Below are 144,179 nucleotides of genomic sequence, written 5' to 3' on the forward strand. Positions count from 1 at the left end.
TAACCAATATTAATAACTTAGCTGGACTAGAAATGATTTCTGGTTAAGGTATGGTCAAGATCAGGACAGGGGGCACTAAGATCTCTTTGTGAAACAGGGCACAGATGATCAGGCCTTGTGTTGTCATACTCTCTACTCATGCCTTCACATAGCCTCCTACTTCACATTATGTTTGCTTCAATCAACAAGGTTGTTTTGGTTAACTTTGAAAGTCTCAAAACACAAAGTAAGTGAAGTCCCATCTTCCCGAGGCAAGGGAGTTAACTGTCTCCATAAGTCAAGTTTCCACGCTTGCTGAACTAAGCTTGGCTGTCTGGGCTCCTTCGTAGCAGCAGCAGCAAGTTATGTCCCATCTATATCCCTCCTATTTAACAATCAGATTCCACCTCTCATATCACTTGCATTTGCTTCAAAAGTACAAGCAAAATGACGTGCCCAGTTAAGGCGGTCTGACAGATAAAACCGGTCTTACCTCGTGAAGTGCATCAAATTATGTCAGCACCTTGAAACGATTAGGAAAATATCTGTTGCCACCGAGTTGACAGAACACAAATACAAATGCAACATTCGACCAAAATCTACATGGCAGTTTACGAACTGGATGTCATTAAGTGATTTTGATTAGACTATTCATAGCCTAGCTAGTCCAGCCACAATGTAAGTTCATAATTCCAGCCTAGTTCGTCAAGGGTGCAAACTGAAATTTGTATAATCAGTTACCTCCCTTGACTCTGGAAGATGGTCGAGTCCAAGCTTCATATATCAGTGAAATATACACACAATAAATAACCAAATTAATTTTGAGTTGTTTGTGTTCAAACATGCATAAATAAAACAACAGTAGAACACTTTAGGTCATTGTCCAATGTAGTCTTTTCAACTTGCGTACCTGCATTTTTTTAGATTCTTTTTCACTGATCGAGTGCAGCCATCACACATACATAAATTCTAATGAATACAAAACAGGCGATGTCTCACCTGTTGTTAAAATACAATATCAGTATTGATACAAATCATATGCAACAAAATGAAAACATAATCCCATTCAACAACATATTTTTTTTATACACCGTTGTTGGAGGTGACAAGGATATGAACCTTTCACATCTTGTTCTTCTTTCTCTCCTGAACCTCAAATTGCTTCACCAAACCAACAGCCTTCACTAATACCATATTCGACGTAATAAGTGCCCTGCTCTTAAAAGCGCCCATGCTAGTTAACAGTCCGAATTAGCACCCCTTCTGATTGATCAATGTACACAACACCTACTTATTCGTGTATAATACGCACCCTTAATTATGGGCAATTAGATTCTGGAAAAATATAACCTGTTGTATATAACCATTTCAGGCTGTCAGCATAAACCACAAAATTTATCTTTCAACTATGTTTTTCACCAAAATATTATTCTAATAAGAGCCCCCTATTTCCAATTTTGAGTGCCCTGGGCACTTATTACGTCATAAAGTAATCATGAATACATGGATTTAAAATTGCATTTTTGGTTTGTGTATACATCTGTATTTGAAGACCACTCTGATCAAGAATACTGAACAGTGTTTCAGGTAGTTCTTTTCTCTGAGGGGCGGTCGGGTAGCCTAGTGGTTAAAGCGTTCGCTCATCACACCGAAGAGCCGGGTTCGATTCCAGACATGGGTACGATGTGTGAAGCCCATTTCTGGTGTCCCCCGCCATGATATTGCTGGAATATTGCTAAAAGTGGCGTAAAGCCTCACTTTATCTTTCATAGAAGGCAGGTAATTCAGCAACCATCCTAATCCACAAACTTACAAAATAGGAAATGTTATCAGTATACATCAAGACCTAGCATCTGGTTAGTCTGGGGCGGTTGGGTAGCCTTGTGGATAAAGCGTTCGCCCGTCACGTTGAAGACCCGGCCCCACATGGTTACAATTTGTGCTGCCCATTTCTGGTGTCCCCAGACATGATATTGATGGAATATTGCTAAAAGCAGCTTAAAACTAAACTCTCAGTCTCTAGTTGTTCTTAATGAAGAGCATCCTGTTAGAGACAGCTGGGACAATCACCCATGACTGGATAAATGGCCAGGCAAATCACAATGTCAAGAAAAATCAGATGATTTACTCAGATATGATACATCTCTGGATGAAGATCCAACAACATTGGAGGTCGTGTCGGGTAAACACTGAGCAAACTTTGTACCAGCGTATCACAGAATGTGTTGGTTCTTGAGCCAATCAGATGCCAGTTTACTAAAGCAATTTGGCTTCACTTCTTTTAGAATCCTTGACATGATGCTGTTTAGAAAATTCACCTCACCTGACCTTGCGACCTTCATGCAGAGATGTATCAAATTGGAGTTAAAGGTTTGACAGTAATGAGATTGGGCACAGCAGGTGTGGGCATCATCAGCAGCAGCAATCCAGTCATCACAATATGATGCTACACAATTAAGCAGGCCACACATTACAACCACCCCGTCCTGGAGTCACCTGAATATCCATGATCTCACACCATACCCCATCTTCCCGAGGCAAGAGAGTTAACTGACTTTAAAAGTCCAGTTTCCACACTTGCCGAACAAGGCTGGTATTACTTGGCTTGATCGTAGCGCCACCAGTGGCTATTACCAATTATGTCCCTTCAAAGCCTCTATGGACCAATTAGATTCCACCTGTCGTATCACTTGCGTTTGTTTCACACAAAATGGTGGCGCCCAGTCAGGACGATCTGATCGATAATCGATATCTATATTGTGATAAAACGGGTCTTAAATCGCGAAATGCATCAAATCACGTCAGCACCTTGATTAAAAACATGAAAAGATTTGGAAAATATCTGCTGACAACAAGTTGGCGGTGCACATGCTTTGCAAATCCTGCAATCGACCCGAAATCTGCACGACAGTTTACGAACCGGATTTCGGTGCGTGATTTTGATTGGACTATGCATAGACTCGTTAGTCCAGCCAAAATGTAACTCCATAACACCAGCCCAGTTCAGCAAGGGTGGAAACTGGACTTTTATATCCAGTTAACTCTCTTGCCTCGGGGAGATGACAATACCCACACTCACTCCTTCATGTAACCAGTGTCATGTGATGCCAGGTTGTACAGGACTTAGTTGCTATTGTCCTCATTTTAGTCGCCTCTTACGACAAGCACTTGGTGCTGGGGACCTATTCTGCCCCGGCATCCCCACGGGGGCACAGTCCCATCAGTCCACAATGTCTGTGGTTTGGTGGTGCTGCTATCGGAGGAAGCCCACAGTTTTCCTCCTGGGGCCTTGCTTCTCCTCTTCCTCTAGGACCTTCATCAGGCTACTGTTTAGGGCCTGGCCGATCTTCTTTCCCGTCTGCATGTAACCATGGTAACAGTTAACTCAGATGGATGAAGACAACAATACATAAACATATAAATTCTAAACTCTTGACGAAATCAAAATAATTGTTCATGTAATCCAATTTCCCAGTTAAATAAATTCAAGATTTGTTTCCAACTCACAGATATTTGAAATCAGTTCCTGATAACTGATTCGGCTTCCAATCAAATAATAAAATCAAATCAAGAACAATAAATGAAGTGTGTTTTCAAATGGTTTTCTTCAACATGTCAAAAATAAAAAGAACGCCATCCAATGCTAGCAATTCATTAAAGGGAGGCAATCTATTATTCCTTGGAGTCAGAACAGTCATGCATGAGTCTCTGCTCATTGCATTCTATAAGTATGTTTGTCTTTTCTTTAATACCTCGATGTTTTATTTAAAGAATCAAGATTGGGCCAGACAATTAAGAGCATCGATCTACAAAATTGGGATACAATTACATTCATCCACCAAGTCAGTGAGCCTCTTATGACAAGCATGGGATGCTGAAGACCAATTTGAACTCGGATCTCTTGGGGATCCTTCATGTGAAAACACGGACTTCATGTTTCTGGATTTGTAGAGCTCTGAGATAACCCAAATTAGACACACAAAACAGAAAGTTCCACAAAAAAACATAACATATTGCAGGGTTTGATGTACATGTTTTTGTTTGTTTGTTGTTTAATGCCACGCTCAGCAATATTCCAGCTTTATGACGGCGGTCTGTAAATAATCAAGTCTGGACCAGACAATCCAGTGATAGATATCATGAGCATCGATCCACGCAATTGGGATTGATGACATGCATCAACCAAGTCCGCGAGCCTGACCACCCGATCCCGTTAGTTGCCTCTTACGACAAGCATAACCGCCTTTTACGGCAAGCATGGGTTACTGAAGACCTGTTCTACCCCGGATCTTAGCAGGGTGTAAGTAATAGCAGGGTGTAAGTAATAGCAGGGTGTAAGTAATAGCAGGGTGTAAGTAATCGAATCGGGGCCAGAAGGACCAGTAACTGAAAGCATGAGCAGTGAGACACATCAAGGCCTCTTACGACAAGCAAAGTTGCCTTTTACGGCAAGCATGAGTTGCTGAAGACCTATTCTATCCCGGATCTTCACAGGTATACATGTTTTCAAGTAGCCAAAACACCGGTGGTGCAGAACAATCATGGTCCCTTCCCTTGATGTCCGAGCAAATATGTACACCTTTATCTTACAAATGTACTACCAATTTCCATCCTTTCAATTTGCTGAAGGAAACTGCAATAGGAGAGTTACATTTGAAATGTTCACCAGCCAGTTAGATCACATAACTTTATAACTTGTGAACCTGTTTCTTCTTCTACCATGTCCTACACAGTATTTGTTGAACCTTGTATTTCTGTTCATCTGAGAGGACAGCTTCAATATATCAGAACCGATTACACAATTAAACCTTTCAAGCATTTATCTTCAAATTAGAAACACAGCGTAAAAATTACAAAAAAAACCGTACCTCCATCATATCGAACACACTCTCAGGGTCGAGACTGCCACACCCTTCTTTCTTCAGTGCCGTGATTGAACCCTTCTCCATGACCCCCATCAGCAGCCTACAACACAGAGCATCAACACCATAGTAAGAGAAGATATTTAATGAGGCTGAGAAATTTAAGTCAGTAATATTTCGGTGTCATGGTGTTTGAGATTTACATAAATCTGCTTGTCCAAAACTAGTTTTTGGTTCGGTGGGGTAGCTAGTGGTTAGTGTGTTTGCTCATGATGACGAAGACCTGGGTTTGATTCCGAACACGGGTATAATGTGTGAAGTCCATTTCTGGTGTCCCCCACCATGAAATTGCTGGAATATTGCTAAAAGCGGCGTAAAACCATACTCACTAACTCCAAAACTAGTTAAATTCAATGACTGATGTTCAACTTTATTATTTTTTTCATTGCAAGGTACTTTCAGACACTGAAGCAGCACTATTAGCATCATCTCCTCAAAATGGCTGTGGTGGCCATGTTGAAAATCAGATTCAAACCTCTGAAACACCATTGGTGGGAACAAGTATGTGACCTTTCAGTTCCGTTGCTCCAGTGGTTTCAGGAAAATGTTTATGAGTGAGTGAGTACGGTTTTACGCCGCTTTTAGCAATATACCAGCAATATCACGGCGGGGGACACCAGAAATGGGCACCACACATTGTACCCAAATCGACGGGCGAACGCTTTAACCACAAGGCTAACCGACCGCCCCAAAATGTTTATGACGGACGGCGGATGTAAGTGAGTGAGTTTGGTTTTACGCTGCTTTTAGCAATATTCCAGCAATATCACGGCGGGGGACACCAGAAATGGGCTTCACACATTGTACCCATGTTGGGATTCGAACCCGGTTTTCGGCGTGACGAGCGAACGTTTTAACCACTAGGCTACCCAACGGCCCCGATGGCAGATGTAAGACAAACAGATTCCACCAAAAGCTGCATTCTGATTAGCTGAATTGGTCACGTGTTATTGCATTCATTTCCCAATGAATGTAAAAAATTAAGCTACGCCCACCGCGGTGCATTACTTTTATTTCTGCGGAGTGTCGGGGAATCCCAATATTACAGTCGAGGGAATTCCCTTTCTGCTCACGTGTATCGTCATGCACAGGACATTTAGCGACTTTCATGCATATTCATTGTCTAAACTACTCTTTGAAACCGAAGGCCGAGAATGAATGAAACAGCAAACGTGCAGGCTCGCAACTTTCATGTCTTCGGGTTTCATTTCTAACTAGCATTTCTCCAACTGTTTTACCGTAATCAGGGAAGTAATGTTTGAATCACGCAGTAATTATTTGAAACAGCCGCCTTCTCTCAGACATATTTCTTCCGGTTCGTTACAGTCTGACTGTTGCAGTTCTTTTCGCCTCTTGCCTTAATTGACAGGTCCAATGAACATTGTTTTAATCCCACTCTCCGTTGATTGGCTACTGACTGTGTAGGCGTGTCAAGTTATGTGCATAAATTAAACGATCACCTGATTCATGTCACGCCACTGTATGTATTCCTACACCTGGAATGTTTATCAATGTCGTCATTTTTGTCTGTTTTGATATATGCAACTGTTTTGGGTTACACTATTGTAGATAAAACATGTTTTACGTTGTTGAATTTAATTATAAGCATTGACTGTGTATTTTTTTCGGTTCATTGAGGTATGAATCGAAAAAACAATGTGCAAACTTTTGTAAGAACCCACTACGCGGATTCATACAGTTTGCACATCGGTTTTTCGATTCATACCTCAATGAACCGAAAAAAATACAGGATTTAATCATATCGTGTATGTCGCTATGCACAAGATTACAGTGCATGACTATTTGTTTGGGTGGTGACCATGGTGATACTGGGATGAGTTCTGGTGAATTGTTTTTACAAGCTTGAAACTTTGTTGAAGCTTGTTTCTACATAAGGATCGAAAGAAGAAGAAATGCAAAGTGTTAGATAGGATTAGTTTAAAAATTAAATTGTACAAATGAATAAAATAGAAATTTAAATTCAAAGTGAGTGAGTGAGTTGGGTTTAACGTGGCTTTTAACAGTATTCCAGTTATATCGCGGAGTGTCAGCTTAATGTGGGAGTAAAGTCCGAAGTGATGCAGGTCTCAGACATTTACCACTTAGCACCCACGAGCACGGGTATGGTGCTGAAAAGAAACATAATCGGGGTGAACCGGGATTCAAACCTGCAACCATAGGTTTCTGGTGAGCCAAAGGGATGCAACTGCACAGCGAATCGGGGCGCCCTAGACCCCCAAATTCAAAGTGAATGATGCTGCTTTGGTTTATCAAACAATATTTCAGTCATGTCGCAGCCTGTCAGCTTGATGTGGGAGGAATGACAGAAGGGAGAACACGAAAAGAAAATGATGAGTTTTATTTAGGAAAACAGTATTTCCTCACCTGGCAAGGGAGCATGCCTCTTCTTTCTGACTGGCGTCTACCACGTGATAGTGGCCAATCTAGAACATGAAAAAACTCATACCAGATATTGAAAACCAAACAAACACAAGCAAATTACGAAAAGCATTGCTAAATAGGCTTAACATTTTCAGTTATAGTTCAGATCAAATTAATAGCTTTAAAAAAAATATGATCAGTTGGAAACTTAAACCAGTAGACAAATTCCCCAGTGTCAGTTTTCAAGACAGCAGCAGTAATACATCTCTGTCATGGCTGCCCTGAAATAGCTGAGTCAGGCACACAAGTGGCTGCAAGTATGAGAGTGAGTGAGTGAGTTGGGTTTTACGCTGCTTTTAACAGTATTCCAGTTATATCGCAGCATGTCAGCTTAATGTCGGAGGAAAGCCCGAAGTGATGCAGGTCTCAGACGTTTACAACTTCGATGAAACCCACGAGCACGGGTGTGATGCTTACAAACCTAGAAACATAATCGGGGCGAACCAGGATTCGAACCCACAATCATAGGTTTCTGGCGTGCCCAAGGGATGCAACTCTGCACAGCGAATCGCGGCGCCTTAGATGACTGGGCCACCCGTGCCCCTTCAAGTATGAGAATGACCCATACCATTGGGATATGATCAGAGCTCCAGATAAGCTTCGTATCTGCGTAAAATACGCATCAGAAATGCAGAAATATGCAGTTAAATAAAATCCAAGCGTATCAAATACGCAACGAACATTACAGATAAGCTACAAAAATGAAAATTGGGCGCATCACCAAAATATTGTGAAGTAACCCTGCGTATTCGATTAGCAAATCAGCAACTTATTTTGAAATTATAAACCTGCATTCCGTCAACCTTGCCAAACTACACGATGACAGTTACATTACGATCATTTGCCATCACACTTTCTTGTGGAAGTATTGTGGTATTTTTGAGTCCTATAAAGTTCTCGAACCCACACAACACCAGTTTGCAGGGACTAGATGAATAGTGTTTTTAAATATTTAACTTATTTAATAAATACCCACATGTGTAAAAACAAATGGGTAACAGAAATTTGAATACCCAGATAGAATTACTGATACCCAATGATTTTAAAATGCATGGGTACAATACCCACAACACCAAAAGCTTATCTGGAGCTCTGATGATGATGATGCTATATCTAGCAATCACAAAGCGTTACCATTCAATTTTTGTTGTGGTTTGTTTGTTGTTTAACGCTTCACACAGCAAAATTTCAACTTTATTATGGTGGCCTGTATATGATTAAACCAGACAATTCAGTGAATGATATTATATGTGCTGATCCTCGTCCGCTTATGATAAAACACCATCAACCAAGTTGCCTCTCTCAACTAGCATAGGTTGCTGGGGACCTATTGATAATTCTTCACCGGAATCCCTACGGGGTGGTTCTAATGATAAATATGGGGTACTGGAGAGACACTCTGAAATGGGGCAAGTTAACATCAGAACAAAAAGCTTCATCATACCCTGTCAGAATGATGAGATCTCATTGGTGCATGTGACCTTGATAAAAACCTTGAGTATCCTGCCTTGAAGGGTAATAAATTTTCAGTGGGGGGATAAATCTCTTATACCCGCCACAATCGCCACGTGGATTTCTGAGCGGGAAAATATATCCATTATACCCCGCCGTGAAAAAAACAGGCTGCATATAGATTTCTCAGCGGGAGAATAAATCCCTTATACCCCGCCATGAGTGAGTGAGGCTGCATGTGGATTTCTGAGCGGGAAAATAAATCCATTATACCCCGCCATGAAGAAAACAGGCTGCATATAAATTTCTCATTGGGAGAACAAATCCGTTATACCCCGCTTTGAAGACAAAAGCCCATTCATAAGTTGAGAAGTATATCTAAATTTTGAGCCCATGTGTTGACCACTGAATCATGTCCTTTGTTTGTCAAGTACATCTTCATTTGTCTTTACCTTGTTCAGTGTGACTACGCAGGGTGCTGTGGTAACATTGAGCCGCTTCACATCATAGGGGTCGTCCGATATCTCCAGCTCCATCTCGCCCCCATCTTCCTGACTCACCGTCACACTCGGAATTCTGGAAAATATTCATATTTGAATAAATTACATGAAATTGTTTTTTTCAATTCCAAAACCATTCATGTTCAGATTGAAAAAGAAATGTAACTGTATTCAGTATGGTTTCAGCAATATTCCAGCAATATCACGGCAGGGGACCCCAGAAAATGCACTTCACACTTTGAAGCCATGTTGGGAAATCTAACTACATTTTGTATGAGCAAGGCGGTAATATCTTACCATTTGTTTCTAATGCGTTTCACAGATTTTCTCATATTCAAATATTAGGAGTGAGTGAGTGAGTTTAAGTTTAACGTCACATCGGCAGTATTTCAGCCATATCGTGACGATCAAATATTAGGAAAACGCTTCAAGTCCCTAACATGCAACTGTTAAAATGAACAAAACCTAGTTCTCATTCATATGACCATAGAGCCTGTGAAGATCAGGGGTAGACTAGGTCTTCAGCCACCCATTCTTGTCGTAAATGGTGACAATGCTTGTCGTAAGAGGCGACTAACGGGATCGGGTGCTCTGTCTTGCTGTCTTGGTTGATGCATGTCATTGTATCCCAATTGTGTGGATCGATGCTCATGATGACAATCACTGGATTGTCTGGTCCAGACTCGATTTTTTGCAGATTGACGTCATGTAGCTGGAATATTGCTGAGTGCAACATATAAACAAATCATAAGACAATAACCATGATAACCTGCATGACAATTTCTAAAAGTATTGCTCAATTCTTAATTATAACAATGCAACAACAAAAACTCCTCTGAACAACAGTCACAGGTGTGGTCGGGTAGCCTGGTGGTTAAAGCGTTCCCTCGTCACGCCGAAGACCCGGGCTCGATTCCCAACATGGGTACAATGTGTGAAGCCCATTTGGGTTGTCCACCGCCGTGATATTGCTGGAATATTGCTAAAAGCGCCGTAAAACCTCAATCACTCTGAACAACGCTCGTGGCAGTGTTTGTGACTTTGTGTTGTGAGATTTTATGAGCGCTTCATCAAGCATCACTGTAAATGACACAAGAACTGTTCTTCTGTTAACATACATGAACAAGAACAAGCGCTTTGTAGGAAAACTCTTAAATAAATAACAACATTGCTTATAGAAACTATCTCAGCTACCAGAGACTCTTTCGGCCCTGACCACCCCCTACTTCCCATCATTTAAATCAGATCTTTTATCAAATACATCTTCATGAAGATCTGACGACACCTCGAAAATAGGTTACTTCTTAGTTCTCTGTATGATCGAGTAAGGTATGTGATATGTATCGGATCGCTCAGTTGGTGTATTGTCCCAGCCCTAATACTTGTAACGGGAGCACGGGTGGCCGCGTCGTCTAAGGCGCCGCGATTCGCTGTGCAGAGTTGCGTCCCTTGGGCACGCCAGAAACCTATGATTGTGGGTTCGAATCCTGGTTCGCCCCGAATATGTTTCTAGGTTTGTCAGCACCATACCCGTGCTCGTGGGTTTCACCGAAGTGGTAAACGTCTTAGACCTGCATCACTTCGGGCTTTCCTCCCACATTAAGCTGACACGCCGCGATATAACTTGAATACTGTTAAAAGCGGTGTTTAACCCAACTCACTCACTCACTCACTCACTCTGATATCTGTATCTTGAAAACAAAGTTAATTGGCCTGTATTGAATGAAAATGCTAAAGGCAGTGGCATTATATTGTTTTTGATATTTCATACACCTCGTCATTTCTGAGAGCCATAGCTTCTACACCCGACAGGTAGTACCACTGAAGGACTACTTGTGTTTTTTCCCTCCAAAATTCAGAATCAAGGTGGTAAAAAAATGAAGCCAAATAAAAATAAGGAAACTAACGTTTGATTGCCTCAAGATAACACACATCCTTTCAGACTGGGTGTCAAAGTTCGTCCCAATCTCATTAAAATCAGATCTTAGTTCTTGTTATCAAGGTTATCGCTACACAAAGATCTGAGGACATCCCATTTCGGGACACGTCAGAACAACCTTTCATTTGATCAATTAAAGCGCTGCTTACCAGATCATAAAAGAGACAGTCGGAATGTGTTTTCTTATCATGCAACCTCGAAAACGTTAACACTGGGTATTCTGAGCGACAGTTACGGCCCATATGACTGATTCCGTCAAAATTATCGTCTATCTCTCGCTTCCGTGGGACAAACATTTGAACAAAGGAGGCATTGCACTGTACGTGGGAAGCACTGGCATACAATCTCAACCATATATTAGACATTCCTGAATGTTTGTTTGTTCAGTTTTCAAAATTTTAATCGAGAACTTTGTCAACATATTTTTCAAGAGTGGTCTGAAATGGAAGTCGCCTGATTGAAACGAGTGCCGTAAAGCCTGAGAAAGCTGCTTTCTCATTGGCTGATGCCGACTTCTTGTTAGTCATTTCAGGGGTCGGTCAAATTTCGCTAAAGGTCATTCTGACATGACCCGTAATGGGATGTCCACAGATCTTTCAGTGAGTGAGTGAGTTGGGTTTAACGCCGCTTTTAACAATATTCCAGTTATATCGCGGCATGTCAGCTCAATGTGGGAGGAAAGCCCGAAGTGATGCAGGTCTCAGATGTTTACCACTTCGGTGAAACCCACAAGCACAGGCATGGTGCTGACAAACCTAGAAACATAATCGGGGCGAACCAGGATTCGAACCCACAATCATAGGTTTCTGGCGTGCCCAAGGGACACAACTCTGCACAGTGAATCGCGGCGCCTTAGATGACTGGGCCACCCGTGCCCCTGCAAGTATGAGAATGACCCATACCATTGGGATATGATCAGAGCTCCAGATAAGCTTCGTATCTGCGTAAAATACGCATCAGAAATGCAGAAATATGCAGTAAAATAAAATCAGTGAATCGCAGGGCCTTAGACGACTGGGCCACCCGTGCCCCCTCAGATCTTTCAGGGTTCACCTGATGTGAGCTATGGATATGCTTTCAAATCTGCAGGGAGGTATTGTACTGAAGTAAAACATCTGATTTGAATGGGAATGCAGGATTTTGAAAATGGGGGGAGCACACTACCAATATGATGACAAGGAATTTACCTGAGGCCTTCTATTTTTGACTCTCACATCATAATTATGAGGGGTCTAGGGCTGGTGACATGTGGTGCACTTCACTCGATTACGAGCTCATAACCTTTCAGCCTATTTTAGATGGGGATTTGAAAGTAAGATTGAAGAAGATTGACTTGACCCAAAATACAGCTTAATCAAAAACTCTGACCAACTAAGATGGGTTTGGGTATGGGGTAGGGGACTAGCTCTTAGTAATAGTACTTGCTGAGAGCAATACTGTTTGTTGTGTAAATCGTATTTGGCGTCTGGCATTTGAAATATACTTTGTCTGTCTTGTATATTTTCCTGAGGCAAGTGTGTCAGCTAGCCAGTATAAAAGCCTAGTTTCTACCCTTGCCACATCAAGCCCACTCGATTGTGGCGCCACCTCCCGTAGATCACAGGTTCTGCCCCTTGTAATGAAAACAAGATGTCCAATTGTATCGCTGTTCTGAGCTCATATGGCTTCAAGATGGCGACCACCATGGACAAAGACCTGCTCGATCAGATAATGAAAACATTCGCGATTTCATCCTTGACAGACAAACAAAGGCAATCGTTGAGGGGTTTGAAAGATGGAAAAGAGATATTCATGTCAACAAAGACAGGCAGCGGTAAACCACTTTATTACGAATATGTACCGGTTCTGGGAATGACTTTTCCCATCGTCGTACCGTGTACAAGTGCAGTACTTGGGTGACTTGATTTAAAACTTGGAAAGACTTAGAATACACTTGTCTTTGATAAACGGTTGAGAAGACTTCAGTGCAAATTCGACAAGCCATGGCAGTGGCCGTGTTTTCAGTGAGTGAGTGAGTGAGTGAGTGAGTGAGTGAGTGAGTGAGTGAGTTGGGTTTAACGCCGCTTTTAACATTATTCCAGTTATATCGCGGCGTGCCAGCTTAATGTGGGAGGAAGGCCCGAAGTGATGCAGGTCTCAGACGTTTACCACTTTGGTGAAACCCACGAGCACGGGTATGGTGCTGACAAACCTAGAAACATAATTGGGGCGAACCGGGATTTGAACCCACAATCATAGGTTTCTGGCGTGCCCAAGGGACGCAACTCTGCACAGCGAATCGCGGCGCCTTAGACGACTGGGCCACCCGTGCCCCACCGTGTTTTCAGAACCCAGACATTGATTTTGTGAAACATTCTCTGATTGGACTATCGATATGTGCTTTGGTCCAATCATATTTAGCACAGGAAAGTGGGCTTGATGTGGCAAGGATGGAAACAAGACTTTGATAAAAAGGCTAGTGGACGCTCTTGCCTCAGGAAGATGGAGGGACATAGAAGGGACATAACTCTTAATAGCCACTGGTGACACAATCAAACCCAGAAATTCCAGCCTAGTTCAGCAAGGATGGAAACTGGACTTTGACAGTCAGTAAACTCCCTTGCCTCGGGAAGATATGACTTGTAATGATCTCATTACCTTGTATTAAACAAAGCTGCTTTGACAGCAATCGACGCAGCATCAAACAGATTGCCTCCACATTCCAACAACTGAAAAATAACTGCATTGTTAAAACAGCAGTTTGAGTTGTGTTTCCAAGACATCAAATCCGATTAGAATTTCTGTTAACATGAATTGAAAAAACTTATAATCCGTCACTACCCCGGCATTTTGGTAACAATAGGATTCTGGAAGATTGAGGGACAGACCAAGACTTGCAGCGTCTATCGAAGTCAGTGCTTACCAGAATATCAACAAATAAGACCCAGCACTGTTGCTTGGGAATAACACAGAGAGACTGCAGGTCAAGGCAGCTGGGACAGTCATAGGCCCGGGACAACATCGTACTGATCTCCGTGGCCAACTCTTCCCCTCCCCGACCCTCAAACTCAGGGGTAGCGTTGGCTGAACTGTGCAACAAAGAATGATTCCTTGAGCATAAGTACCATGTACTATTCACATGCATCAACAGATCATAAGGCTGTAACCATGGTAACAATTTACCAAAATATCAATCTTCAAAATACTACAAAATCCACGGGGACAGGTATGGTGCTGACAAACCAAAAAACACAATCAGGGCAAATTTTGGATTAGAAACTAAGTGGATGAGTGAGTTTGGTTTAACGCTGCTTTTAACAGTATTACAGTTATATCACGGCGTGTCAGCTTAATGTGGGAGGAAAGCCCGAAGCATAGATATAACCAGTTATTTTGTTCACAGGAAGCTAGCGATGCTTATTTGCTCTATAATTAATATCAGTACCGGTATATAACATAGCTACGTGACATAAATTGCAAAGAATAATGAAGAATGAAGTATGGTTTATTTCACGACAAAACATTGTTCTATTTGAACATGCGCTCGCAAATTAATGATGCTGAATATTAGACGATGTTACTTTTTAGAAGGGAATGTTTAGTGAGTTATTCAATGTAGCCTGGAAACGCAGATTGAGATAAACGCAATCCCTGCATCATTTCATAGTTGGATAAACAACTCCTACTCATCGTTTATTTCTTAAGTAAGTCAAACACTGTTGTGTCGCAGTTGAAGGGACATGTGTAGACACTTCGATTTATCCAAAGTTCCACACAACTAAAAGGTGATGAATAAAGAACATCAAAGTTTGACACAATGGTCATGATGGTGTTTGACAGGACATATATACATACTATGTTTATCATTGGATACAAGCAAAGTATTTACCAGTCCACAAAAAACTCAAGACGACCTCTGTCTGGCTTCTCAGTGGTTGGAGAGCTAAGTTCCGCCTTCACACCTACCAGGACATCTGTGTTTGCCTAGGTTGGACAAAAACATGCGAGTGAGTAGGTTTTAACTCTGTTTGAGAAGCATTTCTCTCATACCACTTCTTGTCAGATTAATGTGGGGGACATGTCCAACACTGGCAGATAAGCAAAGAGATCGTCCCAACAAATAAGGATAATGATCTGGAATTTGACCCTATCACCAGCAGATCCTTGAATTGTCTAAGGGAGGCAACTATGTGTACAAACTGTGACATCAGCTAAGTTACAGACAACATGGAACAATGATAAATCTTGACACAAATTACATCTGATATTTTAATATTTAGCAATATTGCAGGTTGACATTAAGAATGGCCGTCACACATTGACCAAAATGGGGAACTGAACTTAAGTGTTTGGTAAGACAAGTTCAACAATAGCTGCTATAAGCTTCCCCACTGACCCTAAAGAGATGAAGAATGTCATAAAAATGTACAAAACCACAGAAAAGTCTCAAGGCAATTTGTCTCCAGTGAAACTTACAAATGTGACAAACTAAAAATAGCGTTGTTATTAATACAATGTTCAACATGCTAAAGGAAATTTCACTCACCAGTCTCACTCTGGCTGAGCCTGTTGTGTTGGAAACTACGTCTGTTTCAATTTCCATGTGACGATAATCCTCACAGCTTCGCCCATCCTCACGCAGATTGTCCTGCAAACAAACCGGACAAATTTCAAGATACAGAAGATGTATGATCATGATGATTATTGAAGTGGTAAACACTACATGACATGCTATTATGATTTAATAATGAAAATTAATTAACAGATCAGTGATAACCACGGGGAAATAGTGATTTCGTAGCCACTCCCAACTCGCATGCACACTTTACAGTGGGAGTGAATTCGTAGACACATTTGTTTAATTGGAATTGAAAGATAATAATTTCTATCTATGTATTTTTTTTACCTTAACAGTATTATTGACAAGTAAGAGGTTCATTCGTTAAGCCGAAGGCATGAGATTCATTCAGTAAGCAGCGTCTGGAGTGGAGTACTGTATTATTATTTTGTTTTGATAGGATTTGCAGGATACTATTATAAATAAATAATCTGGTAAGTATATATCCAAGCTGAGAAGGACGATTGGTGAGTGGAGTATGGGATACCCATGGATCCAAGATGAGAAAGAGATGTACTAGAGCTTCAGCATCTCTAAAAATGATGACTGGCAGAAGATCATGCCAGGTCATAATCATGATAATGTATCAAGTATTTATTTTCATTTAAAATTTACCACTTGAAATGCATTTGCCTCGTACAAATTCAACATTTATGTAATCAGCAATGAATGATTATTATTATCATGTATCATTAGTTCTATATGTTTTGTCATATGTGAATTTTGTCTACGAGTTGGGAGTGGCTACGATTTTTCCATGGCTACGAATTGTTTACGTTTGTTTACGAATTTACCTACAGCGATGTCAAACCAGGCATAATATGCCATACAAACCACATTGATTGGTGCATAATATTGTTGACATTTACAGTAGCACTTATTTTGAGATAGGGACAGTGCAAAAAATGCATGATAAATACCAATCTTTTTTTATTTTTTTTTAAATTTGCGGGGGGGGGGGGGGGGGGGGGGGGGGGGAAGTTCCATTCCGAGGTGCAATACTTCGATTGCTGCGAAGTCAAGTTAAAACAATGTTTGTTTATAGGGAGCAGCACATAGATACGGTATGACAGCTTCTTCGATTGGCATATTATGCCGCCATATGCAGCAAGGGTAACATGGTTAAGACCAATCGGTGATACGTTCCAGTTTGCTGAAACTGAAACCCCATTTAACATGTTTCAAAACTGTTAAAGCCAACAAATATATGGCCTACCAATTACCCTAATCGGTCGTTATATTATGCGCACTTACTTGAATTCCATGGAGGATAAAGGTCTTCTCTGCTTCACTTAGCTGAACGTCAACCATGTTTTTCTCGCTAAATTTATATTATTCGTTTTTCAAAACAATCATGTGCCATGTGCAGATCAAAACCGGAAGTCTCTCTACGTCATCACGATTTGTTGACACGTCATCAATTTATGTGCTAATGGCGGCTTCCAGGATTGCGATGCTTACCTGTTTCTAGGCAAGAGTTGTCATTCTGAATATGCCGTCCGATCTTTGATGCCGTTCTCTTGAAGTATTTTATTTCAGTTCTGGACATAAATTATGTAAGTAAGATACACTAGATATAGCACAGTTTTGCCAATAGACAACTATCTTCCTCACTCCTTTTCCGAAGTTCGTGGTGTTTCCTTAAAATCGAGTAGGGCCCTGAGTTACATGTGGGATATAACCTTATGTATATACATGTATTGTAGGTAATTCTCCTAGCTTAGCTTTTCCGAACATATGCATGCGAATACGCCCGTTCAACAATTGGGGACCCTTACATTTTCCTATTGCTTCTATCGTAAATGTTATTACAATTCATATGCATGCACATTTTGTGAAAATCATTGACAACGATGTTCACAACATCCTTGATACCTTGATTACCAAGTAAAAGAGAAATCGTCAAATAATTACCACTGTTTAGTTCCTGCTATATGAAACTAGGCAAGGATGCAGTGTACTCCCAGCTATTGGATCACATACATCTTGACACAAATTCGTTGCTTCCTGATAATAACAGCGGGATACACCCAACTCGCCTAAAATCCGACTCACTTAAAAAGATTTTGACTCGACTCGCCTAATTTTTTTTTGAGCGAACTACAGTCGGTTTTTGTATTTTAGAATAAGTATGTAACTATCAGAAATACATAGTAATGCATTTTATACACATAATGTACCTAAATGTTAGTGTTGTAGTCTAGGTCCCAATAGCTAACCGACTGGGCTCTGACTCACTGACTCAACATGAAGTGCAGATGGGCCTACCTTTAGAATACAGTACCACAAACTTTTCAAACACGTGATCATACCCTATGACGTAATTTGTAGTATTTTGTTGCCAGTCACACCGGCGAAACAATGCCCTGTGACGTCAGGGGTCATCGAGTGTGCATAAGCTCCTCTCAGTGATCTATCATCTCTACACGAAATGTCATTGAATACGCCAAGCGCTGTGGAGAGTTTTGAATATTTGTTTACTGAATATAGCCTGCGGCGGCGCATTTTATAGCAAGCGCTAGTTTACGAAAGCACTTTTATTTTTTATATATTTTTTATTTCGTTTTTCTCGTAATTCAAGTGGCTAAAAGGGTTATAAATGGGAACTTATAGACATATATTATTTTTTGGGTGAATTAATTTGCATTATTATGCACAAGAATGTAGTTTGTTAGGGATATTTAGTGGTGCTGAACACATCCAAATGTCGCCAGTGTTAGGGTAGGTTACCCCGAACTCTATCCTTAACCCTTGGATCCCCTTTACGATAAATCACCCCTTTACGATCATTAGGGTTAGGAACCCGTTTAGTGGCTATTAGATTACCCTAAGTCTATCCTTAACCCTTGGATCCCCTTTACGATCAATCACCCCTTTACGATCATTAGGGTTAGGGGCTAGGTACTCGTTTAGTGGCTATTGTGGATTATATAGCGGCTCCTTATATTCTTCCCACAAAAACGTTGAGTAAAAAGGATGAAATGGTTTTGTGTCGAATATTTTGGCTACTGGAAACTGTCCTGGAACATTCACACAAGCCACTTTCACCGGCTACATTTTTCATTACTGATTCAAAAGCGAACTCACCGTTGTGTTGTCACTAATCATGCTTATTCCTCCATCGTTCCTTGCTATTATCCACATCATCCTTACAGTGTTCCCTACCACACTTTTCTGTCACAATAATCACCCGACGAATTATTAAAAACCATATCATTCATGCGCACTCGCGAGTTCGACGTCTGACGTCTGACGCCTGGAGCCGTTTTTAGTTCGCGGCATATCAGCCTATTCCTCACCACCCGGTATCTTGTAGATTACGGAATGGGACGAGTGTGCCAAATGCCATCGGGATCATTCGTAAGTGTCAGTAGACTAAAGTCACGAGACACCATGCCTACCCGTAACCTTCGTAAGTGTCCGTCACCTATTCGACCCTTTTCGTTCAGTTCCGTAACGTCAAAGGCATGACTAGGTAAATTTGCACTAAGTTTAACAGTCTGGACGTAGCTCAGTCGGTTAGCTGTCAGGCTAACAATCCGAAGGTCGCGGGTTCGCGTCCGACGGATTCTCACTAAAACTGGTTGCTTGTCTTGTGACATGTGACCTACGGCAGAGATCGTCCTCACGAGAAGTTGTGGTACTGTATTCTAAAGGTGCTCCTGCAGATGTAAATATGACAGAAGACAAATTCTATGGATGATACGTTGTTGTTTTTTATATTATTTCCATACTTGTGTATGAATATACTAGTAATTGTGATCATTAGGCCTAACCTAACTTATATTTGCCAAAGGCATACCAAAATATTATATATATTATTTAGGCGAGTTGGGTCAGATTTTTTTAGGCAAGTCGGGTGCAACTCATAACTGCACCTACAAGCCGGGGGTGGGTTTGGGGGGAGGGGGGCAATCCCCCCTGTTATTTTAGCTAAGGAATGAGCTCGGAATGGTGTCCGGTATACTGCATTCTTGCTGCTCTTCCGTCTAAAGAATTATCAGCTAAATCTGCATTCCTACTCACCTTCCCCATATCACCTTTAGAATACGGCACCCCAACTACTTGTGAGGAAGGTCTCTGCCGTTGTTCACATGATTTAGCTACATCCACACTGTTAACCTTAGTGCATGTTTACGTTTCCTTCAATGGGTAGAACTAATAGGCAACCGACACTTATCATGCTTATGAAGGCTACGCGTTGCCATGGTGTTGCATGACTTCTGTCTACACACACAAGTGCCATTTGGCAAACTTGTCCAATTCCATATTCTCAAGATACCAAGTCGTTATGAATGAGCCGATAAGGCTCGAACTGAATGACTCCAGGTATCTGACGTTGAGTTCATGAGTGTGTATGATTGAGAGGGCAAAATTTTGTACTGTATGGTTAATACGATCTGACTCATACTTCCATCAACAACTGTAGGAACGCAATACTTGGGCAATTGATTGGAATAAAATGAAACTCACTGCGCTATTTATAGCAAATTACAATAAATATAATATAAGAGTAATCGACTTAATTTTTAAGAATCTTAAAAGTGTCCAAGTACTGCATTCAAGATGTCTGACTTTTTCTGCCTGCATCTGAATTCTGACAAACCAGTCAAACAGACAGCATTGTTATTTTCCTAAATATGAGACGGCGTCACAGGTTTACTTTACAATCACTGAGCAGTTATCCCCCTTTGTCACCAGCACGAGCAAATTTTGATATAGATGTGGCGTTATGTGACAATGTCACTACAACATGTACAAAACTTGTGTGTCTGAGCACTTGCAAGCATGCTCTATACAAGGGGGCACGGGTGGCCCAGTCGTCTAAGGCACCGCGATTCGCTGTGCAGAGTTGCGTCCCTTGGGCACGCCAGAAACCTATGATTGTGGGTTCGAATCCCGATTCGCCCTGATTATGTTTGTAGGTTTGTCAGCACCATACCAGTGCTCGTGGGTTTCACCGAAGTGGTAAACGTCTGAGACCTGCATCACCTCGGGCTTTCCTCCCACATTAAGCTGACACGCCGTGATATAACTGGAATACTGTTAAAAGCGGCGTTAAACCCAACTCACTCACTCACTCACTCACTCACTCACTCTATACAAACTAGACATGGCCTGACACTTGGATCAGTACCAGTCCTACTTCACCATTTGCAGTAGTAAAATAGTCCAATTAACATGTAAACACTTAGATTTGTATTGGTTCCTTAATGATACTCTTACGTTACATGAAGGAAATGCTTTTACAGTTTGGGGGGACAGATTTTAAAGCAGCCATGATGGGGCAATGCTTGAATATTAATCATGTTTATACCTGAGACATTACAGTATACCATGGTATACACTTAAACACCAGGGCCCACTTGCACAAAGCGATCTTAGCGCTACGACTATTGTAAGCCTATGTTAAAGCATGGGAGTTAAGATCATCTTAGCGCTAAGATCGCTTTGTGCAAGTGGGCCCAGTTCAGTAACAACAGGTTAGCAAAGTGATCCACTGGTCACCACAAGTCTGAAAAGATCCCACAACTACTGTAAATGTGGAAGTTACCATTAGTGTGAATCAAATGCGAAAAAATGCGAGTGGTCTTTGTTCGCAATAATGAAACTTCGCATTTATGTCTCCAAAATGACTAAGAACAATAAGACGGCCTCACTGCACACTTTGGATAGCAGAAATACCAACTTGAATCTAAACACAAACACAGTGTATTGAGCAGCAGTTGCAACAAGTCCATTGCAATGTCATTTAAAAAAAAGAATTACACAATAGACATTCAGTGAGTTATCACTGCTGGGGCCAAGAACTCTACCCACTTGTGTCAAACAAGGCATCATTGACCACTCCAATCAATGAACTGTTGTTGGTTCAATTATCTTTTTGCCTTTGAACTTCCTCAATGCCAGTCAACAGAATAAACATATAAACTGTGTGTTGTTTTCAGGAAAACATTATTTATTTTTATTACGGAAGTGCTCAAGTGTATCTCAAATACAGTACACACCTATCTCAAACACAGTTCATACCTATCTCAAATACAGTTCATACCTTTGTCAAATACAGTTCATACCTTTGTCAAATACCGTTCACACCTGTTTCAAATATGGTTCATGTCTAGGTCAAATGCTGCTATAACCTACATGAAATAGAATTCATACGAACATCAAATACAGTTCATACCTATATCAAATATGAATCATACCTATCTCAAATACAGACCATAGCTATGTCAAATATGGTTCGGGCCTATATGAAATATTGTTCATACCTATCTCAAATTCATTCCTTATCTTTATCAAATACCATCCATACCTCTATCGAGTATGGTTCAAACTAGGGCTGGGATGAGTCCAAATTTACTACCCGGGTACCCACCCCCTATTACCAGACCCTACCCGGGTACCCACTGTAGGTCTCAGGAGATGTCTAAAAATGTCCGATTTGGAACATTTTTAGCATAGCCCTGGCATAACGTATTTAGATACATGTATTAAACAATCTGGTCATTCATACACTGAAGTTGAATTAAGTTATATCTTAATTCAACCATATGAAAATTCAGAAGTCATGCAGATGGGTGCATAGTCAGGAAGAACTGCGAACATTAGTGACTTGTAGTGTAACCATAGAGTTCCAGATAATTTTTGCCATTAAACAATATATCACATGACTAACCATGTGTCCGGGTAGTCCTGTGGGTACCCGGGTCCTACTCAGTACCCACCCGACTCGGGTACCCGAGTTACCCGTCCCAACCCTGGTTCAAACCAATGTCCAATACAGCTGATTACATGATGCAGCTGCTTACTCTGACTCTCACAGATGTCAAGTGGGGATCCGGGGTAGAATAGGTCTTCAGGAACCCATGTTTGCCGTAAAAGGCGACTATGCTTGTCATAAGAGGCGACTAACGGGATTGGCTGGTCAAGCTCGCTGACTTGGTTGATGCATGTCATCTTATCCCAATTGCATAGATCGATGCTCATGATGTCAATCACTGGATTGTCTGGTCCAGACTCGATTATTTACAGACTGCCGTCATATAGCTGGACTATTGCTGAGTCTGGCGTTAAACAAGAAACAAACATTCAAACAAACAAGCAAACAAATAAACACTGTCACTCTCACAGATGTCCAGTGTTGTTATGTGCCAGGGGGCAGTCGGGTAGCCTAGTGGTTAAAGCGTTCGCTCGTCCCGCCGAAGACCCGGGTTCGATTCCCGACATGGGTACAATGTGTGAAGCCCATTTCTGGTGTCACCCGCCGTGATATGGCTGGAATATTGCTAAAAGCGGCGTAAAACTGTACTCACTCACTCACTGTTATGTGCCAGACTCAGCAGTATTCTTGCTGTTTAAGTTTAGATAATCGTGTCTGGACCAGGCAAACCAGTGATTGTAAGCATGAACAACCAGCAATGCCATAGTGTACTGGCCCCAACTGCCCGTAAAGATCCAGGGTAGAATAGGTCTTCAGCAACCCATGCTTGCCGTACAAAGCGACTATGCTTGTCGTAAGAGGCGACTAACGGGATCGGCTGGTCAAGCTCGCTGACTTGGTTGATGCATGTCATCTTATCCAAATTGTGTAGATCGATGCTCATGATGTCAATTACTTGATTGTCTGGTCCAGACTTGATTATTTACAGACCGCTGTCATATAGCTGAACTATTGCTGAGTGCGGCGTTAAACAACAAACAAACAAACAAACAAACTAGCCCTAACTCATCTATTAGGTACTTTTTAATAGCTTTCAATGTTGTAATAGGGTTCAACACAAGGAACTTGATTTAACTTGCACCAGTGCATGTTGACATGAAAAGCTAGTTGCTCCAGATCAAACCTGGTTGCACCCTCCCATAAATTTGTCAAAGTTAAAACGTAGATGCATGAACTAGTCTTAATAATAAAAATCTCAGATCTCTAATGTCTGTGACATGATTTTTCATAAGTTAATGACGTATTGCCGTAAAACGTAATAGGAACATGTGCACATAATCTTGAAGTACCCACAATTTGATGACATCAAGCCCAAGAAAGCATGACAAAATACACAACACAGGGATTAGGGATGTAGTTGGTACATAAAGCTTTAAGGTATTGAGTGTGTTCAAAGATCGATGTTGTGGTGACAGGTAAGGGTTAGTCAGACACAAATTTCAAGTTGATTTACATGCACTTGGGGGGTACGATGACCCAATCCATTTCAGTCGCCTGTTATCAGTGTTTCTGTTTACTGGTGATTACCACTTTTTTACCGGTAAAATTAGATTTGGACCGGTAATTCTTGTGACTGCCAGTCCCTGTGGACTGGCAAATAAGGTATCTTGTATACCTTTGTTGTTGAACATGATCTAAATAAGTCACTGAATTTGTCAGCCACGAAAGTACACTGCTTTGAAATTGATGTTGAAAGAATTACAACCAGGTAAATTTCATACAATTTTTATTTGTTGAAAGTTGGGACTGGCACGGGTGGCCCAGTCGTCTAAGGCGCCGCAATTTGCTGTGCAGAGTTGCGTCCCTTGGGCACCCCAGAAACCTATGATTGTGGGTTCGAATCTTGGTTTGCCTCGATTATATTTCTAGGTTTGTCAGCACCATACCCGTGCTCATTGTTTTCACTGAAGTGGTAAACGTCTGATACCTGCATCACTTCGGGCTTTCCTCCCACATTAAGCTGACACGCCGTGATATAACTGGAATACTGTTAAAAGCGGCGTTAAACCCAACTCACTCACTCACTCACTCACTCACTCACTCACTCACTCACTCACTCAGTTTCAGAATCTGAAAATGAAATTCTCAAGGCTCTTATATTATTATATTTTATTAAAGTAATTTAACACTTGTTGTTCAGTAAACAGCATTTGTTTTTACTTGATAACAAACAGCTTCACACCAGACTTTTGACTGCACATATTTCATGTCAGTATCACAAATAATGTAATTCTTATCATGCACACCCAAGAGATTTTGATAAAAATGACCCGATGGCATTTAATTCACTATATTCAGAGTCAGAAATATAGAGACCATGTTCTCTATGAAGTACATCATATCTGTGCCATTTTTCCATCCACCAAGCGTTGTACTATAGTAGGACCTGTTCCTCAAACACAGATACTGAATGCAGACCCTGTGCACTCTGTATGCCTGGCATGCTGCATGATTGGTCCCTGAGTCGTATACAAGCAATGAATTCCAGTCCATCATCCGAGGGGCCGAAACGGAGGTAATGTGATAGACATATATATATGACAGGTTTTCTGACAATTGTGACGAGGATGCATTTATCATGTTTATCTATATCACATGTTTATGAAATGTTGTTTGGTGCGATATTTAATCACGCCTAAAGTTTGAAGGGATAGACACGGCCACCGTAGTCTGTCATACAGAATCTGAAACAAATATATTCAACACAGCCCATGCAAGTCTATGATAATTGGTAAGTCTAGATTACTGCAGTTTCAGGGTCTAAAAATGAAGGAAGTCTCTGGGCTCTATTTGGTTATATTTCATTAAGATAATTTAACAATCAATCTTTAAACAGGGTAAAAAGAATTTATTGAAACATGTTGAAATCAAATTGTCAGCACTAAACAAAATGATGAAAAAAACATCAAGATAGATAGGGGGATTGTCTTATTTAATAAATCTGAGTAAAATTAGTAGGGATGGGGAGTAAAATGTAGGTAGGGTCGGGTAACTGAAAACAAGCATATTTTATTGATAAGCTTAGTCGGAAAAGATTGGTAGACTAGCTGGATATGACCAATGGTGTGACATTGGTGTCTACTCTGGGCTTGGTGACATGAAGACTGAACTGTGGAGGTTCCTTTTGAAGGCAACTTCACACTTTTTTACCTTTATAAAATTGTTCTTATATTTACTCGTGAGTGAGTGAGTTGGGTTTAGCGCCGCTTTTAACAGTATTCCAGTTATATCACAGCGTGTCAGCGTAATGTGGGAGGAAAGCCCCAAGTGATGCAGGTCTGAAACGTTTACCACTTTGGTGAAACCCATGAGCAAGGGTATGGTGCTGACAAACCTAGAAACATAATTGGGGCGAACCAGGATTCTAACCCACTATCATAGGTTTCGGGGGTGCCCAAGGGACGCAACTCTGCACAGTGAATCGTGGCGCCACCTGTGCCCCCATATTTAATCATGATCGTGATAAAACTTTTTCTGTATCACCATGGTAACTGTCTATAAAATATATATGTAAGCAAGGACAATGACGTCCATATATCTAAGCCATATTCATGACAAAGTGACAATACTAATTGACAGAGGACTGCAGTGAACAAGGTTGGTTGGTTGGTTTGTTGTTTAACGCGCACTCAGCAATATTCCAGCTATATGACGGCGGTCTGTAAATAATCTGGACTGGACAATCCAGTGATTAATATCACGAGCATCGATTCACGCAATTTGGATTGATGACATGTATCAACCAAGTCAGCGAGCCTGACCACCCAATCCTGTTAGTCGGCTTTTACGACAAGCATAGTCGCCTTTTACGGCAAGCATGGGTAGCTGAAGACCTATTCTATCCCGGATTTTCACGGGTCCAGTGAACAAGGTGACAGGTCACGGATGCTCTCATGCATTAGAATGTTGTACTCAGTTACACATGCATTAGAACGTTGTACTCAGTGACACATGCATTAGAACGTTGTACTCAGTGACACATGCATCAGAATGTTGTACTCAGTGACACATGCATCAGAACGTTGTACTCAGTGACACATGCATTAGAACAATGTACTCAGTGACACATACATCAGAACGTTGTACTCAGTGACACATGCATCAGAACGTTGTACTCAGTGACACATGCATTAGAACAATGTACTCAGTGACACATGCATTAAAACGTTGTACTCAGTGACGCAATGCCATGTGATATGCTTTCGTCTGTATAAATTCCCATTGTATCGCAAGCTGACACCCATGATTAGTGCTGGTTATCGCTTAGAATATGCATGTTGATAAAGATGGAGCTTAGTTATCGGTCGATAATCTATTTCAGTCGTAAACTCCACCAAACACACATAGGCAATAAGGAAATAAAATATAACATGGAATACTACTTCACACAAACACAAGTTGTTTTTCACCTCTGATTAGGGGCGGTTGGGTAGCCTAGTGGTTAAAGCTTTCGCTCGTCACCCCGAAGATCGGGTTCGATTCCCGACATGGGTACAATGTGTGTAGCCCATTTTTTCTTGTGTCCCGTGGAGATATTGCTGGAATATTGCTAAAAGCCGTGAAAAATCAAACTCACTCAGTCACCTCTGATTATGACTTCAATAGGTGATCGAGGTTACATTCTGGTTCTTGTTTGTGTGTTGTTTTGGTGCACATGGTGCAGCTGAGATACCGTATTCGAGGCAATAAGCGCCCAGGGCGCTCTCAAAAATAAAAATAGGGGGCTCTTATTAGAATAAAATTTTGGTGAAAACATCGTAAATTTCGTGGTTTATGTTGACAGCCTGAAATGATATAAAAGAAAAGTCTGTGTGTATCGTACACGACAGATATATTTTCCAGAATTTAATTGCCCACAATTAATGGTACATAAATTTTATAACACACGAGTGTGTATTATACACGAATAAATAAGTCTTGTGTTCATTGACAAATTGGAAGGGATGCTACTTGGGATTGTTCACTGGCCAATACATTTGCAAATATTGCCGTGGGCGCTTATTACAGCGGGGCGCTTATTACGTCAAATACGGTAACATGCTGATTACTGCACTTCTACACTTTACCCCTTCCTCTTGTGGCACACAAGTATATCTGTTGTTTACATTGCAATTACGAACCAGGAAACTTTATCAACTATTTCTGTCTTGATTTTAAAAACATAACAATAACAAACACTGTTTATAGTTTATTTTGGTCATTTTTATTCCGATAAGTCTCCCTAGTCAATCGATAATCGATGATGTTCTCCAGATCGATCAATTGAACGATTATTCGATCAATCGCCCAACCACTACCAATGATATTTAGGGCTGGCTATCGATATAGATCATAGATATTGATAATGGTAAACAAAATATCGATCAATTATCGATAAATATTGGATAAGTAACTCTGAGCAACTTTGCGAAAAAGGCCAAAGGAAATCAACATATTTCACATCACTCGTGAGTGGTGACACATTTACAGGCGCTAAACTGCCATTGCAGCAGAAAAGCAATTGTACAAAAAAGCACAATTTATTTTACATCTGAAAAAACACACTTTTTAAAAAAAATCTGTAAGCCTAAATATATCGTCTATGCAGTAAGTTATTGGTTCAAACTCTGCACAGTTCAACATGATATTTATTGTCTAACTTGGAAATTGAAATCTTTAGGCACTTGAGGATTTTAGTGGTAGATAGTTTATCAAGTTGTGAGAGTGATGACTCTTTGTTGACTTGAGGCACGTTGATAATGTAGACCGTCAATGAAGATTGAAAGGCTATTTTAGATCATCATAATTACCCATGTGGAAGTTTGACAAACCAATAGCCTGTTTTGGTCTCTCACAATTATTTTCATTATAATGATTGGTCTGCTTGTGGTAAAATATGAAAAAATACATAACATTCACATACTATGAATGAACATATTTAAACACATAAAAGTAATACCATATTCGACGTAATAAGAACCAATGGCGATATTGGCTAATATATTTGCTAGTGAACAATCCCAGTTAGCAACCCTTCCGATTGATCAATGTACACAAGACTTATTTATTCGTGTATAATACTCACTCGTGTGTTATATGCACCCTTAATTATGGGCAAATAAATTCTCGAAAAATATATCTGTGTACATAAACATTTTAGGCTGTCAGCATACACCATGAAATTTATCTTTCAACTTTGTTTTCTTCACTAAAATAATATTCTAATAAGAGCCCCCTATTTTTAATTTTGAGAACACCCTGGGCGCTCACTCACTCACTCACTCACTCACTCACTCACTCACTCACTCACTCACTCACTCACTCACTCACTCACTCACTCACTCACTCACTCACTCACTCACTCACTCACTCTATTCTTTGTTTTCAGGGATTCCCCGTCCCATTCAGGAAATGAAATGCAGCAGAAACAGTCAAAGCAAAGAAAGGTTCCCGTCGAGGATGGAGTCGTTACAATCGACTGTGCCCCTTACTGCCGAAAAATAGGCTTGTATCGTCCCCCCTTTAGATACGTGTGGTGTGTGAAGGATATATGTGGTGTGATATGTGCTATATTCACATGGCTGCTCATACTGTATGCAGAGTATGTGGTGATGTTCGTCATGCTGCTGCCCGGTCACAATGCATTCTACAGTCTGGTCCATGGGATCCTGTACAATATGCTGGCATCCCTGGCCATCGGGTCTCATCTACGCACAATGTTCACAGATCCTGTAAGTATAGATGTGGTCAGTTAGGGTTACAGCAATCTCATTAAAATCAGGGGCGCGTTGCAAGCCACGAATCGCTCAGAGCAAATTAATCGCTCATCCTGGTGTCTGCAACAGTTCGAAGCGCTTGCCCACTCTTCCAAAATGGCGGCGCAACTAGCGCTTGGTTGCCTTGACGTAATGAAGAACGTAATAGAAGAGCCTCGATGACGAGCTGATGGAATTTATGACTACTTTGAAGATGTAAAGCAGGCTGAGGATGATGGGGTCTTCGCTGCCTTTGCTCATTTCCTCGTTGATCCAGTCAAGAATTTCTTGTTCCGCTGTCAAAGTGAGCTGCCATTTTGGCTTGAGAACGAAGCGACCTCAGCCAGCGATTGTTTCGCTTGCAAGCGGCTGAAAGTTAGCGAACTGTTGTAAGGCGATTCGCTGTACATCGTTTGCAAGCAATTGGCGCTTTGTAACGCACCCCAGATCTTAGTTCTCGCTACTGCTAAACAAAGATCTGAGGACATCCCATTACGGGTCACGTCAGACCGACCTTGCGCGAACTTTGACCGACCAATGGAATGACCAATCAGAAACCAGCTTTTTTGTGCTTTAGGCACAAATTTCAAATACGCTTCGAAACATATTTTGACAAATTCTCAATTACAAATTTGAAACCTGAACAAAAAAACATTCTGGAATGACTAATAGATGGTCTAGAATATAAGGATTCAGTTGTTAAACCCGTAACTATCGTTCGGAATACCCCATGTTAAAGTTTTCGAGATTGCATGATTAGAAATCACATTCCGACAGTCACTTTCATAATCTGGTAAGCGACGTACTGATTGGTCGGATGAAAGGTCGTTCTGACGTGACCCCTAATGGGATGTCTTCAGATCTTTGTTTAGAGGTAGCAAGAACTGAGGTCTGATTTTAATGAGATTGGGGTTACAGCGGCGTTAGAAATTGGCACTAGTCCTATAGTCCATGCCAAACTGCCCAATACTGGCAGTAGTTAAGGTATCCTGAGGACTAGTAGAAATTTGCCCTTTTCAGGGGTGTTGCTATATGTTATCATTATAAGGACTAGTGGGCTAAAACTGTTAGTTTCTATTGCAGTTACAGGGAGTCTCGGGCCAGTTGTGTGTTTGTTTGTTGTTTTACGCTTTACTTTTGCAATATTCCAGCTATTTGACGGCGGTCTGTAAATAATCGAGTCTGGACCACACAATCCACATCATGAGCATCGATCCACGCATCAACCATGTCAGCGAGCCTGACCACCTCATTCCGTTAGTCGCCTCTTACAACAAGCATAGTCGCCTCTTATAAGAAGCCAGGCTCGTTGACTTTGTTGATGCATGTCATCGTATCCCAATTGCGTTAATCGATGCTCATGTTGTCAATCACTGAATTGTCCGTCCTGACTCGATTATTTACAGACCGCCATCATATAGCTGGAATATTTTTGAGTGTGGCGCTAAACAACATACAAACAAACAAAGAAACAAGCAAATGTTATGACAAGCATGGGTTGCTGAAGACCTATTCTTTACCGCATCTTCTTAGGCCCCAAATTGCGTGGATCGATGCTCATGATATTAATCACTGGATTGGCTGTTCCAGACTCGATTATTTACAGACCGCCGTCTTATAGCTGGAATGTTGCTGAGTGCAGCTTTAAACAACAAACCTTTCCACTAAGTGAATTTATCGTATCGTCTTGTATTGTTAGACAAAAACATATCATGAATCTTATTGTTGCATGAAAACTCAGATGCCCCAGTGCACTGATGTCCTAACATGACTTCTCACAAAATAGCTTATCACTGAAATGTTTAAAAGAAAAGGTTTTGAAATTAAGAATGAAAGCTGATGGGTCCTTGTCATGACCGTGACAAAAATAAAGACTTTGGAGGGCCTAAAAATCTTCAAGCACCCCAGGACCCAACTTAATTTCGAACAATGTATGACATAATTAAAATATAATCTCCTTCAAAGTTGAGACTGACTGTTTCAGGGTGCAGTGCCGAAGGGTAACGCAACGCGGGAGAACATCCTCCGACTCGGGCTGAAGGAAGGAGAGGTGGTCTTCAAATGTCCCAAGTGTATCAGTATCAAACCAGAGCGGGCCCACCACTGCAGGTATGTTGCGGGACAATCAGGGTTTCTCACAAGCTGCCCAAAAGCAGAAGGCTTCCTGTTCAAACCTTTATCTCACCAGGTGACCAAAGGAATTTCCTGAGGTGGAAGAGTAGACTTGGGCATAAATGGACAGCCACTTTGGCCTTTTCACATACCGTATTAGACGAAATAAGCGCCCTGGGCGCTCTCAAAATTAGAAATCGGGGGCTCTTATTAGAATATTATTTGGGTGGAAAAAACAGAGTTGAAAGATAAATTTTGTGGTTTATGCTGACAGCTTGAAATGTTTATGTACGACAGATATATTTTTCCAGAATTTAATTCCCAATAATTAACGGTGCATATAACACATGAGTGCGTATTATACGCGAATAAATAAATCTTGTGTACATTAATCAATCGGAAGGGGTGCTAATTGGGATTGTTCATTAGCCAATATATTAGCAAATATCGCTGTGGGCGCTTATTAGAGAGGGACGCTTATTACGTCGAATACGGTATTATAAAATGTAGCATTATCGCAAGGGATATGTGTGGTTTTGTGTATCCCGTGGCTTTTTGGTTGTAGCGGGGTATAAGAGATGTATTGTCCCACGCAGAAATTCATGTGCAGTCTGTTTTCTTTGTGATGGGGTATAAGAGATTTATTCTCCTGCTCAGAAATTTATTTCCCTCCCAGGCAGGATACATTGTATTTTATCAAGATCACGTGAACCAGTCAGATCTCACCATTCTGACATGGAGGTAAGATACTGAGATCTGTCATGGGTCAGATGTAAGGACTTTATCTCTATGTTATCATGGCAATGGGGGGCACGGGTGGCCCAGTCATCTAAGGCACTGTGATTCGCTTGCAGAGTTGCTTCCCTTTGGCACATCAGAAACCTATGATTGTGAGTTCGAATCCTGGTTCACCCCGATAATGTTTCTAGGTTTGTCAGCACCATACCCATGCTCGTGGGTTTCACTGAAGTGGTAAATGTGGGAGGAAAGCCCGAAGTGATGCAGGTCTCAGATGTTTACCACTTCGGTGAAACCCATGAGCACAGGTATGGTTCTGACAAGCCTTGAAACATAATCGGGGCAAACCGGGATTTGAACCCACAATCATAGGTTTCTGGGGTGCCCAAGGGGCGCAACTCTGCACAGCAAATCGCGGCTCCTTAGACAACTTGGCCACCCGTGTCCCCAAATCTGAAATCAAGGTATTTATCACCAAAATACAATAGATATCAATGTGCAAAGAATTACCAATTTTGTAATTGCCTGTCATGATAATAGAAAGTTTTTTAATATATATTTTCAAGATGTAAGGACAACAATCCTTAGATGATGTCTTAACACAAAAAGGCAGTTAAGACAATATATCTGCCTCTTGAAATTGTTGCCATCTATTAGGGCTGGGACGAGTGACTCCGGTACTCGGGTCGGGTGAATCCCAACTAGGACCCAGGTACCCACAGTACAACCCAGACCCAGGCTTAGTCACGTGATATATTGTTTAATGACCAAAATTCACTGAAGCTCAGGGAGGACACTACAAGTCTCTAATGTTCACATTTCTTTCTGACGATGCACACATTCCTTTTGACTTGTATAGGGGGCACGGGTGGCCCAGTCGTCTAAGGTGCCGAGATTCGCTGTGCAGAGTTGCGTCCCTTGGGCATGCCAGAAACCTGATTGTGGGTTCGAATCCCGGTTCGCCCCGATTATGTTTCTAGGTTTGTCAGCACCATACCTGTGCTCGTGGGTTTCACCGAAGTGGTAAATGTCTGAGACCTGCATGACTTCAGGCTTTCCTCCCACATTAAGCTGACATGCCGTGATATAACTGGAATACTGTTAAAAGCGGCGTTAAACCAAACACACTCACATTTGACTTGTATATGTTCGAGTGAAGATAAAGCTTCAGTCAACTTCAGTGTATGCATGATCTCATCGCTTGATACATGTATCTTAACAGTTCTTGTCAGGGCTGCGGTAAAACAATTCCCAATCAGACATTTTGTTCACACATCTTGACACCTACAGTGGGTATCCGGGTAGGGTTGGGTAATAGGGGCACGGGTATCCTTAGTAAATTTGGACTCGTCCCAGCCCTACCGTATCAATATGTTTGAAGAAGCTCCTCACAATCACACATAATGCAGGGAGACCAGTTTCTTGCTTATTTGGAGTTATCTCCCTTCCATCTATTTGTGGACTTTGAGGAAAATGGATGAGGAAAAAGATCTGAACGAGAAACCTGAGAAGGGGAATTGACTTGTAGAGTTGTTTAGTTCTTCCAGCTGGTTTGACGTACATTTGATTAATCCCAACTACAACATGTCTGACATCCTGTAAAAATTTATTTAAGAATAAATTTCAAGAAGTAGAAAAGTGTCGAATCTGAAATCCATGTAGTAATATTTTTTTAATGATTTTATGGCCTCAATATGCTTTGTGTTGATTATATATTTATGACTCTTGTGATCTGGAATTTTTCACTTATTTTGTGTCCCCTACTTACTTGAAATTTGAAAGTTTATTTTAAAATTGAAATACTCACTGAATTCTAAATGGATATGACTGCAGATAAATCATATTTATGGTTGTACGGCAGATAGTATTTTTCTTTTGAAAAACAGTTAAGTGAAAGAAAGCAATAGCCAGAATAAAATTACTTTTAAAAAAAACCTTTACTTTTGAAATGCAATTAATTTGTATGACTTTGATCTCAATTCCCTTGACACAAACAAGGTTTATTTTGTATGCACGTCTCGTAGAAATATTGTTTACTGCATCGACAAATGAATTTCACATTGATTTACCATTTTAATCCAAATATACATTGAAATATTTTGACTTGTAATCTCACAAGAACAAGTTTGAGAACATTCCAATGATCAAATCTCATAAACTGTGAATACGGTCCTGAAATACGCTTGTATTTTACACATCCGTCTTTCCTCGAAATCAGTGATTTATAGTCAGGGCATTTAAGGTTTTTACTTGGTTGAATTTTGTGTGTTTTTTCTATTCTTGTGTTCTGTAATATCAATATGTATCCCCTTACATTTAGCTATGGCTGTAACTTTATCCACGAGGTTGTATGTAATTGAGGTTCCATGTTTTAGGGGATGTTATTGACCCAGTGGACTGTCCCAAATCGGTGAGGGATCATGGGATGGATGATGTCCGTTTACTTAAGTACCGTATTCAACATGCTTTGCTGGCTTCTGCAACTGGCATAAGCATCCCTGAGTGTATTTTGGTGGCATAAGACATGCCGTATCGGCAATTAATGCCTCCTGTAGCCAGACTGTGTGGACCATGCATGATGGACTCTCATGCTGTAGAGGGTGCCTTGCTGTATTGTTACTCCAACTATAGCCAGAGTCAGGGAAATGTGCGCCCAATGCGCCCAAATGTATAGAATGGATGCAGAAAAAGTATATATTGCATCCCAAGGGACAGACAGTAATATTCATTGTACATTGGCAAGAAATACTGAGTTCCTGAAATTTATGTAATTATTAAATCTTACAGTACAGTATACTACACCATTTCATTACTTTACAGGACACTTATATTTCCTGTAAGGACCCATGAAATACTCTAGTTTCCTAGGTTGAGGTAACACCCTGCAGGGTGTACATGTCTGATGGGATGGAGACACATGCTGTGTCGCTGTTGTATAAATGTCCCCTATAGCCAGGCTGTATATATGTGACATGGAGTCACATGCTGTGCCCCCGTGAAGATCTGGGGTAGAATAGATCTTCAGCAACCCATACATGCCTTTACAGGCGACTATGCTTGTCGTAAGATGGGATAAGCAGGATCAGGTGGTCAGACTCGCTGACTTGGTTGATGCATGCCATCGATCCCAATTGCGTGGATCGATGCTCATGATATTAATCACTGGATTGTCTGGTTCAGACTCGATTATTTTCAGACCGCCATCATATAGCTGGAATATTGCTGAGTGCGGCGTTAAATAACCAACCAACCAACCAACCAATCACATGCTGTGTCGCTGTTGTATTCATGTCGCCTATAGCCAGGTTGTACATATATGACATGGAGCCACATGTTGTGGAGTGTGTGTTGCTGTTGTATTAATGTCCCCTACAGCCAGGTTGTACATATGTGACATGGAGCCACATGCTGTTGAGGGTGTGTAACTGTTGTATTAATGTTCCCTATAGCCAGGTTGTACATATCTGACATGGAGTCACATTATGTGGAGAGTGTGTCGCTGTTGTGTTCATATCCCCTACAGCCAGGTTGTACATATGTGACATTGAGCCACATGCTGTGGAGAATGTGTCGCTGTTGTATTAATGTCCCCTACAGCCAGGCTGTACATATATGACATGGAGCCACATGTTGTGGAGTGTGTGTTGCTGTTGTATTAATGTCCCCTACAGCCAGGCTGTACATATCTGACATGGAGCCACATGTTGTGGAGTGTGTGTTGCTGTTGTATTAATGTCCCCTACAGCCAGGTTGTACATATGTGACATGGAGCCACATGCTGTTGAGGGTGTATCGCTGTTGTATTAATCCCCCCTACAGCCAGGTTGTACATATCTGACATGGTGTCACATGCTGTTGAGTGTGTCGCTGTTGTATTAATGTCCCCTACAGCCAGGTTGTACATATGTGACATGGAGCCACATGCTGTGGAGAGAGTGTCGCTGTTGTGTTCATATCCCCTATAGCCCATGATAGCCAGGCTGTACAAATGTGACATGGAGCCACATGCTGTGGAGAATGTGTCGCTGTTGTATTAATGTCCCCTATAGCCAGGCTGTACATATGTGACATGGAGCCACATGCTGTGGAGAGTGTGTCGCTGTTGTGTTCATATCCCCTATATCCAGGCTGTACAAATGTGACATGATGGAGTTGCCTCACTGTTGTATGCATGTAGATTTAAACTCACTCCAGGTTGACTGAGTTGTTTATTGGGAAGATAGCTCCTGGCCCTCTGTGTTGCTCATCATGTGAAGGGGGCGGTCGGGTAACCTAGTGGTTAAAGCGTTCGCTTGTCACGCCGAAGACCCGGGTACGATTCCCGACATGGGTACAATGTGTGAAGCCCATTTCTTGTGTCCTCCCCCCCCTCACTCATCATATGAAGGATCTGGTTCTGATTTCCCAGAAGTTTACAGTTTGTGAAAGCTGTTGTTGGTGTCAACCGCTGTGATATTGTTTCAATATTGCTGAAAGCTTGGATGACGATGTGACATCTTCTGGGCATTCGGTGTGTTCATAAACTTAGTACTGGAGATTTGTGACAGTCAGAGTGGATGTTTCTGTGAGTCCTTTGATCCATCCTGACTGATCCCTGAGTACTTGAAGGAATTATTTTGTAACCATTGTCATCCCCATGGGGCATTGTACAGAGTGATTTGTTAAAAGCTTCTCTTCCCTCAGTAAGTCAGCCACACACTCACTCACATTCATGTACCCACCAATCTATCCATCTGCCCATCAACTTTTCCTCCCTACCTCCCTCCATGATCTGTTCGACCGCCTCTGGTAGAGCATCCGGCTGGAGAGCTTAAGGTCCGGGGTTCGATACCCGGCTTTGTAATACCAAAAGATGTACAAAGATGGTACTTGTTGTTTTCCTGTCTAGGGGCTAAAACAAGGACTGGTCGGCTTGGAGTAAGAGTTGTCTGAGTTGGGTATTCCTGTTAAACTGCGGTATGGTATTTCAGTGGGATGGCACTACAAAATTGGCATTAATCCAGAGTAGTACAAGCAACAACACACACACGCACGCGCATCCATGTCACTATATAAATGCCATAATCTTGGACGCGGTGTTAAATCCAATTTCACCTGCCCTTCATCTGTTCATCATCTATCCACCCAGCCGCCCACCAATTATAAGACCCATCCATCCATCCATTCAGTATGATTCATCCAATAACACCTACCCATCCATCCACACACCGTTCCATTCACCCACCTTCGAACCATCTATCCATAAGCACAACCCATCCATCCATCCATCCATTCAGTATGTTTTATCCAATTACACCTACCCATCCATCCACACACCCTTCCATCCACACACCTTCCAACCATCCATCCATAAGCACAATCCATCCATCCATCCATCAATCTATTTTTTACCCCACCAACCCACCCATTAGCCCCTCCATCCATCCATCCATCCATCCACCCATCCACCATCCATCCATCCATCATCCATCCATCCATCCATCCATCCAGCCAGCCAGCCATCATCATCCAGCCATCCATCATCCATCCAACATCCATCCATTCGTCCATCATCCATCCATCCATCCATCATCCATCCATCCATCCATTACCCCACCAACCCACCCATTCATTCACCCACCTAAACATGTCTTCAAAGACAAAATGAAATAACCACCACACCATCTTCCCATCTTCCATCCAACCATCACCCCACCACACCATCTACCCATCTTCCATTAAACCATCACCGCCAGTGTCTGCAGCCCAACAATAATTCATTTCTAGCATCCAAGGCACTTTATACACCGAATACGGTACATAGTCCGGCACAGTGGGGAGCCTGGTCTATGGGTACCTCTCCCTTACTGCTGCCACGTACAGTTATAATTGCAAATGAGGTTTCACTTGTACTTTAGCTGTAAGAGGGTGTCGGATTAAACAGCCTTCGTTGCGATGCCTCGTGAGCAGCCGAGTCAATAGGTTAGAACCAAGTTTTCATAGTTCAGTGTGAAATGTATTGAGCGTGAATGGATTAGATAAGTAGGTTAATGCCTACATTTATAGATATATGTAACATTGGGGATGTGTTTGCACCTTCAGGACAAACTGGTTCAGTTGGTCAACCCAGTGGGGAGCTGGTGCAGAAGAAGGCCACACAGTCAATGGCTTACAGATTTTCTGTTACATAAATTTTGGAAGGTTGAATTATAATAACTGTCATTTGGTGTTGTTTTTGATTATATTTTAAATGAATTACATACATTTTGATTGTCATTATAATAGAAAAAAATTAATATCAATTTGTTTGCAGTTTGATTACAATTTTTACAGTATTATGTATATTTTATCAATTGTAATTACTCAAGAGTGAACAGTTTTTCATGGTATATGTGGTTATATTTGTTATTTCTCTTATCTATGAAAATCAAAACTCAGGCAAATAAAAAGCCTTTGAAGTTTTTTAAATTTTATTTTGTAATAATGGCTTTTGGCTGCAGTTTTTATCTGTGTGTGTGGTGGGGGGTGGGGGTGGGGGGTGGACATTATAAGTGATCAGCATGTCCATCTGTTTTGATGATTTGGTATTTGGTATTTTTTATAATTTTTTAAGACGAGAAGTTGGACTTATACTGAAAATGGGGGAAGTGCTCGTTTCTGAAGAAGAAATCCAAAACGGTAGAATATTTCTGGTTGAAACATGCTATACAGATCAGTCTATTGGAGAACTGGTTCCTTTTGGTGATTTGGAATTTTTGCTGATTTATTCTATTTTATCACAACAAGTTGGACCAATACTGAAAATGAGGGTAGTGCTCGTTTCCAGATCAGAACTCCAAAACCGTTAAATATTTCTTGATGAAACTTGTTATACAGTCTAGTGTAGAGTGTGTAGTGATGAAGTGATGCCTTTTGGTGATTTTGGATGTTGAGAAATAGTGTAGACCATTATTTTCTTCTTCACTGAACTGATGGTATCCTATGGCATTTAACCCAGAGTCGGGTATGAGTGAGTAGTTGAGCTCCATTTCCGAGTTGCACCATAACAGAGGGATATGTCATCTTCTGATGACTCTTGTATCATAGGCAGTTTGGCAGGGTATATAGGTTTTAACAGGGAGTCTATATGTTTTAATAGGGAGTGTATATACGTTTTATATATTCCCTTAATTAAGTAAGTTGATTATATCTATTTAAATAAACAGAGTGCTGCCAATACAAATTATAACAGCAGCTGGGGTATCATTACCATGGCCAGCAGCACAGAGTCTTGTGCGGGTCAGTGGGTTGTAGTTAATGCCAGAGAATGGCCGGTTGGCCACTGAAGCTTAACTTTGTGGATGAGGTGCGGGATACTGCAGTCTGACCATGTATGTAACGTAACACGATACATTGCAGTCTGACAGTGAGGGTTAAAGATAGTACGCTTTCTGTTAGTCGGGACTTGACCCTCGGACAGCGGCTAGGCAGGTTGGCTCTCTTACGCCTCAGAGATCCTGCTTGGCCATACTACTATGTAGTTATATAGACATATTAAGATCACGAATAAACGTTGTGGACCCACAGACGGACTTGTGTGTTGTCATAAGAGAAATATCCGGTAGAGCACCAACGTCTACCTAGGATATCCTAGGATACTTGTTTGTATTAAAAAAACTTAAAATTAGAAGAAAAGTGATGCAGTCCCAGTCACTCATGCTTGTTTTAAGAGACATTCTGATTTGGATATATTATGTTCTGTGTGAATGAATGTTGTAACCTGTTCATCCCACAATCCATATTATGAAGATGATGTTTCGGCTCTCGGTATTCTTCAGCTTTATATGGGAGCTGTTGATGCCATTGTCTCATAATTAAATTTCCGTTGTGTTCATTGAAATTCCTGTATTCTGATAAGCTGAATTGGTCACGTGTTATTGCACATTGGTTTTTCGATTCATACCTCAATGAACCGAAAAAAATACAGTCAATCCTTAATTGAACTTCTTTTTGAGATGTTTATAGAGGGATTAAGCTCCGAAAATTGACAGCCTAAGCAAAGTCCCCAAGCACCATTTTGTTTGTCAGTTTGCTCAGTTGTTATTAGTGGTGTCTAAAAATACACAGACAATGGCAATGATTACAAGGAGAAGTCTGGAAATAGGCACAGACTGTGGATTTTGTTTGCTTGTTTGATGTTGAACGCTGCCCAAATCTGTATTCCAGCTATATGACGAAGACCAGTCAATAATTAGGTCTGGACCAGACAATCCAGTGATTGATATGATGTTTGTTGTTTAATGCCACACTCAGCAATATGCCAGCTACATGATGGTGGCCTGTGAATAACTGACTCTTGACCAGACAATCTAGTGATTGACATTATGAGCAACAGTCCATGCTGCCGGTGTGCGATGACATGCAATGAGCCAAGTCACTGACCATCCGATTTGAGACTGGGGAGAATACCAGTATATGCGACCCGTGAAGATCCGGGGTAGAATAGGTCTTCTGCAAATACGCTTGCCGTGAAAGGCGACTATGCTTGTTGCAAGTGGCGACTAATGGGATCAGGTGGTCAGGCTCGCTGACTTGGTTGATGCATGTCATCGTATCCCAATAACATGGATCGATGCTCATGATGTCAATCACTAGACTGTCTGGTCCAGACTCTCGATTACTTACAGACCGCCGTCATATACCTGGAACATTGCTGAGTGCAGCATTAAACAACAAACAAAACAAATAATTTACAGACCACAGTCATATAACTTGAATATTGCTGAGTGCGGCGTTAAACAACAAACAAACCAGTATATGTCCTTCTATAAGGGCACAGTAGTAGTTGAATCTTCATGGTAAAAAAATCAGTGTTTTAGATCTGTATGTAAATCAACTTAAACTGTAATTATAAGGATGGCAATCATGTCTCAGACAGATTTCATAATGAAAGTTGGCTGTTGCAGTGTACTAATATTTGGTTGGTGTTTTTCTCCAGTGCATTCCGACGTATATAAGGTTGAATATGTTTGTGGGGTGTCACTGGCATTGTCTCTCAATTAACTAGGCAAATTGAAGTTATACCAACTTAGGATGAGGTTGTGTTATTAAGTGATAACACTATAGACTTACTGGATTGGCGAGCAGCCGCTCACATTGAATATCGTACATGTAAGAGCTCTCATTTTCTTGAAAAAACAAGTTTGGTCAGCTTATTTTGTCTCAGACATTTTATGGCCAAGATATTCACGATAGTGGGGAAATCTGTGAAAAATCGTAAAATATCTGATTGTTCACTGAAGGTCAATATTGTGTTAGCATTGTTATTTTGGGGCTTCAATGGAAGGATAGTCCCCAGTGCATGCAATGCCACATGCTTGTAGTAGACATGAGTAAGATGGGAAGGCATGCAGTATCACATGCTTGTAGTAGACATGAGTAAGATAGGAAGGCATGCAGTACCACATGCTTGTAGTAGACATGAGTAAGATAGGAAGGCATGCAGTATCACATGCTTGTAGTAGACATGAGTAAGATAGGAAGGCATGCAGTATCACATGCTTGTAGTAGACATGAGTAAGACGGGAAGGCATGCAGTACCACATGCTTGTAGTAGACATGAGTAAGATAGGAAGGCATGCAGTATCACATGCTTGTAGTAGACATGAGTAAGATAGGAAGGCATGCAGTACCACATGCTTGTAGTAGACATGAGTAAGATAGGAAGGCATGCAGTATCACATGCTTGTAGTAGACATGAGTAAGATAGGAAGGCATGCAGTATCACATGCTTGTAGTAGACATGAGTAAGATAGGAAGGCATGCAGTATCACATGCTTGTAGTAGACATGAGTAAGACGGGAAGGCATGCAGTACCACATGCTTGTAGTAGACATGAGTAAGATGGGAAGGCATGCAGTACCACATGCTTGTAGTAGACATGAGTAAGATGGGAAGGCATGCAGTACCACATGCTTGTAGTAGACATGAGTAAGATGGGAAGGCATGCAGTACCACATGCTTGTAGTAGACATGAGTAAGATGGGAAGGTATACAGTATCACATGCTTGTAGACATGAGTAAGATAGGAAGACATGCAGTACCACATGCTTGTAGTAGACAGGAGTAAGATGGGAAGGCATGCAGTACCACATGCTTGTAGTAGATGTGATAAAGATGCGAAGGCATGCAGTATCACATGCTTGAAGTAGACATGAGTAAGATAGGAAGGCATGCAGTATCACATGCTTGTAGTAGACATGAGTAAGATAGGAAGGCATGCAGTATCACATGCTTGTAGTAGACATGAGTAAGATAGGAAGGCATGCAGTATCACATGCTTGTAGTAGACATGAGTAAGATAGGAAGGCATGCAGTATCACATGCTTGTAGTAGACATGAGTAAGATAGGAAGGCATGCAGTATCACATGCTTGTAGTAGACATGAGTAAGATGGGAAGGCATGCAGTACCACATGCTTGTAGTAGACATGAGTAAGATGGGAAGGCATGCAGTACCACATGCTTGTAGTAGACATGAGTAAGATGGGAAGGCATGCAGTATCACATGCTTGTAGTAGACATGAGTAAGATAGGAAGGCATGCAGTATCACATGCTTGTAGTAGACAGGAGTAAGATAGGAAGGCATGCAGTATCACATGCTTGTAGTAGACATGAGTAAGATGGGAAGGCATGCAGTATCACATGCTTGTAGTAGACATGAGTAAGATAGGAAGGCATGCAGTATCACATGCTTGTAGTACACATGAGTAAAATGGGAAGGCATGCAGTATCACATGCTTGTAGTGGACATGAGTAAGATTGGAAGGCATGCAGTACCACATGCTTGTAGTAGACAGGAGTAAGATAGGAAGGCATGCAGTATTACTGTAATCATTAGTGCATTCTGCACCATGTTGTGATATACATGAATTAGATTGGGGTGTGATTCTTACAGTGGATAAGAAGTGTTCTGTGCTGCAGGCAGCAATATTCCAGTGATATCATGGTAGCCCACATGTTGATAAAGGATTTTTAAAAAAGAAGTGCATTTGTGCCACCCATGCTTCATCCCCCACTCTTGGTCCTCCAGTGTGTCCTGTAGATAATGAGCCTAGCAAGACAAACCAGTGGTTGATATTATGAGCAATGATCCACAAGGTCGACATGATCAGGGTACGGTACAAAGCTGAGGGCACGGGTGGCCAAGTCGTCTTAGGCACCACGATTCGCTGTGCAGAATTGCGTCCTTTGGGCACGCCAGAAACCTATGATTGCGGGTTCGAATCCCGGTTCGCCCCGATTATGTTCCTAGGTTTGTCAGCACCATACCCGTGCCCATGGGTTTCACTGAAGTGGTAAACGTCTGAGACCTGCATCACTTCGGGCTTTCCTCCGGCTTTAAGCTGACATGCCGTGATATAACTGGAATACTGTTAAAAGTGGCGTTAAACCCAACTCACTCACTCACTATTGGATGGGCAACTTTTAAAACATGCATGGCCAATAGTCAGGTTGTTTTGTTTTTTTTAGATTTAGTTGATAGGAAGAAGGATATGAACAAATATTGCATTTGGATAAGAACCTGATATTAATGTATAGCAGAAAACCTGTAATATTTCTTCCATGTAGATCAACAATGCTTGATCAGCTGATTAAATGATAGTGTTATCAACTTTGGCTGTAAAACTGATTGCTGTTTGGCTCAGTTTGTAGTCTACATCCATTTACATCAAGCAAGATTTGAATGTGACTTAAATTTTCAACTGGGTGTGACGCATGTTGGTTATTGAATTTACTAATACAGGGTTTGCCCTAGACTTTAAAAATTGGGAGTCATCATGACCCCCAACTTTTCAAATTAGGAGTCTAAGTCTGTTGCATTCCAATATGTGGAATTTTGTCTCAACTGGCAACTTTTTATCCAGACTGGCAATTTATTGACTTGCCAGTCCAGTTGGAATTTATCTGAACTTTAAACACTGACATTCTGCAGACGTTCCATGAAATACTTTTCAAAGCAATCCTGAGCACTCATACGCTTCTATCAAATGCAAATAATATGCATATTGTATTTGTTTTTTCAGCGTGTGTCAGCGATGTGTCCGGAAAATGGACCACCATTGTCCATGGGTGAACAACTGCGTTGGCGAGAACAATCAGAAATATTTCGTACTTTTTACCGTGAGTATATATCTTCTGCTGACTTCTGTGTTATATGTTATGCCAGATTACCAGGATAGTCAGTACTTACCATATTCGACATAATATGCGCCTCGCTCTGATAAGTGCCCACGGCGATATTTGCTAATATATTGGCTACTGAACAATCCCAATTAGCACCCTTTCCGATTGATCAATGTACAAAAGACTTATTTATTCGCTTATAATACACACTCGTGTGTTATATGCACCCTTACTTATGGACATGCAATTAAATTCTATAAACATTTCAGGCTGTCAGCATAAACCACCAAATTTATCTTCAACTCTGTTTTCTTCACCAAAATAATATTCTAATAATAGCCCCCTTTTCCAAATTTTGAGAGCACCCTGGGCACTTATTACGTCGAATACGGTATATGTCTGAAGTGAGCTTGTTGGGTTTGTACAGGCTTGAAAAGGCCTTCAGGTTTAAGGTCCCTCTTGAAAAGCCTTGAAAGTCACCAAAATAGCTTGAAAAACCTTGAATTTGAACAAAATTGTCAAAGAAATTATTATAAATCACAAAAATATGTACCAAGGTTGTTTAAGTGTGACTTAGCACAGTGATAGATTTGTGTGCAGTGTTTTGAAATTGGCTCTAGTCCCTTAGTCCTTGCCAAATTGCCAAAGTTTAGGTGTCGTTAGCTGGTTGGTTGGTTGGTTTGTTGTTTAGCGCCACACTCAGCAATATTCCAGCTATATGACGGCGGTCTGTAAATAATCGACTCTGGAACAGACAATCCAGTGATTGATGTCATGAGCATCGATCCACGCAATTGGAATCGATGACATGCATCAACCAAGTCAGCGAGTGTGAAGGTGTCATAAGGACTAGTAGAAATTTGCCATTATTAAGGGATTATGTTATGCTTTACATGTATTTGTTATATGTTGGCCATGTCAGTGCATTATTGTTATGTTGATATCTTACTGTCCTCTCACATCAGACATCTTCCTGAGGCAAGGGAGTTAACAGACAATAAAAGACTGGTTTCAACCCTTGCCAAACTTTGGCTTTGGCTAGTTTGGCTTGACTAACGAGTCTATGCACACTCCAATCAAAATAGCATAGTAGCATTGACATCCAGTTTGTAAACAACATAGCGACTGCCGTGCAGATTTTGGACGATTGCAGGATTTGCAAAGCATATGTGCCATCAACTGGGCATTGACAGATATTTTCCAAAACTTTTTATGTTTTCATGGACATAACTCATAATATCTACTGGTGGTGCTTCGATTGAGCCACAAAATTCCAGCCTTGTTCGGCAAGGTTGGAAACTATAAAAGTCGTCATTTAACTCCCTTGCCACAGGAAGATGACATCAGGCCTCATTACAAATCCCGCCACAATCTCCTAAATCCTCAGTTTGGAAATTTTAATCTTATCAAAAGTAAACACATACAAAACACAAATATACTTCAGTAGTACACACTTTGGAGTGGAGATGCCATGGCACTCAGAAATGACAGAATATACAAAATATCCACAAGAATAATATTGTGTGACCTTTACTATTTACATACAGAACTGGCCGTTTAGCTTCATTTTCAAGATACAGAAATCAGTTATGCTGGTTGGAATACTTCGCTCAGTCATTTCGAGAACTAATGTTAGAAAGCTTAATGCTGATTGGCTGATTAGAAAGTTGACCTGAATGGAGGGCTTGTCAGATCTTCATGCAGAGAGTTATCATTCCTGAGTGAAACGTCTGATTTTGATGAGAATGTGAAAAGCCGTACTGAATTGCTCTCACATGAGGTGTTAAAAAATGCTTGAATTTTATAGAGTAACAATTACATTCAGTTATCCCTTAATCTCTTACGAAAAGGTTACCAATTTGTGCTGAGTTTGCCCTTTTTTTTCATGTAATGTTGTGGTCAATATTAAACTTGAAAGACAAGTCCTTGTTATAACCCAAATGTTAAAAGTTAAAGTCCCAAGATTCAAATACTACAGTTACAAATCTCAAGTACCCAATGCCCCTTTCAATTTAGAACACTGTGAGGAACTAAATCAGTAAATACCATGTTTTAGCAGTCAGTGCACTGGTGCACTGGTTGCCAAGAAAACTCAATTTAGTTATTGGTGTTTTTTTCAAATTGGATAGCATTTGGAGAAAATATGCTTGAAAAATGATGAAATTGCTTCTGATGGGCTGTAATAACTGTTTAATTTTTTATATTTTTTTTGTTTCAGTTGTATATTTGCTTGATATCCATCCATGCCTTGTACCTAGCCATCAATCATTTCATCAGCTGCCTGGGCAGTGACTGGAAAGGTATGTATCGGTAAATAGTTACTCACATTCAAATTCATTATTAACGCCCCCTAAATTGCCATGTGTGTATGTTTGTCTGTAATCATTTATTTGAGTGGGTGAAAAAAGTCAGAACTCGCCACCTACTTACAAACTTTATATAACTGGGCTGACTTGTCGATTTAATTGGCTTGATTATTTACGGGCAACTGTCATGTAGCTGGAATATTGCTGACTATGCAGTGAGGGAAATTGACACTAGTCCTATAGTCGTTACCAAACTGCCCAATAGTTAAGGTATCATAAGGACTTGTAGAAATTTGCCATTTTTAAGGGGTTTGCTGTATGTTCTCATTATAAGGACTAATGGACTAAAAATGTTTCTATTGCTGCTATGGCATTAAGCAACAAACTTACTAATCCAAGAGATGAAACTAAGGTGCTGCAACATTCATTGTTCAGAGTTGTGTCCCTTAGTCATGCCAGGATATGCTGGGCATGGGTTGAATCATATCATTTGCTTTGAATATGATCCTTGCTTCATCATCACCTATGACTTCTCATAGGGTATTGACTTTGTCCTACATTAAGCTGACTGGCTGTGAAATAACTGAAATACATTTTGAAACAGTTTGAAAACCAAACACACTGACTCTTCTATGTAATCTGTAAATATATCTAACCTCTAAATCATTCTAGGACCTACTATGTTGGCCCTATAATATATGGCAGAATCCGAACATGCAGAAGGAGTGTCATGAAAAGGAAATACAGAAATTTTATGAATTGATGAATATGATTTTTGTTATTAATTTCTTTGTATGGATACAGCATAGAGAAAAACAATTGTTATTATCATGACCAACATGGGGCTAGTTTTGTTGACAGAAAAGTGATGCTCTAAAAATGAAGTGATAAAACAAATATCCTTGAAATGTCTTGAATACTGGAATAAGAAGTTGTGAACATTTTTTTGGAAAATGTTCATGCTTGAAAAAATGCTTGTTAAATTGTGGGGTTCAGTAAAATATGATACAGTCCAATCCAATCACCCCCTCCCAGAATTTTACCACCACCATGCAGAGACGTTTACCTTGCAGTGATTGGACATCTCATGGACATCATATCATGTATTTTTCCTTTATGTCCCTGGGAAATGTTTTTGACACATTGATCAGTCATGTCAAGGGTCAAATGTCAAGGTCAAGGTCATTCTGAAGGTCAAGCCTGTAAAGAATGTTAACTAATAGACTTAAAAAAAAGCATTCTCCTGTGTCAGTGAACTTTGGTGTATGTCTTACTTACAATCATGGTGAAGGTCTTCTACAAAGTATGTTTGCCATTTTCACTGACCTGCCTTTGTTTGCAGATATTTTTTGAAATTCTTATGCATGTAGTGGTTATAGATTTAGAACACCTTTTGATAACAAGTGCTGACAATCTTATGATATAAGTAGGTCACATTGACCTAGTTTTAATTAGGTTTGTATGCTTGGGAATGTTCTTTAAGTAACTGATATTGAAGATAATATTCACTCTTAGTCATACACTCAAAGGTATTTTGTTCACAACAACTCAAGATGTTTTTACTGAAGTTGGATTAAATTTGGTACGTATCAGTGTCAGGGTGGAGCAGAGAAGTGGCAACGTTTTGAGTGACCTTCACTGAAGGTCACCGTATTTGTACTTTGTAGTTGGCTGGCTTCTTTGTAAACTGAACCAACCCCACGTGTTGGTATGATATGTTTGTTAGTTGAAATAAACAAGCATGTGATTGGTTGAATTTGAAGGTCAAGGTCTTTAGATCAGAAGTGCGTGTTACTTTCTTATTATGGTATCTGGAGGTATGGGACTGTTTTAAAGTTTTCTTGCAATAGGCATATGTTTTCCTACACCGGACGTGACATAAATGATGTCCTAAGAGTAGAAATGGTAGCTGGAGACAAGGTACTTGAATCTGGAATGAAGCAATGGTATCATTATGGACATACTGTGTGGTGGTGTGTGATAACTTCTACCGCCTTCTAGAAATGGTGATAGAGGGGCTTCTAACAAGTATTTGCAAACACCTTTTAACATGTACGAATGTACCTAGTAAGCAACGCTGAGCGCTATTATAATTTGTTGCTGTGATACCCCATGCGTGTCATAAAAGAACCTAAACAATGGGACAGGGTGGTTGCAGTGTGTGACTCTTCTGACTGTGTGTCAGTGTCCCCTACAGAGTATGTGTTGCTCATGTTATCAACCACTGGTTGGACTTGTTCAGACTCAAGACATACATGCAGGTCAGTGTGATGTAGCTCTGATATTGCTGATGTAAAACAACCTTCACTCACTCACTCAACATTAAGTAGTTCTAATTTGATCAAGGACTCATGGCCGACAGTGAACCATTCCTGAAAAGAATCCTTATGGAGCATGAAGGGTTACTCACTCACTCACTCTCACCAGGTCAGTTACAGAGCCTTGCTCCTTTTTCAACCCAATCTTTGGAAAGACACCCTGGATCCTCCTCCCATTACAGCTTTGTTTTGTGCTTTTGTTGTTTAACGCCGCACACAGCAATATTCCAGCTATATGACAGTGGTCTGCAAATAATTGAGTCTGAATCAGACAACCAAGTGATTGACATGAGCATTGATCTCGTTTGTTTGTTTGTTGTTTAACGCCGCACTCAGCAATATTCCAGCTATATGACAGTGGTCTGCAAATAATCGAGTCTGAATCAGACAACCAAGTGATTGACATGAGCATTGATCTTGTTTGTTTGTTTGTTTGTTGTTTAATGCCGCACTCAGCAATATTCCAGCTAATTGATGGCGGTCTGTAAATAATCGAGTCTGGGCCAGACAATCCAGTGATTGACATCATGAGCATCGATCGAATTGGGATACAATGACATGAATCCACCAAGTCAGCGAACCTGACCACCCGATCCTGTTAGTCGCCTTCTACGACAAGCATAGTCGCCTTTTACGGCAAGCATGGGTTGATCTATGCTATGCATCAACTAAGTCAGCCAGTCTGACCACCTGATACTGTTAGTTATGACAAGCCTAAGACCAATTCTAACCTGAATCTTCATGTGCGATTTTTATTGCTACGGCTACAAGTTTTGAAATTTTTCGTTTCACTGGCCCGTCAGCCAGACTGAAAAGCATCCGGAAAAGAAAAAAATTAAACATAAAAAGATTGGTTTTTATTATGTCTCCCGCTAGTAATATAGACCTAAATAAATAATGTTATATATAAATTCCATGTCTTCATCACTATCAGTGATTCAAGAAACCAGCTGCAGTTTTAACTCCACAGCAGAATGACTTTCATGTATAAATAATGATTGACATAGCTATTTTTATTTTTTTATATTGTGACCAACCTTGTGTGGAAAAGCTGGAATGAATCCCTGAAACATAAAATTTGATAATTGTGGCCTAAACAGTTACTGGTATGACATCCCAATGTGGCCCCCCATGCCTATTCTTTCATCAATAATTTATGTATAGGCCAAGGCTGCCTATTAACTCTCGTCAGAGCAGGGGTGGCCCATTCTTCAACTTGCAGGTAGCCTCCGTGGTCTAGTGGTAGAGCGTCTGCCTGGAGAGCGGAAGATCCGGGGTTCGATCCCCAGCCGCGTCATACCAAAAGATGTTAAAAGATGGTAGTTGTTGTTACCCTGTCTGGCGCTTGGCATTAAGGGGCTTCAACAAGGACTGTCCAGCTCGGAGTCAGTATACTGTGTCTGAGTGGGGTATTCATGTTAAACTGCGGCATGGTATCTCAGTGTGCTAGCACTATAAATTGGCATCAGTCAGGACTAGTACAAGCACACACACACACACGTGAATGCACGTTGCTATGTAAGTGCAATAATCTTGGACGCGACGTTAAACCCCATTTCATCCTTACCTCTAACCTGCCACAATTTGTGGTGTCCATTTGCGTGTGTGCTAGAATCCTTTGTGCGTTGGTTCAAATCCCAGATACACCCCGATAACGAATCTTAGTTGGTCAGCACCATAATCACACTATTGTGTTATTCCAAAGAAAAAAAATTAAAAGACCTGCATCATTTCAGACTTAAATTCCACATTTAACTGGGGCGGTCAGGTAGCCTAGTGGTTAAAACGATCGCTCGTCACGCCGAAGACCCGGGTTCGATTCCCGACGTGGGTACAATGTGTGAAGCCCATTTCTGGTGTCCCCCGCCATGATATTGCTGGAATATTGCTAAAAGCGGTGTAAAACCATACTCACTCACTCACTCACTCACTCTACACATTTAACTAGTCGATGCAGTTGCTTTTCATGCATGAGAATGATAATGAGTTTGAATCCATGATTTGCTCTGATTATGATTCTGGGTAGTCAGCACCATACCAAAAATACTGCTAAAAGCAGATGAAAACTCACTCACTTCCCAATAGCTACGAACTGCTTGGTTTTGCTATCACTCAAATAGTTGTTTTTTTCTTTATCAGCCCTTGACAGTGAGTATTGCTTCATTTGTTCAGTTACATAATCTTATTTAGCTGTTACACACATGCAAAACATGTTATGTGCTTTTGTAGATTTTGAAAACGTATTCATCACTATATGGAAAGTAAACAGTTGGCAAAATGTAGTAGAGATGGACCTTCAAGGTAATTATTACCATGTGACTCTCTTGGCCTGTGTATTGAGGTTCTTAGCACTGTGGTGACCAATCCTATTCTTACTGTTGTGTTTGTGTAAATCTTGGAAGTGAAAATTAATAGCATTAAAATCAGATCCTTTATTCTGATACAATAACTCTCTGTGTGAAGACTTGAGGACACATCCATTGGGGGTTGTGTCAGATGAACCCTGAGTGACTTTAAGTGCCCAGTCTAAATGAAGGATGTGTGGGTTCTGGAGACAATCAGATGTCAGCTTTCTAAAACTATTACCATATTCGACGAAATAAGCACCCTGCTATAGTAAGCGCCCACAGCGATATTTGCTTACATATTGGCTAGTGAACAATCCCAAACAGCACCCCTTCCAATTGATCAATGTACACAAGACTTATTTATTCCTGTATAATACAAACTTGCGTGTTATATGCATCCTTAGTTATGGACAATTAAATTCTGGAAGAATATATCTATCGTGTATAATATGCACAGATTTTTCTTTTGTATCATATCAGGCTGTCAGCATAAACAACAAAATTTACAATCTTTCAACTGTGTTTTTTCTTCTCCAACATTTTATTTTAATAAGAGCCCCCTGTTTCTAATTTTGAGAGCTGGGTGCTTATGACATCAAATATGGTAAGCTTCATTTCTTTACCATATTAATTCAGAAGTTTTGATCATATCAAAAGAAAACCTTCACAGAAGGCTAAAATACCCTTGATGCTACACCTGTTTGGGTGTACATGCCATGGCACTCAGAAACAACATGATGTATACAATATCCACCACAATATAATAGCCTGGCTTTATGTTTTTGCATTTGGAATTGTCTGATTATATTCATTTTTGAGAATCAGCAATCACTTCTGTTGTTTGAATGCTTCATCAACTAGTACCAAGAATTTAGAAGCGTTGGCTGATTAGAAAGTTCATCTGACAAGAACGTGTATGGATGTTTCCTCAGATCTTGCAGAGAGGTATGGTATCGGAAATATATCTTGGTTTACTTTTCTAACCAAATTGTTAATATAATGAATTCTATCTTAAACATGTTAAACTTGTTAGTTATGTGTTCTCTGAGCAAAGACTGTTCACCTGAAGTTTGTCATTAATGTTCTGTTGTCTTGGTGTGAGGCAGGGTTACTATCCCCCGCCTTGTCTTTTATGTACAGCTTATAACAATATCCATACTATTCTCTCCATTAGCTTGAAACATTTGTAAACCATTACATTGTATCCTTTAATCTCTGTTATGCAGATTATATGATGTAAAAAGAATTGTATTTTCAGATTATCTTAAAATAATGGAACTTATATAGTTTCAGTAATCGTGATAATGCTTTTCTCAAGAAAATTATTTTACCTATGTTCTGCATACGTACAAAACTAATTTAAATAAATACTTTAATACAAGGCCTAATCTTGTGTTTTTTGTTTGTGTGGAGATTAAGGACATTATGAGAATGTTGTCTTGCACAATATATGTAAAACTGTTGTCAGATCATTGGACAACTATACAGAAATAAACAATATCTTTTCATATTTAAGTTTGAAATAACTTTGCATTTGTTTTGCAAATGTTATGAGCAAGACAATAGGAAAACTTATGCCCAGATAAAAAATACACATTTAGCTATTTTGTATTGGATATTAACTGCATGATTAATTTTAGAATGGATTTGAATATCATTATCTATTCTGTATACTAACAGTTTGGTATCTAAGACTGTATATCAACATTACATGGTGTAGTTTTCTCGCACTCACCTTGATCATTGGTAAATTCGAAGTCACATATATCTTCGTGTTAAAATTTCTAAGCAGTTTTATAGTACTGAACTCACTCACTCACTCATTACATGGTGTACCACATATATCTTTTCTGGTAACTTAACCATTTCAACTAGAATTTCAAGATGTTGTAACTAGTCAAGACAGGATTTGGCCCCATTGTAGCTCACCTGCCTGAAAGTCAAGTGAGCCTATGTCACAGCCTGTTTGTCAGGCAGCCGCCATCATTGTTGGTGTTGTCATCGTTATCTGTCAACGGGGGGGTCGGGTAGCCTAGTTGTTAAGGCGTTCGCTTGCCACGCCGAAGACCCGTGTTCGATTCCCGACATGGGTACAATGTGTGAAGCCCATTTCTGGTGTCCCCCGCCATGATATTGCTGAAATATTGCTAAAAGCGGCGTAAAAACATACTCACTCACTTATATGTAAACCCGTGAAGATCCGGGGTAGAATAGGTCTTCAGCAACCCATGCTTGCCGTGAAAGGCGACTATGCTTGTCGTAAGAGGCGACTAATGGGATCGGGTGGTCAGGTTCGCTGGTTGACGTATGTCATCGATCCCGCATTGTGAAGATCAATGCTCATGATGTCAATCACTAGATTGTCAGGTCCAGACTCATAAATCATAATCAGAATCCAGAATCATATAGCTGGAATATTGCTGAGTGTGGCGTTAACCAACCAACCACTTATGACGTCAAGCAACATGGTTACAGTGCAGTGACGTAGACAAAGAATGTCAATACTCTCATTCACTTGTGCTTCAAGCAATACACCACCTGTTGTAAAACTGGACCTACCGTATTCGACGTAATAAGCGCCCAGGGCACTCTCAAAATTAGAAATAGGGGGCTCTTATTAGAATATAACTTTGGTGGAAAAACAGAGTTGAAAGATAAATTTCGTGGTTTGTGCTGACAGTCTGAACTGTTTATATACGACAGATATATTTTTCCAGAATTTAATTTACCATAATTAAGGATGCATATAACACACGAGTGCATATTATACACGAATAAACAAGTCTTGTGTACATTGATAATTCGGAAGGGGTGCTAATTGGGATTGTTCACAAGCCAATATATTAGCATATATCGCCGTGGGCGCTTATTAGAGCCGGACGCTTATTACGTCGAATACGGTAATTCCCATTTTCATTGTATATTGCATCACATGTTTTATGCTTTGACTTTTTATCTGTGATTCTTGGCTTTACAGCCCATAAAGGCGATAGTCTGACTTGGTGTCTGTCATTAGAAGACTCGCAATACATGACAGAGACGCCTGCCAAACAATTCACAAGCCCATACCAGCTGCCATCCTTAAAAGCTACTATATTATAAGATTATAACCATATCTAATCAGTGTAATTGAATAAGCCTTGTCAAATAATCAGCTTTTAGCTATTGCTAGAATATTGCTTACTACAGCCTGAAACAATGTGTACTCTCTTGCTTTAGCTTCTAGTGTTGGGTTAAATACTTGCAGATCTATACAATTTGTATGCCACTTTGAAAGTTGCATTGAGATATTTACTCTAATATTAAGCAATCAGAAAACAGTAGTCCTGTAGTGGGTTAGGCCTAATCCTTTTTAGACTTGTTCAAACATAACACATTGCCTTCTCTCCCAACAATCACTCTCATTTTACACAAGTTCAACACACAAACACCCCTCCTACACCCTTATAAGGGGGGCACGGGTGTCACAGTTGTCTAAGGCGCCACGAATTGCTGTGCGGAGTTGCGTCCCTTGGGCACGCCGGAAACCTATGATTGTGGGTTTGAATCCCGATTCGCCCCGATTATGTTTCTAGGTTTGTCAGCACCATACCCATGCTTGTGGGTTTCACCGAAGTTGTAAACGTCTGAGACCTGCATCACTTTGGGCTTTCCTCCCACATTAAGCTGACACACCGCGATATAACTGGAATACTGTTAAAAGCGGCGTTAAACCCAACTCACTCACTCTGGTGAAGGTCCAGGTTAGAGCAGGTCTTCAGCAACCCATACTTGCAGTAAGAGGCGACGGAGCTTGTTGTAAGAGGCGACAAACGGGATCAGGTGGTCAGGCTTCGGTGACGTGGTTGATGCATGTCATTGTATCCCAATGGCATGGATTGATGCTCATAATGTCAGTCACTGGATTTTCTTGTCCAGACTCGATTATTTACAGACCGCTGTCATATAGCTGGAATATTGCTGAGTGTGGTGTTAAACAAAAAAAACCCCAAAAAATCATATGACTATAGTTTATCTGTCTTACAGATACCGTTAACTACAGCCTGAAAAAAATATGATGTGTTCTTTAACTTCTTTTCAGTGGTATATTTTCAGAGAAATCACTTAACCTTTAGTTCTGACGAATAATTTAATATTATTATTGTAGTCATATTGATGATTTATATAGTTTACAGTTAACACTGTTGAAGGGGAGAGGGATAAGTTTGTCACAGTCAGGAATGAACTATGAACTAAAATCTGTTGGTTATGATATCTGCGTGCCAACTCTTCCAGACAGTACGTCAAGAAGTGCCCTCATCGCTGTTGAAACACCCTGGGGGCACTTATTACGTTGATTGTTGTACGTGCGATATGTGAAGATTGGGTTTCAGCCAGAGGAAGCATATACTATTGGCTAATAGCATTCTATACTACACATATTCATCATCAAGTGGAGTCATCAAATAACACTCAGCAAATCACACAGTTGGCACGAAGAGCATTGATGGTGTATTCTGTTGTCTGTTGGTTCTCATTGTCTGCAGGCTGACAATCTAATCAGGTCATTACTGCTTGGTTTAAGAGGTGGCTAACGGGATCGAGTGGTCAGGCTCACTGACTTGTTGATATATGTCATCATATCCAAATTACGTAGATCAATACTGTGATATAGCTGGAATAATAGTAAGTGTGGCGTTTAACAAGCAAACAAGCAAACAAACAAACAAACAAACAAACAAACAAACAAACCAAAAGATCAGGGTAGTGGGGTAGCCTTGTGGCTACAGCATTTACTTGTCTTGCCAAGGACTCAGGTTTGATTCCAAGGTTCCTTGTGTCCATTTGTAATTGGTAATTGATTTTACATATACAGTGCAGTATGTACAATTTCAGATGGCCTTCGGTCACTGGTCATAAACCGATAAGATTCCAATTTGACAGATGGTTTATTTAAATAGTTGGACTCTTGACCGATAGAATTTCTACGCAAAGCTTCACACGTTTCATAATTCAAATAAATAGTAAGGATTGGTCCTACATACAATATCAGTTTAATAAGACAATGCACAGCCATAAAAATTTGTAATGGACATTCTGAGCAGCATTTGTCTCTGCATCGTACTTTCTGTATCATCGGGAAACGCTGTCAGGAGCTATAGTGATTTAATCAAGCCCTTTTCTTATCCCAATGATTGATTGGCCAGATGGTATATATTCATCCAATCACAAAGGGTATTGCATTCATTTGTTGTTATGGTTTGTCCACCATGTTTGTTGATTTGACTTGTTGACTTTGCAATTGACTTATTACATTTGCTTGGGGGGTGGTGGGGTGGGGGCGCACGGGTGGCCCAGTCGTCTAAGGTGCCGCGATTCGCTGTGCAGATTTGTGTCCCTTGGGCACGCCAGAAACCTATGATTGTGGGTTCGAATCTCGGTTCGCCCTGATTATGTTTCTAGGTTTGTCAGCACCATACCAGTGCTCGTGGGTTTCACCGAAGTGGTAAACATCTGAGACCTGCATCACTTCGGGCTTTCCTCCCACATTAAGCTGACACGCCATGATATTACTGGAATACTGTTAAAAGCGGCGTTAAACCCAACTCACTCACTCACTACATTTGCTTGGTTCAAGTCATTGACCTATATACAGTCTTTTGTGTCTAAATCACTGATGTAAAATGTATGATTCATCTGCAGCTCTGTGACTTTGTTCCTTAGTGGTATAATTCTGTAAATTCTCACACCATATATTTACATAGGAGACTTAATATGTTAAGCGAAACATGACAGTCATTTTATAAGCAACAGTGTCCAAGGATGGATCCAGCATTTTTAAAAGGGATGGTCCAGAATATCAAAATCATCTCTCAGATATTCTTACTGCCTACAACATACATTTGGTTTTCAAAATTGGGGTGGGGTTCCTGACCCCCTGGACTCCCCTGGATTGGCCTGTGGTGTCTCAATAAAATCAAAAGTTAAATGTCCAAAGAAGTATAAGCTTTTTTTTGTTGTCATACTTATGTTTCAGGTTTATATCATAACAGAAATTCAACTTCTCTGTGTCAATTTTGTTTTGTAAATAAGTACATGAAGTAAGGCATAGGCTTGTACACCAAGTTACGATGGAAATAATAACTTAGATGTAAGTTTGATTACAATTAGATATATTTTTGTTGATTTTATTTATCACTTTGTATAATATATTTAAAGATTTGCTTAAAATAGTCTTTATTTTGCTCTTTGATATGTTCGATGCAGACCCGTTGTCGAAATGTGTGTCCGAGAATTTTATTTTCAATAACATCGCGGGAAATAGTGAATAATTTTTTAATTTATTGATAAAAAATGATAAATTAGAATGGAATACGTATTTCAGACATTGTGAAATATGACAGATTTAATAAATGAATGATATTACAGGTAGATCTAGGTCCATAAAAATATATACTATTTTGACGTGACGTGAGATAAACACATAGGCCTATTGATGATTTGAGATTTGCCGAGCGCGCTCCCCCGCCTCGGCCTCGGTTAAACGGCTCATCGTCTATAACGCCCACCAATTATTTGGACCCCCTTGGTAGCGCAATAGCGAGCGATCACTGTACCTACATAATATGTGTTGAGTGATCCAGCAGAAAGTGTGTTACCCTTAAACTCACACAAGACACCATATTGCAATTTTACGTTTTGACCCTTTAATTGCCAACTATAAAAAATTAAGTCAAAGTATTTAATGAATTTATCTTATTTTAGTCTTACAATAGCTTCAGAGGGGTTAAGGTGAAATGGGGTTTATCATGTTCAAGGTTATTTTACTTATATAGCGACATGCCTGCATGCTCATTTTCATATATTTATGTGGTATCCCACTGAGATACCATGCCGCAGATGGATGCCCCACTCCGACACATTATACTTACTCTGAGCCGACCTGTCCTTGTTTTATCCTCTTTAATGCTGCTTGTTGGGCAGGGTAACAACAACTACCATCTTTAACGTGTGCCATTTCCGGGTTCGAATCCCGACCTTCTGCTCTCTGGGCAGGCGCTGTATCCACTACACCGCAGAGGTGCTTAAGCTAATTGTGTGCTGAAATCATTAATGTTCGGACTACTACAAGCCGCCAAAACACATGCATGTCGCTTTGTATGTACAATAATCCGGAATGCGACATTAAACCCCACATTCCCTCATCTGTCACCTGAAAATTAAATGAAAACTCAAACTACAATTACCGTATGCGACGTAATAAGCGCCCCGCTCTAATAAGCGCCCACGGCGATATTTGCTAATATATTGGCGAGTGAACAATCTCAATTAGCACCTCTTCCGATTGATCAATGTACACAAGACTTATTTATTCATGTATAATACGCACTTGTGTGTTATATGTACCCTTAATTATTTGCATTTAAGTCCTGGAAAAATATATCTGTCGTATATAAACATTTCAGGCTGTCAGCATAAACCACAAAATCTACTATCTTTTAACTCTGATTTTTTTCACCAAAATAATATTCTAATAAGAGCCCCCAATTTCTAATTTTGAGAGCACCCTGGGCGCTTATTGCGTCGAATACGGTAATCATCCTGTATTAGAATATATCGTAAGTCATTGCATATGGTATTAATGATCATAGGTTTCCTTGCTAACTTGTCAAACCTCAGATTGAACTATGACTGATACGACAGTTAATTGCGAAAAAATATAAATTTCTAATTTTAGATATTGCCTCTGTAAAAAAGTGTCAAATTCAAAAACCTGATATTCCTTGATTCTGAAGTAAAAAGTGACAAAAAATATAATTTTCCCAATCATAAATACATTTGACACCTATTCAATATCATATCAATTTTAGCCAGGGTTTGAAAAAAAATTACTCCAAGCAAACAAGTCATTGATAATTCCTAAGTTTCCAGAGGAGAAGCAACACAGAAATTATTTACCAGGACTTGAAAGGTTCTCCCGAATATCGTTTCCTACTCCTGGATGCAAATATAACGATGTAAATTTTGTGTTTGGGGCAAAAAAGTTACGAGAAATCTGTTAAATGATTATCAATAATAAAGACAAGATGATTGATAGCTCGTTATGTCCGATTTCTCGTAAGTATCAGCAAGTGAACGTGACATGCGGACAGGATTGATTGTAATAAGCAATGTGATAATGATTAATTTGAGTAACGCACTTCACTGCTTCGATCATCTTTGGGCTTTTTCTGCTCCAGTTATGTTCACTTGCACCAATTATTTCTTGACTTGATCTAATCTATCAAATGTTAAATGTCCGAAAAGAAGTCGGATGATGACATGTCATTGGAGGTAGGAGGATGCAGAAGAATCAGTTATAGACGGCTTTTACGAAATTTCAGCATGATTGAGATAAACATTAGTTTTAATTTACGCTAAAGCCTAAATCTCACAGACAATGCGACCGCGACGCAACCTCCTGGCGACCAAAATATTTGACAATCGCAATAAGGTTTCAGGGATCTTTGAAAGGTTTCACTGAGGTCGCTACAAGGTTTCAGAGCGGTAGCAAAACCCATTCGGTCACAGCCAGTCTTTTGAACATGCACAAAAGACTGGCTGCGACTGATTTGGTCGCTCGGAGGTTTCATTGGTTTCCTAGATGTCCCCAAGTGGTGATTGGTTTCCACTGTACGGCGATCGGTTTCGTCTACACAAGGGTGTTGACTCTTTTGCAACCTATTGGCGACCTATTGGTGATTGATCAATGATGAGGCGGTGACCAACTGGCGCTTTATCAGTGACTGGTTGTCAATCGGTTGCAAAGTGAATTCCAAGCGTGCGTCGAACATTCTCTGTTGGGTTTGCAACATGTCACCGTCTATAAATAGACCCATCTGTGCGTTACAGCATCATTTGGTCAAGTACTCAGAGTTCACATCAATTATTTCCATTCATCACTATGGTCCGTAAAGGCAGGAAAATCAAAGAACCAGAAATTGTAGAAGATACAATAGAGACAACTGCTGTGGTGCACAGTTTGCTACAACTGAGCCAGAGCCAACAACATCTCAACAAAGGAAGAGTAGAGGGAGCCAGGTTTACTTGGTGCTCTCATGGCGAAATGCTTTCCATCTGTGGACCCAACTGCATGTGGAAAGTTCCATCTTCACTCGAATTAGTCACTCAGTTGGCGCCACTCTTCAGGTGTTGAGGGTCTTCACTACTTCATCACCATACTCTTTGATGATGGTTTCACAAACTTCACGAACAAATGATATTGTGTTGTGTGCCACTCTGAATGATGAGGCCAAGCTGTGATAACTGTTCCCAGTTGCCAGGAACCAAAGGGTGACAGAAAGCTTCAGCCCAGGACTCAAAGATCTTCTCCAATTAGTGTCTTCTTTGGTCAATCTGGGTGTGAGTCTTTGTACGAGTTCATCAAACATGACAGGCTCCATTCTGAGGTGGCCCACGAAATCATCACTCTGCAATCAGATTCTCATAGTCTCCTTGCTGTGGCCTTCTTGTGATCCAAGGTCTCGGACAATACTGCCTTCGCCTTGTCCTTCTCATTCTTCTGTACACAATCATGGCAGCAACTGCATCATTTTGATTTATTCTTTGCAGGCAGAGCAACTGCAACTGTTCTGCTGTTAACATCTTGACAACTTGCAAAGAAATGATTTGATTCCGAAAAGCACCTTTTTTATATGCATTATGTTTTGATCGGTGATCGATCGACAACTAGTCACCGACCAGTCCCCGTTCAGTTGCAAGAAGTCACCGAAGATTCGCTGACAAGTCACTGATCGGTCTTAACCAGTTGCAAACATTTCGGCGTATCTGCGGTGAACAGTTGCCAATCAATCACTGACAAGTTGCAAAACCTATCGCTGATCGATCGGCGATCATACCCTTATTCCAAATATGGGCACTGGTCTCAGCGATTGCCAGTCTCTCGCAAAGGAAATCAGTCGCCAATAGGTTGCATCGCGGCCACATTGTCTGTGTGACTGTAGCTTAAACAGTTTTTCAGTAAACTATTAGGATTTTTATTCATCTCACGTTCACAATATATCTCCTTGGTAGCATGCATTTGTCTTTAATTTATGGAAAGTGTTAACATGCTACTAAAATAATTGAGAAACAAATTAGGCTGTCAAGAGTTACAAAGAGTTTACAAAACTGGAGTTCTGGAAATTTTTGTGAAGAGTTTGGAAATGGCTATTTCTCAGCATGGTACACTTGCCTGGCACGGGTGTCCCAGTCGTCTAAGTTGCCACTATTTGCTGTACAGAGTTGTGTCCCTTATGCACGCCAGAAACCTATGATTGTGGGTTCGAATCCCGGTTCACCCCAATTATGTTTTTAGGTTTTCAGCACCATACCCGTGCTCGTGGGTTTCAGCGAAGTGGTAAACATCTGAGACCTGCATCACTTCAGGCTTTCCTCTCAGATTGAACTGACATGCCGCGATATATCTGTAATACTAATAAAAGCGGCGTTAAACCCAACTCACTCACTCACCTGGTTACACTATGTAGATATTTGTACAGATGAGATGTGGTATATTACTGGATGGGCAGATGAAACTAGGCAGGCACTCTTTGACACTCTGCTCAGCACTCATCTCAATGTGGAGCGCCACCTGGTGGCAAGATGATAGCACACACAGACTAACAGCTCCAACTCGTTTAAATAAAAACAAAGTAAATATCTTCCTGACAGGCATTGTTCTACAAAGCGATCTTAGCGCTATGACTATCGTAAGCCAGTGTTAAAGTATGGAAGTTACGATTACCTTAGCGCTAAGATGGCTTTGTGGAACAGGGTCCAGGATCCTAACTTGGACTACGACAAGGGGAAGCATCATGGGTTTCACCTTAGAACTTGTCTCAATGTTGTTTTTCTTTTTCAGGATGTTCCGGATTGTCTCCACCAGCGACTACCATTTTACTAATATTCCTGATATTTGAGGGTCTTTTGTTTGGCATCTTCACAGCGATAATGTTTGGCACACAACTGTCAGCTATCTGCACCGATGAAACAGTAAGTATGGATGATCATGTAATAAAGGGAAATAGCATTACAGCAGTGTAGAGTAGGTAAATAGTATATGTATGATAGCGGTTAGTGGGAAATAGTATTATTGCTGTGTAGCATTATATTAGTGTCAAGAGATAAGGTAGTACTTGTAAATATATATGTTAGCAGTAAGTGGGAAAATAGTATTGTAGCTTCGTAATATTGGAAAACAGAATGATAACACTGTTTTGCTGTATAGGATTCGGGTGACTCCTGAAGATCCGGGGTAGAATAGGTCTTCAGCAACCCATGCTTGCCGTAAAAGGTGACTCTGCTTGTCATAAGGGGCAACTAACAGGATCGGGTGGTCAGGCTCGCTGACTTGGTTGATGCATGTCATTGTATCCCAATAGCATGGATCGATGGTCATGATGTCAATCACTGGTTTGTCCACTCCAGACTTGATTATTTACAGACCGCTGCCATATAGCTGGAATATTGCTGAGTGCAGCGTTAAACAAACAAACAAACAAACAAACAAAGGATTCAGGTACTTTTTATCCAAATCCAGCCCCATATTATCACCTCTAAAGCTGGCAGAGCAGTTATTTTCTGATCAATACAAAATGACATGATGTGCACATGCAATGTATCCCATCTGCAAATATTACTTAAAATAGTGCTTAGTCAGCATTAAGGTCATGTGAGGCTTTTTTAAATACTAACCTGATTTATTTTTTTACTCAGATATTTATTCGCAAAATCATACTTATATACCTGCGAATATCTGGGTTATGGCTGGTGTTCGGCATCCCTTGCTTGTCATAAGAGGCAACTAACAGGATCGGGTGGTCAGGCCCGCTGACTTTGTTCATGCATGTCACCGGAGGTTGACACTCATGATGTCAATTGTCTGGTCCAAATTTGATTATTTACATACCGCCATCATATTGCTGGAATATTGCTGAGTGTGGTGAAAAACATACAAACAAATATAATGTCTTGTGCCAAATCTATGCAGTTTGTGCTTATTTTCAATAAACATTCAATGAGATGAAAGTGCTCCATCACACTGGAGTCATGTCTTGACCGTGATGGCAGGATTTGATTGGAAAACAGCAATCACGTTTGAGGTTGTCTTGTCAACATTGTGCAGATGTGACTTGAAGTGTGTTACTGGGTTATTCCAGCTCAGGCGAGACATCAGCTGATGTATCATTTCCCACGTGGATGGATGACAGTGTAACATGATGAGTTGTGAAAATTACTTCTGGTTTTTTTCACAGCAAGAGCTGTATAACATGAACTATGTAAAAATTAAGTTGACGCTCACCAATAGGATACCATCAACATTGGACAGATTACATGAGGCAGTTGGACTGGTGCCAGACTTTCATACTAGGAGAGGGGGCACGGGTGGCCCAGTTGTCTAAGGCGCTGCGATTCCCTGTGCAGAGTTGCGTCCCTTGGGCAAGCCAGAAACCTATGATTGTGGGTTTGAATCCCGGTTCGCCCCGATTATGTTTCTAGGTTTGTCAGCACCATACCCGTGCTCGTGGGTTTCACCGAAGTGGTAAACATCTGAGACCTGCATCACTTGGGGCTTTCCTCCCACATTAAGCTGACATGCCGTGATATAACTGGAATACTGTTAAAAGCGGAGTTAAACCCAACTTATTCACTCACTCACTCATATTGAGATTGGTTTCTAGGTTTGGCAGCACCTTATTGGGTGACTGTTTGAGAAGCCACATACTTCTATTTTTATTGAACAATGTTTTTTTTGGAAAATACATTCCTTGTTTCCATGATCCGGCTGCGCCTAATTTTTTAGATATATTTTTTGTACTGTGAAGAAAAAACTCCAACTCCAACTTTGTTTTTAGCCCTTTTTGCACCTCAAGCTACAGGCGGCATGGCCAAGAGAGGACATGGGGTACATTTAGAATCAAGAACTGTTATAGATTATTAGCACCCTACCCATGATCATTGGTTTCACCAACATGGGAAATGTCTTTAGACCTGCATCACTACAGGATTTGCTCCCACATCAAGCTGACACGCCATGTTAAACCAAACTCATTCAGTCTCTCTGGGGTGGAAGTGTCTCTTTGCAAAGACTGTTAATATAACATTCTTGTTTCTCCTGACCCACTGCGTCACGCCAAAGACCTGGGTTCGATTCCCGACATGGGTACAATGTGTGAACCCCCGCCGTGTTATTGCTGGAATATTGCTAAAAGCGGCGTAAAACCATACTATCTCACTCCTGACCCACTGCAAAAAAGAATTTTTTCAACTCAAATTTTGTTCCTTTTACTGACTATTAGCCCATACGATAGGTAGTCGAGTGTTTAAAGTGTTTGCTCTTCACATCGAAGGACCCCGCCGTGATATTGCTTGAATATTGCTAAAAGCGGTGTAAAATCAAACTCACTCACTCACTCACTCACACCGAAGGCCTTATTTCGATTCCCCCCATGTACATACATGATCGACTGGTGTCGACTTGGAGGTGAACCTTTACCCTTTCTCAGTCTTCTTTACAAGGGCATTGGACTGGTATTTACCAGTTCTCTGTAAACAATTTATCAAGGTTTCCTTCCATGTGGCAGTCAGAGTTCCTACAGGGCTGTTCCGATTGAACCTGTTTTGTTTCTCCTTCAACATGTTTTTAAGATAGGCACCATTTCTTTTGCTATGCTTTTATCTCTCCCAAACATGTTTTCTTTGGAAAATTTAAGCGCTGAAAGTTTTTCTTGTGAAACCTGACTTTTTTCAAAGCAATTCTAAATATTGTCTTTAATCATGTGGAATTGTGTTTGGAAGTTGCCTCCTTCTCAGTGGCCTAGCAACCAATATCAACTCAATCAATCTTTAGCTGGTTGAAAGAAGCGAAGTGAATAAGAGCCCATCTTTCAAGGTCTTGAGACAGTCTAGGTCACAGAAGTGCCTAACACCAAGCAGGAGGACGGCTTCAGTATGTTGTATTACAGCCAACAGTCTTAACACTTGAGGTTGAATAGGTGGCCGTACCCTATGTTTGTTGTATGAGTTGTCTCATGAGCTTGAGGATCATCTTCCTGAGCCAAGGGAATTAACTGTCTATAAAAGTCCAGTTAACATCCTTGCCGAACTAGGCTGGAATTTCTGGGCTGGATCGTAGTGTTCCCAGTGGCTATCACAAGTAATGTCCCTTCTATGTCCATCCTACTGACCAATCAGGTTCCACCTCTCATATCACTTGCATTTGTTTCAAATAAAATGGCATCACCCAGTGAAGACAATATGATCGATAATCAAGATCTGTATTTACTTCGCAAAGTGCATCAAATCCCGTGAGCACTTTGATTGGAAACTGTGTAGAGAGGAAATAGTTTATGTATAACAGCAGTTAATGGGCAAATAGTATTGTAGCCGTGTTGATTGTGAATATTTAAGGTATGATTGTAGTTAGTGGGAAAATAGTATTATCACTATGTTGAGTGGGAATATCATATTTATTACTCCCTTGCGAAGAGATCCTGTTTAATAACATCCAGATGTAATACACATTGTGTAGCACCAAAGCATGTGCTTATGTATGGTGGGATCATTTCATAAAATTGGTATTACATGGGAGCTGGTTTAGTATCACAGCAGTTAGCGGGAAAATGGTCTTACAGCAGTTTTTAGCTCTTTCAACAACGTAGGTTGGTACACCGTCCACCGGAGGTTATGAATGTGTTAGCTTACATTTTTTTTATTAACAATGAGTGAGTGAGTTTGGTTTAACGCCGCTTTTAGCAATATTCCAGCAATATCACGGCGGGGGACACCAGAAAATGGGCTTCACACATTGTACCCATGTCGGGATTCGAACCTGGGTCTTCGGCGTGATGAGCGAACGCTTTAACCACAAGGCTACCCGACCAACTTAATTAAGTTGTAAATGCATTATTTAAATAATGTGATAAACTACATTAATATTTATAAACAATAGGATTAGACCTTTCAAGTGGTGTATAACATGTAGTAGCAAAGATGTTTTACAAGCAGATATTTTCTTTGATAAATGTTGGCTTCATCTATCACACAAGAGTCTCTGGGAACTCGGTGTCACAGCAGTAAACTCTTCTGATTGACTGGTGTTGAAAGAGTTAGTGGTAATAGCGTGACAGAAGTCAGTGGGAAAATAGTATTTTAACACTTTTGAATGCAAATAGTATATCTGTGACAGCAGTTTGTTGGAAAATAGTATTTTAACAGTGTTGAGTGGGAATAGTATATTATATTTGACAGCAGTTAATGGAAAAATAATACTGTAACTGTGTTGGAGGTGAGGGGAAATGGAGTTTAAAGTCATGTTCAAGATTATTGCCCTATTATATAGCAATGTGCATGCACGTGTGTGTGTGTGTGTGTATAGATGCTTATACTAGTCCGGATTAATGCTGATTTTATAGTGCTCCCCCACTGAGATACCATGCGACTGTTTAACATGAATACCCCACTCAGACACAGTATATTGACTCCGAGTCCTTGTTTAAGCCCCTTAAAGCCTAGCGCAAGACAGGGTAACAACAGGTACCATTTCTTAACGTCTTTTTCGTATGACACAACCGGGGATCGAACCCGGGACCTTCCACTCTCCGGGCAGACGCTCTACCACTAGACCACTTAGCAGTTTTGAGTTGGAATAATATTTGTATGACAGCAGTTTGTGGGAAAATAGTTTTTTAGCAGTGTTGAGTGGGAATCATATTTGTATGACAGCAGTTAGTGGGAAAATAGTATTATAACAGTGTTGAATGGGAATTAAGTATTAGTATAACAGCAGTTAGTGGGGAAAATAGTATTATAACAGTGTTGAATGGGAATTATGTATTAGTATAACAGCAGTTAGTGGGAAAATAGTATTATAACAGTGTTGAATGGGAATTAAGTATTAGTATAACAGCAGTTAGTGGGAAAATAGTATTATAACAGTGTTGAATGGGAATTATGTATTAGTATAACAGCAGTTAGTGGGAAAATAGTATTATAACAGTGTTGAATGGGAATTAAGTATTAGTATAACAGCAGTTAGTGGGAAAATAGTATTATAACAGTGTTGAATGGGAATTAAGTATTAGTATAACTGCAGTTAGTGGGAAAATAGTATTATAACAGTGTTGAATGGGAATAGCATTTGTATGTCAGCAATTAGTGGGAAAATAATGTTTTATCATTGTTGAGTGGGAATAGTATATGTATGACAGCAGTTAGTGGGTAAATAGTATTATAGCAGTGTTGAGTGGGAATCGTACAGTGATCCCTCGCTACAACGCTACCTTCGGGGTCCAAATAATTGATGAGCGTTATAGATGATCAGCAGTTTAACGAAGGTCGAGTCGTAGGTGGTAGATGTCACCAACAAAACAATTTTGACCAGGCACCTTAGGGAGTTCCTGCACTACATGTATTTCGATTGCGAAAATGTTATGTTGACATTTAATAGTCAAACTGCCTCAAATGTAACTTTAAGCGAGTCATGGTACGGCTCTTATGATATATGTATCCATTCTCTTCATTCAAGACGTCAATAGCGGTAATCTGACCGCAGTTGCTGTTAATAACGGTGAGTTGTGCGATCTACCGATCACTTCGCATACAATTTTGCCGAAATTATTGTAAACATTATTATAATTATTGAAAGAAATTTTGAATATAATTAAAATATATTGCAAACATTACTCCAGATAAACAATGATTTTTTTTTATAATCATTACCAGATATTATAATAATAGGATTAAATTGCGTACTTCAGTTCGGATTTGTTGACAGGTATTTCCGGTGTTACGTGATCGCGGTGATCAGCTGATAATGTTTTCTGAGATGGGGGGGAAACATTGTATCATTGAAAAACTTGAGTTTATTGAAAATGTTAGTAAATTTTGGGAGCCATGCTTTACCGCGCTGTAACCGAGTTAGCACTATATTGAAGGGCGCAATAACGAGGGAACACTGTATATATTTTTATGACAGCAGTTGGTGGGAAAGTAGTATTATAGCAGTGTTAAGTTGGAATCGTATTTGTGTGACAGCAGTTAGTGGGAAATATTGTTCGTAGCAGCATCAACCCCAGCTCACTTCTACAAACAAATACAAGTGCTTCTTGTAAGACAGTGCTTTAGAACACACACTAAACGGAAAAATTAGAGTTCCAAGTATCATCAAGTGTGTCCAGATTATGCTTAGTGATTAGTTTTGATTATTGATTGACCTGATAACATGTTTAACATTGATCCTAGGATTCAAATCAATTCCCAGTGCTTCTTAAAACTTTGACCTAGGTCATAGTGATCAATTTTAATCCCTAATGACTCAAATGAGCTCGAAATGAGGTTATAATTATATTGAACCCATCACAAATCGTCAGTTCCTTGAAAGAGATGCATTTGGATCTCTCTTACACGTTTGAAGTACTGGTACTGCTTAATTGATATTGTATTGAATTACCATCCTTTGTTCCGGGTCATTGACATTGGGTCAGTCTTAAGCCTGGCAGAATGGTCCGTCCTGATGGTGAAACACTAAAAAAGATTAAGTAACAGCTACAAGAGAGGGACTTTCCTAAATCAAGATTGTCAAATATGTCAGTGCGGGATAATTAGAGAATTTATAGAGAAGGAAAAAAAGTAAAGTTTAAACTGTTTGACAAACTCTTTGACGCATGTGTTTTTTTTATGGCCCTATTCTTCCCGTGTTAAAAATTTAAAGAAAATGGAAGATAAATAGCTTGAAACGCAGTAAAATTCAGTTCAAGAGGCCTGGCTTTTCGTCAAATATTTAATGCACACAAATTCGAGCCTTCATTTGAAAGGGTTATTCATATTGTCTAAAAAGATACCTTCCCTTGTTAGAACTCTTTTGTGAAGGAAAACTGTAATAGCAGCTTAAGGTAGCCAATGAGGAGTGTCTAAAATGCTGAGAGCTTGATGAGAGGGTTGAATGGGCCTCCAAAGAACCCGCCATGCTAGTTCAACATCGACCAGGGTGAAAAAACTTCAAGCGATCGTTTATCGTGGCAACTCTTATGCTGGCACTGTAAGCCCAACAGATTGAAGCTTTGTGAATCTCAGCCAAGTGAGAGGGGATTTGGCCCATCAATCAGTAACCTACATGAAGACCGCCATTATCTGTACAAAGATCAGAAATGTCTTCTATGCACAAGTTCCTCTAAGTTTTCCATAAACGCTGCTACTGCTATGGAGATTGGCAACACACAGCTTCAGTGATTGACAGGGTCATAGACTTGTGAATATCAAGATGCGTTGTCTTTTCATTCTAACTTTTCAGGGATTAAAGGGCTCCAGGAAAAACGAGTTAACAACTCCTGGAGCCTTTCAAGCTGCCATGACATATTATGGAAGCGGCAGTTTTCAAGACAGCAATTGGCAGTATAAAATTTTCGTTTTTCTCTCATTTTCTTCACAAGCAAAGAAAATTACCAAATCCTCTATCCTCGTGTATTATATTCGAGGAAATGTATTCAACATAATTACATAGCTAGCAGAGTGTTTGATCCTGCCATGATTCTATTAAGCTAGTATTTTTTCTTAATGGATGAAACTGGCAAGAAATCGTTATAGCTTTAATTTTAAGTGCCTTGTGTGAAGCAATGTACACATATGGACTGTTTGCCAGGGATTCATAGACAAACCTTACACATTTAGGATGGTTGTGTCAATGTTAACCTGCCACAGGGAATTCATTCTTGAATCAATGTTTAATTCAACATAGTGTTTTTACTTTTATTGACTTACTTTGTTTAAGCTGTGGTTTGAATACCATTTCCATGAGAACTAATTTTCAATTACAGATTTCAATTTGGAGTAAACATGCTGTTTTGAAGTGTTAATAGAATGTTTGGAAAAATATGATATCTCACAACAATGACAGTAATTCTGTGTTAAGCCTTTCGGATACCTTAGGCCGCCAGGGGGCGGTGTTGTGGCCAAGTGTTTTAAGCTCTTGCATGTCACTCGGAATGAGTTTGATTCCCTGCATAGGCTGCGTTGGAAATTGGCACTAGTCCTATAGTCCTTGCCCAACTGCCCAATAGTAAAGGTGTCATAAGGACTACCGTATTAGACGTAATAAGCGTCCACAGTGATATTTGCTGATATATTGGCTAGTGAATAATCCCAATTAGCACCCCTTCAGATTGATCAATGTACACAAGACTTATTTATTCGCGTATAATACACACTCGTGTGTTATATGCACCCTTTATTATGAGCAATTAAATTCGGGGAAAATATATCTGTAGTATATAAACATTTCAGGCTGTCAGCATAAACCACGAAATTTATCTTTCAACTGTTGTTTTCACCAAAATAATATTCTAATAAGAGCCCCCTATTTCTAATTTTGAGAGCGCCCTGGGCGCTTATTACGTCGAATACGGTAATAGAAATTTGCCCTTTTTAAGGACTAGTGGACTAGTTGACTTAAACTGTGATTTTTTATCATGTTGAAATAAAACTGTTGTTAATGAAAGTATCTTGCTTACCTCTTGTTACTTGAGATCTACAAATAGCATTGGTTTGATTATGTTCAAAGCTTTTAAAAGCAATCATCAGGGGCCAAACAATCACTGTATGATGGTGACTTGGTTGATGCATGTTACCGTATCCCAGTTGTGTGGATCAATGCTCATGATGTCAATCACTGGATATACACAACATATCCCTGATAGGTACAATGTGTAAAGGGAATTTTTGTTGTGCCCACAGTGCGGTTGCTCAATTTTGCTAAACATGGCGTAAAACAATACTCACTCATTCACTCAGGGCATTGCCAGGCCCGCATGTGACAGTCACTGCAAACAGTTGGGTGGAGTTGTCTCCCTTAGATGTTTCTTGGCACATTCCCATGCTCGTTGGTAAGTTCAGCGTTAGAAATTGGCACTAGTCCTGTAGTCCTTACCAAACTGCCCAATAGTAAAGGTATCCTAAGGACTAGTAGAAATTGGCCCATTTTAAGGGTTTTGCTATATGTTATCATTATAAGGACTAGTGGACAAAAACTGTTAGTTTCTAACCCTGAAGTTACTATCGGCAAAGAAATGAAATAAAATAGTTTTAGAAATCTGACTTCAGATAGACTCAGGAACCCATGCAGCCATTGAGATTGGGTGGTCAAAGCTTGCATAGGGTTTACCATGGAGGGTTTGTCAGATCTATCATATCGGAGTAAGATTCTGATTTCGTTATCAGTGTCCAATGCTTGTGACAAGTGCCGATTGATGTGAGGATCAAGTGGTAACAATATGAGACATTGCTGGTTGTGTGACATCTTATCATCCGGGTAGTGGAGAGTGGAAGGTTGGTGGTTCAATCCTGGCCGTGTCATACCAAAATATGTTAAAAGATGGTAGTTGTTGTTAAGTAACCCTGCATGACGCTTGGCATTGACAGGATAAAACAAGGACTAGTCGGCTTGGAGTTAGTATACTGTGTCTGAATTGGGTATTCATGTTAAACTGAGGCATTGGTATCTAAGTGGGCTAGGGGCGGTCGGGTAGCCTAGTGGTTAAAGCGTTCGCTCCTCACGCCGAAGACCTGGGTTCGATTCCCGACATGGGTACAATGTGTGAAGCCCATTTCTGGTGTCCCCCACCGTGATATTGCTGGAATATTGCTAAAAGCGGCGTAAAACCATACTCACTCACTAAGTGGGCTAGCTCTATAAAACACACACACATAGCACATGCACATCGTTTTATAAGTGTAATAATATTGAACATGACATTAAACATCATTTTCACTCACTCACTCACTCACTCACTCACTCACTCACTCACTCACTCACTCACTCACTCACTCACTCACCCACTCACCCACCCACCCACCCACCCACCCACTCACTCACTCACTGAAGTGGAAATCCTTCAATGTCTCAATGTCATGAACAGCCTTTGTCAAACTTATCCTAATAAAAAATAAATTAAACATCTCACAAAAACATTCAAGGAAGAACATGGGCAATGATTTGTTGTAATTTAACTTTGATCAGAAAAAAAATTATTTTAAGAAATCAAAGTTGAAGATTTAAGCTTCCAGCCATCACAAGTATCTTCATGGTGGGTGTTTATTGGCTGTATTGATTGTAGAATTGATAGATGCTGTTTTAACATTGTGATAAAGTCCTCCAACTGACCAGTCGTCATCTTTGTCAGTTTTATGCCAATCTTTTGGGTGTCCATTGATTCTCTGTGGTGTCCATTTCAGTGTGATAGCAATTGATCAGTGTGTCTATTGACATCTTTGATTGATGCTCGACACGGGGAGAATTAATTCTGTGTTAGGAAAGCTCTTTTATTTTGTCAAGCATTTTGGCTGATCCAACTGAGAAATCGCTCTACGTGCTTGAAGTGGGTTTTCTTGTGAAAAAGCCAGTATGAAAAATCTTCCTCTTTTTCTCCATTAAGTTTTTTCCCCGCAACACAATTCTAGGAATCTTCAGAGGAGCCCATTTCTATGAAAAAAGCAAGGATTGATTTTACCCTTAGCTAGCTTTCATATAATGTATTGTCGTTTTCGGACTCTATGCTTCGTTGATTTTTCTAATAATTTGCTTCACTGTGTCATAGGCTTTTTCTCCCCACATCAGAGCAGCGAACACTGTTTGAATGTGGCTCTTTGTTGAACAATGGTTGGACCAAACTCGCTAGACTAAATGACTGTGGACGCAGAGGACCCTTTTAGACATTATCGAATTGTTGAAACCCTCAGACTGATGTATGCTTGCAGTGCCTAGATTTATGATTTTAGATTAGTTTTCTGATAAAAGGTGAGCACAACTCTGTTTTCACTTTGTAGCCTTGTTCTGAAAAAAAATGAACTTGGTCTTTCAATATGCTTTTCATTATAATTGAAATTCAAAATTAATTGCTTCAGGGGTTGATATTTTGAAAAATATATTTTCTGATTGACAGGCGGATTTGATTTTTTGGAACGGAAATACTTTTCCAAGGGTAATAATTGGAGTTTGAATATTCCTCCTTATTACCTTTCGATACTAACTACATTTGAATTACCTTATTGGGGCCTGGTTAGGATAAGTCTGTAAAACTCTTTTGCTTGTCCTACAGTGAGTGAGTTTGGTTTAAAGCGGCTGTGAACAGTATTTCAGTTATATCACGGTATGTCAGCTTCATGTGGGAGAGGGGCGGTCGGGTAGCCTTGTGGTTAAAGCGTTCACTCGTCACGCCGAAGACCCGGGTTCGATTCCCGGACATGGGTACAATGTGTGAAGCCCATTTCTGTTGTCCCCCTCCGTGATATTGCTGGAATATTGCTAAAAGCAGCATAAAACCATACTCACTCACTCACTCATGTGGGAGGAAAGTCAGAAGTGATGCAGGTCTCAGCCGTTTAACACTTTGGTGAAACCCATGAGCACAGGAATGGTGCTGACAAACCATCGTCAGGGTGAACGGGGATCATAGGTTTCTAGCATGCCGCCCAAGGAACACAACTCTGCTCAGGGAATTGCGGTGTCTTTGGAGCCTGGGCCAACCATGCCCCCCTGCTTCTCCTTTTGGGTGACTTAAATGGTTGAAGCACGCCACAGCAGCCTGATGATGTGGAATGTTGCTCATGATATCAACCACTGGATTCTCTGACAAAGACTGGGGGCAAAGGTGGCCTTGTCGTCTAAGGCGCCGTGATTCGCTGTGCAGAGTTGCGTCCCTTGGGCACGCCAGGAAACATATGATTGTGGGTTCGAATCCCGGTTCTCCCCAATTATGTTTCTAGGTTTGTCAGCACCATACCCTTGCTCGTGGGTTTCACCGAAGTGGTAAACATCTGAGACCTGCATCACTTTGGGCTTTCCTCCCACATTAAGCTGATACGCCGCAATATAACTGGAATACTGTTCAAAGCGTCATTAAACCCAACTTACTCACTCACTCTGAAAAAAGACTAGATTATTTCTGGTTTAATGGTTTAATGATTATTAATTATTTTGGGACCAAAAGTAGATATTTGTCAGATGATTTAGGTTCATATGACACAGACACACACTGTGTCCAGACAGCTGTCTGTCAGTGGCTCTGCATATAGACCTTGATTAAGCTGTGTCATTTCAAGGCAACTATTTTAAGTAACAAAGCAGCAAGAGACTGGCAATGCTTTATGTGTCTGACAAACAGGATGCAGCAACCATGGATGCTCAGTGAGAACTACTGGTCACAACATTAGTTCTCCTTTGTGAGATTCATGCTTCATGTTCTCTAATGTCCTGAAGACCGCCTCCGTGGTCTAGTGGTAGAGTGTCCGCCCAGAGAGTGGAGGTCTGGGGTTCAATCCCCGGACACGTCATACCAAAAGACGTTAAAGAATGGTTCTTGTTTTTACCCACTCTTATCCAGAGTTGATTGTTTACAAGTGGTCATTTTTGTATTGATAGAGCGTCCGCCCAGAGAGTGGAGGTCTGGGGTTTGATCCCCGGACACGTCATACCAAAAGACGTTAAGGAATGGTACTTGTTGTTACCCACTCTTGTCCAGATGGGATTGTTTACAGGTGGTCGTTTTTGTAGTGATAGAGTGTCCGCCTGGAGAGTGGAGGTCTGGGGTTCGATCCCCGGACACGTCATACCAAAAGACTTTAAAGAATGGTACTTGTTGTTACCCAGTCTTATCCAGACTTGATTGTTTACAGGTGGTCGTTTTTGTAGTGATGTCATAATACAGGTGTCACGATACAATACATATCTCGATACAGAAGCCATGATACGATGTGTATCTTGATACTGCATAGACAACAATTTGTGCAGAAAACCTGGTCAATAGACTGAGAATAGTGTCCACAGACTTACTCATAAAGGTAAAGGACAACTGACTCAAAATGACACTGAGTTAAGTCAACTATTCTGAAAAATAAACAAACAAGTTCACATACTGTATTATGACGGGGAGCATGGAAAAGTTGGTCGGTCTTATTATCGGGCTGGTTTTGTATCGAAAGACGACCAAGAAAGTTATGAAGAATTAAAGAAATAGTTTCTTATTGATATTGATGTGAGATTATCATGGACAATTGATATTGGGAGAATGTAAATCGATGCCAATTTTAGTTTATCAGGTATCGCATCGTGCAAAATCTGTCGACGATGCACTGGAATACCGGTGAAATGTGACATAACTATTATTTAGTAAATCATTACTGTCACATAAATGACATTGATGGTAATGTCATTAAAATCAGATCTTTTATTCGCGTACAGTTATACCGTAACCACTAATTGTAAACATCTGAGGCCACTTCAGTAGGAGGTTGCAAAGGTGAACTTTGTAATCAGACTGTAAGCATCTAAATTCTTGGTACAAGTGAGCGAAACATTCAGACGAGCATATCTGATTTTTCTCTCACAAATGAATGTAATCGGGGAGTTCCCAATGCAGATGATATTTTTATAAGTAGTTATTATATTGTTGTGGATGTTTTATATACACCCTGTCATTTCTGAGCGCGACCCATGAAGATTCCGGGGAAGAATAGGTCTTCAGCAACCCATACTAACCATAAAAGTCGACTATGCTTGTCGCAACTAACAAGATCAGGTGGCGAGGCTCGCTGACTTGGTTGATACATGTCATCGATCCCAATTGTGTGGATTGATGCTCATGATGTCAAACACTGGAATGTCTGGTCCAGACTCGATTATTTTACAGACCGCTGGAATATTGCTGAGTGCGGCGTTACGCAACAAACAAACAAACAAACAAACATTCCTGAGCCCCATGGGTTTTACACCTTGAAGGGTAATGGTAATTTAATGGTAATGTTTATTATGACAATGCAAGGTAAAGTCCAACATATGTCAATCCTCGATTATCCAGTGTATTATCTTCTGTTTTGATTAATAAGTAAATACCCATGGTCCAATTGCCTCCACAGCTGTAGTTAATGAATGATCTGAATCAAATGGCACGATTCTGGAAATAGCTGTCTAATCTAGTTACTCTTTGTGCTTAGTTAGAGATAGGAGCGATTGATGTGGCCACTTCTGAAGAACAAAGCGGCTGAATGAATCCAGGGTATTTGTCAAATGAATGGAGAGATGAAGTATTGGATAACTGAGGATGGCATATATCTTGTTCAGCTGTAACCTTACTTTTATGGCATTTCACAATTTAGTTGGGGGCACGGGTGGCCCAGTCGTCTAAGGCGCCGTGATTCACTGTTCAGAGTTGCGTCCCTTGGGTACGCCAGAAACCTATGATTGTGGGTTTGAATCCCGGTTTGCCCCCATTATGTTTCTAGGTTTGTCGGCACCAAACCTGGTGGGTTTCACCGAAGTGGTAAGCGTCTGAGACCTTCATCTCTTCGGGCTACCCTCCCACATTAAGCTGACACGCTGTGATATAACTGGAAAACTGTTTAAAACGGCGTTAAACCCAACTCACTCACTCACTCGGGCTTTCCTTCAAAATTAAGCTGACACACCGCTATATAACTAATTATGTTAAAAGCGGCATTAAACCCAACTCACTCACTCACTCACTACAACAAGCTTAGGTTCCTGGGGACCAATTCTAACCCGGAGTCTCCACATGGGATGCTGTTAAGTGCCTGTACCTAATCAGTGAGTTTCCTGTGTGCAGGACATTAGGATTTGAATGGAGTACTCTCCCTGATTAATGGGGATCATTATGTGAACCATATCTTTAGCTGTGATGTAACTAGCCAGTTGCACTCTCATGACTGATGTGATGCAATTTCAGTGCCATGAATGATTGTGGCATTATAACCCCATATCCTCAATCCATTGGGACTGCAGAAAGTTGTCGGTTGTTCTCAATGCTTGAGAGAGCACTCTGTTATGGGGCAGTAGTTTTGTTATAGGCAATACTGTTGATTGTAAGTGGCAGCAATGGATTGAAGCACTTGTAAAATATCGAGTTTTGGTCTTGGCATTGGCAGCTCGTCAAATAGAGTGACCTCTTTGGTTGAGCATCACTCTGTCCCAGCACTTGACACCTTTGTTACCCTCCCGGTATAGAGAGCTTTCCGCTGTGAGAAGCTTGTCGATTCTCAATCTCATTAAAATCAGACCTCAGTTCTCACTACCGATAAACAAAGATCTGAGGACATCCCATTATGGGTCACGTCAGACCGACCTTCCATCCGACCAATCAGAGCATGGCTTACTAGATTATGAAAGTGACAGTTGGAATGTGATTTCTGATCATGCAGCCTCGAAAACTTTAACTCCAAGCGATAGTTACGGGTTTAACGACTATCCATACAATCTAGACCATCTATTTGCCATTCCAGAATGTTCTTTTGTTCAGGTTTCAAATTTGTAATCGAGAATTTGTCAAAATATGTCTCGAAAGCTGCCTTCTGATTGGTCATTCCATTGGTCGGTCAAAGTTCGCGCTGATGTGACCCGTAATGGGATGTCCTCAGATCTTTGTTTAGCAGTAGTTCTGTATGTATCGATTTCTGGTTAATGTTCTCATTTCACTTTGTGAATCAACATGTAACTATGGTTACGTTGTATAATCTGTCCAAATGTGTAATGGTACCCTGGATTGTTGCTCGCACTATCAACCATTATTTTGGATGACCCCAATTTGATCCTTTTTGTGGTCATAAAGCTGCATTTGATATATCTGACTTGTCTTGGCGTAATACAAGACTTACTGACCACTCCATGAAACAAACAAACACTCAGTTACTTGTTAAAAGGGATCCGGATCTGTGAAGATCCGGGGTAGAATAGGTCTTCAGCAACCCATGCTTGCCGTAAAAGGCGACTTGGTTTGTCGTAAGAGGCGACTAACGGGATCAGGTGGTCAGGCTTGCTGACTTGGTTGATGCATGTCATCGTATCCCAAATGTTTGGATCGATGCTCATGATGTCTATCACTGGATTGTTTTTTCCAGACTCGATTATTTACTGACTGTCATCATATAGCAGGAATATTGCTGAGTGCGGCATTAAACAACAAATAAGCAAACAAACAAAACTTATCTTACTTTGTAAACTCATTAACCATATGAGCCATGTACAGGTCAAGTCTGCCATTAGCCATTTTATAACTTACATGTACTTTGATCAAAAGGTAGCTGCTGCTGGTTGGGGTTTTCGAATCTCAGATTCATGCTGATTTTGATGCTATTGATGATGATACTCGAGGGTTTCACCAAAGTGTTAAACTCTGTCTGCGTCCCTCTGGACTGTCCACATTTCTCCGACATTAAGCCGACACGGCATAATGTGATGTGACAAATGTTCAAAGTGGTGTTAAACCCAGCTCATTGACTAATGAGTACCCCAGTGCCTCCATCTGCTGTAGTCAACGCGGATCAAAGCGTTACAGTGTTTTGGTTGCAATGAAACACAACAATCTTTTTAATGTTATGGACATTTATGACAGCAGAATGAATAATTGAAAACCCTTTTAGGATGCCAGTCATAATATAACATTGAAAGCTTTACCGGTAACAGTCATAAAACAACTAATTTCCGTAGCAATGCCCTTTACATGCTGAAATACTCGTCCATATGCCCCATGTCCTTGTTAAAAAAATTAGTCTTGTCATAATGTGGTCACTTACAAAAGACTTTGGTTCAACATGCTTGCCGTAAAAGGTGATTTATAATGCTTGTAGTAAGAGGCGACTAACGGGATCAGGTGGTCAGGCTCGCTGACTTAGTTGATGCATGTCATCGATCCCAATTGCGTGGATCAATGCTCATGATGTCAATCACTGGATTGTCTGGTCCAGACTCGATTATTTACAGACTGCCGTCATATAGCTGGAATATTGCTGAGAGAGCAGGGGTAGAAACTAACAGTTATAGTCCACTAGTCCTTACAATGATAACATATAGAAAAACCCTTACAATTGGCCAATTTCTACTAGTCCTTATGATGCCTTAACTATTGGACGTATTGACAAGGACCATAGGACTAGTGCCAATTTCTAACGCTCGAGAGGCGTTAAAAAACACACAAACAGTCACAAACAAACAAACATCATATATTATAAACTCATATGATATGAACCATGAAAAGGAAAGAAGCCAAAATACCAGATGCTTTTCTCTGATACCTCGATCTTTATCTGAAGATCTGACAATCCCTCCATAGGATGTCGCATCAGTTGAACATTCTCATCTTCTAATCAGTGTTGAAGCTTCTAAATTCTTGGTGCAACTGAATAAAACATTCAGACCAGCCCATTCGATTTCTGTATTTCAAAAATGAAGTTAATTGGCAAGTTCCAAATGTAAATTAAGACTGCACCATTATATTCTTGTGGATATTTAGACACCCAGTTCTTTCTGAGCACCATGGCATCTACACCCAATCTGGAGAACCATTTACCGTATTCGACATAATAAGCGCCCCGCTCTAATAAGCACCCACGGCGATATTTGCTAATATATTGGCTAGTGAACAATCCCAATTAGCACCCCTTCAGATTGATCAATGTACACTTATTTATTCGTGTATAATACACACTTGTGTGTTATATTCACCCTTAATTATGGGCATTAAATTCTGGAAAATATATCTGTCGTGTATAATACGCACAGACTTTTCTTTTGTATCATTTCAGGCTGTCTGCATAAACCACGACATTTACGATTTTTCAACTCTGTTTTTTTCTCACCAAATTTGATTCTAATAAGAGCCCCCAATTTCTAATTTTGAGAGCTCCCTGGCGCTTATTACGTCGAATGCGGTAAGGTATTTTGTAGTCTGTGTGGGCCTTGTTTTGTTGAATTTAAATTTTCAAGTTGGTAAGTGAACTTATAAGGAAAGGTTGGCTGATCTTTATGAAGAGAGGTATTGTATCACGTGAAAGATTTGATTTCAGTGTGATTACCTCTATTGCAAGTAATACAAGCGGGTGATCAGGCTTACAACAGAAATACTTTTCTAAGGGTCACTCATTTTAAAACTCAATTTGAATCTGCCTGTGTGGGCCCTCAATTAGAATAGGTCCCCAAAACTCAATTGCTTGTCCGAAAAGGTGATTTAATTGGATGGGGTGGTCTTGCTCAGTGACTCAGTTGATTGCTTGTAATTGTTCCCCATGATACAAATGAATAATGCTCAAAACAAGACACAATCACAAAAAGGAGCTAATGAGAGGCTATTCCCCGACACCGCCTCCGTGGTCAAGTGGTAGAGCATCCGCCAGGAGAGTGGAAGGTCCGGGATTTGATCCCTGTCCGCGTCATACCAAAAGACGTTAAAAGATGGTACTTGTTGTTACCCTGCGCTTGGCATTAAGGGGCTAAAACAAGGACTGGTCAGCTCTGTGTCAGTGTACAGTGTCTGAGTGGGGTATTCATGTTAAACTGCGGCATGGTATCTCAGTGAACTAGCACTATAAATCGGCATCTGTCCGGACTAGTACAAGCAGCCACACACACACACACACACGTGCATGCACTTCGCTATATAAGTGCAATAGTCTTGGCCGCGACGTTTAACCCCATTTCACCTCACCTATTCCCCAACTCACTCCAGGTACTCTTTAGGAAGCTTTGAAATATTATGGTATTACTCCTCAAGCTGGTGTATATATATCTCATGTGAGGAAGACAGTCTGTTGTCCCAGGATCCACTCACATCAGGCGCTCGGATTATTTGGAATATCCATCGAGGCTATGTTGTGTTTGTTCTGTGATTGATCTGACGACAAATACCACCTAAATTCAGGAGGTTTTGGAGTTTTCTTGGCTCTGAAGGTCTTTGGCTAATGGTGCGATCATTAGTTTCTGTGAGCCAGCTCCCAGTAACACCATCAGTGGCTTACTTGCTTGTATCAAGTCCTCGGAGTAATTAATAATTGTGAATTATGCCTGAACTATACAAATGCATCAAGCACGAGGCAAGTTGAGGTGTTGATGAATGGGATTGGTGTCATCGACTCTTCGTCTGTGGTCATATGAACATGTCCTTTTTTTATCCGATTTTAAATACCATCAGATTTCATCGAAACAAACATAAATTTCCTGTCATGTATTGGAGTAAATCTGTGCAGCCTGTCATTAGCTTTGGGTTTACAGAGCGTATTTGTAAGCGTGAAGATTTTTTGGCTAATATTGTTGCCTTTTTTCCAAAGAATTGATTTAAATTGGCAGAGGCCTGTTCTCATGTTCATTGATGGAGAAACCTTAGTAGTAATAACTCAAGAGAGGAATTCATGTTTGGAGGATTTCACTTGTAACGTAATTTTTTTAATCCAAAATGTATGAGGTTTTGGCGTTATTGTGCGTGATTCTGTCACCTCTTTTGCTGAATGATCTGGCTTTGGTTTAAATCGGAAGAAAAAATAACTTCAACTGTGTCAGGAAAAGTTATTGCTTTGACTTCAACCTTTGACCGCAGGAAGTAATTTGGACGTGATGCTGTCAAGATTCGCATAAAAATTGAAAAATATGTATAGAAATTGCATGTAATTACTTCGAATTTGACCTAGGTGTCACCTAGCAGCAATTTACATTTAGTTGATTAAATTTATTAAGTATGATTTTGAAATTATCTTTAAATTTATTTTGGACTTGTAGATTTCTTTTGAAGCCATCAATGAATTGATTGATGTCTGAAAACTTGTTGATACATGTATATTTTGAAGATATATAAGGGTCCTTCAATTCTCAAAGTATCTAAGCGCTTGGTCAGATTGATAGGGACAGACCATTTGATATTCTGAGAAGGAACTAAATTGTCCCATAAAGTTCTTGAATAAAATAAATAATAATGCTTTCAAACTGCTGAAAAGAAATTGTCTGCCACTTAAGTTAATTGTAGGATATTACAATGATATTCAGGCCCATGGTTGTAATTAAAAATATATCTGGTTTTACAAGTTCACCCAACCCCCCCCCCCCTTAATATCAAATGGTCCCATGCACAAATTGACCATGTACAAACTATTTAGTTAATGAGAGATTACGTTTGGAACTCATTAAATTTTATTCACAGAGTAGAGCTTAGCCAAGACAGCCAATTAACGGGATTGGGTGGTCAGGCTCGCTGACTGGGTAGATGCATGTCATCGTATCCTAATTGCGTAGATCAATGCACATGATGTCAATCACTGGATTGTCTAGTCCAGACTCAATTACTTACAGACCGCAGTCATACAGCTGGAATATTGCTGAGTGCGGTATCATCTATCATGATGCTCATGATGTCAACCACTTACTGTTTTGTTTGGCACACCTGACTGAAAGTCAAGTGAACTAATGTCATGGCCTGCTAGTTCAGCATCCTTAGCATCAGCATTGCCGTAACCTGACTGGACCAAGGAAGCTGTAACTTCACCTGCTTGTTTCCGCAAACACCGGCACCCTACTCTTGAGCACAGAGAATGGAATCGGCCATGGCTGCCATATTGAAAAATCCATTTATGGCCGTAACTCAGCCATTTTGAAATTGGTGCCGTAACATGTGTTTTGTGGTGGGCTTAACCTGTATGTTCTTCACAAAATTGTAGAATCTGACCTTTGCAATTCGACCACACAGAAAAGTGAAACTAAATCTTATGACCATAATAGTCAGCCATCTTTGCTCAATTGACATTTAGGATATGTTTAGGAATCATAGGAATGGACATCAAAACATCTTCCAATTTTTGTGATATTTAAAATTTTGACATTAATTTGACCGTGCTCCTTAATTCTCTCCGAATGTGCTTTCATAAGGTTCTGTAAACATGCTCTCCTCAGATTCCACTGGAAATATGAAACTGAAATTTCACAAACATGTTCCCAAAAATACTGACACCTTTTTCCATGTCAGTAGCTGTATTGAAGATGCTATTTATGACCCGTGCTCAGCAATTCTTAGCTTAAAATGTAATGTAATGCCCTAAAATTGTCTTAAAATTCAATTTCAACTCTGTAATTACGATGCTGTGGAAGCTGAACTTTGGCATGTATGTTTCTTGTTATGGCATCATCTGTTCTTCAAATCATTTCATTTTAGTGTGGTTGCTTTTGCGAAACAATTGTAAAATGTGCATGGCTTTAGAAAATGTATTCTCTTCAGAAGTGCTCCGAGTTGAGTGAGTGAGTGAGTATGGTTTTACGCCGCTTTCAGCAATATTCCAGCAATATCACGGCGAGGGACACCAGAAATGGGCTTCACACATTGTACCCATGTCGGGAATCGAACCAGGGTCTTTGGCGTGACGAGCGAACGCTTTAACCGCTAGGCTACCCGACCGCCCCTGCTCAGAGTTGAAATTATGTGTGAATTTATCTGTTGTGTATCGCAACAATGTCCTGCAATAGCACAGTGATCCTTGCAGCTTTAGAAACATTGTGGTAATGTAATTACTTGTTTCATATCTGTTAGTTCTTCTTTAATGTGGCGGATTTTTGTAATAGTTTGTACATCCGTTATTCTATTCATACCTCAATGAACTGAAAAAACAAAAAACAAAAACGTGTTGGGTTGGGTAGAATAGGTCTTCAGTAACCCATGCTGGCCGTAAAAGGTGACTATGCCTGTCGTAAAAGGCGACTAACGGGATCGGGTGGTCAGGCTCGCTGACTTGGTTGATGCATGTCATGGATCCCAATTGCGTGGATGGATGCTCATGATATTAATCACTGGATTGTCTGGTCCAGACTCGATTATTTACAGACTGCTGTCATATAGCTGGAATATTGCTGAGTGCGGCATTAAAACAACAAACCAAACCAAAAATCTGACCGGGCATCAGGTCTTTGTCAAAGAAGGATTTCAGGCTGATTTTGGTTACTTTTTGTATTTAGTTTAACATTAGTTAGAAATGCTTTGATTCAGTATTTAGGTTAAAGAGTTACATACTCATGGCTTGTGTTTTTGAGGCATTGCATATTTTCCTTAATTTAGATACCATTTTCTGACGCCTTTCTTGAAATATGCTGCATATCAGTTTGCAAAAGGCCTTCTCTCTTTGGAATCTGGTTGCACATCACTTTCAGGATTATTCATGTCATATCAAGAATTGGGACAATAAGAATTGGCATCGCAAATTTTGCCCCTGTGGGTTATTAATTCATTGTAGGCCACTGACATGACCACCAAATTGTTAGGTTACTCCACAGGCTAAACAGTTTTGAATATTTTCTTGATCTAGCATGCTGCCGGTATCACCAGAGTGTGTACTTCAACTGTCGGGCTAATGTTCTCATGCAAAGTCTGCCTCCCTGGTTTTCTTTCCTTTGCCCTGCTGAGATTTTACACTGTGGCGCTTCATAGGGGATATTTACTAAATAGACATTAAGTTCTCCTTTGGTAAAAACTAACACACAGAATCAAAGGGTACTGTGCCATGTTTTCACTTTCATGTTGAGAATTATCTTTTGTTGATTTTCAGTTATTTTCTTTGAGAGAGCCAAACATTCATAAATCAAACTAAATTTGAATCAAATTTTCGACTGAATTGCTGTGGGCCATTTCCGTTTTCCTTCTCATTTCTCTCAAGCTGTTTGTCTTTGATTTTATATGACCTTTTGGTACCGGAGGGGTCACTAGAAATACCAAACTCTTCTGCCAGCAATTATAAAGGTCATTGATTTTAAGGGACGGTATTTAGGGAGCGAGATCACTGAGCTTCAGGGAAATTCTCACAGAAACGTTCCTTTGATGGTGAGGTTGCTTACTTTGAGGTTTCAAATATATGTATGAAATACGTTGGGGAGCAGATAATACAGCATCTGTAACCATGGTAACAGATGTAGGCTGTGGCAGGTGCAGGGATGTGCATTACAAAAAAGTGTTTATATACTGTAAAATCTGCTTATCAAACATAGTCAATGCTTCTCAGGTTTGTATACACTGTGTTCCTCCATCCGGCCACTTTGCAATGAAGTCGCTCATTTTAAACAACCAATCAATCCCCTGCCTGGTTCTTGCAAGGGGGAAACCAACGGTAGGGCTGACCACTGAGAGCCCATGTTACATCCACCAAATGGCAATATTTCTCATGCTAAATGTGCTATGGCATTGCGACCATCTTCTCATGGGTTTAACACCAGGTAACAGGAGGGTTTGCAATAATTCCTGCACAGGGTAGGGTTCTTTGGACTTCCATAAGTTCTATATGGCCTCATTTCATTGCTTAACCTTAAGCCAACTGAATTCTTTTAGCATAAGGTGCTGTACTTAGTAACTTACACTTGTCAACAGCATGTCAGTCTCCGAAAGTTTATCAAACGAAATCATTTGCAAACTCGATAAAAAATGAGATATATTTTACAAAGATTAATTCTACAAAATTAATTTGAATATATAAAAGGGATTGTAATAGTATTATGGGATCACAATGCATGTGGAGTTGTTAATTACTGCCATTGCCATGATCGGACAACTTTCATCCTATCGATGATGTTATGATTCAGACTGTTTTTGTTTATAATTAATTTTACTGAAAGTTGCCATTTTTTAGAAATAAAGGAACTTGAGTCTTTTCTTTTAATCATGTAACAAAAAATCATGATAGAATGTGAAAAATGATAAAGATATAAAGAAAATATTGGACTGCGTGCCGCTCAGCGTGAAGTGCCAAAAGGGGGCGGTCGGGTAGCCTAGTGGTTAAAGCATTCGCTCGTCACGCCGAAGACCCTGGTTCGATTCCCGACATAGGTACAATGTGTGAAGCCCATTTCTGGTGTCCCCCGCCATGATATTGCTGGAATACTCACTCACTCACTCACTCACTCACTCACTCACTCACTCACTCACTCACTCACTCACTCACTCACTCAAGTGTCAAAAGTCAACAATGGCTGTTTCTGGTAGTTGTGTGCTGAGAAATTTGGCTGATACTTTCTTAACTCGTGATGTTTTCTTTTTGAGGTTTTGATATTTTCAAGCTGAGCAATTATGCATATCACACAGAACTTAAATGATATGCAAAGCCTACTCGTTAAACAGTTATTGTGAGTTTCATTTGGGGGTGTTCTTTGACTATGCGCCTGTCAAATGGGTTCGTCTGCAGCAATGAGAGCTTGGAATAAACATATCATTACTGCACCCATATCGGCCATATGTATTCACGGGTGATGGAGGATGAAGTGTGTACAACTCGTGAAGTATTGTTGATGCTTGTCAAAAGGTGAAGCCAACTCATTCAGAATTTTTAAGGGACAGTATATTTCATCTTGTAGTTGGTGATTTTTTCTGTCAGCGTTAAACCTGAGTTTGGTCTTGAGATACCAGGTGCTCTACTAATCACAACTCTTTAAGTCCTTTACAAATGAATCCAATCTCATTAAAATCAGACCTTAGTTCTCGCTACCGCTAAACAAAGATCTGAGGACATCCCATTACGGGTCACGTCAGACCGACCTTGCTCGAACTTTGACCGACCAATGGAATGACCAATCAGAAGGCAGCTTTCTCGTGCTTTACGGCACAAATTTCAAATTGGCGACTAAGCTTCGAAACATATTTTGACAAACTCTCGATTACAAAATTTAAACCTGAACAAAAAAGCATTCTGGAATGACTAATAGATGGTCTAGAATGTAAGGATTCAGTCGTTAAACCCCTTACTATCGTTCGGAATACCCCATGTTAAAGTTTTCGAGATTGCATGATTAGAAATCACATTCCGACAGTCACTTTCATAATCTTTCATAAGCAATGCACTGATTGGTCGGATGAAAGGTCGTTCTGACATGACCCCTAATGGGATGTCTTCAGATCTTTGTTTAGCGGTACCGAGAACTAGGATCTGATTTTAATGAGACTGCAAATGAATCACCTTTGATATCAATGGTACAGTGTGATAAATTGAATTAGATCTGTTGTAGTCTGCTTTAGTACATTGTGTGGCGGGGGGAGGTACAGTCTGATCACAGATTCGTATTGGTTGATCTATACAATAACTCTGGTATATCCATGGGGTTCTTACCATCTGGTCTATCCTGAAATCAACTAATTTCTGGTATTTTCTCAAGATATGTCCTAGTTTCTGGTATTTCCTCAAGAGATGTCCTAGGTTCTGGTATTTTCTCAAGAGATGTCCTAGGTTCTGGTGTATCCGTGGGAATCCTACCATCTGGTATTTCCTGTGATATCCTAGTTTCTGCTGTATCCTGGAATAACCTTGTTTCTGGTATTTCCTCAAGACATGTCCTAGTTTGAAGTAGTTTCTGGTATTTTCTCAAGAGATGTGCTAGGTTCTGGTATATTCATGGAGGTCCTACCATCTGGTATTTCCTGAGATGTCCTAGTTCCTGGTTTATCCATGGGAATCCTATAACCATCTGGTATATCCTAGTTTCTGCTATAATCTGGGATGTCCTACCTTCTGGTAAATCCAGTGATGTCCAAGTTTCTGGTATGTCCTCAGGGTCCTAAATTCTGATGTGTCCTGGCATGTCCTCGTTTCTGGATATCCTTTGATGTCCTAGCTCCTGGTATGTACACCAAGGTCCTACTCCTGGTATGTACACCAAGGTCCTAGCTATTAGTATGTACACAAAGGTCCTAGCTCCTGGTATGTACACCAATGTCCTAGCTCCTGGTATGTACACCAAGGTCCTTCTCCTGGTATGTACACCAAGGTCCTACTTCTGGTATGTACACCAAGGTCCTACTCCTGGTATGTACACCAAGGTCCTACTCCTGGTATGTACACCAAGGTCCTACTCCTGGTATGTACACCAAGGTCCTACTCCTGGTATGTACACCAAGGTCCTAGCTATTAGTATGTACACAAAGGTCCTAGCTCCTGGTATGTACATGAATATCCTACTCTTGGTATGTACACCAAGGTCCTACTCCTGGTATGTACACCAAGGTCCTACTCCTGGTATGCACACAAAGGTCCTGCTATTGGTATGTACACGAAGGTCCTAAGTTCTGGTATATTCTGGGTTCATATCTTTCCAGGTCAGACCAGGACATAGCTCTTCATTGAGAGTTGGGAGCTGACATTGCTTTCATATCTCTCCCTTTATGCTCATTTAGGCTGTCATCATCAAACATGGCTGGTGATGTATCCCAGTTTAGTTGCTTGTTATTGATAGACCAAATGGAAGATGATCATTGATGTGATTACTGTGATTACTTGCTCAATCCCTTGACAGTAATGAAACATAATTCCATTCTTTGCGTATGTCTGTGATCTTCAGGACTGAGACAATTTCTCTTTGACGCCTTAACTCATCTTCCAATGACTCGTGAGATCTAAATGTAATTCAAACAAATGGAACACAATAGTCATGCTACAACGGGGTTCATTCTAGCTCAGATCATTATAGGGCCTAGAAGTAGGCCATTGACCAACTTTTCTTGATACATGATGTAGAAATAACCAATGTGATACCAACTGCCAAATTATGATGGGCATTCTGTTTTTTATATTGCTGCTAAGATATGTAAGAAAAATGAGTTACTCAAAAATAATATCAAATTATCGTTGGCCTATTGTAGAGTTATCCTTTATGACATTTTGTATGGACATTTGTATGGACAAATGTCATTGTCACAACCACGTACAAGAGTCTTGAGGGTGCACGAAGGTCGTTTAAGGTGCTGCCAATTTGCTGTGCAGAAATCTTACTCGTGAGTTTCAATCCTGGTTCTCCCCAAAGAGTTTCTGGGATTGTCAGCACCATACATATGCTCGCAGGTTACACGAAAATGGTAAACGTTTGACACCTGCATCACGTCATGTTTTCCTCCCACATCAAGCTGACACGCCATGATATGACTGGAAAACTGTTCAGTTTGAAACTGTTCAAACCCTTGAATTGGTAGCTGAAATTAAAAAAATGATACTTCAATTTATTAAGGCTTTTTATTATAGGATGAGAAAGAGAAATTGAAAAACGTTGACATTTTTGAGAGATGTGATGGAGATTTTAAAAGTTTGATAACTTTTCAAGGGCTCAAAGCCACACGGTGTTGGACTACCGCTGAAGTTATATATGGTTTTCATGGCGTCTTCATTTCAGGCTTTAAGAGTACATTTACAGGTTCTTGAACACCTATCACTTGTCTGAGGCAGGCAGGGAAACAATTTGTGATTTAGTGAGTGTGATTATCATAAATGGTATGTATCAATCTTATATTTTGCTTAATAATTGATTAGAATCATGAGTGAAGGCTTTTCACCGCTGCTCATTCGCTGTTAAATAATTCATTGGGAATGAAATAATTTCATTAACATGTGAGTGGTAAATCTTCCAAAATGGATTCCATCGTCATCTACATGTTTCGGATGTATCTTATCTAAGCACAACGTATACAATTTATGTGATTTTTTTTATATGTGACAATATGTTTCCACAGATCATCATGTGTTCTGAAGGAGTGGAACTTACTTTTTGTCAAAGTATGCATAATATGGATGTATGGGATCCGGTCTGAGACTGCTGTAACGCCCGACAGCATGTCCCTTGAGTGGAATATGTTACGTTCTCGTATCAATTAATTATTATTCCTAAACCTTGGTATTCAATTTCTCTGTCATTAGTTGAACAGATTACATGTTTTTTCATTTTTCTGTCTAAAGTTTTTATAATTTACAATTCAATTGATTTTTTTTCGAATTTTTTCAGCTAAGTATGTAATTAAATGTTAAAACATGTGGATTTGACATGAAGGGGATAACAGATGCTTCATTCAATAAAATTATGGACATAATTTTTACATTTTTTGTGAAAAAATCAATGGTGTGGAAATTTAATTTTCTCATTTGTGTTTTGAAAAACATTCTCTTCATGCTGAACTCTTGATATGCTGAATAATTGCAGAAAATATGCAAAATATTTTGTCATTAATTAATTAATATTTAGTTGCTTGTATAATACAACAACACAATTACCCCCTTTGTCTTTTTCAACATGCATACATGTATTTCTCAACAGATATGTATTTATGTCTCGCATATTATTTAAATAAGATGTATATTTGCAAGATTATTTAGCATACAGGCCTCAAAGTTGCAACGAAAACTGTCGCTAATGCGACCTAAATTTCAGTTTGCCTATTGTCTAAAATTCACAGGTAGCTAAATGACTACCTTGAAAAATATCTTGTGGTGACTAAATTCTTTTGCTACACATCTGTAGACACAAAAATAAATCACAGCTGATCTGGGAAAACATGTCTGCTAATAATTGTACTTTATTTTAGTTGACAATGCTCATTGGATAAGCAAGGATATACCTATATAATCTAGTAACATAAATTGCATCATTGTTGGAGTCAACCAAAATAGTAATAGTAATAGTAACCAAATTCAAGTACAGTTTCTACTAATATACAATTCCAAGACTAGTGCTGTAACTTGTACATATTATAATAGTTATTTGATAAAACATAATTTCAAGTGCTTTTGGCTACCTTCAATATTTGCTTGACTTCTTGATTTTACCACTGGCTACCTGGAAAAAAATACTTGTACCCACATGGCTACTTGGTAAAAATTTAAACTTTGAGGCCTGTTATATTACCCACTTGGGGCAGCACACAAACAGATACAAATAAGGAGCTACCTGAAATAGCCATAAATGAGTGTCGGTGGTGTCAATACCCAAAAGACATGACTCAAGGGAGTAAAAATATTTTGAATACCCAAAGATAAGTGTCACCCAGTGTTAATGATAACATGTGAAGCTGTCTTCGTGGACAAATGGATAGAGTGTCTGGTTGGTTGATGGTTCGATCCCTGGCTGCGTCATACCAAAAGTTTAAAATATTGCACTGTTTAGCGCCAGTGCTCAGAGAGTGGAAGGTCGGTAGTTCCATCCCTGGACATGTAATACCCAAAAATATTGAAAGATGATACTTGTTGTTACCCTGCCTGGCATTAAGGGGATAAAACAAGGACTGGTCTGCTTGGAGTCAGTATACTGTGTCTGAGTGAGGCAACCCTGTTAAAACTGCGGCATGGTATCTCAGTGGGCTTAAATCTCACCATAAACTGGCATTAGTCTGGACTAGTACAAGCAGACACTTGCACCCATAGACACATGCTCAGGTGGTGATTGGGGAGACTAGTAATTATTATTATTATTTTTCAAAATCATTGTTACCCAATGTACTCACTCACTCACTCACTCACTCTCCCATCCACCCATCCATCCACTCACTCACTCACTCACTCACTCTCCCATCCACCCACTCACTCACTCACTCACTCTCCCATCCACCCACCCATCCAACCACTCACTCACTCACTCACTCTCCCATCCACCCACCCATCAACCCACCCACTCACTCACTCACTCACTCACTCACTCACTGTCCCATCCACCAACCCATCCACCCACTCACTCACTCACTCACTCTCCCATCCACCCACTCACTCAATCACTCACTCACTCACTCACTCTCCCATCCACCCACCCATTCACCCACTCACTCACTCACTCACTCACTCACTCACTCAAGAGGAGGACTTAGTGAGCCTGTGTTTATACAAGAGGACCGAGTACTCACTTTGAATACCTCACTTTGATAGTATTACACATTGTTTATTGTAATCCAATATCATTCCAAATTAGCCCTCTAAACACCCAGATCCACCAGTGGGATTTCCTGCTAATATAACTCGACCCTATCATCTTGTCCCATGCCTTGATCAAAATTGCCTATTAGCATTTGTCAGCAATTTCCGGCCTCCAGTGCAGCAGGTAGAAGCAAGCCAAGGACTGTTATTAAGAAGGTACTCTTTTGACAAAACCCTTCCTGGTTCCTGAAGTAAAGCCGACAATTAGAAGAGCACAAGCTCAGCTCCCAGTAACGCAAGGAAGTGGTGCGAGGTGTAATTGGTCAGGGTCTATCGGGATGATTGCAGTGTGGTCGGATGGTACGGGAAGTGGTGACAGCCAGGACGTGTGAGCCCGGGATGAGGGAGTTACCCATCCCAAGCTTGGGTTCATTGGCAAGAGACAAGTTAGGGAGATGAGGCTTTCTGTTTCCTGTCTAAAGAGTGGAAGTAAATGGGCATTTTTTGGCAATGGAATTACTTGTCAGTGTTTAGGATTGGTATTAGGGTAGCAGTTACTGAAAGCAGAATGGTTCTGGGAAGACCATCTTGGCGTGAAAATGACAGAATTGAAGTACCGTATTCGACGTAATAGGTGCCCTGCTCTAATAAGTGCCACAGCGATATTTGCTGATATATTGGCGAGTGAACAATGCAATTAGCACCCCTTCCGATTGATCAATGAACACAAGACTTATTTATTCATGTTAAATACGCACTCGTGTGTTTTGTGCACCCTTAATTATGGGCAATTAAAATCTGGAAAAATATATCTGTCGTATATAAACATTTCAGGCTGTCAGCAAAAACCACGAAATTTACGATCTTTCCACTCTGTTTTTTTTACCAAAATAATATTCTAATAGGAGCCCCCTATTTCTAATTTTCAGAGCACCCTGGGTGCTTATTATGTCAAATACGGTAAATGAATTAGGTATTCACTATCAGACTCTGTGACTTTGTTGATGCGTGTCATCATATCCGACAGTATGGATCATTGTTCATAATATCAGTTATTGCATTATTGGTCCAGACTTGGACTATTTACAGGCCAAGGTCATACAGTTGAAATATTGCTGAAAGCAGCTTTCGATAACAAACAAAAACAAAACAAATGATGCATTTATCATATATGAACTGTATGCCTCTTGACCTGGTGGAAATTGTAATCCACCAACTGACTTACTCTTGGGACGAATGTGAGAACGTTTTGTGGGTAGGTGTTGATTTAACAACTGATGAAACGGCATCAGTAGCTAGTCACTGATTGGGTTCTCATCTATCCCTGGACAAAGTGCCATTTTTCTTGAGGGAGTCACACCATTGCGCTTAAAGTGAGAAAGAAATCCTACTGGTTGAATGTTCTCTCCCAGATTCCACATGCTGTCAGGGGCATGGGTGGCCCAGTGGTCTAAGGCGCCGCGTCCCTTGGGCACGCCAGAAACCTATGATTGTGGGTTCGAAACCCGGTTCGCCCTGATTATGTTTCTAGGTTTGTCAGCACCATACCCGTGCTCGTGGGTTTCACCGAAGTAGTAAACGTCTCAGACCTGCATCACTTCGGGCTTTCCTCCCACATTAAGCTGACATGCAGCGATATAACTGGAATACTGTTAAAAGCAGCATGAAACCCAACTCACTCACATCTTCCTGAGGCAGGGGAGTTAACTGACTATAAAAGTCCAGTTTCCACCCTTGCCGAACTAGGTTGGTATTATGGAGTTATATTTTGGCTGAGTCTATGCATCGTCCAATCAAAATCGCGTAACAACATCAAAATCCGTTTCGTAAACTGCCATACAGATTTTGGTCGCTTGCAGTATTTGCAAAGCACGTGTACCGCCAACTCTGCGTCAACAGATATTTTCAAGATCATTTCATGTTTTAGTCACGGTGCTCACATGATTTGATGCACTTTGCGAAGTAAGACCTGTTTTATTTCAATATACATTTTGTTTAAGGATCTGATTGTGTTGACTGGGTGCCACCATTTTGTTTGAAGCAAATGTAAGTGATATGAGAGGTAAAATCTGATTGGTCAACAGGAGGGACATAACTCATGATAGCCACTGGTGGCCCTATAATCGAGCCCAGAAAATCCAACCTGGTTCAGCAAGGGTCGAAACTGGAATTTTACAGTCAGTTAACGCCCTTGCCTCGGGAAGATGTCCTCTTTACGTATCCAATGACCCTAAAAATGGGAAATGGAGAAATAAATAAAATTCCATTTTGAGATTTGTATTATAACTACCAAGCCTGATTTATAATCAATCACACTTCTAAAAAGCATGATAGACCTGTGAAGATCTGGGGTAGAATAGGTCTTCAGCAACCCATGCTTGCCGTTAAAGGCCACTATGCTTGTCGTAAGAGGCGACTAACGGGATCGTGTGGTCAGGCTCGCTGACTTGGTTGAAGCATGTCATCGATCCCAATTGCGTGGATAGATGCTCATGATATTAATCACTGGATTGTCTGGTCCAGACTCGATTATTTACCTACCGCCGTCATATAGCTGGAATGTTGCTGAGTGCGGCGTTAAACAAGAAACCAACCAACCAATCTAAAAAGGATGACAAAACTCCTGTCTGACACTCACAGGTGATGCATACTCAAAAGTGAAGGTGTTCCTTGAGATGTACCCTCAACAAATAGAGAATCTCACCCGAGTGACTTTGGATATCAAATATGTCAACACGAGTTAATACAAGTTTAAGACGCTGAGGTTTTCTGAGGAGATTTTAACTTTCATCGACAAGTGTTGGTTCATATCGACATACCCTGACAGCATAGATAATTGCTCATAATATCAGTCACTGGTTTGCCTGCTCCAGACTCGATTATTTACATGCTGCCATCATCTAGCTGAATACTGCTGAGTATATAGGTCTCATGCAAATGCTTTAACCACAAGGCTACCTCACAACCCAAAAATAATGCTGGTGTAGTTTTGACAGATATATATTTGTACTGGATTCATATTCAAATCTTTGAAACATGAGGACAAAATATTTTTTGATAGAACAAGAGGATTTGAATATGGCACAATTTTGCGATATATGAAATACTTCCTTCTTAGGGAAATCCACAGATGAGAAAAAGTGAATCAGTTCACTTGAAACTGAAAGTGTTGTTTTAATGACTTGACACATGTTGAGATCATCGCCATTTCGAGAGCTGCATGATCAAACCCTTGTGAATCTTGTTTGCCAAATGAAAAATGAACCTTGGCGTTGTTCTCAAGGCAAATTGAACTGATCACCTTGAGTGTAATTTCAGTGTATGAAAGCTGCTTAGAAAGCATTATCAATGTTTTTCATTAATCATAAATCACTCATACCACTTTTTATTTGAAAATGTTTCATTTACTGTCAGCAAGCCTTTAACAAAATTCAAAATAATTTCAAGTTTTAAAAACTGAAAATCAATCCCATCCCAGCATTCATTTTAAACATCATCCTTTGACTTAATTTGATCCACATGATAAATAGGAGAAAGTTGTCCAACACAACATTTTTCAACCTTTTTGAAGGAAATTAAATTTAAAGGAATCCTAATGTTTTTCACATTGGAATAACTTGATCAGAACCAACTTTGTTAAAAAACAAGCTAACTAGTGAATTTAGACTGAGTCATGTACATTTGTACGGTTTGGCCATATTGATTATGTTTGCCAATGCAAACAGTCATGATTACATGCATTGATTTGGAGAACACTCCAATGTCCCCAAACTTTGTCTCCAGAAAACCATCCTACATCCTTGAGTGCTTCACAAGTCTTTCTGTTGACTTCTGTCAATTTTTTATGCATCCAATTTCGAAGTAATTTGACAAAAAATCCCATAATTTAGATTATTCCTTCATTTCTTGCGTCCACTTCTTAAGACCTTTTTTCCGAAGGATTAATTTCTTCGGAGGCCCTTATCAAAACATTGTCTGAGAGGGCTTTAATGCAAGGGGAATGATGCTTGCTGTTATTTGCATCTTCTCGATGAGGGAAGAGTACTTGTGTTATGTAATATGTGCATTTGACCAACCATAGTGTGTGAGTGTTCTTGAATAGGACGGTCGGGTAGCCTAGTGGTTAAAGCGTTCGTGTTTGACCCGGGTTCGATTCCCGACATGGGTATAATGTGTGAAGCCCATTTCTGGTGTCTGCCGCAGTAATATTGCTGGAATATTGCTAAAAGCGGCGTAAAACTATACTCACTCACTCACTCTTGAATATGCATCAGGAGCCATTAAACAATTCCAATGTGTGAGTGACTGTCTCCCTTGTTATGAAAGGTGAAGTTTTCCTTGATGCAGAATTAGTCTTTGTACTGCACTTTGTCTTTTTGTTCGTTGCATCGTAATACATCATTCGTGACCAACTCGTGTTATTCTGGGACAAGCCGAATAGCGACTCGTGCCCCTCTCATGACCATACCTAAAACAATTGTCAACTCGTTGCGTAATTGTTCACATATATTTCCCCATATATCATATATATTTCAGATGCAATTTAAAGCACATCTGGACATGCGGAATTATACAGTATGATTGAACACATTTAACTGTGTCTTGGGTACATTTTTTGATGCAAGACATATGTAAAATCGGAAAGTATTTCTGAGGGATTTTCTGACGAAGAACTTGAAATCATACCCGCATTCTGATTGGTTTGTTGTATTTTCGTACATAACATTCATTGATAGGGGGACAAGTCTTCTTGCAGGTTATGGAAAGGGGCGAGTGGTGACGATAGCGTAATACATATGTGCATTGCTTAACCAACTCATTTGGCAGTATTTGATTTATTTCCTTTTGGAGATGTCATGCCAACAAATTAGACCTGGTCACTGACAACTGACTCATCAGAAAAGGGATAGCTTGGTGATCAAGAGCTGATGAAGATGGTGGCAATATTCCTTTGCAGAATTGCCTCCCTTTGTCTTCTGTCTTGAATGTTGGTGGAATTGAGATTTAGACGTGGAGAGTGTTTTGGTTTGCTTGGTTGTTGTTAACCACCGTGCTCTGGGATCTGGGATTCGAACCCATGACCTGTATGTAGATACTGGCATCAAAGGGACATCACTTCACATTGGCACAGGGCCATCAACAACTAAAGTGTACATGATAGATGGGTGGGACGGGTAACTCGGGTACTGAGGTCGAGTGGGTACTGAGTAGGACCTGGGTACCCACAGGACTACCCGGACCCGCGTTAGTCACATGATTATGTTGTTTAATTACAAAAAAATTCTAGAACTCTATCTTCACACTATAAGTGACAAATGTTCCCTGGTAGTAAACTTGGACTCGTCGCAGCCCTACATGATAGCACTTTATTTACTCTCATTTCTTATTCAATACAGGGCGGTCATGTAGCCCAGTGGTTAAAGCGTTCGCTCGTCACGCCGAGGACCCGGGTTCGATTCCCGACATGGGTACAATGTGTGAAGCCCATTTCTGTTGTCCCCTGCCGTGATATTGCTGGAATATTGCTAAAAGCGGCATAAAACCATACTCACTCATTCACTCACTCTTCTTTAATACCAATTTGCATTCATTCAAGATTAGCACTACACATCACGATCTTCCTTCTATCTCTATGCTTGTCCATGGCAGCTGTGTCCCCCCAGTACTGTTCATTTAAGATGACCAAAATTAACTAGTGACAAAAAGTGGGATCATTTTCAGAACAGTGGGGTCATGGGGATGTTCACTCTCAGCATGGCGTGTCAAAGTGCTTGTTCGGAAATATTTACAATTTATCTCGTAATTGAATTTTATTTTGAATGCTCATTCAGAAGTCATTAATTTCCTATTTCTGATAAAAAGCAACAGAGAAATAATACCAACCACTTTTCTTGGAAAAAGCAGTTGGTCCGGGACGATGTTTTTTCCCATCATGACAGCAAGACTGTAATTGGCTCGTGCTTACACTTGCTATTTGGTTTGATGATCACCAAATTCATGAATGGGAGAGTCTGACTTCCATTGCAAGTTTCTTCATCGTTTCCCATGCTCATCGTTTATCATGATGAGTAAAAAACTCAATTGTGTCCGATGTGAGCTTGAAATCTTTGCCCACTTTGACTAAGCCAATCGTATGATTGTTTATAAATGCCAAGAGCCCATCTAACAGCAATACTTATTTCCCTGTGCAATAATATGAGAGCTTGCCTCGTTACATTGACCACTACTCACTTCAAAATCATCCTGAGGCAAGAGTGTCCACTAGCTATATCAAAGCTTAGTTTCTACCCATACCACATTAAGGCCACTTTTCTTGGCTCGACCCTCGCGCCACCTCGCATAGATCACGAGTTGTGCCCCTTGTAATGAAAACGCGATATCCAATCAGATCGCTGTTGTTATCTCGTATAGATTCACAAAGATGGCGACTACCATAGGCGACGACCTAGTCGATCAGATAACGAAAACATTCGCAATTTCGTCCCTGACACAAAAACATAGGTAATCGTTAGGCGTTAAAAGATGAAAAAGACATTTTCATGTCAACAAAGACAGGCAGCGGTATATCACTTTCATACGAAGGTGTACCAGTCGTGGATGTTGATTTTGTGAAACATTCTCTGATTGGACAATTGACATGTGCGATAGTCCAATCATATTTAGCACAGGAAGGTGGACTTGATGTGGCAAGAGTGGAAACAAGACTTTGATAAAAAGGCTTAGGTGGACACTCTTGCCTCGGGAAGATGCACTTCCATATGAACAATGGAAACTGATGCATGTTGGCAAATTTTAATGTCATTAAATAACGCATTTTGAGGTATATGAGATTCCCTTGTATTAGAAACGATCCGTCCAGCTGCCACGTTTGGTTGATAACTCAACTTAATAACTTAATATTAAAAGATTGCTCGGATATCAAAAGATTTCCTGAGGTTGCCAGTGACCTGGGACTTCATGAGAAATTTAGTTCTTGTATCTTAAATCCTGATATATGTGGAACTTTACCTCAGAAAAGAAATTGTCAAGAGATTAATAGTTTCTGAAACCTTTCTTAGGATCTCGCTCATTGTCGGAAATCTAGGGTTAAAGTGGGTTAAAGGGTGCCCCAGTCATCTGAGGCACCGGAATATGCTGTGCAAAATTGTGTCCTGTAGGCTTTCCAGAAGAAGCCTATGATTGTAGGCTCAAATCCATGTTCGCTGATCATGATTCTTGGTTTGTCAGCACAATGTCCATGCTCATGCGTTTCACCAAAGTGGGAAATATCTCAAACTTGGGCCACTTTGGGGTTTCTACCCACTTCAACATCATGATATGACTGAAATACTGTTCAAATTGTCTCTCCCAGTCGTCTAAGGCGCCGCGATTGGCTGTGTGCAGATTTGCGTCCCTTGGCCACGCCAGAAACCTACGATTGTGGGTTCAAATCCTGGTTCGCCCCGATTATGTTTCTAGGTTTGTCAGCACCATACCCGTGCTCGTGGGTTTCACCGAAGTAGTTAACGTCTGAGACCTGCATCACTTCGGGCTTTCCTCCCACATTAAGTTGACACGCCATGAATAACTGGAATACTGTTAAAAGAGGCGTTAAATCCAACTCACTTACTCACTCACACACTGACACTCACTAAAGCAGATTCACACAGATGTTTTGTCTTCTTGAAAGGTTTTGCAAAACGTGTTCAGACTGATATAATGCCTAATACAAACATTGTGCCAGTGTCTGAACAGAAGTGTGAAGTATTTACACCTTGGAAGTCAGATCTTCTTCAGCAAAGCAATACATTTCAACCAGTTTTATACGTTCTTGAAAGAAAATGTAAGATTGATTGTTCAAGTCAAGGTAATTCTTCATGATGCAAATTACCAATGTTGAAACTGGCATACAGTGAAACAATTCTTCATTTGAGGTTTCACAATGCTGAAACGTAATCCATGTTGACAATGATTTATTTACTTGTTATCATGGCAGTGTTTCAAAGAACATGGTACATATCTCATCCTTCTTTATAGGAGAATTTATTTCATGCATTCCAACCCAGATATTTATTTCATCTGCAAATGTAAAAACAAAAGATCAATGTTGAAACCGTGATTGCCTTCCTTCGAATTCATTTCATTTCTCAAATGATGGAAGAAAAAACAATTTCGCCCTGACATATCAGATTCTATATCTCGCCTCATGATGATCCTTTGTGTATAAATCAAACTTCCAGATTAAGGCTTCTCGTTTACTGTCAACGTTTTTCACAAACAATTTGTAGGCATCAAGATCAAAGATGGCTGCCATACGATGGTGGTCTCTTAAAAGATTTGGTCTTTATCTCAACCACATAAACTCTAGCTGGCAGCGACAGCCAAGTACAGTAACATTCATCATGGGCAAGTTATTGCCCGGAAATCCATGGAATCGGAATCTCTGGAGCGATATTGTAGCATATTATCATGCTCTATGTGGCCATTTTGGTTTTAACGATGCATGTGTAACTAAATGGCTTGTTTTATTGTGATAAATTGGCATAGGTTTATTGTTTTACTGTCGTGTATGGTTAATCAAAGATTTTCTTTGCTCCAGTTGATAGTTCCTCGGTTTCCTCCTGAGTTGGGAGGGTTTCTAGTCCAGAGAAGAATTTAATTAGCCATAAATTGGTCAATATTGCACCTAAAACTTGTCAGTTATTGAAAATTGTTTTTCAGATGTGTAATGATGGATGGATACTGTTTTGTTATTGTAATGAGTTCTGTTGATAGCCTTTATTGACTTTATGTGCCTAATTGTGTGAAAACTTAGTGATGTTTGAAAATAGTCCTTTGATCAATTCGAATGGACTTATGTTGAAGTGAATTCCATGACAAGAACTTCAACAACATGTAATGGACTTGACTTGCTTACACTTTGAACTTCCTCAGAAAAGCGTGACTGTGCTGTAAAGTACAGCCATGCAACAAGTGTTCTATTTCAAAAAAATTAGGGGAGGGGGATGGAATGTGCCACAATTCACTGTGCAGAGTTGTGACTCTTAGACTTGCCAGAAATCTGTGATCATGGGTTTGAATCTTGGTTTAGCTCGGTCGCCTAAGGTGCTACAATTTGTTGTGTAGAGTTGTGTCCCTTAGGCTATCCAGAAATATGTGATCATGAGTTTGAATCTTGGTTTGTCTCAATTTGCTGTGCAGAGTTGTCTCCCTTAGGCTATCCAGAAATCTGTGATCGTAAGTTTGAATCTTGGCTTGGCTCAGTTGTCTAAGATGCCACAGTTTGCTGTGCAGAGTTGTGTCCCTTTGGCTTTCCAGAAATATGTGATCGTGAGTTTGAATCTCGGTTTGGCTCAGTCATCTAAGATGCCACAGTTCGCTTGCAGAGTTATGACCTTTAGACTCACAAGAAACCTATAATCATGAGTTTGAATCTCAGACCGGCTCAGTCATCTAAGAGCCAAAATATTTTTCATGTCCTGTTGTGGTATTCAAACCTGTGACAGACATTCTCATCCGGGGTCAGATGCCTTGTCCTCATGACCAAAGAGGTTAACCCTTGCCATTGCCTGCTACACACATACTACCAGTCTACCACCATTACTGACTCTGTCATATTTGATTGCCAAATCACTAAGAACCCAAATACATATACATGTATATCAAAGGCAATACTCCTGAAACCTTTGAAGTAATATTTATTTAAAAAAACTGCATAGATTTGAAGCAGATAAGGTATGGTTGCCGAATTACGCCACGTATGGTGAGCGATCGCTTCTTTCGTGACGTATAGGAACAATTTGAGGTTTAAATCTCAGCATTTGATGACATTTTATTTGATGAAATTACCATATTGCCATAAAACTTCAAATTAGATGCTTTATTAGAATAGGATCAGTACTTGTTATGGTTAATTTCCACGGAGATATATTTCAATACTATGCTCATTAAGACTTTATGTCATATTTCACTGTGCAATTATGGAAATGTAACTGAATTCTTTTCTCTCTTACTATCATCATATGTATGCCAATTGATCATCTTTCAAGACAGTTTTGTAATGGGCATTTACTAGGTGATAAATCTTCATATCAAGTTAAATGTGGCTTTGATGTCCGAATAAAATGTCTTCCATCGTGATTACTTCTCAGGAAATTGACAATAACATGCAATAGTTTGAAGAAAAGGGGAATTTTATCAGCGGAAATATGCCATGGAAGCACTTAAGTGGCCAATCCAGACAATTTGACAAGGGATTTGTTCATTAGGCCTCTGGAAGAATGCTAGTATTGGCAGGTACTGGTGCAATTACATATCATTAGGAAGTAGTTTTCTGTAAGAGGGACTTTGTAGTGTAAAGCTGAATGTCATTTCAAATTTCTGATTACATGCTTGATTAGGTGTTCATGAGTTGGAGGTAAACAGACTGCGAGCAGGTTGGCGTTAATGATTAAAACTGGTTTGTGACCACCTCCGTGGTTTTAGTGGTAGAGCGTCTGCCCGGAGAGCGGAAGGTCGGGAGTTCGATCCCTGGCTGTGTCATGTCAAAAGATGTTTAAGGATTGTTTTAGTTGTAGCGCTCGGCAGTAAGGGGTAAAACAAGGACTGGTCGGCTTGGAGTCAGTATACTGTGTCTGAGTGGGGTATTCATGTTAAACTGCGGCATGGTGCCTCAGTGGGCTAGCACTATTATTTTGTCATTAGTCCGGACTAGTACAAGCAGCCATACTGTATAAGTACAGTAATTTTGAATGCGACGTTGAATTCCATTTTACCTCACCTCACCTAGTGTGTGTAGGGTTGTGAGGCGGTTGCACAGTGGGTGGTGTGTTAGCATGTCACATAGAAGACCTAGTTCCGTTTTACATATGGTCACAATTTGTGATTTTTTTCTTGGTCAATATTAGGGAGGGGCCACGGGTGCCCAGTCGTCTAAGGCGTGATTCGCTGTGCAGAGTTGCGTCCCTTGGACACGTCAGAAACCTATGATTATGGGTTCAAATCCCGGTTCAGGTTATGTTTCTAGGTTCTTCAGCACCAAACCCGTGCTCGTGGGTTTCCCAGAAGTGGTAAACGTCTGAGACCTGCATCACTTCGGGCTTTCCTCCCACATTAAGTTGACACACCGCGATATAACTGGAATACTGTTAAAAGCGGCGTTAAATCAAACTCACTCAATATCAGGGGTACAGCTAGCCAGTGGACTTATAATATGTAGCTGCTATTTGATGTGCAGAGTTACTTCCCTTGTCAGTGCCAGGATCTACTAATCGTGGGCCCTGGGTCTCTCAAGCACGCACTTGCTCATCAGTTGCTCCCATGAAGAGGGTAAATGTCTTTGACCTGCATCAGTTTGGGCTGTCATCCAATATCAAGCTGACATACAGTTAAATACTGTTCAATATCTGGTACTTTGGTATACTGATGTATTGAAGAGGCAGGCGGTGAAATACTATACATCTTGAAATTAACACAGGCGTGAATTAAATGTGAAAAATGCGAATGATCTTTGTTCGCATTAATGAAACTTCACATGTATGTCTCCAAAATGACTATCAACAATAAGACGGCCTCACTGCAGAAATACCAACTTGAATATATACACAAACACGGTTTATTGAGCAGCAGTTGTAACAAGTACATAACAATGTCATTTACAGAATAGGAATTGCACAATAGGCATCCAGCGAGTTATCACAGCTGTGGTCAAGAGTTCTACCCACTCGTGTCAAACAAGGCATCATTGTCAACTCCGATCAGTGAACTGTTGTTGGTTCAATTATCTTTTGCCTTTTAACTTCCTAAATGCCAGTCAACAGAATCAACATATAAACTGTGTGTTGTTTTTAGGAAAACACTGTTTATTGTTATTACGGAAGTGCTTTACTCAGTTCTAATAAGCGGTGCTATTTGTGTTTGATTGAATTAAGGTAAGGATATGTATCATTCCACTGGGAATGGGGTGGGGGAGTCGCTTTGATTTTGAGTCAGATTTTTGGCTAGGTGTCTGCATTTGTATTACTTTGGAGACGCATTAATTTCAAGATTTACAGTATTAAGACGGTCATCTGAGACAGAGTAAAGTATAACTGAATATACGGCTCGAATATTTCCATCAGATTTACAAGGTAAATTACATTTTGTAACCTCTAGTAGTTCATTAAAAAACGTCTTGACTGCTCATTTAAAAAAATGAAAAATAAATCAGCAATTTGTTATATCAATCCATACACTATGCAATTTTTTTCAATAGAGTCTCTGTTGGCCTCTTAAAGACCGCTTGATGTTAATACAGGCCTCATACAGGCCTCATACATGAACAATTAAACACATAAATTAAGTAGTTCTTTTAACCTCCTGGTTGTATTATCCTGATGTAAACTAATTTTAACAGGTAAGATAGCATTGCTGATATTTCAAGGGATGAGTGAATCAAAACTCAAATTCTGCTTCATACCAGTAGGTGATGTCTTCAGTAATAGAATTCAGCTACATTCCGAAAGAAAACAAATCCTCAATAAAAGGCATGACCTCCATTAGCTCGGTAAACTTCCACTGCCCTCGAGTGACGTCACCTATTTTCAAGCACATGATTGGTTTGGTACTTTCCATGAATAAACAGATATGTTTTGGTGCACATTTCTAGACATAATTCTTGCAGGTCGGCATTAAAACTCAAAAAGTAATTGAAAGTTTGAAACCTTAATTTACAAAATATGAATATTTGTCAAATTATAGTGTTCACACTATTGTACTCTTCCTATCATCATGACAGGGGCACCAATATTCTGACTGACGACGGAATGTTCTGACAGGTGTACAGTACTTCACATCATGATGATGATCATGATGATGATGATGTTTTACTCTTCCTATCATCATGACAGGGGCACCAATATTCTGACTGACAACGGAATGTTCTGACAGGTGTACAGTACTTCACATGAACCCAGTGTTGACAGGCCGAATGCATGCACCCTCTAGGCAGTAGCTTTAATGATGTCACACCTCTCGTTACAGCGACAAAGCTATATCAAAAACAGCTGTTTGAAAATCGGTTTCGTTCAAAAATAGGGTACTGGACACTACTTCAAATGCAGATTTGTTAAATATTGCACCTCCCCACATCTATACATTTCAAGTTCTTTTTACTTGTAAAATCCAATTGTTTTGTTGGACTTGTTGCACATCCTATGAATCAATTTCTTACCGGTAATTGCCAGAATATATTTCTATATGTTATTTGATTAATAACACTGTCAGAAAGGTTCACACAGACTTGAAACATCTTTGAATTCACAGTGTGGCCTTGAAAAGGTGATAAATTTGATCAAATGCTTGAAAAGGTGGTAAATTTGAGTCAGCCTTGAAAAGTTGTTGAATATGACAAAATACCTTGAAAATTGTGTTCCATGTGAGTCAACCTTGTAAGAATAGTAATTTTGATTAAATACCTTAAAAGGTGTTAAATCTGACAAGATGCCTGGAAAAGGTGTTGCTTCTGCCTTGAAAAGACCTTGAAGTTGTCATCCTTTGATAACACTGCTTTTAGATAAATATACAGCAGATTTACTTCTGTCTGTGGTGACGCCATGTAGCAAAGGACAAGTCCGTATGACAATTGATGAGTAATATTGAGAAGCCTGCGTGTGAACTTGAATATAGTTAAAGTGTACTTGGATGTACAAATGGAACCTAAAAAGAATTAAGGTAAGAATGTCCCGAAAAATATGTCTCAAAACCAGTGTCCGATATGGCTGCTTGCCCACCTGCCCGTGGCTGGTAACTTTTCTGTCTGGCTTCATGAAATTTTCTTCCACCTGCCTGACTGATTGGCAGATAATTTTAAGAATACTTACGTTTTCAGTTTTATAATTCCTTACGTTTTCAGTTTTATAATTCCTTGTAGATTCTCAAGTGATTGTTTGCATTATTTAAGCTGAATCAAGATTTGTGTCTTATTTTTGCGATTCTTCAATATTTATAATGTCTGAATGCGGGATGGTAACTTTGAAGATGGGCAGGTACCACAAATGAGTCACCCGTCTGACTGTGTTTTGGGGTTTTAAACTTATTTCACACACTGCTCATAACACACATGGATTAACTTTTAACCTTGAAGAGAATAAACAATGTCTTGAAAAGGTGTTGAAGATACTGCAGATTTGTATGTACATGTATTATGAAATCAGTCATGACTTTTAAAACCGTTACTATACTTCTCAAAAGAAGTTAAGGATCACCCGATTCTTTCATATTGGTAGAGTTGATCTGTCATGTCTTCTTTTGAGTAGTACATTTACATACCAGTAATCCATCTGCCATCCTTTTGATTTTGATACAAGCAATACTTAATTGTCCTGATATATTAATATCATGAAGGCCATGGAAAGATGATAACTTACATGTATTGGGATAGATTTTGGAGAAAAAAATATTAATTAATGCAAATCAAGTTGAACCATGCTATTATTAATCTGAGACATGATAAAACCAACTAATGATGGATTTCAGTCAAATTCAAATGGCAGAAAAGTCTTGTAGAAAGTTGATAATCACCCGAGTCGGACTGAACTCTCAAGGTCAGAGTGGGACATTGGGTCAAGGGTTGGACTGCAGCTGACCCAAGACTGGTTCCTGGATGATTACTTGAACAAATATAGCTGAAATTTAACCAAATTTGATTTTTCAACAGTCCCTCATAAAGTGTGATGGCCGGAAATGCCAGTCAGTATTAGGGAGATTAAAGTTCAAATTCAAGACTTATTACTTTTACCTCTGTGAGAGTAGTTTGTTGATGATAGCGAAGCTTGAACGATTATTCATGGATCTAAGCCAAATTTGATTAGTAGACATGTCGTGTAAACACAAATCCACTTCAATCGCAAGCCAAATCCATCAATATTAGCAAGGTCAAAGGTCACACGACGAGGCCTAAATCTGCCATGATATTGGTTTCTGAGTGATAACTTTAACAAAAATTTGATTTGTTGTTGAAGAGGTAATCATAAACAACTAGCGATACCAGTCAAAATAAAGGTTGTCAAAGCTAGAACAGGTTTTGAATATTTTCGCGATAATAGACCAGAGGTTCTTGAAATTAGACCTGGTTTGATTTGTTTGTTTGTGTGCTTGTTGTTTAACGCCACACTCAGCAGTATTCCAGCTATATGATGTGAATCTGCAAATAATCAAGTCTGGACCAGACAATCCAGTAATTGACATCATGAGTGAAGATCCGGGTTAGAATAGGTCTTCAGCAACCCATGCTTGCCGTTACAGGTGACTATATGCTTGTCGTAAGAGTCGACTAACGGGATCGGGTGGTCAGGCTTGCTGACTAGGTTGATGCATGTCATTGTAACCCAATTACATAGATCGATGCTCATGATGTCGATCACTTGATTGTCTGGTCCAGACTCGTTATTTACAGACGGCTGTCATATAGTTGGAATATTACAGAGTGCGGTGTTAAACAACAAACAAAACATGGGTACAATGTGTGTTTCCCATGTCTGATGTCCTGTTATAGTGCTGGAATATTGCTAAAAGTACTCACTCACTCTACAACACTAGTCTTCTAAGTCTTCCCTTCAATGTGGTTTTAATATAACTTTGCATTCAAGACTCACTTGTGAATATATCAACTTGGTCTCTCTGCTATGTGGCTGAAATAATGCTGATGCGATGTTAATTTGTTTACTAACTCAGTTCCAAGTGGAGCAAGGGGCATGGGACCGAGGCTCAGTCATCCAAAGCACTGCAATTCACTGTGCAGATACGTTTCCTTTAGGGATGTCAGAAACCATAGTTATAATGATTATGACTTCATGTCCAAGATTCGCTCTGATTATTATCCCCTGCCCAACAAAGATGGCGGGGGATATAGAAACGGGCTCCGTCCGTCACGTTTCGTTTCTGAAGCATAACTCAGAAAGCGTTCAATATTTTTTCATGAAACTTTGAAGGTTTGTTAGGTACATGCTGAACTGGTGTCTTTTGCTATTTAGAAATTTTTAGAAATTTTTATTTTTTTACGTTTCCATGGCAGCAAGATGGACTTTGGTTCCAATCTCTTCTTTTTTTTACAATTTCCATGACAAGTTCCACCTCGGTAAAAAAAGGTTAGGGTTTGTTTAGATTTAATTATGTCATAAATTATGCAACAGGGGCAGGGGATATAGCCACGTTAGTGGCAAACTCTTGTGTTTCTAGGTTTGTCAGCACCAAAACCATGGATTTCATCACAGTGGTAATCATGTAGGACCTGCATCACTTTTGGCCTCCTCCCACTTTAAGCTGACAAGCCAGGAAATGACAGAAATACTCAAAGCAGCGTTACATCAAACTCATACACCCACTCCACATAGAGTTGCCGTGATGCGAATGCAGTACCGTAGTCTGCCGCCCAGACCTGAGAGAATAAATTAAAGAAGGAGTCCAACTCAAGTCTTGAATGATTTGGCAAGTCTAGATTGCCTCAGCTCTAAGGATTGTTCTTGGTTGGTTTTTATTTTGTAGATAAATATTTTTAAAAATGATAACTTAATACTGGGATTATATGTCAGTCCAGCAGGACTGTGAAAATAGTGTTGAACCTGTCTCACTCACTCACTCACTCACTCACTCACTCACTCACTCACTCACTCTTCAATTGGCACTGACAATAGTGTTGAACCCGCCTCACTCACTCACTCACTCAATTGGCACTGACAATAGTGTTGAACCCGCCTCACTCACTCACTCACTCACTCTTCAATTGGCACTGACAATAGTGTTGAACCCGCCTCACTCACTCACTCACTCACTCTTCAATTGGCACTGACAATAGTGTTGAACCCGCCTCACTCACTCACTCACTCACTCAATTGGCACTGACAATAGTGTTGAACCAGCCCACTCACTCACTCACTCACTCTTCAATTGGCACTGACAATAGTGTTGAACCCGCCTCACTCACTCACTCACTCACTCTTCAATTGGCACTGACAATAGTGTTGAACCCGCCTCACTCACTCACTCACTCACTCTTCAATTGGCACTGACAATAGTGTTGAACCCGCCTCACTCACTCACTCACTCACTCAATTGGCACTGACAATAGTGTTGAACCAGCCCACTCACTCACTCACTCAATTGGCACTGACAATAGTGTTGAACCCGCCTCACTCACTCACTCACTCACTCTTCAATTGGCACTGACAATAGTGTTGAACCCGCCTCACTCACTCACTCACTCACTCTTCAATTGGCACTGACAATAGTGTTGAACCAGCCCACTCACTCACTCACTCACTCACTCTTCAATTGCTGTGTAGCCTCAGTTTAGCTCAAATCTTGAAAGAATTAGCATCGTTACTGGTAATGAGGAACCGTTCCCTCTATTTATCCGAATTCCCCTCGTTGCTGACTATTTACGGTTTGCAGGAGAACAAATAATTCAGGTGGCATCACAGTCAATTTTCTATTTGATTGTAACAGGCTTCATATTTTTCTTTCAAAGGTAATTATTACTTTTGGGAGGATTTCTGATTACGTAATGAAGTCAGTGCCTTTTGGTTTCCGAATGAGTGACTGTAGCCACTGTGACATCAAAGTGGGGACATTTTTGCCAAAAGCAGTGATGGCAAGATACTTTTAATGCACAAGGGCTTAAGAATTAGTGCATGAGATATTTCTAATCTTGTCTTGTCTTGAACAAAGGAATTATTGAAGGTAGTTTTACCCTTACTTTACCTTGGAGTATTTGTTGAAAACATTGTTATCAAACAATGCTAATTACAAGGTTTTGATGTCTCCGAATCCCTTGGGGCCGTTATGCACTTAACTTCAGCTTGACATGAATTTCAGAAGCATTTTCAAAGTCCGGTAATATTACAGCTCATTTGTCTCAAAGAAGATCCTTTTCTTCTGTCTTAATGTTGAATTGAAAACAAATGGATGCATGTGGTATTTTACCTGGAAATATGCCTTGCGTACAGTATGGGGTTAATGTAATGTAAAGGTTAGAGTTTTTTTTTTTACTTATTATGTGTTTTTTTTATGGTATAAATTCTGGCAGGATTCAATTTGTAGATTTAGAATCTGGAGTATTTTGGAGATAAATGTACTGTTTTCAATTTAGAGCTAGGTTACTTGTAGATTTAACCGTGTTGAATTGAATTTGGAACTAAACATGCAGCTTGAGGTTTCCGATGTTTTATGTAGCATGTTATTTAGTGTTTAGCATTCATAATGAACATGGATATTGTGAACAAAGTCACAAACTATTTGAAAGGTCTCGACTGCAGTTCTATATTAAAGTCCGACAACTGGTCCGAGGGGTACTTGTCCAAGGGGTACACAAAGTATGTGATCTAGACTACCAGTTGTCGGACTTTCATTTTTGTGGAAGCCATGGTGGCTCAGAGTGGGTTAGATCCCTGACTTTGTGTACTGGTGATTAGGGGATGGGATGTCCTCAGATCTTTGTTTAGCGATAGCGAGAACTAAGATCTCATTTTAATGAGATTGCCATTTGAGTAGTTTGGTTGACGTTTTCAATTCTTGTTTCAATCCAAGATGGAGGACATATTTTCTAGTGTCTCTTGTAAAAAGCTATGGCTAGATGAAATCCATTTGAGTGTCAGTGCATCAATTTAGGTAGCATCAGGCAACACGCCGGTGTAGAACTAGTAGTTGTTAACAGTGTTGTGAACAACGTCTTAAAATCCTGAAATCAATTTTCACATGCTATAACAAGGAATGCAACCCTTAAGTTATTGAAACAATATATTCTTTTTCTATACGTCATCATTCCCCTATGGCGTGGATCATTGTTCATAATATCAATCACTGGATTGACTGCTTGAGATTCAATTTTTTACAGGCTACCATCTTGAAGCTGGAACATTGCATGAGGGGCGGGTGCTACATGTTTACCCTTTTTGCGAACACCCATCTTCCCGAGACAAAAGCTTAAACTGACTAGAAAAGTCCAGTTCCCACCCTTGACGAACTAGGCTGTAATTCGGAGTTAAATTTTGGCTGGAGTCTATGCATAGTCCAATCAAAACCACGTAAGGAACAACATGGATTTGAACGAGCAGATTTCGGTCGACTGCGGAATTTACAAAGCATGTGTACCGCCAACTAGTTGTTGACAGATAAACCTGCTTTATCACAATATAGTTGATTATCAATCAAATCGTTTTGTCTGGGCGCTGCCATTTTGTTTGAAGCAAATGCAAGTGATATGAGTGATGGAATCTGATTGGTCAGTAGGAAGGACACAGATGGGACAAAACTCGTAATAGCCACTGGGCCCACTTGCACAAAGCGATCTTAGCGCTAAGATGATCGTAACTCCCATTCTTTAACATTGGCTTAGATAGTCTTAGTGCTAAGATCACTTTGTGCAAGTGGGCCCTGGTGGCTTTATGATCGTGCCTGGAAATTCTAGCCTAGTTCGGCAAGGGTAGGAAGTGGACTTTTAAAGTCGTTTAACACGCTTGCCTCGGGAAGATGGCGAACACCAGGTATCATCTCTGATTTTCACTGACCCTTTCATATAATTTTCACCCCAATACACCCAATGGAGTCTGTTTCAGAGGATAATCCAGATTGGTTGTTCAATGATGTTGGCGTTTCATATTTGTACTTGGTAACCTGTTCTTGAATGCAGCCAAGACAATATGTCCGAATATTCATCGCATTATGGACCCGTGAAGATTCCGGGGTAGAATAGGTCTTCAGCAACCCATGCTTACTGTAAAAGGTGACTATGCTTGTTGTAAAAGGCGACTAACGGGATCGGGTGGTCAGACTCGCTGACTTGGTTGATGCCAGTCATCGATCCGAAATGCGTGGATCGATCCTCATGATATTAATCACTGGATTGTCTGTGTTAAAGAACAAACCAACCAACCAATCATCGCATTATGCTTTCAATACATATTATTTATCCTTGCAGGGCATTGAGCAGCTGAAGAAGGAGCAGGCAACGTGGGACAGGAAGTCCAAGTGGTTGAGCATCAAGGCAGTGTTTGGTCATCCCTTCTCCATGGAATGGTTCTCACCCTTCGCCACTCCTAAGTTTGTGTACCAGCAAAACTTTATGTATGCTGTGTAGGTCACCAGCCTCGCGTGGACTTGGAGCTGGTTGACACCCAGGTAATGGGAGGTGTGCACTATAGAAACTACAGAGCACCCTCCTTCAGTGTTGGATGGTTTAAGGTCATTTATATCTCATATATATTCAAGTATTCAGGTACTATCAGGTATCAAGGTGTTTGACAAGGTTGTGCTGAAGTAATGGTCAAGTGTATACATGTATTCAGTGTATCGAGCTACTAACTACATCAAGAAAATTGGGTTTTGTAGCACTTCAAGAGATCAGGACAATTTGGTTTTGAAGCGTTTTATTCATCAAGAGAAGAGGGTATTGAAGTACTTCAACATATATTCAAAAGAATTAGGTTCTGAAGCATGTCAACAGTCATCATATCAAGAGAATTGGGTTTAGAAGCATTATGTTCATCAAGAGAAGTGGGTATTGAAGCACTAACAACATATATTCAAAAGAATTAGGTTTTGAAGCACTTCCACAGTCATCGAGAGAATTGGGTTTTGGGGCACTTCAACTGTCATCAAAAGAATTGGGCCTAGAAGCACTTCATTACAGTCATCATGACAGGATATAGCCAGATGTCAACCAAGTTCAAGAAAAAGATGTTCATTAGGCTAAAAAACATACTAGTCTTCGTTCTCAGGCACCAGCCGCATCATAAAGTTCACCGCACGGTTTGTTTGTGTTTCCATTAAAAAAAAAACAAAAACAATCCTTAAGTCCAAGTCCAACAGTAGTCAGATACTGTATTCCAGTATTTTACTCATCAAGGAATTCATTTCTGTAGGGAGGCCCTTATCCAGGTTCATTGTACACAACTTTGCCAGCACCATACCTGTGCTCGTGGGTTTCACCGAAGTGGTAAACGTCTGAGACCTGCATCATTTAGGGGTTTCCTCCAACATTAAGCTGACACGCCGCGATATAACTGGAATAACGTTAAAAGCGGCGTTAAACTTACTCACTCACTCACTTATTGTACACAACTGCTTATTTGGTGACATACTCGTTTGAACGACCTAAACAAAAAAGACACCATCTGCCCGCACTGTTTTTTCAAGAGCCAATGCCTGAGAACCAATTCTTTTATTTTTTTACGCCTTATATGAGACACGAGTATTTGCAATTTGTAGAATCCACAGAGAATGTCCTTTTTCCTCTGAAGGCAATTGGTAATTTCTATGTCATTGTGGACGTAACCACTTGAACCCAATGAATACATGTAAATCAAACAAATGTATAATTGATATGAATCAGGCATGCTCCCTGACTGGGACACTCAGTGTTCTGAGAAACATTGTTACAAGTGTTTGTCAAATGAATGGGAAAATGTTCTGCAATCTCACCAATCTCATTAAAATCAGACCTCAGTTCCTGCTACCGCTAATCAAAGATCTGAGGACATCCCATTAGGGGTCATGTCAGAACGACCTTTCATCCGACCAATCAGAGCATCGCTTACCAGATTGTGAAAGTGATAGTCGGAATGTGATTTCTAATCATGCAACCTCGACACTTTAACTCTGAATGATAGTTACGGGTTCAACGACTGAATCCATACAATCTAGACCATCTATTTGCCATTCCAGAATGTTCTTTTGTTCAGGTTTCAAATTTGTAATCGAGAATTTGTCAAAATATGTTTCGAAGCGTAGTCGCCAATTTGAAATTAGTGCCGTAGAGCACGAGAAAGCTGCCTTCTGATGGGTCATTCCATTGGTCAGTCAAAGTTCGCGCAAGGTCGGTCTGACGTGACTGGTTATGGGATGTCCTCTGATCTTTGTTTAGCCGTAGCGAGAACTAAGATATGATTTTAATGAGATTGGCAATCTCACTGGTTGAGAAGCTGTGTTCAGTGGGATTGATCCTATGACATTTTTCACTGTGTATGAATGGTGTTTTTAAGCAAGTGTTTTTCTCTCAGATTTTAATTTGAAAAAAATGTACCATTCAGCTTGGTGACATTGGTACCAAATTAATTAAATGTTAAGGAAGATCAATATTTATTGGAACAACTTTGGTTTTAACGAGACTATTTCGATTATCTCGGGAGCACATGACATCTGTTTTATCGTGGCGCCATAGCATTCCAGTGTGACGTCATAGCATTCCAAAGTGACATCACGTCCAGGGTTCACTTGAAGAAATTTCTGACATGGGCCCTTTATGTGAAAATTTCAAATATTCCAGAGGTACATCCACACTTGCCCATACAGCACAATGTTAAAATGTCCCATTGTATTTGAAAATGTGGGTCTTTTTTTTCAAATTTATGGGCTAAAAGTGCAAGCCCCACCCTAGAATTATCCCTGGATGTCTGTCTCAGAAGAACCGTATTCGACGTAATAAGCGCCCGGGGCGCTCTCAAAATTAGAAATAGGGGGCTCTTATAAGAATATTATGTTGGTGAAAAAAAACATAGTTGAAAGATAAATTTTGTTGTTTCTGCTGACAGCCTGAAATGTTTATGTACGACAGATATATTTTTCCAGATTTTAATTGCCCATAAATAAGGGTGCATATAACACACGTGTGCGTATTATACCGAATAAATAAGTCTTGTGTACATTGGTTAATCGGAAGAGATGCAAATTGGGCTTGTTCACTAGCCAATATATCAGCAAATATCGCCGGGGGCGCTTATTAGAGCGGGGCGCTTATTACGTCGAATATGGTATGTGAGTTCATATTGAGAGTAGGCTCCTGACTATTACTGATAAGTTTTGTGTTTGACAATGTCAATATACATTCTTTGTCTTACAATTTGCGGGTGTTTTTGAGTTTTTGTTACCCGGAAATTTTAGCATTTAAAATCTCTAGCTAATTCCAAATGAAACTGGGGCGGTCGGGTAGCCTGGTGGTTAAAACATTATTCGTCACGCCGAAGACCCGGGTTCAATTCCTGACATGGGTAGAATGTGTGAGGCCCATTTTTGGTGTCCCCCGCCGTGATATCGCTGGAATATTGCTAAAAGCGGCGTAAAACCATACTCAATCACTCACTACAAATGGAGCCTCAGGGCATTAGATTCTCAATAACACACTCAGATCTGAAGACACTGATTGTTTGTCTGCTAATTGAACACCCTGGACATTGTTGTTCCCTTCAAGAAGGGTCAGGTTATTTCATGTTGCTTGTGCATGTAACACTCAACAAGTAGCGTATGAGAGACATTGGTCGATAGGGCCGGGACTATACACCAACTGTGCGATCCGATAAGTATCATGATACATTGCCCACGATGCGATACGTATCACGATACTTGCATGTGTTCTGATCTGGGGTAGACTCCCTCCTTGGTCTAGTGGTAGAGCTTCCGCCCGTAGAGCGGAAGGTCTGGTGTTCGATCCCTGGCCGCGTCATACCAAAAGATGTTACTTGTTGTTACCGTGTCTGGCATCTGTCATTAAGGGGCTGAAATAAGGACTGGTTGGCTCTGAGTCAGTATACTGTCTTAGTGGGGTATTCATGTTAAACTGCGGCATGGTATCTCAGTGAGCTAGCACTATAAATCGGAATCAGTCCAGATAAGTACATGCAGCCACACACAAACACACACTTGCATGAACGTCGCTAAATAAGTGCAATAATCTTGGATGCGACGTTAAACCCAATTTCACCTCACCTCTTATCTGGGGTGCGTAAACCATCTTTTTTAAAGACATGATGGCCAAATACCTGGCACACTGACGATGTACAGTTGGCAGTGTCCAATATGGCACAATGAATGAAAATATTTGTTTTCCCTACTTTCACTACTAATTAGTGTTTGATGTAAGTTTATCATAGCAAACATTTAAGGTATGAACTGATATTTATTCCTAGTGTTCGACTGTGATCGATACTTGTATCGAGAAGCAAAAACCTGTGATCTACCGATGCATTGATGTATCATCCCACCACTATTGGTCAATAGAAATGACCTGGAATTTACAGGTTATTACCATAGTTACCGGTATGATAATGATAAATATGAAGGTTTTAAGATTCTTAGAAGATTATTAGAAACAGGTGACTCAGGTACTGTGGGTGGTAAATTTAGGGAATATTTTCACATAGTGACACAGCATTGTTTTTTTGTTTGTTGTTTAACGCCGCACTCAGCAATATTCCAGCTATATGACAGCGGTCTGTAAAATAATCGAGTCTGGACCAGACAATCCAGTGATTGACATCATGAGCATCGATCCACACAATTGGGATCGATGACATGTATAAACCAAGTCAGCGAGCCTGACCACCCGATCCCGTTAGTTGCCTTTTACGACAAGCATAATCGCCTTTTACGGCAAGTATGGGTTGCTGAAGACCTATTCTACCCCGGAATCTTCACGGGTCGACACAGCATTGAGGTGTGATACTTGCTCTCAAGACATGGGGCAGTGCGTGGCATTAGTTGGAGGAAAGTGAAATGGTTCAGACATGCCCTAAATAAAAGGGACAAAACCCTTATATTCATAAGAAATGTCTGCCAAAAACAGAGTCAATTGTATGTTTCATACTCTTATCATAAGCATGTGTTTATGAATCAATATGAAATTAAGAGATACCAGGTGTTTGCAAAAAGACATTGATTTGGCAGTATGAAAGATGTTTGAACATGTCAATTTCATAGTAGTGTCATTGAGGTCAGTTGAGATTGGGTGTAATATCATAGTCAGCATTATTTCTCGTGTGTATGGCTTTTACAAGTCTGGACTAATGCCGGTTCTATAGTGCTAGCCCACTGAGATACCATGCCGTCGTTTAACATGAATACAACCCTCCAATACATTATATTGACTCTGGACCAATTTGGACTTATTTATCCCCTTAATGCAGAGTACCAGGCAGGGTAACAACAAGTACCATTTTATATCTCTTCTGGTATGATCCGACCAAAACATGGAACCATCGACCTTCCCGGCGTATGCTCTACCCGGTCCAGTGTCATTGATGACATCTCAATTAGATCTCAGTAACAACATCTAGGTTTGTGTAATGATTTGTAGATCCCAAACCGTTTATTATTCATGTAATCACACAGTTAAAGCTGTTTGATCTGCATCTTGGTTATTAATGTTGGATCAAGATCCCATCGTTGCTGCCTCCGAGATGTTCTGGAGAGGCCTGTATTAATGGCTCTGTAATGGTCACCTATGTTTGAATGCAGCAAACATACAATTTGGTCCCAAAATTCATCTTGTAATGCTTTCAATATTATGTATATTTCACATGAAATAATACAATCTCAATTTGTTTTGAATCAGTAATTTTCATAAATCATCAATTTCACCAAATGTTATACTTGTGAAAAAAACATTGTATTTTTCCAAGTGAAGGCATTTAACCAATACCACATATCAAAGCTCAGTGGTATAAAACTATCCAAGGTAACAGTTTATGGAATAGATTCTACAGTAGAACATGGATATAACGAACTACAAGGAATCGGAGAAATTAGTTTGTTATATATACGTTTTTTGTTATATACTTTTTCACTCGGAAACGTCCACCATCTTTGATAAAACAAAACACAATACACGTAATTTGTTTTACAGACAAGATTAAACCAATTACGTGGCCAGGTAAGATTAACATAAAGCAAGGTTGAATCGTCACCGCTGATTGTGTTGATTCGCCGTGATCGTGTTGCTTGCTGATTATGTATAGCCAATTGTCAGAGACACTTGACACTGAATGAGATTTCTCAGTTCGCTATACACGTCACTAATTAGTGGTATTTGGGCTTGTCGGGGATCAGATACCAGTTTACGATATACTTTAGTTCGCTGTAGAGAGTTCGTTATGTACGTCAATTTTACATGATAATATATAGGAGATAAATCAGGGATTTTGTAACAGTTTGTTGTATCCGTTTGTTCGCTCAATCTGTGTTGTTATATCCATGTTCTAGTGTATAGTCAAACAGTTTAGGTTTGGTAACTAAAAACAAGGATGCACAAACTGAAATACTGCTGAGGAACCTTTTATCTGGGTGCCGAATGAATCGAGACTTTGTTCATCCTTCAAAAGACGTTGCTTCATTAATCTGTGGATCATTTGTTAAGCCTTACTATGGTGTGACTGAGAAATGTAAATAAAGCGACAAAACCCTTTCAATATCCAATAGAAATCTCTGCTTAAAGCAGTCGATTGTACGATTCCGACTATATCATGAGCATGAGTATATGAATCACTATCAAATAGTACCGGGTAATGATACTAGGTGTTTGCGAAACGTTGAGCGTATCCTGCCCCACTGGTGGCACCCATCACAAATACATACAAAGGCAAGTCAATTGTTAACCTGAAAAAATACCTGAACATATGGTACAAGTCAAAATTGGGAATTGCATCGGACATCATTTTTGTCACTGATGCGTCAAATTTGGAAATGTCCTCGACATGTCTACCATAAAACTTTTGAAAGCACTACTGAGGCCTTGAATGTTGTAACCTTGATCAAACAACTTCTGAGCAAGAGTCATATGACGCTGTTTGAAATCTTGGTAGAAAGAGCATGCTCGACTGTATTGTATCTCAAAAGTTGTGAAATGTAAACACCAAAGGCTGGAGCTGCTGGAATATTGCTCGACATGAAGGGAAGGTTGACTATTGGAAAGATGAAGTTAAAAAATGTCTCACATGTTTTTGTATTCAGTTACTCCCTCATTATGTAAATCCACTGTACTTGTAGTGATTTTGGGCAAGATCTCTGTTTTAACAACCTATGTGTACTTACATTCCAAGCAGATTGGTTAAAGTGTATATACTGGGTGTATACTTTTTACAAGAGCTGTACATTGATGGTTGACTACGTTTTTTTACTTTTGTGTATAGATACGGAGGGTGAATGTGCAAATAAAGCTCACACACACAGGGTACATCACAGCATACATCACAGCATATACATCACAGCATGTGCCCAATGGATTGGTTTACAACAAATTTATCTCACTGACATTCATTCATATGGACTCGGAATATATGTCCGAAGTTTCACCGAGCGTGATGCTTAATTCCTCCATTTTGACAGCTAGCTGACAATGCAAACGAACCAAGTTACTACCGGTACTCTTTACCCAATGCATTTGGATAAACATTGGTTTAATTCAGCTCAACTTTACTTATGTGAGTTAGCAAGTTACCTAAGGTGGTACCTCATTGGGGTACATGAAAGGGCTACATGCATATGATCTACATGGACAATAATTGCCCACTAGTATTTTAATGTATGTGAGATAAAATTAATTATTTTCGATTTACATTTGTTCTATTTCATGAAAATAATAAAATATATCAAGGCAATAACATTATTTTTGAAAAAACAGGAGAAAAATAAAAAAAGATATATAGGTTGCTATTTAAAAAAACTCATTCATCCCATGCTTGCCTATGTCTTATACTTTTTATATGTTGTATATTAGAATTGTACCTGTGTATTAATGAATATAGGATGTAGGTTTCTATAGTATGACAATATGTGATCAGTGTTTGATATGAGCATTTGATATGAGCGTGATCACTGGGATATTTGAAGCTTCTATAACATGGAAGTATGTGATCAATGGTTGAAATGATTTGTTTGTTTGTGTGTTGTTTCATGTCGCACTCAACACTCTTCCAGCTATATGACAGTTGTATATTCAAATCCAGTGATCGATATCATGAGCACCAATCCACATAATGGGATACGATTACATGCATCAACCAAGTCAGGGAGCCTGACCACCTGATTCCGTTAGTCGCCTCTTACGACAAGCATAGTCGCCTTTTACGGCAGGAATGGGTTGCTGAAGACCTATTCTACCCCGGATCTTCACGGTCTCATTCATTTGGAGTGGAAGGTCTAAGTTACTCATGGTTTGCCTGACGTGACCTGATGTGTGCAGTTTGCCACATCTTCATTCAGAGAGGTTCATATTGGAGTAAAAGATCGGATTTTGATGAGATTGGCTGATCTTTCAAAGACAATCAGAAGGTCTTTCCATTTGAAATCTTGATGTATCCATGTGATCACTTAAATAGCACATAAGGATTCATCAAGCATGTTCTAGCATACAATCCCTTGACGTCCGTCAGGTTTCCAAGATTTACTCTTGATTCACGTCCGTAATCAAGAGAATTAGTTTGGTATTCTGTAAGGTTTTGTTGCTGAGAATACAATTCTGTTATCCTTGGTAATGAAGTAGCCATTGACTATTGTCTGACCAGAAGGTTGGTTGCTTGTACTCAAAGTTTCTCAATGTTTGCTGTAGACTTGATGCTGCAGACATGATGCATTGCAATATGTCAGCCATATGATGTCAGTCTGTAAATAATCAAGTCTGGACCAGACAATTCAGTGATTGACATCATGAGTATTGATCAGCACAATTTGGGTACAATGACAGGCAATCAACCAATTCTGACGTGACCCGTAATGGGATGTCCTCAGATCTTTGTTTAGCGGTAGCGAAAACTAAGATATGATTTTAATGAGATTGTACATTCATCATTACTTTAGTTGTAATAGACTATGCTTGTCGTAAGAGGCGACTTACGGGATCAGGTGGTCAGGCTCGCTGACTTGGTTTGATGCATGTCATCGATCCCTATTGCGTGGATTGACGCTCATGATGTCAATTACTGGATTGTCTGGTCCACACTTGATTATTTACAGACCGCCGTCATATAGCTGGAATATTGCTGAGTGCGGCAACCAATCACTTGTAATATGCTTCATAACATTTGGATAAATTGAGTATTTATCAAAAGTTTGTGTATGATGTGAATATGGTACGTCCTCATCATGATTGGTCTTCTTCATTTCCATGCTGGGGTCATAGATTACTTGTCATAAGAGACCCGTGAAGATCCAGTCTAGAATAGGTCTTCAGCAACCCATGCTTGCCGTAAAGGGTGACAATGCTTGTCGTATGAGGCGACTTAGGGGATCGGGTGGTCAGGTTTGCTGACTTGGTTGATGCATGCCAATTATGTGGATAGATGCTCATGATGTCAATCACTGGACTGTCTGGTCCAGACTCGGTTATTTACAGACTGCCATCTTATAGCTGGAATACAGGATTTGTGAGGATTCCAACTGTATGCACTATGATAAATATTTTCTTACATTCGGAGGTATTTTGACGTTGCATTCTTTTGGTTCTTTAACATAGCTCTATCACCATGGCTGTGAACTCCTATTTATTGGTTCTGTTATCAATGAAGTACATGTCACCCCTGCAAAGCCACGACATTAGTCACAAGTATCATAACACGATTTCCTATTCCAATTTGGTCCCCTGTACTGTCTCTGTGTGCTGACTTGGGACGAATATTGGCCTATGAGCAGGTGCAGATAAATCCCTGCTGACATTTGCCATTCGTCTTGTAATATCTTGTGGGCTATACTGCATCATATTGACTTACTCATTTCTTGTCAGTAATACATACCAAATCAGACAACAAATGTCTGGCTTTTCAATCTTGCCACAGAAGCTGATAATGTGTTCTAAACCTTTCTGTACTTTTCACATGATGTCTGCTATGGAAATGTCACGTCTTTCTTCACATATATTGCTTGTACATCACTTTAGAACAGTAATATCAAACGACTATTGCTCAATGTGTGTGACCTGGGACTTGGCATGAAGCTATGTTGGTGCTCTTGAAGTCATTATTTGGACAGGTGCCTCAGATATATACCCCGTACCTTTTTGTTATACACAAATGTACAGTTTGGCAGTTTGGATGGGAGTGAGTGAGTATGGTTTTACGCCGATTTTAGCAAAATTCCAGCAGTATCACGGCAGGGGACATCAGAAATGGGCTTCACACATTGTACCCATGTCGGGAAGGGAACCCGGGTCTTCAGCGTGAGTCCAGCGAGTCCAGGAGAGTCTGTTTTCGCGATGCTGGAAACCAGTTTCAGTTTGGCTGTGGGACTTTCACATGGTGGCGTATGTGATATACTGCAAACCCTGTATTTACCTAATCCCCTTCCAGAAAGATTCTAGGTATTAATATTAGATCTGACCATGGATTCAATACAGCAGTTTGCAAGTAGTGAAGTACTGCCAGTGTTGAATTGTTGGTTTGGGATACCTCAAGTCTAGACTGTGCAAGTCTGCAAAGGAACCTGCTTGGTGAAGTGTGAAAGTAGACTCGTTCTGACTTCCGATGACATGCTAGGGTATATTTCTGTACTCCAGTTTTGGTTAGGGTACATCTGTGAATAAAGAAAGGTTGGTTGGTTGGTTGGTTGGTTGTTTTACGCCGCACTCAGCAATATTACAGTTATATGATGGCGGTCTGTAAATAATCGAGTCTGGACCAGACAATCCAGTGATTGATATCATGAGCATCGATCCATGCAATTGGGATCAATTACATGCATCAACCAAGACAGGGAGCCTGACGACCCGATCCCGTTAGTCGCCTCTTACGACAAGCATAGTCACCTTTTACGGCAAGCATGGGTTGCTGAAGACCTATTCTACCCCGGATCTTCACAGGTCGCTTGGGGCAGTGTGAAAATAGACTCGTTCTGACTTCCGATGACACGCAAGGGTATATTTCTGTACTCCAGTTTTGTTTAGGGTACATCAGTGAATAAAGAAAGGTATGAGGGCTACAGTACCTGTGCTGACACTGACTTCTTTGTACAAAGATCAGGGCCCACTTGCACAAAGCACTCTTAGCGCTAAGATCATCGTAAATCCCATACTTTAACATAGGCTTACAATAGTCTTAGCGCTAAGATCGCTTTGTGCGAGTGGGCCCAGGACTATCATGGTGCTGAGGTGGCTTTGTGGCTTAGGGATCAGAATATATGTCCAAAGGATCATCATTTAATTTGTAGATCCACACGATCAGTTCTGCTTGTATTCAAGTAATAGTTTCCTTCTTAAATTAAGCCATATATGGTTTTGCTGATAATAACCTATATAGCAAATTGCTACTTTTGATGAAGAACATTTAAAGGGTATTGGTGGTGTTTCTTAAGTTTTTAAATTTAAATTTATGTAAATAATATGATACAAAACAACACGAGGAAATGTACTCCTTTTAGTTTTTAACTGGAATATAACATCTCCAGGTAGTAGCCTGTGTTGTCTAGCTTGTCCATCTCGTGTTCAATAGCCTGTCAATCTTATGTTGTGGAGCATGTTTATCCAATGATGTCTAGCTTTAAATCTCATGTTGTTGAGGTTGTTCATCCCAGTGTTTGTGAAAATTGTAAACTTCACTAATTAAGGAAGGTATGAATAGTATGTGACTGAGTTAGAAGTTTTGCATTAAGAACGCCTGCATATGACTGTTATATTTATGCCTTTATATGATTGAAAGAATAGAACAGGTAGAATATAGAAATAGCAATGTTTTCTAATTCTTCTGCAGTTTTTTGTGATGTTGTTTTTTCAATTGTACCATTCCTGGAACATAGGTACATGAAAGTAGCTAGACTCCATGTTATTATCTCAGGTGTGTCTTGGAAAGCTATCCTCCATTCTGTTCCAATTATATCCATCATATTGCTTTAAATGTTAGTTTTGACCTTATTCTGTTTGAAAACCACCACTCATGCAAACTGAGACTTGAATATGTAAACAAGAAAGGGTTTGTGTATTGTTTTGTGATTAGCTGTTCAATTTCATTTTGTTACTTATTGGGCAAATATATATATATATACAAAAATGAGGTAAATGTTCACTCGGTGTACATGTAATATATAATAAAATAATAAAGTCCACGTTAGTCCATCATCTTCTTTATATCAGTTTCATATATCAGATGACGTCATAAATTACAACTGTGACGTCATAATGCTGGAATGTGTAAATACATTATGACGTCACAGTTGTAATTTATGACGTCATCATATGTCAATGTCAGTTACACTGAAGAGCTGTCATGAGACAGCGAAAGTACTATGTATGAAACTGATATAAAGAAGATGATGGACTAACGTGGACTTTATTATTTTATTATATATATTTATATATATATATATATATATATATATATATATATATATATATATATATATATATATATATATATATATATTTTATTCTGTTTATTTACAATTAGAAAGCAGTAAGAACACCAGAAAGTGTTTTTTATATTTTTGTGGTAACAAATACCATTTTTGGACGTTTTTGCAAAAGGAAATATTCACTTAGAATGGGCTATTTATTTCAAGATGTCGTCCTAGACAGGTCGTTTTCATTCTAGATCTAAATAATATTATTGTGTAAGTTTGAAAAGAAGTGCCTGGATTTATGAATATTTACAAACTAAGTGTATGTACTTACTGAACACGTTCACTTTGTATATGCTTCATCATTCAATTCCTGTAAGAAATGTAATTATTGGATATCTCATTGAAATGATTGTAATATCATGTCTTACAAAGTGATCACGGTGATATTGTGTACAATGATGTGTCTGTGAAAGATGTGATTTTTTTCAAAATGATATTTTTTCATGAAATGCATTCTGTGAAAATTGTATGTGTAACTACCTTTAAATTTAGATGGTATGACTTAGATTGTTTAGCTCCCCCAAGTGAGATTATATCTGACCAGTTTGTCTGTTATTGACGCTCATTGACCTTCACCAAGGTCGCCTGTCATCTGTAAGCATCCTCTTGTCTGGACTGATGAAGATGCATAATTTAAATTGATGTTTAAAAAAGATGTTTGTTCATGCTTGCCACCATACACCATAAGGAACTAAAAGTTTCAAAAAGTCATGAAAATTGTAAGATTGTTGGCATACATAGAAAAGGTCCCACCAAATGTGATACCAAAGTTTGTACAAATGGTTGCGATCATATTCTTCTCACCAGGAATTAAAGGAATTTCTTTTGTTCTGTAACTATTTGTTCATCATAAGTTTGTTTTAAATTTAATAGATCAAATTGTGAAATATAGGAATGAATATTTTTTCCCTTAAAACAAGCTGAGGGAGCTGAAACTTTTTGAAGATTCTGACAACTGTAGTCTATGAATTGTTCATTGTATTGCAATTCAGTTGTTTTTTAAGACAATTTTGCTGGCATTTTCTGTCGTTAAATATTTAAGCAAGAGAACTACAGTCACATGAATTTTTTTTGTTAAATTTGATCATGTTACTTTAGGCATAATATATTACTCAAGAAATCTGGAATGCTGGTTATTACAGTTGAAGACTGTTGTGTCAAACTTTGATGTGTCGTCACCTACTTGGTCCCTGCTGTTTCCTTTATTTATCTTTTGGTTGTGTTGAATCGTGGATAACACAATGAATTTTCATGGTGTTTGACTGTATTATGAAATTTAAAGTTATATTGTAGAAACCTTAATTTTAGAAATAAACATGGGGGCACGGGTGGCCCAGTCGTCTAAGGCGACGCAATTCGCTGTGCAGAGTTGCGTCCCTTTGGCACGCCAGAAACCTATGATTTTTGGTTCGAATCCAGGTTTGCCCCGCTTATGTTTCTAGGTTTGTCAGCACCATACCCGTACTTGTGGGTTTTACCGAAGTGGTAAATGTCTAAGACCTGCATCAATTGGGGCTTTCCTCCCACATTAAGCTGACACGTTGTGATATAACTGGAATACTGTTAAAAGTGGCATTAAACCCGATTCACTCACTCACTAGACAAAACATGATAAAAGAAAATATCACCTTACTCTTGACCAGGATCATATGGTTAGTTTTTCGTGATGACTGTTCCTTTGAGGGAATATTTGTGCTGATTTGGCATGTGTGTATATAAAGCATCATTGTCTTTCAGGCTTGTTTCTAGTGTCATTTTGCATATATTTACAAGGGCAGTTATTTTTCTTCTAAAAGTCACATGGTACTTCATATTGCCAGGAACTGCCGTCCTATAGCTGGAATATTGCTAAGTGTGGCATTAAACAACAAACAAACAAAACATTGCCCAGGATCAGGTTGATAAGTACAAAACATGTATTAAGCAACATGTTTATACTCCTACAAAAAACACATGGGTTTGATTCCAAGTTTCGCCCTGATTACAATCCTTAGTTTTTTCAGTACCACTCTTGATTTAACCAATGGAACATCTAAAATCAGGAACATGTTGGACTGTCCTAACAGATGACACCTTTTAAACACATCTACAAATATGCATGTCATGCAAACAGCAAAGGGATGCCTTCATTTATCTGCATTCGTTGTCATAACCATTTGTAAAGTTGTCAGTGTCAGTGGAAGGAGTTTTTGGCAATACACATTTGAAAAACAAAACAACAATGCTGGCCTATTGCGCTTCTGGGTCCTGTCCAGAACACTTACACAAATGAGATGATATTTGTATAATGAATGATTTTATCTAGATGTTTGTGTGTGACTGGTGTACACTGAAAAGTAAATTGTTATACTGCCATTGAAAGGCTTGTTACGTATGAATGTTTATGTATATATGATAGTAGAACTGTGAGATATAAATATCAGTTATAGTATCAAAAGTTTCATTCATATTGTAATTATTTTGTACATTTTGTGTTTTGTACAAGTTTTAATTGTCTATTTATATTGACTTCATTGTACAAAACTATGTTTGAATTAATTATGAAATCATAGCCAGCCGAATAAAGAGTATATGTAATGTGACCTGTTTGTGTTTTTTGACTGGACCTGACTGTACAATTCATACTCGTGAGACAAGTTTAAGAAGATGCATCATGGATTGAAGTGCTGAATGTTGCCTTCAAATGGACCCACCAAAGAATCACTTCGAAACAGGCCAACCATGAATTGTAGTAAACAGTAGTAATAGTGAGGAATTATAGCAGGGAGACTGTACAATTTGTTTGTTTATTTGTTTGTTGTTTAACGCTACATACAGCAATATTCCAGCTATAGGACGGCTGTCTATAAATAATCAAGTATTGACAAGACAATCCAGTGATTGAGCATCGATCCACATCATGAGCATCGATCCAAGCAATTGGGATACGATGACATGCATCAACCAAGTCAGCGAGCCTGACCACCCGATCCCGTTAATCGCCCTTTACGACAAGCATAGTCACCTTTTACGGCAAGCATGGGATGCTGAAGACTATACAAAGAGGGAGTGAGCACTAATTAGCCATTTATCTACAATAAATTTGTGAAGACGCTAATAAGTGTGTCACGCTCCATGCCATTCGTCACGATTCGCCCCTTTCCGTAACCTGCAAGAAGACTCGTCCCCCTATCGATGAATGTTATGTGCGAAAATACGACAAACCAATCAAAATGCGCGTATGATTTCAAGTTCTTCGTCAAAGAATCCCTCAGAAATAGTTTTTGATTTTACATATGTCTTGCATTTAAAAATATCCTTAAGACACAGTTAAATGTGTTCAATCATACTGTATAATTCCGCATGTCCCGATGTGCTTTAAAATTGAATCTGAAATATATATGATATATGGGGAAATATATGTGAACCATTACAAAACGAGTTGACAATTGTTTTAGGTATGCCCGTTTGCGCCAAGACGGAACCCGGTCACAAAAATGATCACGAGAGGGGCACGAGTCGCTATTCGGCTTGTCCCGGAATAACACGAGTTGGTCACGAATGGCTCCATGCTCAAGTGCGCCCATAGCCAATTCAGTGCGGGACAGTGAAAAATGGGAATATCACCGTTCGCTGGTTCCCGCTGTCACTCAGAAATACAAGAAAACAGAATCCGGATAGTGCCGGGAACCTGCGAAAACAGCCGAAAGTTATCCGATTGTGTTCCTTTGTCCCTGTTTATTTCCAGCTCATGAAGTGTCAGTTATAGCTACGTCATCTAAAACAGAAACAACATCACTAATTTCTCATTCCAGTCAGTTGTGATCTTTCATTTACATATGCCAAATTAAAAATAAAACCAAAACAATCTTTAAACGGCCATCATCTGTGTTTAAACTTCAGAAATATCCCACATTTAGAATTTTCGAAAGTGTGATCAAGTTGTTATATGTACCAAAATGCTATAAGTACGGTCATCGCCGACGAAGCTGAAGGAGCACAAAATAAAAAATGAATAAAAACCAAACTAAACTTCCCACATATGGAATATTGAAGTGTGATAAAGTTGTTTTTACGTGTACAAGTGCCATGTATGAATGGTCACCGTTCGCCCCACATTGAGGTGGCCGAAGTTGATGGCAAGTTATTGCAGAAATAGAGAAATTTCTTTCATGACAGCTACTAAATGGTTATATAGGTCCATGATGTCACAAAAGAAAAGAAAATATCATTCACTTTTTCTCTCGTGAAATAAGACTCCTCATATCGTTCTTCTTGAGTTAGGACCGACTCCGTGGTCTAGTGGTAGAGCGTCCGCCCGTAGAGCCGCCCCGGCCGCGTCATACCAAAATACGTTAAAAGATGGTACTTGTTGTTACCCTGTCTGGCGCTCGGCATTAAGGGGCTAAAACAAGGACTGGTCGGCTCGGAGTCAGTATACTGTGTTTGAGTGGGGTATTCATGTTAAACTGCGGCATGGTATCTCAGTGAGCTAGCACTATAAATCGCCATCAGTCAGGACTAGTACAAGCAAACACACACACGTACATGCACGTCGACTTGCGACGTTAAACCCCATTTCACCTCACCTAACCTCACCTCCCTGAGTTAGCGTTCACAATCTAGTGAGAGCGCAAATTTGTCAACACAGGTGGAAGCCTTTTGATGCTACTGCGCATTGTGCAGAAATTTTGCACGTAATCCAGCGGAAATCGCAGAGTGCCCAGTCGTTTAAACTCCTTGATTTGAACATCCCGATGCCATGTCTATTTCTTGGTCAAACACTTTTGGCTTTCCTCCTACATCAAGCTGACAGACAGTGACTTATTATATGCTTCACCGTAAAAGATTTAGTTTTCAGAAGTTGAGAAAAGTGATATTTTCATTGCAGTGAACATAACACTTTGACGGAACTATTGTCATACAAGAGTTACTTCCCCTTTAATTGTCTCCCTTTGCCGTAAGTGACTAGCCCGTACACAATTGTTGACGTTCCACATTGACGAGGCGAAATAATGACAGATTGTCATTTAATATAACCTCCAGCCGTTTTTTCTTCTCTCGAAAATGTTTCCTTATAAACTGTAAATCTCTCATTTAAGTCGTCAATCGAGACTGTTCGTTTCGCAAAGCGCCATTTTTGTTACTTGACCAGCGTGTATTCTTTCGCTTCTCTCAGCGATCTCCTAGTATTCAAGAATATTTTTTGTTCAAGTTGATTTTGTATATAATCATATCGAAATCTATAGAATTATCGTGACTCTGATTTTTTTTAATACTTTTGTTTATATTTTTTAAGATTTTGCAAACACGAAACTACTTTTTAAGTCGCAAATACAAGGGGTGGTGAACCGTCCCTGTGTTTCAGGTAGTGCGAATTTTTTAACGTTTCAAGGTTTTACATTTGTAATAAACTAGTTTAATTTTCCGGTAGACAACTGCACAAAAAGTATATAATACATAGGATATTCCACGTGTCTCGTGAAATATCATGTTTCTCTCCTCTCGTAACGGGGGATAAGGTGATATTTATACTCGTGGCTACGCCAGTCGTGAAAGTATCTCCTTTCCCCCCGCCACTCGACACATGAAATATCCTTCATATATCTGAAGTACACAGCCGTGTTGAACCAATCCCACTCACTCTTCGAGTGGCCCAGTCGTCTAAGGCGCCGTGATTCGCTGTGCAGAGTTGCTTCCCTTGGGCACGCCAGAAACCTATGATTGTGGGTTCGAATCCCGGTTCGCCCCGATTATGTTTCTAGGTTTGTCAGCACCATACTCGTGCTCATGGGTTTCACCGAAGTGGTAAACGTCTGAGACCTGCATCACTTGGGGCTTTCCTCCCACATTAAGCTGACACGCCGCGATATAACTGGAATACTGTTAAAAGCGGCGTTAAGCCCAACTCACTCACTCACTCACTTTTCGATGGGCCCCTTGGGTTTCCGGGTAGGAATATGTCGTCACGTTCAAGATTATTGCACTTATATAGCGACGTACATGAACGTGTGTGTGTCTGCTTGTACTAGTCTGGGCGTATGCCAATGTCATGGTGCTAGCCCTTTACATCTTCCCGAGGCAAGGGAGTTAAATGACTATAAAAGTCCAGTTTCCACCCCTGCCGAACTAGGCTGCAATTGTGGAGTTATTTCTTGGATTGACAAACGAGTCTATGCATAGTTCAATCAAAATCGCTTAACGAAATCGACATCCGGTTTGTCAACTGACGTGCAGACTTCGGTCAATTGCTGGATTTGCAAAGCATGTGCACCGCATACAGATATTTTCATGTTTAAATCAAGGTACTCACAGGATTTTGGTCTCTTTGCTAAGTAAGAACCGCTTTATTACAATAGAAGTTTTGATTATCGATCAGACCTTCTTGACTCTGCGCCGCCATTTTGTTTGAAGCAAATGCGAGTAATATGATAGGTTGAATCTGATTGGTCAAAAGGAGGGACATAGAAGGGACATAACTCGTAACTAATAGCCACTGGTGGAGCTACGATCGAGCCCAGATATTCGAGCCTAGTTCATATAGCTGGAATATAACTGAGTGTGGCGTTAAACAACAAACCAACCTACAAACCTTGTTCCTATATGCCTTCAACTACGAACATATCTTCAGATTATTGCATAATGCTTATCCAAGGTAATTCGTCAAGGGTGTCCAATCACAGGACCATATGTGCTTCAGAACTCGTTCATCCGTCACATCTAGTTTCACTGACCAGTTTGATGCTGCCCATTTATCTCAGAAGGTCATGAATGTTTTTTAAAGCTATCAGATGGATGCTTACCGGTTTGACTGATCAAAGCGCGATTTCAATTAACTAGTCGTTATGATTTAGTTATTTTGACTACATTCATTATCACAAGTCATCTTGAAGCTAAGACACCTATACTCTCCCTAATAAGCCTTTCAAAGTGAAACTGATTGCTGGTTCGATTGGCACAAATGTGCCTCTTAACGACTGTAGATAGAAAAAAAGTCCACTTTCTACACGAATAGCGATTTTCTAAAAGACGACTTTATTGCAAAATGCACTTGTGCTGGAATGTTATTTCTAATGCATTTTTTCAAACATGTCTTGAAACCAGATGTAAATATATGTGCATTGAGGTAAGAAATTGACATGTTGAAATTGAATATTTTTTTAAAAAAGAAAAACAAGAGAACGTCACCATAACGACCAGCAGCATTCCTTCTCCGCGTGCTTCCCGTGTCAGCCGTTCAGAAGGGGTTATTGCTAGTTTATTACGTTATTTATGGTAGCTGGCTTAGATTAATTGTGCCTAGACCAGTCCAGTTAACAGAGGTAGAGGAACCTGTAGTTTTTTTAGAGTCTGGATTATTTCTGTCCCTCATTGCTGCCAAGGGCACTGTCGGAAATGATAGTAAATCTTTCGGAGGTAGTCAATATGTAAGAACCAGACCTTTCAAAACTCAAGTTTCGAGAGTTTCCAGAGTCGAATGCCCAGAATACGACATCGGATGTAGAAACGTTATGACGCTTGAATATCATTATAACATGTCCTTCTTGTACAATATGACCCGTGAAGATCCGGGGTAAAATAGGACTTCAGCATCCCATGCTTGCCGTAAAAGGCGACTATGCTTGTCGTAAGAGGCGACTAACGGGATTGGGTGGTCAGGCTCGCTGACTTGGTTGATGCATGTCATCGACCCTATTTGCTTGGATCGATGCTCATGATGCAATCACTGGATTGTCTGGTCCAGATTCGATTATTTACAGACCGCCGTCATATAGCTGGAATATTGCTGAGTGCGGCGTTAAACAACAAACAAACAAACAAACAATATTTACAATGTACAGCGGAGGGAAAGGAAGTGACGCAACGCACTATTACAGTACTTCTAAGAATGCTCCAAGAGGATTCTCCCCATCACCCGAATGTCAAAAGACCAGTTCCTTACAAACGATGTTAAACGCTTGATTATTGTTTCTGCGCTAATTCAAATTTAATGACCGATTTGAGGTAAACATTCCGAACATGATGGTATCGGTCACGTGAACCTATACACAATAACACCAATTACAAATACCACAAGCAGCTAGAACATTTTAAAAAAACCAAAACATTTAACTATTTCTTTATCATAAATGTTTATATTAATCATATTCCATCATTTGGTTATTTGGTAATAATTTAATCATGTTGTCAGACCTTCCAAGTTTTTACAATATCATCCACAAATTATATCACGGACCTTTTGATAGTCCATAGTAGTAACTACCACAGAAAGGTAAGATTACATAAACATGACTGATACTAACTAATTTTATAAGAATTTTTCCTTGTCTTGCCGGTGCAAGTGTTTGTAACCGTTGCCACCTTTTCGCGAGCACCTGGTATCATCACTATTTGATAATGATTTATAAACACATGCTTATGATCTTGTCGGAATCGTATTATCTTACTATATCATTCGTTTTTTACGAATGTCAAAAAAAGAAGAAAATTCTTGATCACTGATATTTATTTTACACATTTATCTCTTCATATTCTTCATTTCAACTTATGTCAAAACATAAAAAAATCTAAATTACCAATATATATTTTACATATTAACCTCTGTATTATTTGTTTTCACGAATGTGAAAAAAAGCAAAAACATTTTCACGAATTTTTATTTTTACATATTTAACTCTCTATGTCCTTCGTTTTCAGAAATGTCAAAAAAGAAAACTCACGTTTCTAACATATTTAGCTCTCTATATCATTCGTTTTCACGAAATTAAGAGAGATACCTTTATCATGAACGTAGATAACTATTACTGAACACACATGTAGTTTTGCGAATATTTGGAATATACCTATGTTAATGTCGAATTACATGACAATAACAAGCCACGTTTATCATCATTCTCTCCAGTTGCGTGACGAAAGTGTCCGAGAGTTACCGAGAGTTACCGAGACATGTATAAAGTTCCACGCGTGCACATGGCATTATTGGCTTTTGTTGTGCGAAAATACTATACCAAAGGAGCCATAATGACATTCTAGTTATCAGATGCCAATCAGCCTGACACTAAAGCGATATTGAAAGTTTAGAAAAACGTTGATTTTCTTGTTAGATGCATCAAGAAAATGTCGACCAAGGATGGGTGATGGATTGCTAATTGCTGTGGCGTTTCTCGAGTGAGTCAATGTGGCAGACTGATGCGGAGGATTGATTTGAGCACTACAGCTGTTTAGATTACGGCTGTCATAGGAACACATGCCCATGTCGGCAGCGCGTCAATCTCAGGTGTAGTTAATAACAACCGCTGTGTTTGGATGTAAAAATTGAAATATCACACTTCAACTTAAACTTCAACTCTTTGAGCGAGTAAGTATGGTTTTACGCCGCTTTTAGCAATATTCCAGCAATATCACTGCGGAGGACACCAGATTGGGCTTCACACATTGTACCCATGTCGGGAATCGAACCCGGGTCTTCAGCGTGACGAGCTAACGCTTTAACCACTAGGCTAACCGACCGCCCCTCAACTCTTGGAGAAAAGCGTTCTCACGTCACAAGTATTGGTTCGATTCTCGTATGCGTACAGGGGGGCACGGGTGGCCCAGTCGTCTAAGGCGCCGCGATTCGCTGTGCAGTGTTGCGTCCCTTGGGCACGCCAGAAACCTATGATTGTGGGTTCGAATCCCGGTTCGCCCCAATTATGTTTCTAGGTTTGTCAGCACCATACCCGTGCTCGTGGGTTTCACCGAAGTTGTAAACGTCTGAGACCTGCATCACTTCGGGCTTTACTCCCACATTAAGCTGACACGCCGCGATACAACTGGAATACTGTTAAAAGCGGCGTTAAACCCAACTCACTCACTCACTCACGTATGCGTACAATGTGGGAAGGCCATTTTTGGTGTTCTCCATCGTGATGCTACATTTGCATCACTCACTCACTCACTCACTCACTCACTCTCGTCCTGCATCACTTCGGGCTTTCCTCCCACACCAAACTGACAAGTCATGATATAACTGAAATGAAGTTCATAGCGTCGTTAAAGCCATTTCACTCACTAGGGGCGGTCGGTTACAGCGTTCGCTCGTCACGCCGAAGACCCAGGCTCGATTCCCGACATGGGTACAATCTGTGAAACCCATTACTGGTGTCCCCCGCCGTGACCTTGCTGGGATATTGCTAAAAGCGGCGTAAAACCATACTCGCTCACTCACTAATACTGGCTGGACTAATGTGATCCATTTGCAACTCGCTCAGTCGATTGTGTTCTTCATTGGTAGCACATTATGTTATCACTGAACCCATCAATTTCAATGTTATAATCGCAGTATTCATTGTATTGCACTGTATCCCCCTTTAATATAAGTGTCATACTGTTCAGAATGGCGTTCAACCAAACTCTCTTCGTCCTATACAGGTTCTACTACACCAAATCAGAACTGGTTGTGTGCCTTCAGTGCAGATCAAGAGACATCTGCAGGCTGTGATTGGATGATATTGTGTAAGATTTTTATGTCTTTTAAATGTACATCCATCCAGCAATTAAAACTGCCCATATTTTTCAATATTTGGTGCTGAATTTTTTAACAAGATGACTTGTGCTTTATGTGAGCACAGATATTTTCAAGTAGGCGACATTTGGTGCGGAACTGGGGGTGGTGTGTTCAGCTTCCTGTACACGGAAAAGGAGCTGACTAACCTAGCCAAAATTTGTGTTTTTATTGCAGCTTTAAGGCCAGACTGCATATATGTAAATGTAATGGCTGTTGAATGCCTAGTTATTTAAAAAAAAAGATATAACGTTACTATAGAAGTCTATGGGAAAACATTTGGTTGTGTGTAACCTCTATTCCCTTTTTACAGTTTTACTTATTCATAGATTTCTTAACTTGATTTAAAAAACGTAAACATATCATCTTCAACATCAGTCTTTAGGTGACGTTTTCATTTCGGACGTAAGACAAAAATCCGATTCTTAATACATTACTCTCAATACCAAAATGACACCCTAATCCAATACATGTCGGCTTGTCACTTCATCAGTTATATACAGCCTTCTCTAAAAACTGGACTCAACGAAAATAGCCATCTTACATTAACGACAAACCTTCAACGTCCGGTCATGATTAAACACCTAATTTTGGGATGGAGGCAAACCATTCATCAATGTGAGACCAAAATACAACATTCATACGAAAATGATAAAGAGACGTCCCTTTTGAAAACTATTGATGAGGTTCTTCTTCGTTCTTCTATCTCTGGTGAGTCTGTCACATTTCATGTCCAAGCTATTTGTCAAGGTAAGAAATAATGACAAATGATTAACCGACGCGAATGTCGCTTCCCAATATGATAGGTTTCTTGTGCGCTTACGCAGCCATTCTGGCGTTGATGCAATTGTTTTGTGCTAATTTTCATTATTGGGATCATAATAAACACTGATGTAATCATGTTACCGTAAAAAGAAAATCATATTTGAATTTTAAAGGGATCGGTGTGTTTTGCTTCCGCAGATGTTGTCATATTTGTTGTATCGAGGACCTGGAATTATTAACATGCATGAAACTTTTGTGAGTTTGTGGTGGACAGTTTTATCTTTGTTGTGATTAATTCCATTTTAACAGCATCCACAACAACAACAACAACAAAATGATAGAAAAAAATCATCAAAAGTATTGATCTAAAGCATTGAATGATCCCTCCAAATGTTTAACTAAAATTTGTTCATATAATCCTATATATTTTCATCATGGAAGCCGTGACAGCCATATTGAAAAAAAATATTACTTTTTATTACAGGGAGTTTGGGTAGCCTAGTGGTTAAAGCTTTTGCTCGTTACGCCAAGGCCCGGGTTCGACTCCCCATATGGGTACAATGCGAAAAGCCCTTTTCTGGTGTCCCCCGTTGTGATATTGCTGGAATATTGCTAACAGCGGCATAAAACCTAATTCACTCACATTTCATTAGACAGTCGAGTACGCACGAATTCATGTGCAATGTGAACTTAAATGATTATGTAGGTAGTAAATGTGATGTTTGTTTGTTTTGTTCATCTGTTGTACGCCGCACTCAGCAATATTCCAGAACAGACCAGACAATCAAGTGATTGGCATCATGAGCATCGATCTACGCAATTGGGATACGATGACTTGCATCAACCAGGTCAGCGAGCCTGACCACCCGATCCCGTTAGTCACCTCTTACAACAAGCATAGTCGCCTTTTACGGCAAGCATGAATTGCTGAAGACCTATTCTAATCCCATATATGAATCATCACAGGTCGTTATTATTTGTTCTTTGCCCACACACCATAAATCTCCAGGGCACGCATGTCCCAGTCGTCTGAGGCGCCGCATTGTCGTGTGCAGAGTTGTGTCCCTTATGTTTGGCAGGAACCTATGATCGTGGGTTAAAATCCCACATTCAACCCGATGATGAATCACGGCTTTTCAGCGGCGTAACCGTGCTCGAAGATTTCACCAAAGTTTTAAATAATTAGAGCTTGTATTATTTCGGGACAATCCAGTGATTGACATCATGAGCATCGATCCACGCAATTGGGATCGATGACATGCATCAACCAAGTCAGCTAGCCTGACCATCCGATCCCGTTAGTCGCCTCTTACAAAAAGCATAGTCGCCTTTTACGGAAAGCATTGGTTGCTGAAGACCTATTCTATCCCGGATCTTCACGGGTCTGTTAACTTACTATAGACAGGGAGGCTTTCCATTATCACTGAACATATATTTATCAGTAATGTTTATGTAATCTTATTTTTCTTTGTTGGTTATTAGTTGGTTATTACTATTCGGGTGATGGGGAGAATCCTCTTGGAGCATTCTTAGGAGTATTGAAATAGTGTGTTGCGTCCTTTCCTTTCCCCTCCGCTGTACATTGTAAATATTGTTTGTTTGTTTGTTGTTTAACGCCGCACTCAGCAATAGTCCATCTTTATCACGGCGGTCTGTAAATAATCGAGTCTGAACCAGACAATCCAGTGATTGCATCATGAGCATCAATCCACGTAATTGGGATACGATGACATGCATCAACCAAGTCAGCGAGCCTGACCATCCGACCCCGTTAGTCACCTCTTACGACAAGCATAGTCGCCTTGTAGGGCAAGCATGGATTACTGAAGACCTATTCTAACCCCATATATGAATCATCACAGGTCGTTATTACTTGTTCTTTGCCCTTGTTCTGTGCTCATGCATGGATTTAACCAATCGGCAAATAATGAGGGCATTTATTATTTCGAGATTTCCTCCACATAAAGCTGACACGCTGTGGTATAACTGACAACCGTTAAAAGCGGCGTTGAACCCAACTCACTCACTCACTCTTTACACTACATTCACCACAACACGCACCGTAATCCGCTGCCTGTTACTCTAGATTCCTCGACTTGTTTATGGCTTCCAAACCGCCTCCGTGGTCTAGTGGTAGAGCGTCCGTCCGGGGAGCGGAAGGTCCGGGGTTCGATCAAAAGATGGTACTTGTTGTTACCCTGTCTGGCGCTCGGCATTAAGGGGCTAAAACAAGGACTGGTCGGCTCGGAGTCAGTATACTGTGTTTGAGTGGGGTATTCGTGTTAAACTGCGGCATGGTATCTCAGTGAGCTAGCACTATAAATCGGCATCAGTCCGGACTAGTACAAGCAGCCACACAAACACACACACGTACATGCACGTCGCTATATAAGTGCAATAATCTTGGACGCGACGTTAAACCCCATTTCACCTAACCTCATGGCTTCCACAAACTGAAAAATACTGTTAAAAACGGGGTTAAACTTTGAAATCACTCACGTGCTACCACACCGTAATGGGCTAATATGTCTTTGCGATGCAATTTCAGACGGATCACAGCATGACGAAAACCCATTTGTTCTGAAACCAGACATCGGCAGTTTCTCCTCGGTCGAGGCCATATTGTGGCTATAGAGAGTCAATACCGTCAATGGGACACGATGAGTTAAGCCATATATCCGTTGACGTATCTTGAGCTATCGTGACAGTACTGCCCTCCCGCGGGTACACCCATACTTGAATGTTGCTATGTGCGTGTTCGGTAGAGTACATGCTCTCAGCTCATTCCTTCAGTGCCGACTGTAGCCTAGATCTTCGAAATAGGGTCGTTACTAAACGATCTGAAGGATTGGGTTTCGGTGAATATATGTGACACAGTTATGAAGGTGAATTAGGAGATAAACCTCCTGCGTTTGGAAATTTGAGGTAGTCTAACTGTGGGTTAGATCCCTCTTGTTATGATTTGGAACCGAGCCCTTCAGGTCTGTATTAAATCATGGAGGTCTGTAATGGTCTGTATTGTATCACGGAGGTCTGTAATGGTTCGCATTGTATCACGGAGGCCTGTAATGGTCTGTATTGTATCCCGGAGGTCTGTAACGGTCTGTATTGTATCCCGGAGGTCTGTAACGGTCTGTATTGTATCCCGGAGGTCTGTAACGGCCTGTATTGTATCCCGGAGGTCTGTAACGGTCTGTATTGTATCCCGGAGGTCTGTAACGGTCTGTCTTGTATCCCGGTGGTCTGTAACGGTCTGCATTGTATCCCGGAGGTCTGTAACGGTCTGTATTGTATCACGGATGTTTGTAACGGTCTGTATTGTATCCCGGAGGCCTGTAACGGTCTGTATTGTATCACGGAGGCCTGTAACGGTCTGTATTGTATCACGCAGGCCTGTAACAGTCTGTGTTGTATCCCGGAGGTCTGTAACGGTCTGTATTGTATCACGCAGGCCTGTAACGGTCTGTATTGTATCACGGAGGTCTGTAACGGTCTGTATTGTATCAAGGAGGCCTGTAACGGTCTGTATTGTATCCCGGAGGTCTGTAACGGTCTGTATTGTATCCCGAAGGTCTGTAACGGTCTGTATTGTATCACAGATGTTTGTTACGGTCTGTCTTGTATCACGGAGACCTGTAACGGTCTGTATTGTATCACGGAGACCTGTAACGGTCTGTATTGTATCACGGAGGCCTGTAACGGTCTGTATTGTATCACGGAGGCCTGTAACGGTCTGTATTGTATCCCGGAGGCCTGTAACGGTCTGTATTGTATCACGGAGGTCTGTAACGGTCTGTATTGTATCACGGAGATCTGTAATGGTTCGCATTGTATCACGGAGGCCTGTAATGGTCTGTATAGTATCCCGGAGGCCTGTAACGGTCTGTATTGTATCACGCAGGCCTGTAACGGTCTGTATTGTATCACGGAGGTCTGTACCGGTCTGTATTGTATCACGGAGGCCTGTAACGGTCTGTATTGTATCACGGAGGTCTGTAACGGTTTGTATTGTATCCCGGAGGCCTGTAACGGTCTGTATTGTATCACGGAGGCCTGTAATGGTCTTTATTGTATCACGGAGGCCTGTAATGGTCTTTATTGTATCACGAAGGTCTGTAACGGTCTGTATTGTATCACGGAGTTTGTAGTAGTCTGTATTGTATCGTGGAGGTTTGTAACGGTCTGCAATGTATCCCGGGGGTCTGTAATGGTCTGTATTGTATGATGGGTGTTTGTAATGGTCTGTATTGTATGGAGGTCTGTAATGGTCTGCATTGTATCACGGAAATCGATAATGATCCATACTGTATCACGCATTATAAACTATATATTACTACCCAGTTCTCATTCTGTACCTGGACTCCCACAGCAATTGGAAGATGTACGTTGACAACGTTCAAATATACGTCTCAGGATACAGCCAGTCACGATACACTGAAACATCATGTCCTCTGATAGTCGAAGAATCACAAAAACTCTACAATGTAAAAAACAGATTTCTTTTGAAGTTTCGACGTCAAGGACCCAGCGATCTATCCGATCGGTGGAAATCGTGCTCAACACGTTCATTCTTGACTTCAAAGCACGTCTTCTTTGTAGCGGAAGGACACGTCTCAGACGCTGAGAATCTGAAGCAATTCTAAAAAAGCACAAATAAGTGTATATGAAGTCTGTTGACCTGTCGTACTTATTCTTTTATATCCCGACATACACGCCTCTGACAGCTCATGACGACGGGTAGGCTACATTCTACGAGAAAAAATAAGAATTGGTTCAGCAGATCACATGGTTCTGTACAGAGTGGAGACAGGCGATTAGCCTCATGGGTTCGGAGTCTGTTTTTTTTATGAAAAAAGATGTCATGGAAACAAAAATTATCTTTCAGATTGACATCACTATACATGTAAGAACCGAATATTATATACCTGAGACCATAACTAACTTTCTATTGTCTTATAACGTTTTTCAAGTGAGTGAGTAGCTTTAACGCCGTTTTGAAAAGTATTTGAGTTATATCACGCCCCGTGAAGATTCGGGGTAGAAAAGGTCTTCAGCAACCCATGCTTGCCGTACAAAGCGACTATGCTTGTCGTAAGAGGCGATTAACGGAATCGGGTGGTCAGGCTCGCTGACATGGTTGATGCATGTCATTGATCCCAAATTGCGTGGATTGATGTCAATCACTGGATTGTCTGGTCCAGACTCGATTATTTACAGACCTTGCTGAGAGCGGCGTCAAACAAGAAACAAACGAAACAAATAAAGTTATATCACGGCATGTCAACTTTATATGGGAGGAGGTTTCTAAGTATCAGCGAGTGTTTCCAATTGCATTATTTCAGCTGTGTCACGATGTGTCAACTTGATATTGGAAGCGACCTCGAAGAGATGCAGTTCTTTACCGTTGGTGAAACCCACGAACACGGGTATGATGCTGACAAAAATAATCAGGGTAAAAGTACCCTCCGTCATGAATTCCTGACATGTCTAAGGGACGCAACTCTGAACAGCGAATTGCTGTGCCTTAGCCGACTGGGCCACCTGTGCTCATTTACTTTGTTCTGTTTGTTTGTAGTTTAACGCCGCACTCAGCAATATTCCAGCTATTGACGGCGGTCTGTAAATAATCGAGTCTGCACCAGACAATCCAGTGATTGACATCATGAGTATCGATCCACGCAATTTGGGATCAATGACATGCATCAACCAAGTCAGCGAGCCTGACCACCCGATCCCGTTAGTCGCCTCTTACGACAAGCATAGTCGCCTTTTACGGCGAACATGGGTTGCTGAAGACCTATTCTACCCCGGATGTTCACGGGTCGCTCATTTACTGCAAGAGTGAGTGATTGAGTGAGTGAGTGAGTGAGTTGGGTTTAACGCCGCTTTTAACAGTATTCCAGTTATATCACGGCTTAATGTCAGAGGAAAGCCCCAAGGTCTCAGACGTTTACCACTTCGGTGAAACCCGCGAGCTAGAAACATAAGCGGATTCCTGGATTGGAACCCACAATCATAGGTTTCTGGCGTGCCCAAGGGACGCAACTCTGCACAGCGAATCGCGGCGCCTTAGACGACTGGGCCACCCGTGCCCCCATTTTCTGCAAGAGGAGGTTAACCAGACAGAGTATGCTTCTCTGACATATGGAGCCAATGATATCTAGAGGACACTGATATAAGTAAATTAAGTGGAATTTACTGCATTCAAAGACATAATCTTCACCGATGCATGTCAAACCTCCTTGGCGATTTACGTCAATGTATCATTTGTATAAGACACAAATCAAGCTTATTAACGTAAAATATATGTCTTTCGGCGCCTGTATACTTAGAATTCATACGTCATGCCAGTTTATCAATATGTTAGGAAACAAATTATGAAGTAACGACATGTTATTTTTAGCACCGAGACGTGGTATTGCCGGAATGTCGTCATATTGAACATTAATCGAAAGTGTTCATGACATAACTTACTTACTTGATTGATCAATGGCTAGCACATGCAAACCTTGTTTAGAAATAGCAATTATGAGCATGGGAAACGCGAACCACTTCGGGTTGACTAACACTGAGCCTCTGAAATGAAAATATTTATATATTTTATTTTTAAACTTTTCTTATCAAAAAAGGATGGAAAGAGGCCCAGAGAGTCTCTTGATACTGATGAAATTTAGATTTGTCAAACTTTTGTACACATGCATGGGATCTGTTATTCTTTGTTTGAGAGTCTGCATGACAGACTAAACATCCTGCTGACAGCGGGAACATCCTGCTGACAAACTAAACATCCTGCTGACAGCGGGAACATCCTGCATGGCAGACTAAACATCCTGCATAACAGACTAAACATCCTGCTGACAGACTAAACATCCTGCTGACAGCGGGAACATCCTGCATGACAGACTAAACATCCTGCTGACAGCGGGAACATCCTGCTGACAGACTAAACATCCTGCTGACAGCGGGAACATCCTGCATGGCAGACTAAACATCCTGCTGACAGCGGGAACATCCTGCTGACAAACTAAACATCCTGCTGACAGCGGGAACATCCTGCATGGCAGACTAAACATCCTGCATAACAGACTAAACATCCTGCTGACAGACTAAACATCCTGCTGACAGCGGGAACATCCTGCATGACAGACTAAACATCCTGCTGACAGCGGGAACATCCTGCTGACAGACTAAACATCCTGCTGACAGCGGGAACATCCTGCATGGCAGACTAAACATCCTGCTGACAGCGGGAACATCCTGCTGACAGACTAAACATCCTGCTGACAGCGGGAACATCCTGCATGGCAGACTAAACATCCTGCTGACAGCGGGAACATCCTGCTGACAGCGGGAACATCCTGCATGGCAGACTAAACATCCTGCTGACAGACTAAACATCCTGCTGACAGCGGGAACATCCTGCATGACAGACTAAACATCCTGCTGACAGACTAAACATCCTGCTGACAGCGGGAACATCCTGCATGGCAGACTAAACATCCTGCTGACAGCGGGAACATCCTGCATGACAGACTAAACATCCTGCTGACAGACTAAACATCCTGCTGACAGCGGGAACATCCTGCTGACACGCTCGTTGACCTGGTTGGTTGAGTGAGTGAGTGAGTTAAAAGTTTACATCGCATCGGCAATATTGCAGCCATATTGCGATGATAACAAGTTAATTATTATTAAATACCTGTCAACAAAGGTAAGTGACTTGGTTGAGTGCGTATCATCGCTACCTGTCAAGATCCGGGGAAGAATAGGTCTGAAGCAACCCATGCTTACCGTAAACATAAGAGAGTATGTGCAGTAATTAGAGAAAAACTACGAGACATTGCGGAGTATCTATCCAAATGAATCAAATTTTGTTAATTCCGAGGCTTGACGAGGTAAATCCCTTGTTCTATATATTACCCTTACTCCTATTTGTAACATGTAGAATAGATAATTCCTTCTTCCAAATTCTTCCAAATTCTTCCGAATTACTACTACTACTACTACTACTACTACTACTACTACTACTACTAATATTACTACTACTACTACGTATATACTACGACGACGACGATGACGACCCGTGAAGACCCGGGGGACAATAGGTCTTCCATAACCCATGCTTGCCGAAAAAGGCAACTATGCTTGTGGTAAGAGGCGACTGACGGGATCGGGTGGTCACTCTCGCTGACTTGGTTGATGCATGTCGTCGTATCCCAATTGCGTGGATCGATGTTCTTGACGTCAACCACTGGACTGTCTGGTCGAGACTCGATGATTTACACAATAGTTGGAATATTGCTGAGAGCGGCGTTCAACAAACAAACAAAGCATATAAGCGTACCACAAAGGCGTGTTACATTGCTAATAATATCAATCACTGTGATGTTTGGCCCTGACACGATTATTTACAGACCGCTGTCAGTTAGCTGGATTGTATGTGAATGTCGTGTGAAACAACAAACACACAAACAGACAAAAAATAGCGGCGCGATTCAACTCACTGACTAATTACTCGCGATGGTGTGAGTGTGAGTCGGGGTGTGGGAGTGAATATGGTTTGGTTGGTTTAACGCCACTTTGAACAGTATAACAGGTATATCACGGCTTGTCAGCTTAATGTGGGAGGAAAGCCCGAAGTGATGCAGGTCTCAGACGTTTACCACTTCGGTGAAACCCACGAGCACGGTATGGTACTGACAAACCTAGAAACATAATCGTGGCGAACCGGGATTCGAACCCCCAACCATAGGTTTCTGGCGTTCCCTTACCCGCGATAGGTAGCATACGGTACTAAGCTTATTTATTATCGTAATTTCTTACTCTGTTGAAACTCGACACCTTTATCTATTGGAATAGATATTGGAACCTTGTTCTTGTGACCTTTAAGATGTCAGTACGTAGGTCAAGTTACAAATGATTGCTGTCTTTTTAATTTACTAGACGCCCAGAAGAACAATATGCTCGTCATGAGCCAAAGCAGACTATCGGCATCAAGTTTAATTAGCACAAGTCATTCTGTTTTTTTCAAAGCACTCTCTTATTACGTGCATGAAACGGGTAACGAATATCAGCC

At 40.2% G+C, this 144,179-nt stretch overlaps 3 protein-coding genes across 7 annotated transcripts in view; 2 read left to right on the forward strand and 1 right to left on the reverse strand.

Moving 5' to 3' along the window:
- LOC124135286 (inositol monophosphatase 1-like) overlaps nt 1–853 on the forward strand; it is a 19,213-nt gene extending 18,360 nt beyond the window's left edge. For all 3 annotated transcript variants that reach the window (XM_048398987.1, XM_048398988.1, XM_048398989.1), the window contains one exon: nt 1–853. This exon is cut by the window's left edge and continues 148 nt beyond it. The gene's annotated coding sequence lies outside the window, so the exon portion shown is untranslated.
- A 2,063-nt stretch (nt 854–2,916) lies between these two features.
- Nucleotides 2,917–17,233, reverse strand: LOC124135290 (exosome complex component RRP42-like). The gene is made up of 9 exons (XM_048398993.1): nt 17,086–17,233; nt 15,760–15,861; nt 15,103–15,197; nt 14,137–14,302; nt 13,872–13,942; nt 9,248–9,371; nt 7,287–7,345; nt 4,848–4,944; nt 2,917–3,337 (listed from the first exon to the last, which is right to left on the reverse strand). The coding sequence occupies exons 1-9, from the start codon at nt 17,140–17,142 to the stop codon at nt 3,233–3,235; spliced, it is 876 nt and encodes a 291-aa protein (XP_048254950.1). The 5' UTR covers nt 17,143–17,233; the 3' UTR covers nt 2,917–3,232.
- Nucleotides 17,234–17,250: 17 nt separating this feature from the next.
- LOC124135291 (palmitoyltransferase ZDHHC3-like) lies at nt 17,251–112,544 on the forward strand. 3 transcript variants are annotated; one of them, XM_048398990.1, is made up of 9 exons: nt 17,251–17,387; nt 24,959–25,070; nt 28,923–29,265; nt 31,274–31,398; nt 44,184–44,280; nt 46,502–46,583; nt 51,047–51,055; nt 62,138–62,268; nt 111,647–112,544. In XM_048398990.1, exons 2-9 carry the CDS (start codon nt 24,988–24,990, stop codon nt 111,803–111,805), a joined length of 1,029 nt encoding a protein of 342 aa, XP_048254947.1. In that variant the 5' UTR covers nt 17,251–17,387; nt 24,959–24,987; the 3' UTR covers nt 111,806–112,544. The 3 variants fall into 3 exon arrangements, with proteins under 3 accessions (XP_048254947.1, XP_048254948.1, XP_048254949.1); XM_048398991.1 differs by lacking the exon at nt 51,047–51,055; XM_048398992.1 differs by lacking the exon at nt 24,959–25,070 and having other exon boundaries at nt 17,264–17,387.
- Nucleotides 112,545–144,179: the final 31,635 nt, after the last annotated feature.

Source organism: Haliotis rufescens, unplaced genomic scaffold (assembly GCF_023055435.1).
Source record: "Haliotis rufescens isolate VD_foot unplaced genomic scaffold, xgHalRufe1.0.p SCAF_19, whole genome shotgun sequence".
In the NCBI taxonomy this organism is placed as follows: Eukaryota; Metazoa; Mollusca; class Gastropoda; order Lepetellida; family Haliotidae; genus Haliotis; species Haliotis rufescens.

Bases quoted from the DNA above. Each gene is read 5' to 3' on its own strand.
- LOC124135291 (XM_048398990.1), top strand. From the start codon at position 24,988: ATGCCTGGCATGCTGCATGATTGGTCCCTGAGTCGTATACAAGCAATG. The intron at 29,266-31,273 runs GTAAGTATAGAT...TGACTGTTTCAG, and splicing joins GCACAATGTTCACAGATCCT to GGTGCAGTGCCGAAGGGTAA. The intron at 31,399-44,183 runs GTATGTTGCGGG...TTGTTTTTTCAG, and splicing joins GAGCGGGCCCACCACTGCAG to CGTGTGTCAGCGATGTGTCC.
- LOC124135290 (XM_048398993.1), bottom strand. From the start codon at position 17,142: ATGGTTGACGTTCAGCTAAGTGAAGCAGAGAAGACCTTTATCCTCCAT. The intron at 14,303-15,102 runs GTAAATACTTTG...TTTGTTGCACAG, and splicing joins CTTGAGTTTTTTGTGGACTG to TTCAGCCAACGCTACCCCTG. The intron at 13,943-14,136 runs GTAAGCACTGAC...GTTATTTTTCAG, and splicing joins TCTTATTTGTTGATATTCTG to TTGTTGGAATGTGGAGGCAA.